Below are 144,179 nucleotides of genomic sequence, written 5' to 3' on the forward strand. Positions count from 1 at the left end.
AAATTCCAAACCACCAAACCATACCATCCAACTTTGATTGCAAAACCACTGTTAGTACCTTCATCACAAGCTTTTCTTGGTCCTTCCCAAAATCTATTACCACCTTTATTCCCCAACTCTTACAGCACAATACCCTCCCTTCCCCTAATTCAACCTTACCAGACAAAATTTTGTGGATCCCATCTCTAAATGGCAGGTTCTCCATTACTCAAACCCTCAAACATCTCTTAAGACACATCCCTTCTCTACCATGGACTAAACTTGTCTAGTCCAAACCAATTGGGCATAAACATGCATTTATTATATGGCTTGTGGTTCAACTAAGGCTGTCCACCAAGGATCGAGACTATACCTCATATCTAAACTCTCCTAACCTTTGCACTCTGTGTAATTCTATGCCTGAATCACATAACCATCTCCTTTTTCAGTGCCCGTACCATTCTCCCATTTGAACATTCATCCAAACACGTTGTGGCTTTTACATCCTTCCCTCTAGTTGGAATGAATTGGTTGCTTGGGCATCCCAGCACGGAAAAACAAACCATCCGACTGCAATGCTTTCATTTCTAGACTTGCATTTTCTGCACTTGTGTATAATACCTAGACTGAACGCGACCAGAGCGCATTTTCCAAAAGAAAAGAATCTCAGCAAACTCTCTTCTTACAAAATGCTTGACTCAATTAGACTAAAACTAATGGTTGATCCTCTTGAATATTCTCTAACCAATAGGCGTATTCTAAATGACTGGAACATCCCTTGGTCTATCTTACGACCTCCTTCATGTCCCCCCGATTAGGAACCGTCTATGGTGAAGCTTTCATATGTTACTAACCGCTATTTACCAGATTTGTGACCTGCACTTTTGGTCTTGTTTGTCTCTGTGTAGAGGATGGGTTTTATTTCTTCTATGGGCTGGGCCTGTCTATAAGCTAGGCATGTATTTTACTTATCCTTTAGCCTTGCTCGGGCTACTATATTATTACCTTATTCGATGGGAATTAACTTTTACTTTCCAAAAAAAAAAAAACTACATGAAAGTTGGTATGCTGCTAGCACAACACACCTACACGTATGGATACGTATATAAATGAATAGATTTAATTCTAAGGTTTCCTTTTAGAAGTTGTTTGATAATTATGCCAAATTAAAATATAATATTTACTAAGCTTCTAGAAGAAGCTTTTCCTTATAAGCAATCGGTGGGTTAATGTATAGCAGAGGAAAAAAAAACACACAAATTGAAGAAATATTATATAGCTTCATACGATTAGAGGAGAGAAAAGAAAGAGGATGAGGATATGAAGATTTTGGCAGGAGTTCTTGTAAACTAATAATAAAGGTAGGAAGTTTCCTATATATTTGAGAATTTGATTATTAAATTGTATGAATTAATACAATTGTATTCTCTTTAAATTGTTGGGTTAATATTTTATACAAATAATTGTAATTATAATTTTAGTTATAATTGTGTACTGGGAATTTATTTTAGAAGTGATTATTATTAATTATTACTCGTTAGAAATAAATATGACGTGTGTATAATAATGTTCAGGCATGGAAAAGGAAACGACTACATCTACGATACTGAATGACAAATAAATAATTTGAAAAGTAGTCAAGTTAAGTGTACTTACTAGAAGTTTTATACTTGAGTGTGTTAATTGAAGTATTGGATAGGTTGATATGAGATGAAGATGGTTATAAATCATGAATATATTATATAAGGTCCATACTTTGGCCTGGAAGGAGAGTATTATATCATATAAGGTCCATACTCTGGCCTAGAAGGAGAGTAATATATTTTAATGCCTGTAAAGTTGGAAGTTATATATAAATGAAGTTTAATTGAAGTTATCAGATAATATTTGTTTATATTATTCTGATGTAGTAGTGTTGCATTCACTGGGCTTAAAGTTCACTCCTTCCATATATATGTTTTTCTGGTACAAGATTGGGTCGCCACTGCCATATCTAGGATCTTGGGTATGAATAGGGGAAAGGAACAACAAAAAGTCTTTTGTATAAGATGTAATTATTGTGGTAGAATTTGGTAGTATAACTTGTAGTTAACGGTTTAGTTTTGTCGGAACTCACACAATGGGTGTATGATTTGTTTTTAACGGTAAACTGTTAAGTAGGTACTCTGATGTATGATGGCGTTATGTATGTATGAGGTTAATGTAGATGGTTAGATGCATTCCAATTGTTTAATTTATTAAATGGTGTAAATTGGGTTGGGGTGCGTCAATGCTGTTGCCGCAATAGTTAGTTTGGTAAGATGGGTTTGTTTGCTAGGCTTGCTTAGTTTTGTGTGTTGGGTCTTACTTATCCTTCTTTTGTTGTATTCTTTGTTGGTTTATATATTTGATTCATTTATCGAAAAAAAATTATAGAATCGGTTCGGTTCGGTTCTAGTTCCATGTTCCAACGGTTTCGGTTTTGGTTCTGGTCGGTTTCAATTTTTTGGGAACCATTAGGAATGGTTCCGGTTCCACCAGGAACCGTACTGAATTAGACTGTGTGCACTCTTACTACTGGGCACACGCTTATACATCCAATATGATGAATCAGAGGCCGATAACTTATTTTAATCTATCTATATGAAAAATTAGTAGTATGGTCCCCTTTATTGAGTCTAGATATATCTTGCACGGTGCAATAGATCCGGGGATGACAATACGAATTACGTATTACGTATGTTTAAGATTGGAAGTGGCTACCGATTAGGGGGTGGGAAAACACGATTATCTTTAGCCATAGAGGCCTGCCCGCGGACTTTGCCTTTTTGGGGGCCTTTCGGACCAATTTGTCAACGGTTTTCTTTAACTAAAGGTATATCACAACTGATAATTTTGTTTAAAAGTTGTGAAGTACTTTGACGTCGTCGTATAGATTCTATAATGTCACTCCACACCTAATTGTAGGGAGGCTATACACATAAGTGCTCAAAAAGACGTTTACATGACATGAGGAGAATAAGGTTCTAAAAGTCTTTCACATTTATGTAAAAAGTTGTGAAGAATTGTAGAGATTAAGATCAAAGAGATTGTAAATAATTGTAGAAAATTAAAGTAGATTCTAGACGAGTAAAACATTTTATACACTTGTAAATATTTAAATCATCTGAAAAATTGTATAGCAAGAAGGCATTTAAATAGGTGAGAAGTTTATTTGCAAGAAACAAGCTCTAGGGAGGGTGGGGAGCCATAATGAGACATTACCATACAAGTGGGGGATATAAGCTAGTGTGGGAGTTAGGCTGACTAGTTTTGAGAGAGACGATAGAAATATGACATTAAACTCTAATTAATAGGAATACATGTATAGATTGCTTAAACATTTCCACGACCTATACAGATTTCCACTACCTACACAATATCTTTTGGTTGCCTATGTGGATATCCTTCTATTAACCCTATATAAAGTAGTGAAAGTGATACCATAATATATAAAAATGAGAAAATTTACAAGTAAAATGAACAGTGATAAAAACTTGTATGAACAAAACATAAACAAGAAAGAATGATAAACAAGTTTTCACAAACACACCATTATATAACTATTTTAGTAACTTATACAAGGAGTAGATGTTAATTTTGTCCTTTAATAAGTAGCAAACATCTAAACCTTTTATAAGGGCCCGTTTGGCATGTCTTTTGTTTTAAACGTTTTGTTTTTAATTAAAACATAAACAGTGTTTTTGCTGTAGAATAAAAAAAATCGAAAGCACGTTTGGGAACGATATTTTAGACGTTTTGTTTTTTTGCCCATGTTGCGCTACTGTTATGGTTTTGGGCCATGAACCGTTGTCAAAATAAGAAAAAATAACTTTTTGGTGTTTTAGTTTTGGGCCACTGTTCGCGAAGTATTTTAGCACGGTATAAAATTAAACAAGGTCGCACCGAACATACTTTTGTTACCAAAATTGACACTGCAGCAGCTAAAAAACAAAAACAACAGAAATAAAATGCATGCCAAACAGAGCCTAAGTTGTTAATGAACTATAATCTAGTTTACTCTTTACTCGTTGAAGTTGATGGTACTTTGTTACTCCCATTTTATGGTCTTAGGTTCAATTTTCTCCCCCTAACTACTATTTTATTTTATTTTATTTATTTTTTTAACCCTCTAACCGTTACCAGAAATTTTTATTTTATTATATTTTTATCTCTGTTCAACAGAACCCTTAGATGGTAACAATCCTGCCTTGTTAAGACATCATCAAAAATTACTTTGATTGATACTTTTTTTCCTTTTTGGTAAGGAAATTTACTTTGTTAGGTAACTGTGCAAATTACAAATTGCATAATTTAAATTACAACCCTTATGATATTTATATATATATATATATATATATATATATATATGTATGTATGTATGTGTGTGTAGCGAAATGAGTTGGATTCCCAACACAAAGAAATAGAAGAATGGATGAAGTAAAATAAGTAGAAAATGGAAAATAGATGAGAAATTATGAAGACACAGATTGATAATTGGTTTCTCGATTTGCAATTCTCTGCCACCCCCAAACTTCATGCCCTCTCACCCTGTAATCCATATTCGAGAGAGTAGCGAATATTAATATTCCCGTCAATCAAAACACTGCGTTTCTTATTATCAAAGTGCATAGGATGTTCTGATTGGCTGCAGTATTTAATAACCACTACTCCGGTATAACGTATATTTCTACATGGAATACGAATTGCGCTTATACTAGCTGTTGAAGTGGGTGTATATAATTGATTGTATGCACTTCTAATAAACGTCTAAGAGCATCTCCAACCGACAAATCTTACGGGACACATGCAACAACTAGTTTTGACATAAAAAACTCCTCCAACCAACCGAAATCACAAATGCCTACCTAGCATTTGACATATGAAGCAATTTGTCAAATTTGACATATCCAAAAAGTTTATGCCAAATGAAAATTTTTCATTATTTTAAAATATATGGATCACACAAACTATTCAAATTTGGCATATTGAACATTTTCACCCGAAACTTTAAATATTACTACGCAATAAGTTAATAGATTTGACACATTAAATGGAGTATGCCAAAATACCATATGCCAATTTAACCGAAATTTGAAATTTTGGATGGAGATGCTCTAAGCTGGGTTTGTGTTTGCTGGTTTTGGGTTGTATTTGAGTTGGGTCCATGCTAGGGCTTATTTTGCGTCATAAATTTAGGCTGGTTGGGTTTCCTTGGTGGGCTTTTAGGCCTGTCTCCCACTCTCAATTGGGTTTGTTGTAACTATTCTCCTTCTTTTTCAGCCCACTATAATTATTTACCCGTCCAATATACTTTGCTTGATTACTATAATACATTTGGTTAAAAGGCATATTGTTGAAAGCCAACCAAATTAGAAATTAGAAATTAGAAATTAGAAATAAGTTGTTTTAATTTAGAAGGCAATTTTTTTTTTCATATTTACATTCATAAATAGTACTCGATTGCAACATGGAACAACTTCTTTCACATCTTGATAAGCCCACCACTCATCTTCCATGTTTTTTTTTTCTTCTTCTGGTAAGTAGACTCATCTTCCATGTTGGAAGTTAGGATTGAGCGAAATTTGATATGGACATTTGTGTTTTCTCATTTTCTGCGAAATTTGACTTTAACTTAGAAATTAGATTCCAATTGTCATGTTAGTTCCAGCTTTTATCATTTTTTTTCAAGCAACAACTATATATATTATATATATATATCTATATATAATAAGTCTCCTTAAATTGAGGCCTAATTTTTAGTATTTCTTAGTGCAATTTTTTTATTAAAATAATTGTATTCCTAAATAATTTAGATGCTTATAGGGAAAGATAAGTAAATTATACTAAATTCTTCCGAATTTTGGGCAAAATATATATGAATTAGATCATTGAATATTACATCTCTTTTGAGATTTGGGACGACACCTCTAACATGTCCTTTTTTTGAAGGAAAGTCAAAGAAATAAATGAATTGCCTATTGTTTGTGTAAATACGGATAAATAAATAATTAATTAATTAATGCAATTTACCCTACTGCTCTCTAATCTCTCTAATTAATGCAATTTTCTTCCTTCACATCTGACGGTCTGTACACTTCCACGTGGACGGAATCAGAGAGTCAAACACCAAATGAAAATTTGGATTTGCCGCGCCCACGTAAGTCCACTCAATCACACAATAGGTTCGAAATCTGTCATTTACTAGACCCGAGGCTCGGCAACTCCGAACCATACCCGAACACAAACATAAACCTCAGATCCGACCCTCCGACCTCCCTCTCTCTGTGTTCAGACACGTCCCTTCTATTCCAAAAAAACCCCAAATTGGCGCACGCCACTCCATTTCCAGCCGTCCGATGATCCGACCCAGATAGATCGCCGACGGTAAGTCATACGCCCTCCACGTGCGTTTCTCTTCGATCCATTGGTCAACTCAATAAAAGCTCCGATCTTGATCTCCGAATCATGATTATTATATATGAAGTTTTGTATAGTTGAAGTTGAATCTTTTAGTAGCTCCAATGATTTACAGAGTATGTGTTTTTTTTTTTGTTCTCTCTCTCTAAAACTATTGTTTTTGCTTGTTAAGAAACACACTTCATGTAAAATTCTTGTGTTATGGAGTAACAGACATGTGGCCCAGAAGCCTGTTGAATGTGAATACTCGTTTCTCTCTCTATGTTGAGGTTGAGATATGGTGTGTCTTATGTGCCAGAAAAAAAACAGAGTTTTTATTTTTTACTAGTAGAATTTTTTTTTTTCCTCTGGCGGACTTCGTATAATCTAAGCTAATTAGGTACAGAGCTTTACATCAAATCGGCTTATGTAAGTTTGAATTCAACGGTAAAAGGAAAAAGTTACTACCGTTTTCTTTAAATTTTCTTCATCTTTTTTCTCGGGAAATCATTATTGAGAAATAAATGCGTAACAACCGTTCTCACATGCAGATATGTGGATAGCCTTTTGAGTACAAGGACTCAGAACAACTTGTTCTAGGACTTGATACACTGTATCTACGCGGAATCAGATCGTCGGACTAAGATTGAAGCCGGAGTTACAGTGATCGGCGTTTAGGTTACTTTGATTAGCTGTGATGTCGAGTTCAGAGAGGCCGTCGTCGTCATCTTCAGCGAGAGAGATTGATCCGTTGTTGAAGGATCTGAGTGAGAAAAAACAAAGCTTTCGCCGGAACGTGGTGTCTTTGGCGGCGGAGCTCAAAGACGTTCGAGTTCGTCTCGCTAACCAGGAACAATCGGTTGCTCGTGAAACCCTAACAAGACAGGCATGTGTTTTGTTGTTTGCCCTTTTTTGAATTAATTTGTTTTCTTTCTGTATTTGTATGATTGATCTATGTATGTGTGTATATCTATATATAAACAAATACATATATAAAAAATTGTACTTGGGAAATGAAATCATTTCAACTTTTTGTTCTTCTCTATAAAGGTTCTGTTGTTTGTGGGACCATTTAACTTTGTGATTTGTTTCAATGTTTTTTAAATTTAATTTATTTTTGGGGGGTTTTCCACAGGAAGCAGAGACCAAGGCCAAGAGCATGGAAGAGGAGATCTGTAGACTGCAGAAGAGCTTGGAGGAGAGAAATGGGCAGCTTCAAGCATCGGCATCTACTGCTGAGAAGGTGCCACTCATATCTATCTATGAATGTGTGTCTGTGTTTGTTTATACATCTGTATATGGAACATGTACTGTATATATAGCATTTTGATTAGATCATTGAAAGTTAATACTGGATTACTAATTAGGATTTATGACTTATTAGCTATTGTAATGATTGAACTTGTTCTAATAAGGTGTTTCTCATATGTTGATGGCTTGAGGTTATTTTGGGGTTTTTCAAATCCCACTATCTATAGATTCCTGATTAGATCATTGAAAGTTAATACTGGATTACTAATTAGGATTTATGACTTATTAGCTATTGTAATGATTGAACCTGTTCTAATAAGGTGTTTCTCATATGTTGATGGCTTGAGGTTATTTTGGGGTTTTTCAAATCCCACTATCTATAGATTCCGTGCTCTCGTCTTCAACTTTTTCTGGCTTTCTTTTGGCTTTTCCTTCTTGTTTTTTGTTGGAGCACTTGGGCTGAAGGTATCCAAGTGTTTTGATATTATATTATTGTTTTACTCTTTGTCTTTTTGGTTTGAATGGTTCAAGATTTGTCTGTATGTATAAGTATGGCTTGGGCATATTAAACTATAGTTTGCTACATGAGATAGTGACGGTGGTGGTTGCAATTTTTCAATGCAAGGCATTTAGTCAAGATATTTGTTGTATTTTCATTCCTAGTTTCTGTTTTCCTTCCCCATTGGTCTTAATATTTTATGATGAAAATGATTTCGAGCAAGGAAATTGCTACAGATGGCACATGAACTGTGGTGGAAGGAATTCATTTCCATCGGATTACATGAGGAATTTTGAAACTTTTATTATATGGATACGCTTTGATGATAATTTAAGATGAAACAAGTTTCAGTCGCCAATCTAAGTGTAAATATGCTTGTTTGACAAGGTTCCCAATTAGAAGTTTCACTTATATAAATGATTTACCATTCTAGATAGATCGTTGTTCTTTTCCCTTTCGCTATGGTGAAAAATTGTCTGCCATTTATTCAATAATTTCCAAACCGACTACTTTTTAGGCCAGTATTTATGGGTGGCTTAGAAATTTTTTTAATCAAATTTTAAGCTGGGCATAACCAAGTTTTGGTAGCTGTTTTTATTGTTGACTGTTGAGTGAACACATCTGCAATTTAAATCAGTGAAAGATTCAATCTTCTATTGGGCAATACTTGAACTGCGTTTGTAATGAACCTGATTTGGAAAATTGATAGATGAAAAGTGACCTGGTGACTTTTCAGGCTTTCACTATCTAAGCAAATCACTTCTGTTGTAGTGTTAAGTTAAATGCTGAATCTCTCCGTATCATGATCTAATTTGGCAATTTGGTGCTGAAATGGGAATAATATGAGATGAAGTACATAAACCATCGGAGTTGCTCTGAATGCATTTATTTTGTATCTGATTATACTGGTTCGCTGTCTATATTCATATGTTGGTTTCTTAGTTAATATAAAAAATTTGACCTCCCAAACAATTGCATTATGCCAAGGACTAAGAGATGCATGTCGAGCGAGAAACATGGAATGATGAGATCATGAATCTATTTACTGAGCAATACATTTCTAGTCCTTGGCAATTTTCTCAATGCAAGGCATTTAGTCAAGACATTTGTTGTTTTAAGTTTTCATTCCTAGTTTTTGTTTTCCTTTTCCCTGGGTCTCAATATTTTATCATGAAAATGTTTTCGAGTAATGAAATTGCTACAGTTGGCACATGAACTGTGGTGGAAGGAATAATTATTCCATCGGATTACATGAGGAATTTTGAAACTTTTATTATATGGATACGCTTTGATGATAATTTAAGATGAAACAAGTTTAAGTCGCCAATCTAAGTGTAAATATGCTTGTTTGACAAGGTTGCCAGAAGTTGAGTTTCACTTATATAAATGATTTACCATTCTAGATAGATCTTTTTTGTTTTCCCTTTTGCTATGGCGAAAAATTATCTGCCATTTATTCAATAATTTCCTAACCAACTACTTTTTAGGCCAATATGTATGGGTGGCTTTGAAATATTTTGATCAAATTTTAAGTTGGGCGTAACCAAGTTTTGGTAGCTGTTTTTATTGTTGACTGTTGAGTGAACACATGCAATTTAAATCGGTGAAAGATTCAATCTTCCATTGGGCAATAAATTAACCGTGTTCGTAATGAACCTGATTCGGAAAATTGATAGATGAAAAGTGACATGATGTCTTTTCAAGCTTTCACTATCCAAGAAAATTACTTCTGTTGTAATGTCAAGTGAAATACTGAATCTCTACATATCATGATCTAATTTGGCAATTTGGTGCTGAAGTGGGAATAATATGAGGTGAAGTACGTAATATACCATATGAGTTACTTTGAATGCATTTATTTTGTATCTAACTATGCTGGTTCACTATCTATATTCATATGTTGGTTTCCTAGTTAATATAAAAAATTGACCTCCCAAACATTTGCATTATGCCAAGGTCTAAGAGATGCATGTTGAGCGAAAAACATGGAATGATGAGATCATGAATCTATTTATTGAGCAATACACATCAATTTACTCAGCAATACCGAATCTCATTTGCATTTGCATATGTCTATTGCAGTTGCATTTTCTTAGTCCTTGGCAATACCTTATTTAATAAATCCAAAGATTTGCATTTGCATATGTCCATTTTTCCTTTAGTTCTTTCATTGGCATGACTAGTAACATCTGCTCCTTGTTTGTTGTGTGGAGTTGCTTGAGGTATTGAAGTCCTTAGAGCTCTTAGATTTGTGTTCAACACTCAAAATCACTCAACAACTAAGTGGATGGACAATGAATGAAAACTAGAATGCACACAAGTTTCTTTTGCACTGCTCTTTGATGCTTAATGTACATATGCTTTTATATGTTTTGTGAAAACCTTGGTTCTTTATATAGAATTTTGAACCAAGGAAGGATTAGGGTTAAGAGAGCTCAGACCCTTCTTGCAGACATTAATTGATTGGGATCGAGTTAGTCTAGTGGGTCTACAGCAATCCTTCGATTGGTTGAACTCTCCTGTCCCAGTTTCTGTGGGATTTCTAAAATAGAAACAACAATTTTCATTTTAGAACTGATCTTTATGAGTCAAAACATGCAATTTGAAAACCTAACATTTACTAGGCTAAATTGGCGAGTGCACAATTCTAAGAGTTGAATTTTATTTTTTGGTTTAGGTGAAGCCTTTGAATTTATCAATTTGACCTTGGACAAAGGTAATTCAACTACCATAATTAACTAACGTTTAGAATCTAAATGAATTCCAAATTCAATATACACACTGTTTTGGATGAAATTTGCCAACCTAAATCCTATGGTCTCACACATTTTCTGTCTTTGTTATATTGTTTTGAAACTATAACTCATCTTTGTTCTTCATCTTGTTTAAGTCGTTGCAAGTTGTGCAGTTTCCCTTGAAATGAGTCAGCATTTATAATTCGGTTTGTACCTTTTTAATGCAATGCAGTATCTCAAGGAATTGGATGGTTTTAGATCACAGCTTTCGGCCACTCAAGCAACTGCAGATGCAAGTGCTGCATCAGCTGAATTGGCACAGCTTCAATGTTTAACACTTCTAAAGGAGTTAGATGAAAAAAGTAGTTCATTAAAACAGCATGAGGTTCGTGTAAATAGGCTAGGTGAGCAATTAGATCTTCTGCAGAAGGATCTCCAAGCAAGGGAATCTTCACAGAAGCAACTAAAAGATGAAGTTTTGAAAATTGAACATGATATTATGCAAGCAGTCGCCAGAGCTGGAGCAAGCAAAGACTGTGAGCTGAGGAAAATATTAGATGAAATTTCACCAAAGAATTTTGAAAGGATCAATAGGCTTTTGACTGTCAAGGATGAGGAAATCTCTAAACTGAGAGATGAAATCAGGATTATGTCTACTCACTGGAAGCTCAAAACTAAGGAATTGGAGTCGCAAGTATGTTGAAATTTTCAGTTTTTTTTTTTTTTTTTCAAATTACTCTTTGGTTCTTCTTTTCCACTCCAAAAGTTTAATTCAATTCTTCTTCAAGCAAATGGTTCAAATTTATTAATTAGCTTTGACCTGTTTGTTGAACAGCTAGAGAAACACCGGAGAACTGATCAGGAGTTAAAGAAGAGGGTTTTAAAGTTGGAATTCTGTCTCCAGGATGCTCGATCGCAGACGCGGAAGCTCCAAAGGGTATATACTGTATCTTTACCCTTGTGATAAAACTGGACACATTTTGTTTTCTCAAGCATTTGATATTTTTTATTTGCTTGCCACCGATCCGAATCCGATGTCCTAAATTTGCATAGTGAGCATGTACCATGGTAATTAACAAGTCTGAGAAAAAATCAGGTTTTCATCTTATAGATTGTCCAGACCCTTTATTGTGCGCAAGTAGTATTGTAGTGTTCTGCCATGCCACAAGACCCATAATTAGTGTTCTACCTGCGTAACTGCTACATTTAAGCCTTAGTCCCCTTTCTGCAAAAAGAAATTGTCCCCATAAATTCATATGGTCCGCAACCTTGTGGCATCTTAGTGACCAATAAATGTACCAAAGTTGATAGTGGTTATGTCCAGAAATTTTTTCGGTGCATGTGTGAATAAAAGGATTGCATGTACACGGTGGTGGATTCTGGGGCGTGCTTAGACGCCCAACACCACCCTTGTCCGAATATATATACTCAGTATCTATATATGCGAGGCTTGATAGTACCTTTCCCAAGAGAGATTTCCACATGTTTTTGCTCCTTTTTTTCTTCTTAATATTATTGCTGAATATCATAGCTATATTATCCATTAATCTAGCTTACTAAATGTTGGAATATCCATTGACAGATGGGAGAGCGAAGGGACAAAGCTTTGAAAGAACTCAGAGATCAGTTAGCAACAAAGCAACATGGTAGAGATGCGGGTGCCGAAAAACAGAATTTCTGGGAAAGCTCTGGTTTCAAGGTGGTAGCGTCCTTGTCAATGCTGATCTTGGTATTGTTTTCAAAGCGATAAAGTTTGTTTTGTTGTTTATATTACTATGTATAAAAAACAATGTAATTGAGGAGATTAATGAACATTGTAGATGCCGTTTTATTTGTAGAAGAAATGCGAGTCACTTTTTTAATTCTTATTATTATATATATATATATAACTGTATATGCGTCACTGCAGTTGTTGATGATTGGCGAGCTGTAACATGGGGAATATTTTTGTTACTAGGCAAAAAAACATAAAACTCCTCTCAAGTAAAAAAAAAAAAAATTTAACATTTTACACTGAATTACAAAATTGTAAAATACCATCAATACCCTCATGCTATATATGTAGTCTGTCCAAGGAAACTCCACCTCACTCTCCCTCCCTCTCTCTACAAATTACATTCTCTCTCTAAAACTCCTCTTTTTTTCTTTTTCTTTTCAAAATTCATATTCCTTAGTCCTTGTATTTCTTTTCGTTTTCTTGCAAATATTTTGGGAACCAAACGAAAATTTTTCTTTCCCTCCCTTTCTCTACAAATTACATTCTCTCTCTAAAACTCCTCTTTTTTTTTTTCTTTCTCAAGATTCATATTCCTTAGTCCTTGTATTTCTTTTCGTTTTCCTGCAAATTTTTCGGGAACCAAACGGAAAATTAGAATTTTTAATTTTATGTACAAAAGCTTTGGATTTTAAATCATAGAAGTTGGGGAATGAAAATTTTGGTAGCTGACAAACTTTGGACATAACTGGTAGATGACAAGCTTGGGATAATTTTTTTTTATTTTTTATGCCAAACTTAGGTTCCTGACCAATCATAGCGGACCACATCAACAAAAAACATACAGTCAGCGTTGATCAGAAGCACACGTCAATAATACCTTTTATCAAATACTGTATAAGTTCATCTCTCTTCGTTTTCTCTCTCCTCGCGACTTTGTTTCTGATGACGACCACCACCACCACCACCACTTGACGGCTACTTGGTGATATTCCAACCATAGCTAAAGTTACAGTGCTTTGGACGAGGTTTAGGGTTAGAGCACGGCACCGGAGATGGAGACGTGGCTGCCGACAAGTTCGCAGCGGTGGTGAAATTGAGAGAGAAGGCACATTGAGAGAGAAGGCGGATGCACTGGCGGCATCGCGCAGAGAGAGAGAAGGGGAAAACGAAAGTGGGTTAGGTTTTTTTTTTTTTTTTTGTTACACAATGTGCGTTTATATTTATATACATATATAGAAATAAGTAATACAGTAATAAATAAATAAAATAAGAAACATAAAATGAGATTGTGTATCTATATATTTATATATATGTGGGTTTATATATCTTGTTCATATAAGGGATATATAGATCTGTCTATTTATGGAGAGAGAGATAAAGGGTAGGTGATGGCAGGTGGAGAGAGAAGAGAAAGAATGAAAAAGGGGTACAATGGTCAAATGGATGGGCAAAGATAGAATTATAAAAAAAAACGTACTACTCACGGGTGCAACTGTTGGCCGGAAATGAGACGGAAAAGACTGTCAGGGGTCAAACTGCACATTTTTAATAGTAAAGATATTGACTTGCTCGATTTTATAGTTTAGAAAAGTAAAATGTTGGTTTTTAATATTTGAGGGATTTTATGCTTTTTTGCCTTATTACTATAATTCAAGTTCCCACATCGATTGTTTGCAAAAAAATTGCCCTCTTCTTAAATGGACATGTCCAATGCCAAAGTGAGCCGAGCTCAGTAACGCGAGCTTGTGACCCAAGTCGGGGTAGTAAGGCTAACGGAAGTGGCTGGGACATTGCACAGTGTACAATCCACCCACCGAGGTGGGCTTTGTCTCGCCCACCAGGGTGGATGCTGGCTTTAAGGAGAGCAGTCGTCATGATGCTGCCCCTCCTTGCGCCCCTTGCGATGGGTTTGTAGAGAGCCCCGCCTCGAACTTGGCCTTTTGCTGTATGGCCCTTTTATGCAACAGATTTTTATTTTCCGTAAATATTTGTGAGATGCGAGGACAATGTGTCAGAAATTGGGTGGCAATATTTAACAATACACCAGATAAGTAGGTTTAAATTTGGTTTATTGGTGTTTGTGTCAATCTGAATTGAGACAATAATTAAACGTATCGTTAAGGCTGACAATTCGTGTTCATGTGTCGTATGGATGTAAGGGTATTTTACTAAACAGGTAAATCTAAACTTAATCTATTAAATAATTGTGTCAAGAACCTTTAATACTAACCCGACCTGTTTAGGCTGTTTATCAAACGGCTTAACGATTATAACATGTTGAGTTAAACGGGTTGAACTCCTTAACCCTAACCCGACACGGTTAAGTAAATTGTGTCAACTATTTTATGACCCGAATCCGTATAAGGTTAACCCAAACTCACTTATATCGCGTTGTGTCATAATTTGCCATCCCTACGTATCGTGTTTGTGTTTGACCTGTCAACCCGATTAACCCAATTAACCCGTTTAACTAAACATGTCGTGTTGTGTTCGTATTAAAAATGATCCGTTTAGTAAAATATGGTGAATAAAAGTATCGTGTTCAGGTCAAAAATGATTTAAACGTGTCTTGTCTTGTTATTTCATGCCGTGTTAAGTCTTGAACTATTTATTAAACGGATTACGCGTGTCGTGTTACCCATATAATAATCGTGTTAGGATTTCTTGACACGAATAATAAACGTGTTATATTCGTGTCGACCCATTTAACAGAATACTCATACTCTAACATGACACGAACACGACTCGCCAATACGAATTATCACTTCTAATCTGAATTATAAACGTGGATATGCCTTATCTGAGAAAAAAATAATAATAAAAAAATAAAATAAAATAAAATAAAAAATTTCTTTCAAGAGGCTTAAAACCATCATTGTCGAATAAAAGTAAAAAAAAAAAAATGTTGTCGGGTTGACAGTAGCTTCCCCAAAAGAGATTTCCAACTTATTGTCATCTTTAATATATGCTGATGATCAAGGTCACTCCACATGAAGAGAAAAAATTTGGAATTTAAACGGGGAGAAGGTCACTCCACTTAATAAGTCATTCAATAGAGTTCCACTTGCAGTGAAGAGAAGGAATCTAAAATTTATACGGGACAAGACTACACCACTTAATAAACTTTTTGGGTTGGATACCCCAACCTAACTTAAATTCATAACCATTCTCCATTAAGCCAGCTTATTAAATGTTCATCTTGGTATAATTTAATTATGTTTTTTATTTTTTATTTGTTACTATAATGCATTCCCATGTTAGGTAATTTGACAATCAATCTAAATACTAGGCTACTGTTCCAGAGACTAAGCAGTAAACATTATTTTAATTAGACTTATTTATCCAATTTTGACTTCCATAACATATTCTTATTTTTCCTCCATACGTCACTGAATAAATTGCCATACTAATTCCCACAGTTACTTTTTTAACAATATTTTCCCTTCATTCTCAATATGAAATTTCAAAATGAAAATCAACATCACCTGCATATAGGGCTGGGCCAGTGGAGCTAGAAAAAGTAGAATATAAGACGGAATTAAATTTGTGAGAGGCAGTCCGGGGGGTGTTCGGAGGTGGAACACCCTGGTCCTACCCTAGCCACAGGGTTGTTGCTGGCTTGACAGAGCAGCTTCCAAAAAGGAAGCATCTTCATTATGTAAAAGAATGAATGATGCGTGGTCTGCCTTTCCTTGGCAAGGTTTGATAAGACGGAACCTTGTCCAGTGTTGGGCACTGCGGTGTCCACTGATCGGGCTCCCTCCCTAACCCAACGTCGACCTTTTATGTTTTAAAGTGCGGATTCAATGCTTCTAAACATTGTATTAAGTTTTGGGATATGAAAATATCTATGTTCTCAAGCCTCTTCAAGACATGAATCTGACAAAACTAGCCAAATTTGAAGCTAAATCAAGATTCTTATGACATACAAAAATAAAAAAATTCCATGTAATTGAAATCAAATTTACTATTACATCTTTCAAATATACAAATACAAAAATTCAATGAAATAAAACTAGCCTAATTGCCTTAACCTAGCTAGCTAGGCTTTTACAAACCCTAGTTGATTTTGGGTTCCCAAAACCGTGTATTACTTACTAGTTAAGATATAGATTTAGAAAGCGTGAATATTTAATTGTACAAGGACTAGGAAGTAGCTAGAGAGTGGACCTAAAGCCATAATGATTCTCATAATTAATTGCGGTGAAAATCTTAGAATTTTTTGGATTGACTGAATAAGGTCAAAATTTTAATTTTACATCATTTATAAAAGTTAAATTTGATAAAATAATTTTATTGAAGAAGGTTAAAATTTTAATTTTTAAAATAAATTCGATAAAATAATATTATTGAATGAGGTCAAAATTTTAATTATATATATAATGAAAACCAATTAAAGTTAAAGTATGGGCATGTTAGATAGGTTAGCACCCAATTCATATATACCCATTCGAATTCGATGTGGGACAAGTTTCACTTATAACATTTTCCTCCACCCGAACTTGCTTAAGCTGTTAGCCCTACCTTTATATATATATCCGAGACTTGAACCCTCTATTTAAAATAGGATATCATAATTAGGATTTTTTTTTTTTTTTTTTTTTTTTTTTTTTTTTTTTCCTTCGGTAAGTATAATTAGGGTTTTTTATTAGCTTATTTTTATTCTATGAGCTTTTTGGTTTTGGATTTTTTGGCTGTTGATTCAAAAGAAATGAATATAGTTTTATTATTGTTGGCACCATTGAGGTTTTTACTAGCAATTCATAATCTTTTCTTCAATCACTTTTTCGTAAATGAAATCATATCATGGTGTAATAATATAGATCGATAAGTTGCACATGCCCTCATTTGTTTCAAAAATAGATGACATACATATTATTATAGTTAAACTTTGGTCTATGTAACTTCTATTTCATATGTGGGAGGCGAAATCCCACCTATCTCAATGAAATCTATAATTGGTTGGAAGAGTATCTCTAAATTGAAGCGATTGCAGATGATATAAATAACTAGTAAATATGTTCTTTCCGTGTTAACATATTTTATTGTTTAGCAGAAATTACACTTGCTTGTTTTTTTAGTACAAGTAGCTATGAGTTTTGCTATGACTTTTTACTATATTTTGTAATGATATGCGTGCCTTTTATAAAAAATAATTCCAATGATTAATTAGGTTCATCACAATCTTTTCTTCAATCATTTTTGGACATAAATCAAGTTTGGTAACGACTTCTTAACTACACACAATTTTAGTGACAAAACAAGGGGTCTCCGATTTCAGACCATGTAGTTGTTGAATTATTCAACTAATTACACATGAGGGAGTTAAGTGTTCTACCAACTAGATCACTGTGAATACCTACTCATTGACTAATTATTGAAGAGATTATGTATATAGAATATGAGCCTAGGATAACCCTACTCATTAACACCAAGTGAAATGTTGGAGGGTGAGTTTCAAACTCACACTTAAACCAGGCTTTAATTTTGGTAGGCTACAAGGATGGACAAGCTTAAAATAAAAATAAAAATAATAAAAAAAGGATGATTAATGCTTTGAAAAAAATTGTTAGCTTCAAATTCTTAGTGGATGACTTTCAATGTAGTTAATAATTTTTAAAATTGGAAAAATCGTTGAACTTATCTTTCGTTGTAGAGTTTTTTTTTTCCTTCTAATTTATATCATATTCTTACCCAAAAAAACCATATTTATTTTTGTAGAAGTGTATGCCAAAATTTGGCTAGATTACTTTTTATGCATAATGGAATGTTTCTAGGATGATATACAGTGTTGTGTTAGATTTCTTCCCAATAAATTGTAAAACTTCTTCTACTAGCTCTTTTCCCCAATTATATTATTTGCTTGTCCTCTAAACTATAGCCATGAAAGACAAAAATATATCTAAATCAAGATTCATATGACATACTAAAATAAATAAATTTCATGTAATTGAATTAAATGTACTATTACTGTATTACATATTTTTAATATACCAATAAGAAATTCAATGAAATTAACTAACCCTAATTTCCTTAACCATCACAGTGGGGGGAAAGAAAAAACCCTAATTGCCTTAAAAAAGAAATATTTGTGTTGCACAATCTATGGTATCGAATATGTGGTCTCTCATCCATGAAAGCAAATCAACCACTTTGCTGGAATCCTCCCTATCTGAATCAATAGGACTAGTAGTGGTGGTGGTGGTGGTGTCGTCTTGAACGGTGTCGACGTCGAACTCAGGATCAAAGAAGTCCTCAACCCCATGCATGATCACACGCTCATCGCTGTAGATGTTCCAGTCCGTGATCTTGACTTCATTGATAGAAGCAGAAGCAGAACCGTCGCGGCCGGGACGCGTAGTGAGCACGAGGGAGTGGCCGCGAAGGAGAGTGTCGAGCTTGGATTTGAAAGGAAGTGATGATTCAAGAACCTCCCTGTCAAGCTTCGTTGGCACGACGTGATACTGAAGGAGGGACAATGGTGGCTGACCGTACTTGAGAGAGTCGAAAGCGTACTCCGGCGGGCAGAATACGGTGAATGTGGTGGTGTTGTCATGAACTTCGTGGAGCAAAGTTTGAAGAGTCATCTCTAAAGTCAATGCCATGGCTGTGTAGCCTTTGTTGGATAGAGCATCTGAGATCATGCCAATGTTTAACTCACCATGGCTTGTTTTTTGGGCAGCAGTGAATTGTGGCATGAGTGAAAGTGAAAAAAGGAGAATAAAAACGGTGAATGAGAACTTGGAATCCATGAAACACAAAGTGAAAGATGGAACAAGAGGCTATAGTTGATCTAAAGAATACCCTAAAAAGTATACATATATATAGAAAGCGTAAATATTTAATTGTACGAGGACTAGGAAGTGAACTTAAAAGATAATGATTCACACAATTATCTTATAATATTATGATTACTTCATCTTCCACTGACGATATATTTAATAGTGTGAATAATATTTTTTTATGAATATATATTAAAAATCAATAAAAGCTATAGGATTAGCCTATTAGATTTTCCAAATTCCAGTTCATTTGTGATTCTCAAAATTCCGTGAACGCGTTGATAATTAATCATTAGTAAATCCACAGTTGATCAGACAAATAATGCTCACAAGCCACTGGGGCTTGTGGACCCATTATGTTTGAATTGCCTAATGGGCTTTTGTTGTGGATCACTTTTATTGGGCTTACTTTTGTAAATTTCACAATGTGTCGTAGTCCAGGTTTGTACATTTTTATGTTTAATTTTTATAAAATTGTTTAAATATTCGACATTTGTTAGTATATCTTTTTCCTAATCCTAATTGCAACAAGGACTGTGCAACCTCTTCTTTCTTATTTGGTTAATGAGAAATTGCCATTTATTTTAAAACAACCCCATAATCACATTTATGCACCTTTCAACACCATCCCTCATGGTACGACTATCTACACTAAATGGATTAAAGTACTTCTATTATATAATTTCTTTATCAGATATTAGAAATTTAAAAAGTACGAATATTTTTCTGAGGGTGTCCTAGCATTGGATATTAGGACACTTCGCAGATACAGTTCGGACATGTGTCAAATGCAACTAATAAAAATAATTTTATTATACTATTTTTATATTTTTTATTTATCCAACTTGTTTTGAAATTTTTATATTGCCGTATCTATATTCTATCGTACTCTGTTGTGTATTTGTATCCATATTTCTTAATATATACAACCAAACATGTATAGATAAACATAATATTCAATTTTGATCCTTAATTTCGGAAGAATCTGCACCACTCTTGCCTTAAACATAGATGCAACCATACATATACAAATAAAATTTATATAATATACAAACGTATAGACACGTTTGATTCTACATACACAAAGAAAATTACCATGAAAAGGACCTATCATCTTGTTTCTTAGAAGTTTCCCTTTGCTGTATATATCTTGGACTTTATACTCTCTGTCAAATGATCACAACTAACCATTTTTATAACAAACTATAGATTAATAATGCAATGTAGTAGTATTAAAAATCAAATTAAATAATATTGTCGGCAAAGTGTATTTTTTAGGCCTATATATATATTCCAAATGAAGTTACAAGCTAACACACCATTCTATTAGTTTGAAATTAAGGGCCCATTTGAATGTTTACCCTATAGAAACAGTACACGTGTCGATAAATGTGATTGTATTCTCTTAATCATGTCATGATTAAGAGGTCCTAATTAATTAATTATCAATCAAACTCAAAACTTTCTGTTGCTTCAAGGTAGTGTGTCTTTGAAAATTCCAAATCACTTGGGTTGGTTTGGGTTGGTTTGTTAACAACCAGTTGACAACAAATGAATCTTTGATTAATGTTAAAGATTTCCTTGAAATCCTTTGAATAGTTGGTATAGAAAAGTAGCAATTTGGTCCATACTGTGAGGACATGCAATTAATATTTAGATCAAATATACAAAAATCTTTATATATATATATATATATATATATATATATATATATATTAAATTCCCTTATGCGTGACCTAAGTCACATAATCATCTCAATGGGTATCTCTCTCACGTTTCACATCCTTTCTTGTTCATTTTTTAAAAAACTTTTTGTAACTTAATTTTGTCGAATAAGCACTTACTCTCGTTCCCGTTGTCACTTTATGTGACACGTTTCACATCCTTTCTTGTTCATTTTTTAAAAAACTTTTTGTAACTTAATTTTGTCGAATAAGCACTTACTCTCGTTCCCGTTCTCACTTTATGTGACTTAGGCTTTGTTTGGTTAGGTGGAAATAGGTAGAAAAAAAAGGAAAGAAATTTTTTAAATTTTTTTTTAGAATTTGGATAGATAGGAAGAGAAAACTAATCAAAAAATTTGTTTCCATATTTGTTTATTTTCTCTCAAAACTTTTCATGCACAAAACACTGAAAAATAATCTTTTCGCGTGAAATGTTTGTCTTTTTATTTGACATTCCTATTTTATCTATTAAATTAATCGTGAAAAACCAATTTCTTTCTTTATTTTTGTACTGAATTTCTAAGAGGCAAGGCAAGTTCTCTGCAAAACAACTTTTTCTTTGTTTTGTTTTTTTTTGTTTTTTTTTTTTCACCTTTATTTATTTTTTCACAAGTTCATATATAATTGGCAACAACAAAATACAATCAAATCTCTCTAAAAAAAAATTAGTATTGCCATCAGTACATCTCAGTATTTTTTTTTTTAAGTTTCATTTCTTAGTGATTAATAATTATTTCTACTTCTGCCTCAAAAAATATTATCAAGTCTTATTTTAAATATAAATATAATATAAATAATTATATTATTAAATATAATAATCTATTCTTTTACTATTTCTTCGCTAAAAATAGACATCAACAAATACAAATTTATTTATTTATTAGTATTTAAAATTATAAGGGTAAATTTGGTATCTTTAATCAATTTCTTTTCACTTTCATACGATCCAAAATAATAAATTAATATTTTTTCCAAAATTTTAACCAAATGCATGCTGGAAAATAATTTTTTTTTCCATTCACTTCACTTCACTTTTCTTTTATTTTTTATTTCTTTTATTTTTTTACTTATTTCTATTTAACCAAACGGAGCCTTAGAGTATGACACTCTTTTCACCTAACACGCTTTTGTCATTGAACAATCATTTATTTTAAAATTTTAAGATATCAGAGAGAGTGTAACTTTAATATTTAATTTTTTAATAATAATATATAATATATGTATTTACATATTTTCAAAATGCTTTATAATTAATTTCTCTTCTCCCCCTTCTTTCTCCCTATTTTCTGTTCCGCTTAATTATTTTTTCTTTAACAAAGATTAAGGATTCCATATTTTATTTGACTTCGTTTTCTCTCATTTATATTATTATCATTATTTTCCCTTTTCTTCTAACATTAATTTTTTTCTTTAAAAAAAAAAAAATTACTCCCTTAATGAATCGGATTATCTAATTTGATATCTGATTAATAATAGATTGAATATAAATTAATTTATAAATTATTGATCGATTTTTTTTTCCTATTGAATTCGGATGGAATCAAGTCTCATCGGATTCGTTATGTCTTGCTGGAAAGTACATATTACAGTATAATTGTAATTGCATTAAATACAGAGTGTCACCATCTATAATACTATTCCATATACAGATGTGAGTTAAGTCTATGATGTTAGCATGACAGAACCTAGATGCCTAGGCCAACATGAAACAGGCTCTAATTAATTAATCTTTTTGTTGTTATAAAATAAAAATTTATTCTTCTTATATCAGAATATATATATATATATATATACTCCTGTAATATTAGTACAAATTGAGGGTCTGTTACAATCCGATTTTAAACATTTGCACATCTAATTTCTAATTTAATATTTTTGTCTTGAAAAATATACGTTTTTTTAAATATGACATTATAATTATCATTTATAATTATGTACAAATATATATTATTTATCTCTGATTTATATTTAAACATACCAAATACATGCACGTAATACATACCTTTAATAATATTTTATAATCAAGAGGCATTATAGCCTAATATTTATTCACCTCTTTTAAGACTTCTGAAATAAACAACTCATCCCATAATTGTCAGGAGCTTTATGCACATATTATATTGTCATGTAACCAAAATTAAAGAGATCTCATTATAAAAAATTCAACTCAAAAATATAATAAAAAATAAATTTATATAAGGCAGTAAAAAATGATACTAGTATAATTTTATTAAATGAAATTTAATACAAAATTTTAACAATATAATTGTCATATAATTCATTTCAAATATTTACACGAGCGACTTAATATTTGTATTTAATTACGAAAAAACATACAGAGTTGGTGGTTAAGTAATCCATATGATAACATTATAGACAAAAAGTCGAACGGTAAAAAATTAGTTCACTCTTGTTCATTAAAGTTACTGCTACTTATTTAATTAATTTTACCCAATCTTGAATCTCACTTAGCTCTTCACCGTCATAATCGTCAGTATCTTTTTTGTTTTGCACTTATGTTTGATGTCCAGGAAAAGACATTACAGAAATTAAAAAGCATTATAGATTAAACAACAAACAACCCAACAAAGCTACCATTTTAAAAACAATGTAGGACAATCTGATTGGTCTCAAAGGTACATTTCTGATAATCTGTCATCTTCACAAGAGTAACCCAACAAAATTTTTCCCAAGAGTACCTTATAATTTTCTATCTACTCTTTTCTTGTTTGTAAGCCATTTTCTCACCACCTACCACTGATAACTCCATCTTTCCTTCTTATCAAACACCCCCATTACATATCCGTACTTCCTTGTTTGCAAGCACAGTAAATTTGTTGCCATTTTTAGGTTAGGGTTTTTTAAAAAGGGCGCAGGGTGGTGTCAAGAAAGCACCATTCCAGCTTAGATTCAGGCTCACATTTACAAGACCCAGATGGGAAATCCAATCAAACTGGTCATATGAGTTGGTGTTTCTGAGAAATGGGTTGATTTTAGAAGACCCCAGACATGGTTTTTGTTGGGTTTGTTCAGTCAGAGATCTATGATTGGCATTTGGTTCTTTGTCTTGAGAAGATGAGATCTGGGTTCTGAAGTTTGCTCCTGGGAATCCTATCACAACAAGGCAAGTGAACAAAAAAACTTCCTAAAAATTGAAATATATATATATATATATATATATATATATATATATATATATATATATATATATATATATTCTGTTTTATGTTTTTATTAATCTTTTTCTAATTATGTCCATTGAAGACTTCTGTTTATGTTGGTACATGACATGAGAGAGAAAGTGATATTTTGTTGTTGATCTTATTTACATTGTGTTTATATCTCTGTCTGTTCATTTAGTGATTGAATCTGTATTTTTCTATTTTTGGATGTTGTTGCTTATTGCATTTCCTTTTACATGTATTTATTCTCTGTTTTATAAATGCTTTATTCTTTTATATTTATTGTTTTCGCTCTAGCAATTTATTTGGCTTTGAAAGGAATTGTGAACCATTTTATAACCTTATAAGTGGAATTAATGGAATTAAATCATGTGACAAGCTTATGGAAGATGCAAGACCAGGAATAGTGAAGGGGCTTGATTTTTCTATATTTTGCAGAAATAATGGTACATTGTCAGCATTAACATATGATACATACTCTGCATTATGAAGTTGCATTTTTCATGTCCCTTATATAAATCTTGTAGGTTGATTGACATCCCAAAAATGGCTAATGATCTGAACACGGAGTTATCCAAAAAAACTGCCATTTTTGATCTCAAGGTCTGGGAATTGATTGGGATCATAGTTGGGTTATTTATTATGGTAATCCTCTCTGCATTGACATTTTATCTATCTTCACTGAAGAAATCAAGAAGAACTAGAGATAGAATTCCCCTCAGCCAAATCCCAAATGTTTCAAAGGAAATTAAAGAAGTTCGGGTGGAGCAAATATCAACAAATGAATTTGTTCCACGTGATGGGATTCTTCTAACCATTCACGACAAATCGAGTGATAAAGAATCAGATAAGATTATGGTCCATTTGGGTATGGGGAAATTGAAGAATGGAGATAACAACAGTCAGTCGGATTCATTTCGTCTTATGGAGAAAGATGGTGTGGGTTCCCAATCAGGAGAAGAAGGGAGTTCCGGTTCATTCGCTGTGTATAAGCCCTCTTCTTCACATCCAGTAACCACTTCTTCTCCTCTATCTGGCCTGCCTGAAATTTCTCACTTGGGTTGGGGCCACTGGTTTACTTTAAGGGATCTTGAACTTGCAACGAACCGTTTTTCAAAGGAGAATGTCATTGGTGAGGGTGGTTATGGAGTTGTTTACAGGGGACATTTGATCAATGAGACTCCAGTGGCAGTTAAGAAGCTCCTCAATAATTTGTAAGTTAGAAAATGCCTTGTTTGTTCACAACTATATTATGATATTTTCCTTCATGTAGATGTAAGTTGATACTTACATTCTTTACTTTAGGGGTCAAGCTGAGAAGGAATTTGGAGTGGAAGTGGAAGCTATTGGCCACGTGCGTCATAAAAATTTGGTTCGACTTTTGGGGTACTGCATTGAAGGAACACAAAGGTATTATTCATATATAAAACTCTAACTTAAATAAAAAAAGTGATTTATTCTAGATGTCAACAACAAAATTTTTTGGAAGGAAAGAATCCTTTATGCCCTAAAATACTTAAGAGGTAGCACTATGATGATGTTCTGAAGATTTGGATTTCATTTTAGTAGGAAACGTATCTCATTACTGTTAAAATATCAGGATGTTAGTTTATGAGTATGTCAACAATGGCAATTTGGAACAATGGCTTCATGGACCTTTGCATGAGCAAGGATGTCTTACTTGGGAGGCCAGAATGAAGGTTCTCATTGGCACGGCTAAGGCGTAAGTTAACTCAACTGTGTTTTCTTCTTGACATTTTGGATCTAACTATATGGGATATACTTGTTGCAGTCTTGCCTATTTGCACGAGGCAATTGAGCCGAAAGTGGTGCATCGAGACATCAAGTCGAGCAATATATTGATTGATGATGACTTCAATGCCAAGGTTTCTGATTTTGGCCTGGCCAAGCTTCTTGGTGCAGGAAAAAGTCACATCACAACTCGGGTTATGGGAACTTTTGGGTTAGTATTATCTTAATATTTTTCTAGCTTATTTTAGTTTTTGTTTATACTTCAACTCTTGTTAGTCGTCCTTTCTTTTCTAGTTCTGAAACAGTAGGTGTTTTTTAAACGATTAACAAAAGTTAATGGACAACGATGATAGGCACACTCATATTTCGTATTTATTTTATGTTTCTTCCAAAATCATGCAGGTATGTTGCTCCTGAATATGCAAATACCGGCCTTTTGAATGAAAAGAGTGATGTTTATAGTTTTGGGGTTCTGATTTTGGAAGCAATTACCGGAAGAGATCCTGTGGACTATGGTCGTCCAGCACAAGAGGTATTCTATCACTATAACCTCATGCAAACATGTGTTATGGTGCTGGAATGATAGTTCCTAATTTACTACTGGGAAGATGTTTGTATATCCGCCGCAGGCAATCTCAATATAGTATTGTTGTTACTGGGCTATGAACAGATTCTGCATTTGGTAACTGGATTCAATGCCATTAAAATTTGTTGAGACTGGTGTATTTGTTGTGTGATTTCTCATTTCCAGCACCATTTTAATGATTTTGACACCAGTATAAATGAGTTAATTAAACTATGCTTACATTAATGTTATCTGTTTTCCAAGAAATGAGCTCAATCATCATATCATCATTATTATTATCTTTTGTAAGTCCCTAGTTCCTTTTCCTCTTTCTACTTGTTACCATGTTCTACTGAATGTATTTAAGCACTCGACCCATCTAAACCTTTAAAGCCAATAGTCCCAATACAGAATCATTTCATCTCCATGTGGGGTTTATATGCTCTCCATACTCTACAAGAACATCACTTCATCCTTGATCCGCTCGTCATGGATTTGCCTCCTAGTATCTTTTCTGATCATTTATGTGGTCCTACACAGGTGTTAACATATATACATACATTATTTTATGAAGCCCTTCTAGAAATTGTCGTTTATTATATACCAAGATGAAGCCTCCGAAACAATTCAAAATGACTTAGTGTCTTAGGCTGCATCATTTTTAAAATTCATTTTCCTGTAGCTCTTATTCGAGGATATAAATCTAATTTTTCTTGCAGGTAAATCTGGTTGATTGGCTGAAAATGATGGTTGGAAGTAGACGATCGGATGAGGTTTTGGACCCAAACATTGAGACAAGGCCATCAACAAGAGCCTTGAAACGGGGCCTTTTAACTGCTTTGAGGTGTGTTGATCCAGATTCCGACAAGAGACCCAAGATGAGCCAAGTTGTTCGCATGCTTGAATCGGAGGAATATCCCATACCAAGAGAGGTCAGTTATGATTTCATCATCCTTATACTGCATGACCAAATTTCTAATCATACGTAAAGAAAACAAAAGAATCTTTGTGTCATTTCTGAGATGTTTGGGTCTGTGCTCCTATACTGGTTTATGGCGTCTATATCTTAGTCCTTACTGGGGCTATCTTTTGTCTCTGTTGCATTTGACCAAACTTTCTTTGTTATGAAGATTGGCTAGTCTCATACCGATTTTACATAAGTTCGTTCAACAGTTCTATAATGGATGGGTATACATGCTACATCAATAATACCACTCTAATTTATGATTGACTCCTTCATAATACTTCCTTGTTATGGTTAATACTTTCCTTTACCCTGTGTTAATTATACAAAGATAATTAAATTGGTCATCTTTCAGCGACCAAGGTTAACTATTCTGGTGTATATTTCTTTCATTCTCAATTTTTTTTTTTAATTGTTTTGACCTTTGACTAAAATTAGCTACTAGCTTCCATAGTTTCATCCTATCTTTTGCGTATGATGCTAAACATCATTTAGGAATGGGCATGACTCCACGCAAAGATGAAAATAAAATAAAATAAAATAAAACTCTGAAAAAAATGAAAATAAAGACTTATAAATAAAAAAGGGAAGTAAGTTCATTGGAAGTGTCCACACAAGGATCATACAGAGTTTATATTTGTGATTGATACTCAACTTTATTGTTGGGGTGGCAGACTACAGAGCCACTTGCCCACCCACCCACCCACCCACACATTTATGCGGCCGTTCCTTGATCATTTTATTTGCCTGTCATTGTCTTAGTATCCATTTCAGGCATGAGACTACTATTTTTATCGATATATTCTACATATGTTTTATTGGTCATATTGAAATGGGTTCATTTAAAGAACCAAGTTTCGGTTTTATTAGCAGTTGTCTTCTAGTGTTTCACCCTATAGTCACATATGAGTAGGATCCAGAATGGCGTTCCTCTTGAAAATCCGTGGCAAATGGTTGGATATGGACCATATGGTGATGATGCAAGTTCTGGATTTTGATCTTTTGCTTCATTTCTTTGGGCTAGAGTTCAGGAATTGCCAACCTTTTGAGAGCTACAACCACCAATCACATTAATTTAGCTGGTGTTTTAGGATGCAACTGTCCTGTGCTAACATAGTAGTAGTGAATCTTGCATTACTTGTGCTTTGGATTGGTAAATTGTTAAATTATAGTATTTGTTTTAAACATATATTTCTAATGATTTATTTTGTAGGGGGTTTCTTTGAATGGATTTGTTTGTGCTATTGCAATGGTTAATCCATTTTCTAATGGTAGATTCAGTAGGAGTTTGTGAGTGAGATTCTTTAGTTTTCCAAACTTATGATCAAATTGAAGATTTTTTATTTTTATTTTTATTTTCGCACTTTTTATCAAGGAACATTTGAGATTTCCTTAATTCAACTATTGTTATTCATTGATTTCAAATCTCTACTCTGGTGACTATTTTCACTTGCACATTAGCTTTCCATTTCTCCATTTAATATTATTTTCATGAGTTCTTGCTGGACTTTGATGTTGAAAGATTTTCAGGAAAAATAATTTCTAATAAAAAGGATTTTAATGAGTTGTTAATTGTATTTAATCCTTAATATTCAGGATCGAAGACATCGAAGAACTCGAGATGGTAGCATGGATCTTGAAACCCAGAGGGAGAACTATGACACCGATAAGAGTGACAATCCAGATCCAAGGTCAGAGACCAGAAGGAACCACTAAACATAACCGAACATGTGCTTTGTTTAGGGGATATGGGTTGAGAATCTGCATGCTCATTCTTCTTCTTATTTTTTTTTAACCATCCCCGACCTTTGGTTTCGCTGTACCATCTGTGGTCTAAGAGAGCAAGAAGGACGGGGGCGGGGGAATAGAGTTAATGGAGTGGGAGAGTATTTTTTTTTATTTTCCGTTGGATTTTTGTTATATTCAAGTAGATGGAGATATATGATTGTTTTGTGTATGGAAGTGGTGACAGTGTGAAAAACCCAGAATATTGGAGGGGGTGTATGTACAGGGCTCTTATTCAATATTGTTTGATGAAAATGCTTTTCTTTCTGTTAAATAAAAAAAAAAAAAAGCTACCCATTTTTTTTTATGATTAGACGAAGAAAAATGTGGTGTCACCTGTTGAGCATGTCCAAACAGGGTTCCTCTTTCGGAGCTCGGTTGAAAAGTTGTGGAAGATGTTTTGGGGAACACAAAAGCAAATGTTGGCTTCAAGATAAAGTACCGATCATGCTTCAAAGATGGACAAGCCAAAAGTGTCTTTTGTGGAAGTGTTTTCACTTTCCAACTATACTGTAATCACTTCTGTTGGGCCCATGCTATACAATGACCTGGCCTGTGAAGGTATAACATTGGAGAAATTATTACAAGGTCGGGAAATGGTCTCGGTCAATCGCAACTTGACACTTGAGCAAATGTGTACAAAAGGGTTGTTAGCTTGTGCTAATTTGCTTGCTATAAGCACTTTACTTTCCATTAAAAGCATGACATTTTCTTTTGATTCCCCCTAAAATTTGTTTGTTCCGAATGCTAATAAAGTCGGCTAAACAGGAAATTAAAAACTTTGCCTGTTCCATTTGTGGTAAGAATTTATAGATTACATTGTGTGTTCGTGACAAGTATTAGAAGAGACTTGAAGTCCACAAAATTTGGCTTGTTATTTCAGAGAAAGGTCAAGATGGTAATCTAAACAAATGCAGAAAAACTGACCTTGTAAGAAATAGTTGAGTTGTTGACAGACAATTTAAGATGACAGAATGGTTTATGAGAAATGAATTGGAACCTATAAGCAAGCATTAAGAAAATTAACCAACAACTCCATTTAATAGATTTATCTTGGGATAATCACTTGGAAGTGAATTTACAGGCATTTATATCACTAGATTAAGGCATTAGGTTTAGAGAAGTGATATGGAAATTCAAAATCATGAAGTCATCAATAAAATAATAGCTTGGTGCATTCCATGAGTGTGGCAGTTGGTTCTGATATATATATATATATAACACTCATTGATGCTCTCTTTTTCCCTATGATGCATGAAAAATGCCTTGAATTTGTTTTCTGTCTCCATCAGTAGGCATTAAAGGCAAAATCATGCCTGTGGCCTGTGGGTCTTATTTTCAGTATGATTTTAAAATTAGTTCCTCTGTAGCATGCTGCTTAACATGTCTTTGGCCAGGAATGGTGTTCTGTTATTTCACCCACCAGGGAAGTGGTTTTTAATTAAGTTGAATATTCCAATGTCTATGGTAGTGCTAAGGTTTTAATTAATCTACATTTTCAAATTAAAATAGAGATTCGAGTGTGACTAACCAAAGGTTAAAATGTTTCAATTTAAGTACAGTTATTTTCACCAAAAAGTAATGTCAAAAGTCGGGTTTGTTCCGGTCTTCCTTTCCAAAATCTTGCATAAATGTCACATACAAATATTTTTTTTTCCAGGCAAATTAAGAGAGTTGAGATTCGAACATGGACACAACCGCTCAGGAAGTTAATCACTCTTTAACTGTGTCACGCCCTTGGTCAAAAATCCCCCTTGCTGATGTGACTTGTGAGTTGACAGCAAATTTTAAGCCATCATGAAAAAGAAAGATTTGAGGAACTTGGACCATGAAATACAGGCTCCATCATGCTGTTAAATATATCATTATAGTAATAATAATGGAAAAGGCTTGCTATAATTTTATTTGTCTTGCTATGCAAGTACAATTTTATAAGCATCACATTTAGTTTAGTGTAGAAGCTATGATCTACTTTTTTTACTATTTTTGATTTTTTTTTTTGGGTAACAAACTGTGGTCTACTCTTCTATATTACCTTGACAATTAATGTCCATAAGATCAATATCCTCTTTCCCTCCAATTTTTATTGGCAAATGTGGTGCACATGAAGTTGATTTGAATTTCATAAATCTTTCTGGCATACAATTATATGTTTTGGTTGCCCAATTGACCTCATCAGTAGATTAGATGGTTGCATCCATTTCATGTTGACTTTTGAGTTGATGAATAGCCTAAGATGGTAACTAATTTTACATTTTGTTACGATAGAATGAAGTTGATGAAAATAAGAAAAAAATAATGATAAGAAAATAACAAATAAACACACATTAAAAGTCCTTCTTTACGGAATATGATAAATAACATTTCATTATGAAAATAAAAAATAAAGAAATACTAATTAGAGTTGCTTACACCCAAAATTCAATTACGGTCAAGCTCTCACACAAAATTCATACTCCATTGCATGAAGATATAACCGGAGAACCATCAATTGAGGCGGCAATTTAGCTTCTTCTTCATGCATCACAAAGGAGGCATTTGAGGAGGTTAACCCAATTTTCTTCTCTTGTAAGAATAGTTGCATTAATGCTGCTATAATAATTTATATGAAGCTCCAAGTTCATAATATGGAGCAGCTTCAAGTTCCAAAGGTGGGCTGCTCAAAATTTGACATTTTGATTGATGGAGATGGATATGACTCATAAAATAAATGTGATGGGAAATTATAATAGTTCCATTATGACTCTGATAAGGATTACATGGTTCACATGAGGCCACATGAGTAAAAAAAAACTGACACAACCATATAAAAATATATCCTTCTGTTCTTGCCTTTTGGATTGTCGACTCACCCATATCTAAGGTTGTAAGGACAAAGACTATCATTGATCTTTGTCTCGCCTCTTATGCCTAAATGGTGGAAGTACACATATATATATATATATATATATATATATGTATATATATATATATATATATTTTTTTTAGATATATATATATATTTTTGGATTTTAAAGCTACTGAAAGTATATATATGCAGAAGGAATGGTGGGAGTAGTTGCTCCTCTATTCAGTAAAAAGTAAAATATTGTTTGCTGGGGTTTTATGTACCAAATAGAAGTATATACTGATTTTAGATATGATATGCAGGAATGTCTAAGAAAATCATGCAAGACCACATCCCTAAACATCTCGTCCCCTCGACACACAGAAAGGTCATTATTTATTATGTTATATTTTGCACAAAATGATTGTTGTAAAACTAAACCTTCAAGTCTAGTGTTATGGGTTGTTGTCTTACATCGAATTGATGTAGAGAGAATCCTTGCCCCTTACAAAACTTTTCTAATAATTTAAAATTTTGGATTGAATGGCAAATTTGGAACCCATTGCAACAAGCTATACTATTCTACCATCCAAGACAAACGCAATCAAGAAAGTAAGTGAGAGAATCAACAAATAAAAACAAGAGAGGACTAAAATAATATGGAATCACGGTCAAGCTAAATTACTAGATTATTAGTGACTAAAACATGGCAATACACCTTGAAGTTTGCAATTTTGTGTGCTAAACTATGAATGGTGGTAGATTAAACATTTTTTAACACAAGAAAGTCAACTACCTCTATATTAATTTGTAACTTAGAAGGCCAGAACCATGGGATTGACAGTCAACATTGATGCCACGGTTGCATAAATATATATACTCCTACATATATATATATATATATATCAAACTTCTTGTGATGTATATATTAGATTACGTTACTTCTCTTACTACATTTTCAAATTCATTGCATAAAGATATAAGAATGACGCAATGCCTTACGTAATCGAAGTGAAGATTGCATGACCATATATATATAAATCCCTCTGTTAGTTTATGTTTCCACCATTTCAGTTTGAAGCTAGCTCTCTCTAGCTTAATTATCCAATACCCAATTAACATGGCACAGTTGGTTGGTAGTGATGAGATAGAGTCACTGAGGTTTGAGCTAGCAGAGATAGGAAGGAGCCTTAGATCATCATTTCGGCGTCACACCTCGAGTTTTCGAATTAGTTCGAATTTGAATTCTGCAAGGGATGATGTTGATGCTGAATGTGCCTTACAATGGGCTGCAATTGATAGATTGCCCACTTTTGAACGGTTGAGATCATCTCTGTTTGATGATCATGAAGGCAGGGTTGATGGCAATGGGAAAAGGGTGGTTGATGTTACTAAGCTTGGTGCTCTTGAAAGGCATATGTTCATTGAGAAGCTCATCAAACACATTGAGAATGACAATCTTCGGTTGTTGCATAAGCTTAGAAAAAGAATAGACAAGTGAGCTCTTTCTTCCTCTTGACACCCATTTGCAAATACATTTGAGCAAGCATATATACATATACATATACATATACATATATATATATATATATCATCTTTGTATATATCATTTAGGAATCGAGATCCCTCTCGTGGAAGTCCTTTCACACTACTATATATCCTTCTGCTATACATTAAAAAAAAAAAAAAAAAATTTAAAATAATATTAGATATATATTACTTTTTTGTCCCAAAATAAGTGTTGTGTTTTGAAAATTATAATTTACAAAAAAATAACACCAATCACAATTTTTAAAACATGACACTTATTTTCAACACGAATAACTTAGGACATAAAAGATCTTAAGTTTATAATTGGGATATTGATGGTCCGCCACACCCACTTTTTAGTTTCCAATGGCTGTGTATGGCATATCCTTTCATCAATTGGAGTACTAAAAGATGTATTAAGAGGTTGTTTGGTTAAACTTTTTACTGATTATTGTAGGGTTGGTGTAAAATTGCCCACTGTGGAGGTGAGATATAACAATTTGCGTGTGGAAGCAGTGTGTGAGGTAGTTCATGGCAAGCCCCTTCCCACACTTTGGAATTCTCTCAAAAGCATGATTTCTGTAAGCACTGCATTTCTCAAAGTAACTTCGGAGCTTACCCGTTAGTTTTATGTATGTGTGTATTGGGGTGGTTTATTTCAAATCTCTCAGTATCAATTTTGTTAGGGTTTAAGGTTTTAATAGATACAAGTTGGTTCCTAATTTTTTTTTTACGGAGACTTAAATTCTCGACCTTCTATTTAATTTTTTTTATATGTTACTGTTTCTAAATAATTTTGCATTTCAATTGTGACTTCTATAGCAAAAGTGTCATATCACTTATTATGGATTTGCACCAAAACCCCTCCTAAGAGGGTCAAAATCCTCTCCAGTCACGTTTTTTTTTCCGTGGTTTCATCTAGTGGGTGGAATTCATCTGTGAATTCCGTTAATGTAATGGTGTGATATTCACTTGTTTGAATTTCATTACCATTTGCTTACAGGTGAATTTTAAAATGTTATAATCAAGGGCGAATCCAGGAATTGTTAATGGGGGGCTAATATTAAACAAGGGGGAATTAGGGATCGAAAGATTAAAGGGTTGGAAAATTTTAGAGGAAATAGGGTTAGACTTTAGAGGGAGGGAAGGAGTGAGCTCTCTGATTTGTGTAAGATTTGCTTTGACTTAGTAATTGTTTAGGGCTTGTTTGGGTGGACATATTTGGTTGGGCCTTTGTTTTAAAATTGTGATTTAGATATTGTGCTTGTTTGGATGGATTAAAATTGAGGGGCTAATACTATTATTAATTTTTTCTTTTAAAAATTTTTTTTTTGGGGGGGGGGGTCAAGCCCACCCAAGCCCCCCTTGGATCCGCCACCGGTCATAATATCGAAATTCACCACTGCTAGTGATGAACTTCATCCACCAAATGGAACTGCAGGAAAATGTGACCATTGAGGATTTTGATCCCTCCTAGGAGTACCTGTTAATAGACTTGACATGAAGTGCGAGTTTGTATGCATATTTGTATGTGTTTGCGCACAATAAGATCACCATTAAGTATGAAAGGAGCAAATTTTAACCAAATTTAGTGTGCATTCACACAGAAGAAAAATTGTTCCATCTTCTTATCTTTGTAGTTTATTTAAATTAAAAATGGTGAATTTTGTTTGACAGGACTTCTCAAAACTGCCTGGATTAAATTCACAGAAGGCAAAGATACGCATCATTCATGATGTCAGTGGTATCATTAAGCCAGGGAGGTAGGGAATATTAAGATTTTCTGGTAGAAAAGATTTTTTTCTATTGAAATTCTAAAAGCAAGGGAAAAAATAAATGTTCAAAATTCAAATACAATTAATAAAAGTTTTGCTTGGTAAAATTCAGGTACTGTAATAATTAACTCAATTGGGATTATCTTTGTTGCAGAATGACTCTACTGCTTGGTCCTCCAGGATGTGGGAAGACATCTTTGTTGAAAGCACTTTCAGGAAATCTAGACAAATCCCTCAAGGTTTCTCACTTTCTTCATGCTTTATCTGCTATTATAGAGCTGATTAACACAAATTGTTATCAGAAGTTCAAGCAAACGCATACCCAGCTGCAATATTGTCCCTATTAGGGTTTGAACTCTTAACTTCCCCTCTCAGGAGAAGAGATCATACCATCTGGGCTAATGCCCATTGATCGATTTGCACAATCAACAACGTCCAAATATAATAAAAATATTGGGCCACTTGTTTAGACCTTATCAACTCAAGTTTTTTGTGTTCTAATTGTTACTAATTTCTTCTTGTAAAGATTGTATTCAACTGTTCTTTATGCCTTTTATGTACTCCCTAGCACCCCAAGTTGCAAGTTCTACTGAAGTGACTTTGGACCTAAATGAGTATTAAAGTCTTGTAAAAGTTCTTCTGGTCCCTATGGCTAGTATATATTCCCAAACACCAAACCTATTTGTTGGTAACTTTTTCTAATCCAGTCTTGGTACTAAGCTGGGGTAGTTTTTTTAAATGTGAGATGATTTGTATGGGGCAGATTTTACAATGCACAGAAAGTGTAAGATGAATTGCATTGTAAAAAACTATAATAGTTGCAATAATAAGTGACCGTGGCTCGGTTATTTTGAGGGTCTTCACTTTGTGCAAACAATTTCAACCCAATACACCGCTTCCCATCACTCTAGATTAATGGGGACCAAGACTGAGTAATGGAAAGATATATATATATATATATATATATATATATATATATATATATATATATATATATTTTTTTTTTTTCATTTTACAGATTGATACCCACTAATTACTCTACTACTTTGTAAGAAAAATTTAAGGTTGAAGATATAACCACCCTCATAAATTTGAATTCTTTCTTCAATGCTTGCATTTTGAATAATAATGGTATCTTGAGCTTTGATTTGATTTGTTAGCGAGGGGACTGAGGACTACTGTAATATGTACAACTTTTTCAATTTGGTTTGTTGTCTGCCTATTTTCCAACAGGTTACAGGGGAAGTTTCTTACAATGGATACAAATTGGAAGAGTTTGTACCCCAGAAAACTTCCGCTTATATAAGCCAAGACGACCTACACATTCCTGAGATGACTGTGAGGGAAACACTTGATTTTTCTGCCCGTTGTCAGGGTGTTGGAAGCAGAGCAGGTATTTCTGTTTTGAGCACACAACAAAGATTGTTTTAGTTGTGAATACCCTTATCAATTTATGGTATTAAAGTAATTTGTTTTCCGTCTTCGAAGAGATTATGATTGATGTCAGCAGAAGGGAGAAACAGGCAGGAGTTGTTCCGGATCCAGAGATAGATACTTATATGAAGGTACGTTTGGCACATTTGAGCTACTACTGAAAAAACTAAGGGATATGAGCTACTACTGAAAAAACTAATCGATAAGAACTTGCAAACTGAATTCCATTCTAGAACCTTTTGCTGATACTGATTCTGTTGAAACAAACAGGACTTTGATAACAAATTTTTTGTTCTATATGTAATAGCTAGGAGTTCTATGTTAAAGATTGAATGGGAAAAAAAATAAAGATTGTGACAGTAATGTTTTTATAAAAACATGATATTTCTACCCTATACATACCTCATCAGTTCACATAAATTCAGTTTATGGTAACTTGTTCAAATCATGTGGGCCATAAATTTATGAAATGTATTAAATTGCAGTTCTAATATCTAATCAGGTGGTAGATTTCAACTTTGACAGTATTTTCTTTATAGATATACTACATATAGACATTTGAGACACCTGTTTCAGGTTCTTAGGGGTGTTTTACATGTGAACTTGTATAAAAAAAATTGTGTCTTAAGAGCTAATCCTAAACCGGATGATACAGGCAATACAGGTTCATATCAAGCTTGACTAACCAGTAATCTGCTGTCGATTGATATTAACTAGCTGACAGCCCTGTTTTGCCAATGCAGTAGCATATCCTATTTAGTTGACTGTCCTAAAGCACAATTTATTCCATTGGCAGTGCCGGTGCATCTAAATCTCTGACCATTTGATAAATGCCAGCATTATAGTGGGCTTAATTAAGATTATTGTTGGGAATCTAATTGGTCATGTAAATCCAATCACCATTACATATGCCCATTAAGGGCTTGGAGCATGTAAAAGCTACTTTACTTGAGAAAGAATGCATCAAGGAATGCAAGTCGTATGGTCATTTAAAAAGTTCTGATATTCTTCATAAAATTGGTTTACTTTATGTTTCAAGATTTATTGATATTGTCTGTGTTAACAGGCAATTTCTGTTGAAGGACAAAAGGAAACACTTCAGACAGACTACATTCTAAAAGTAACTCTCTTCTAAAAATGCTAATATTGAGATTCGTTTTTTTTTTGTAAGTCATAGTTAGACAAACGCTTTGCCTGTTGATGGTTTTCCCTTCTTTATCATGCTTTTTCCAGATTCTTGGACTTGATACTTGTGCTGACACACTGGTTGGAGACGCCATGAGAAGAGGAGTCTCCGGGGGTCAAAAGAAACGGTTGACTACAGGTAGTCTTGACCCACAGTTTAACAGCTGATTTAACAGATAATATATAACTCACCCACTACATAACATTTAGCACTTGTGAAGTGAGCAATTAATCCCCAATATCAGCTAAGCTATAAGCTTCGAGGACTTGAACTGAATATTATTACAGTGGTATATATGAAGAATCAATTTTATTGGTATGCAGGAGAGATGATTATAGGTCCCACAAAGGCTCTGTTTATGGATGAAATATCAAATGGGTTAGACAGTTCCACCACATATCAGATTGTTGCTTGTCTTCAACAGCTAGCTCATATCACAGATGCTACTATACTTGTGTCACTTCTTCAGCCAGCACCAGAGACCTTTGATCTCTTTGATGACATAATCTTGATGGCCGAAGGGAAGATTGTGTATCATGGTCCCTGTAGTCAATGTTTGGAATTTTTTGGTGATTGTGGATTTAGGTGTCCCGAGAGGAAAGGGGTAGCTGATTTCCTCCAGGAGGTGAGTCCACCATGATAAATACTAGTTTACTTCCTATCATCTTACTTCAATGCCAAATTACTTAACATGCTGTCTTCTTTGCAGGTTATCTCAAGAAAAGATCAAGCACAGTATTGGCACCGGAGCGGACAATCTCACAGTTATGTTTCTGTTGATGAGTTCTCTAGGAAATTCAAGGAATCTTCTTTTGGCAAGAAGCTAGATCAGGAGCTATCCAAGCCATTGATGAAGTCTCAGAGCCAAAATAGTGCTATTTCTTTTCATGTCTACTCTCTTTCTAAGTGGACACTCTTTAAAGCTTGCATGACAAGGGAATTTCTTCTCATGAAAAGGAATTCTTTTGTTTATGTATTCAAATCAATTCAGGTTATGATCAGAACCTTTTCATTCTATAATCATTATATTAGGACTTTCATTCTTTCATCATTACTTTTGTTTTTTTCTTTACATTTTTTAACCATTCATGCCTTCCTATCAATGTTAAATTGTCAACCTGCTGTGTCCAACACCCCGTGAAATATATATATACAAATGTCTTAGTTCTTCTTCTATGCAGGTTATTGTAATTGCATCTATTACGATGACTGTATTTTTGCGGACTCAGATGGGTGTTGATGTTGTTCATGCAAACTATTATATGGGTTCTATGTTCTATGCTCTCACCATTCTTCTAGTTGATGGATTTCCGGAATTGGCAATGACTGTTTCAAGACTTTCCATTTTCTACAAGCACAGAGATTTGTACTTCTACCCAGCTTGGGCCTATGCAATTCCAGCAACTATTCTCAAGGTTCCATTTTCATTGTTGGAATCTCTAGTTTGGACATCGCTTACTTACTATGTAATTGGATACAGTCCTGAGGCTGGCAGGTAAGTTTCACAGGAGAAAAGATTTAATTTTCATTATTCCTCATATAAATTATTTTATTTTTCTCCAATTATTTCAATAATTGGACCAATTTTATGCTTGGATCACTGGTTCACTGGTTTGTTCATTCTTTCATTGACTAGTCAACAAGCAACAGCAAACTTCAGTAAAGAAGTTGGGAAAGTTGAATTAACTTCTGACATTTGCTGCGTTTCTTAGGTTTTTCCGGCACTTCATTCTACTTTTTTCTGTGCACTTGACATCATTATCCATGTTCCGCTTCTTGGCATCAGTCTTCCAGACCATGAATGCTTCTACAGTAGCTGGTAGTATGTCGATATTACTAGTCTTATTATTTGGTGGCTTCATTATCCCAAACCGTAAGTTTTAAAGTAAATCTTTTCCAATTTGATTCTAGGATAATGGCCTAAGGAATGAACTTGAGCTGTTTTATTGATTGCAGCCTCCATGCCAATATGGTTGAAGTGGGGATTTTGGCTTTCCCCAGTATCATATGGTGAGATAGGACTTGCGGTAAATGAATTTCTTGCTCCACGATGGCAAAAGGTGAGTTCCTAACAACCTGAGTTGTTTGGTCCTCTAATTAAGGCTTTTCTAAAGCTAAGTTTTTTTTTTGGTTTTATTTAAATCACATTAGCATTATTAAGAGCTAAAACAACAAAATATGAGGCAACAAAATGTTTTAATGGACAGTCAACTGAACTCTTTTTCCTTGTTATGTTTACCAATCAAAAGCTACATGTCTTGTTACATTGCGTACCAAAATGCATGTTCTCATGAACTCTAGTCATGTCCTTTCCCATTTTATTTGATCCTATATATATCATGCCATGAACCTACATTTTGTCAACAACTCAATGGTCATCCATAACTTCTGAACTTGATCTATCTAGTCTGCATCTTTTTTTCTCTGGATGCTTACCATGCTTTCAGCTAGAATAATATCATTCAGTTCTCTACATATTGTTAATCATTATTACATATCTTCTTCGTATTATACATTCTTTCAAAGATGCAATATAGTTTAAATTTTACTTTTCAAGCGACAAGTTTTACTTCTTTCTTAAGTTGTAGAAGGGGATTTTCTTGCAAAGGCGAGAGTACAAACCTCCACCCTCTTCAATCTTTCCGGCATATTATATTCTATTATTTTTCTCTCTATTAAACATTTCTCTCTGTTCTTATCTCCTTACATTTAAATTCTTTCTCTAGTTTTACATGTAGTATTAAAAGAATTCATTCCACTTCCAAATGCACACTAAAATAGTGGTATACTGCTTGGTCATTCTGCTCTTTTATGCAGATGTTGCCTACGAATACAACAATAGGGACAGAAGCACTTAACGCCCGTGGATTGAACTTTGATGGATACCTTTTTTGGATATCACTTGGTGCCTTATTTGGGTTTACAGCAATTTTGAATGTCGGGTTTACCTTGGCCTTAACTTTCTTAAAGCGTAAGTTCATCTTTAAATATAGGAAATCAACTTGATAACGGCAGAATGATATATATATTTATTTATGTTTCAACTGCATCAGCTCCCGGTTCTCGTGCTATTATTTCAAATGAAAAGCTCTCCCAGTTACAAGGAAGTGAAGATTTCATCAAAGGCAACCATGTGGAAGAAAAGTCCAGCAATTCTCCTCCTAACACTATATCAGAAGCTCATAAAGGTCAGGTGCATTTCTCTTTTCTTCCTTTTCCGTATAAATCTTTAGACCATTTCTCTCCAAAGTTCTTTTTCTTCATATCACCTTTTTTTTAAATAGTAAATATTTTTTTCTTCTCCAGCAACTAATGAGGATGCTTTATCTCATTTTGCAGGCAAAATGGTCTTACCTTTTGAACCCCTAAATGTAGTGTTCCTGGATGTGCAATACTATGTTGACACCCCTTTGGTAATCATAGAAACCGGTGTCATATGTAACTTATAATAGGATATCGAGAGCCATTAGATCAAATTACATTGTGTTTTTCCATTACTTTCATTTGCTTTCAGGAAATGCAAGATTTAGGTATCTCTCAGAAAAAACTCCAACTTCTTTGTGATATTACGGGTGCATTCCGACCTGGTGTTCTTACAGCATTGATGGGTGTTAGTGGCGCTGGCAAAACAACTCTTATGGATGTTCTTGCGGGAAGAAAAACTAGTGGCACAATTGAAGGAGAAATTAAAATTGGAGGATATCCTAAGTTTCAAGAAACATTTGCTAGGATTTCGGGTTACTGTGAGCAAACTGACATACATTCTCCACAAATTACTGTGGAAGAATCAGTGATGTTCTCAGCTTGGATGCGTCTGCATCCTCAGATTGATTCAAAAACTAAAGCTGTAAGACCTATATCTGCAGAAATTAAATTTGCTTTTTGGTTTTACATTTATCACTGAATACTGATATATCGTCTTATTTAAATGGTTGTGGCTTGTCTTTACAGGAATTTGTGAAAGAAGTCCTTGAGACCATTGAGCTTGATGGAATTAAAGATGCCTTGGTTGGCATGCCAGGTGTTAATGGTTTATCAACTGAGCAACGTAAGCGGCTCACAATAGCTGTGGAGCTTGTTGCTAACCCTTCTATTATATTCATGGATGAACCTACATCTGGATTGGATGCAAGAGCGGCTGCAATCGTTATGCGGGCTGTGAAAAATGTGGTTGAAACAGGAAGAACAATTGTTTGCACCATCCACCAACCAAGTATTGACATATTCGAATCATTTGATGAGGTAAGAAAACCAAATTAAGTGAAACTTTAGAACATGTAAGATAATCTAGTTACTGAATATGTACTTATATTTGTGTGAACTGAAAAGCTGCTTGATTGTCACTGGTATCACTCCATCAACTCAATGGTGCATATTTAACTAAGGAGATTATTTTCCAATTGCCACTTACGAAGCGAATTTATGAAAAAATTAAGCAGCTAGATCCAATATGCCTCTTTTCAAGCCTTTGAAATGTTTAGTAGGTATGACTGTTAGCTCAAAAAGGGAAAATAAAGATGTTCAATCATAAGCTTGGTTGGCAGGCTGCAAGCAAGATTGTCAATTATCTTTCCGGCCCTACAACCGAAAAAAAAAGAAAAAGAATATAAGCAAGATTTATTTTATTTTTTACTTTTAATTTTTAATTTTTTTATTTTTAATATAAGATGCTTTTTGTGTGAGAATGTGCATTTTTGGAACTCATTTGAGTGTGTTGAAACTATTATCTTTCTATACATTATAAGTTTTTGTAAAAGTGCTATATATATGACTGTTCCAAGTATAGGAATCTAAACAAGTTTCTGCTGAACTAAGTGACAGGCTTCCTATTGTTTGCTGATGTTGGTTGTGACTTCCCAGCTGAATTTTAAGATCAATTTTCCATCTTTTATAAATACCAAGAGACTGTAAATGCATTCGTCTATTTACAATACAATAAAATATTGTCGCTTTTGAATACTGAAAGGTGTTGAACATTAGTATTTGGAGAACATTCTATGGTAGAATTTTTCCCGTGATCCAACTCCATATTGTGGTTTATATAGAAGCAGTTTTGGTTCAACACCGCCGTTCCATTTATTGCAGTTAATTCTGTTGAAAACTGGCGGACGTATGATCTACTCTGGACCATTGGGTCGGCATTCCAGTAGCATCATTGAATATTTTGAGGTCAGTTCTATAGAATTTTTTTGAGGTCATCATACACTTCTCATATGTTTTTTCTCTCGTATTAATACATAGATTATATGATGTGATTCTTGCATCCATAAAATAAACAAATTTGCTAATCATATTTTCATTTGACCACATCTGTGTATCAGGGTATCCAGGGGGTGCCAAAGATCAGAAATAATTCAAATCCAGCAACATGGATGTTAGATGTCACATCTACATCAGCAGAGGCTGAACTTGGTGTAGATTTTGCCCAGATTTATAAGGATTCTATTTTATTCAAGTGAGTTAACGACCAAGCACTTCTCTTGAGCGTGCTTCTCTCTGAAGTTAGACAAGTAATTACAAATGTGCTAGATGTGACTATTATACAAATGAAATTATCTTCTCAAATAAGTATGTATGAAGATGTGAACCATCTATGGGTACATATTTGATGCTATAAAATGTTAGTTCCAATGCCATAGACCATTCATATACTGAATAGGCTGCTTAAGTAAAGCATGGTCTAACTAGGACCACACTGCCTTTGCACTAGGAGTAAAGCATCGTCTTATTGCTTTCGGTTACTGAGTTGTGGACATACGAGAATTTATTGATTTCTCTGAGCAATTATATGACCATTCGTGCACTAATGATCATTTGAGTAAGGACTGGACTATGGTTAGCTGTAATATAAATCATTCAGGACTGGACTATGGTTAGAGTGATGTAGTGTCATTCCAAATAGGTTCTAGCTGGAGTCTTTGTAGACTAATCAGCTGTAGTCCAGCCACTAGATACATATGTCAACCAGGATTTGTTGCTGATGAACTACCTACTTGTAAGTCAAAATTTTAGGTGTAACCTTGCATCTGAAACGCAACCTGTTTAATCAGTAAGTCAATATTTAATAGTAAATGAAGTTCTGAATTAATTCGAGATTGACTAATAATGGTAATTTTCACTTCATGTATTATAAGATGGCTGCTGTAAGGCTTGCTTGTAGTTGATGTTAGGATTGAAGGTTACAATCTACCTAAAATCCTGTGACTGATGTGGACTATAACAACATGATGTAAAACATATTATTCTCCAATATGACAGGATGAAATTGTGGAAGCCAATTAAAATTATGGAATGAACATCTTAACATTTGGCTTGTTTGTGACTCCTTTTCATGTTGTTCTGAATGTAGGAACAATAAAGAACTTGTAAAGAAGTTGAGTGCTCCATCTCCTGGTTCAAAAGATCTGTATTTCCCAACCCGCTATGCACAAAATGGTTGGGGACAGTTCAAATCCTGCCTCTGGAAGCAGCATCTGTCTTATTGGAGAAATCCTTCATACAACGTGACGCGTTCCATGTATATGCTTATTGCATCTCTGCTTTTTGGGGTACTTTTTTGGGATCAGGGGAGGAAATTGTAAGTATAAGACACATAATCTTTCAATTTTCTGATACTATATAGTGTAAATGCATACAAAATATGTTGGAGTATTATGTTCAACTAAAGTTATAATATTTAATAAATTTATTGTAGCACAGCCAAATTAGCTTTTGGACATTGACTGACAATATCTGTTCGGCTAAATGAACCATCTATTACAGATCTTGTTCCTGATGTGAACCTGATATTTAACCATTTTAATAGAACAAATCTGGAAAAAGTGAATTGCTTTATTTTCTTTCTTGAAGTACCGCAATTGTGTATTTTGTGGATGATGACTCATCACCAAATGCAGTGTTTGGATTCTGTTCAATTTTATTGATTACATCTGTAGGATATGGGATCCTATTATTTTGTTATTCCAAAGACTTCTACAAATATCTGACACAGATATTCTTTTATGTGATAGAAACAACCAACAGAGCTTGTTCAATATACTTGGTTCAATGTATGCTGCTGTGATCTTCTTGGGCATAAATAATTGCTCATCCATTTTACCATATGTCACGACAGAGCGATCTGTTTTGTATCGAGAAAGATTTGCTGGGATGTATGCTTCATGGGCTTATGCATTTGCACAGGTATAAATTTCTTGGGATCTGGTTGAATTAGTAATATTCTTGATTTGAACAAAATCGGATCAATGTTCGTCCTTACAGTTGACTTGAAGCTGTATGAAGTTGAATTGAATTGTTCCGATCATCCCTATGGTTCATGGCATACCTTTTGAGAGTAAATAAAAGTAACCCTTTATGAAGTAGACAAGTCCGACCGGTCCTATCTTTTTTATATAACAGTTCAGATGTAATATGATTTTACAAACTCTCCAATATGGTGACCATCAAATTCTAGATGCCTACTATACTCAATCCTCTCTCTCTCTGCTCGTTAGTACAAGGATAGCAGTCCACCATGACAAAAAATTGAAACCTAGAGCTAATCAAATTCTCCCTACTTCAGTTACAAACAATTTTCTAAGGAGCTTTGTATTATTGGTATGTCCTACTGACTGAAATGTGTTTTAATTTTGTAGGTGGCAATTGAGATTCCTTATATATTTGCCCAAACACTTGCATTTGTGATCATCACATATCCGATGATTGGATTTTATTGGTCACCTTACAAGGTTTTCTGGTACTTCTACGCCATGTTATGTACATGTATGTACTTCACTTATCTTGGCATGCTGCTGATTGCATCGACGCCAAGCTTTCCAGTAGCTGCAATTCTACAGTCAACCTTCTATACAATGTTAAACCTGTTCTCTGGATTTCTGGTTCCTCAACCGGTAAGCTTCTAATCTCTACTTGGCAAGTACTGCCAAATTGTAGATTATTACTAGCAAATATGCTCTAATTCATGGTGATAATAGAACAAATCAAAATCCATTATGCAATGTTGTGCTAGTTCAATAAAATCTAGGGTTGTAGGAGTGGAATGTGTATGAATGGCTTAATTCGTACAAAGTCACCACTCTCCGACCTGCTCTACAACCCTATTTTTTAGCATTGCACTAAACAATGGCCTCTACAACATAACAATTATAAAACTGAAACTCAGGATTTAGGAAACTTTTGTTCTATAAGTTCGATATTCCTTTCTTTTTTATTTCCCATTATGTGCAATTTATATGTTAAAACTCTCCACTCACATCCAAATTTCTTTGTAATATTAACCCCAAAATGAAGATTTTTTTTTTTTTTTTTGTGAGTTAGTTCTGGCCCTTCTGTGCAGTTAGCATTGTTGTACATGTATTCGTAAACCTTGATCTTCCTAGAATTTGAATAGTGCCAAAAATATCTAGCATTATTTGATGACTAAACTTCAGATAAATGCAAATCCAGGGAGAACTTCATAGGCTTTTCTTACTGATCACTAAATGGAATGATGCTTCTATCTCATGAGACTGATGAGAGAGTACAAGATAATTCATGCCCATGTGCCTCTAGTCTAGGGATTATTTTTTTAATACCCCGGGGTTACCTACAATGTAGTATCCCCGAGCAATTTATCATTGTCCGGGAGTACCATATTCAAGGTCCAAAGTAACATGTATTATACTGCAAAATGTTGGTCCAAAAACTTACTGTATAGAGATACTAACCCAAACTATATTGTTTTTGCTTGTTGCAGCAAATGCCCAAGTGGTGGCTGTGGTTGTATTACCTATGTCCTACATCTTGGACACTAAATGGTATGCTTACTTCACAGTATGGAGACATAAACAAGGAGATTATGGTGTTTGGAGAAACCAAAACTGTAGCAGCATTCTTGAGAGATTACTTTGGGTATCATCACGATCGCTTACCGGTGGTGGCTGTTCTTCTCATTGTATACCCCATTGTTTTTGCTTCTCTGTTTGCATTTTGTATAGAGAAGTTAAACTTCCAGAGGAGATGAGTATTGTAAACTGTAAAGCCATCTATTTATATCTCAATGACTTTGATCTTGATTTTCATGGTACTTGGTTCATAATTTTTTTTATGTTAGAACACCAATTGTTGCAAAAATCTTACTTTCTGGAGCTAAGTGACTACATTTTTGGACTAACTTTAACAAATTCAATAATGATGTATTTCTTCAAAAAAAATATTTTTTATTAATGTATTGTTTAAAAAGTGAAAATAGGAGATATTGGATTCAGAGAAAGCTTGTGGTATATAAACTTAATTATTGAAACACACATTCTAGAGGTAAGAAAAAGGAAGAAGAAGAAGTCAATTCAACGAACCAAACATTCCCATTTTGAGCAGAACACCTTTACTAATTCTTTGATTTCAGTTACTAAGATGATATGAAAAATTTACCTTAAAAACTTTTAAAATGTTATCTAGAGCAATTGCAGTAACCGTTTTCATTGATATTCTTGCTATAATAGATTCCATTACGTATGCAATCATAATCAATTCAATGAAATTGTTTGATCTTAAAGGGAATATTGCATAATTTCACATTTTGAAGGGTTATTTCTTGATTTCGCACGGTACAAAAATGTGTTATTTGAAACTGTCCAATTGTCGTTATTTATCAACGGGCATTTAGTTCAATGGTATAACTCCTCAATTTTCAAAGAGAAGGAGAGGGATTCAAGTTCACGTGTAAGCAAAAAGTATGTATGAGTAAATTTCTTGTCAAGATAAAATAAAAATAAAAATAACAATAAAAAATTCTGTTATTTCATTTCATTGTCTTAGCCAAATCTTTCTTAAGCATAGCCATAGCTTAGTCTTAGTCATAGTTCTACCCGAGCCTTAATTAGTCTAGTTAGCCATAACTTTACTCATCAAATCTTGTATCCAAATTTCATTTTCTTGTACGAATTGCTCAATTATATAATGAATGTGTTCTATGAATGAAACTAATTCTGTTTTGAGCTCCTTTTGGTCTATTTGTTACTAATTTCATACTTGTTTTTGAGCTCATTATAAAAGGAAAATGAAAAATGAACTGGGTACAAACGTATTATTAAAATTAAAAACAACATTTAATTAAATTTTCAATGTCCTGCCTTTGAAAATTATAAGGAAAGTGGACCTAATACAAAGTAACCTTTAAGTGCATAAGGTAAATTACATTCAAATTTTTTTTTTTTTTTTTTAATTCAGAATTACATGCAAAATCGAAATGGAATTCACTGTATCTTCTCATTAACGCATCTCCCTATCTCTCTAAGGTATACCATATCCTATTTAAACTCAACAAGGGTTAGACATTCGCATTTAGCGTGCAAGATTACCTATCCACTTTTGGTGTCCAACGTAACTATTCACTTTTTTTCCCACTATTTATTTTATATTTTATTATTTAATTTCAGAGAGAGAGAGATTCAAATGCAACAGCTTTTAGTACTCTCTACTTCATTAGTTGTATACACATATCATGATAGAGAATGACATGTGAAGCCGCTAATTTTGCCCTAACAATAACAAACCAAAATCTTTGTTACTGCAGTGATAAAAAAAGTGAGGGCAAATAAATATTCATGGGAAGAGTGAATCTTTCATTGTGCTTTCTCAGTTTCATGCTATTCCTGGTGGTCTGTTCTGGCTCTCAAGGCTTGTTGCATGCAGTTTCAGTAAGTGTTTCACTCACTTTTAGTTCAATGCAACTTCTTATCATACATTTCAAACCATAGTTTTTGTTTCGACTTGACAATGAATTTTGATTTCAATGATACCATATACATGTGTGTAGCTGTGGTCCGAATTTTGTTTATTTTTTATTAGATTAAAAAAAAAAAAAAAAAATTGACCCTTTTTTTTTTTTTTTTTCCTTGAGGGTCCTAGATATGAAATCTAGTCTCTATTGTAACCGGTGTACAAGAGTACGTACGAGGCACGGACCCATGAAAAAAATATATATTTACAAAATTACTTATAAATTTTGTAAAAATCTTAAAAATGTTCCTATTTTTTTAATAAAAATTTTAAATATGCCTCACTCAATTTCTAATGATACCCCATAATATATTATTGTTGTTCAAAATCGCCCCTCATACAATTCTTAAATGCCATTCACTGTATGTAGTGAACGGAACTAAGAAAGTGAGAGAGATAAAGAGTTGGGGACTTGATAGCTTGTAATGTTGTTCTTTCCACGGTAAAATCTCTTCAAGGACATGGATAGAGCCGGTTGAGGCTTAGGGGGGCATGTGCCCCTCAACTTTTTAAAAATTGTATTTTTATAATAATTTTTAAAATTTTAAAATTTGCCCCCCAACTTTAAAAAATTTCATTTTTGCATGTACATTTCCGCCACCCCTCAACTTTACAAATTTTAATTTTTGTATGTATATTTTTTAAAAATTTTAATTTCTGCCCCCTTAACTTTACAAAATTTCATTTTTGTATGTATAATTCTATAAAATTTTAAAATTTCCCTGCCTCAAAATTTTTTATTGCATTGTGCCTCCTGAACTTAATTTCAGGCTCCGTCTCTGTTTATGGATCTTCGTCGCGGACATGTAGACTAAAAACTTAATAACGTAAATATTTGTACTTTGTGTGGCGCATGATTTTATGTTCTCTGTTAATTCGTTATTGTATTATTGGTTGTATTATTGGTTTTGCGTAATTTACCATAACTTGTTTGTGCATATATGCAGAACAAGGCCTGGTGTATCGCACAAGTGAGAGCACCAGTTGCTAAGATGCAGGATGCTAAACGAATTTACTGCGCAAAAGTGGACTGTAGAGCTATAATGCCCGGGGGCTCATGTTATACCCCCAACACTTTGTATAATCATGCATCGTATGCCCTTGATGCCCACTATAGGGTTTCTAATGATTGCCCTTTTGATGTTGTCACACCAGCCTTCAACGACCCTTGTAAGTTTCTCTCATTCTCTCTCTTCCACGCCTCTCTCTCTCTCTCTCTCTATATATATATATATGTATATTTGTGTATATCTCATTTGTATGTGCTTGTTTGGATGCAGCTTTTGGTAAGTGCCATTACCCATGAGAAGTGGGTGACCAGTACTGACCAATGAGGCAAGGACAGTTTAGTTCCAACAATAAACAAAATGTATGAAATGGAATTCTTGTTCTTTATGAACTTGTACTAGAAAATGTGTCTTGTATGCAATATATATGGAATGAGATATATTGAAAAGTACTATTGGATACAAATTTTTGTTCTTTCCTTGTGATTTTATAAAATTTCCTATGAATGAATACAAAAGGGCCATGCCTATATAATCTTTTACATCTGTTATATGAATGTGGTTCTCAAACATGAAACATTGCATAACTTACTGAAAAACAAACAAACAAACATGAAACATTGCATAGGATGAAGAACACAAATGAGGAAAAAGAACAATGTTCAATAAAGAACAAAAAGTTCTGTGTTAAATCCAAAAAGTAAAAGGGTAAATTTCATTTACATAGATCCCTCTATGTTTCATAAATTCACAAACCTCCTTATTGTTAGTCACCTCACGGGAACAAATAGAATCTACTGGTGTTAGCAACAAAAAATATATAAAAGGTCAATTTTGTCCTTCTATTGCCTGAAATTACAGCAAACATTTCATGAGCAAAATGGTAAAATAATACACTACATTTACCGAGTTGGACTGCCATCACTGGCAGGAGAGGTGAGTGGAATTATGAATGTGAAATATTGACAAACCTAGGGGTAGGTAAGTAAAATTTACCCAAATAAAAATAAAAAGCTAAAATGAACTACAAATTTAAATCCAAATTTCAGTAAATGAAAGCAAATGTTAAGAATGGAAAAACTGGATTCACTCCATTGCATTTCCAAAATAATCTTCGGACAAGATGAAAAAAAATTCACACTAGCTTGTGTAAGATTATAGAGTTTAACAATTGAATAGTAAAAAATATCCAAAAACACTTCAGTAGGACAGCTCAAGTGATCTAGTTCACAACTCTACAATTCTTCCTGATCTCCCCCAAGCTGCCTGTGAGAACATCAATGGAACCCATTCGTATCATTGCAGCCGCGAACTCATCAGCCCAAGCTGCACCATGTTTCGCATGGTGCCTCACAATCCTTGCTGTCGAAGGGCTTGTCAAAAGTGTTTGATCCGATGTCAACACTCCATGGTTGTTCTTCAAATCTCTGTAGTAGTTCTTATCCAAACTATTTGGTGTGATAACATCCAATGGCACAGTTGGATCGATTCCATCTCCTGCGTTGGACGGTGGACGACACTTCCTTTTCAATCCGCGAGCAAAATTGGAGTCCATTGAAGGATCTTGCGAGTGAGTGGCGTTGAAGGAGTAAAGCCGGTCTGAGAAAGACGAACAATGTGAGACTCCAATGGAATGTGCCCCCGAGAGGGTGACCATTTCGTCTAGAGTGAGACCTTTGCGCGCGAAATTCTCCTCAAGTTGTTTGGCATTGAAGAAAGGAGGGGGGAGGTGTTGGAAAGGCTCGTCCCTGATTGACACTCTCCCGTCGCGACGCCCTGATGGCACATCATAGAATATTCCCCCAGCTTCGAATGCGCTGTCTCGTGCTGCAAAAGTGAGGATGTCAGCGCATGACACTGTTTCTGGACATAGAGCTTCAAGCTCGGCCTTGGCCTCGTCGATCACTTCAAAACCTCGCAAGCTTGGATTGTTGACTGGATTTTCTTTCTCTGATGGATTGCCAGGGGTTGAATCAAGGAGGATAGAAGCATCACAACCCTGAAACAAAGAAAATACATCACATGATGATTAGTTCAACCACCTTTATACTTTTGAAGCAAGTTAGATATATATAACTATTAAAATTAAAATAAATAAATAAACACTTCGATATTGACTTCTGATGTATATAGTTTTTTTTTTTTTTTGGAAAGGTCTTCAGTGGAGTTAATTACTCCCACAAACATGTAGGGCAGGTAGAAGTTTAGCATTAGCGCAGATGGTATATATATGATCTATCTCTCTTCTCCTAAAAAGAAGTTGAGTATTCCTGTTAGAGGAAATATTGTGGGTGACAAAAAAAAAAAAAAAAAACATACCCTGACAAAACAGTCATGGAAATGCATTCGAATGAGGCCTGCAGCTATGCCAGGATTGAATAACACAGCTCTAGTCACAGCTATTGTCACAATTGCCTCTGCAAGTGGGCAACTTGATTGGTAGAAGCCCACTTCGAGTGATGCCGATGAGACAGAGCTCGTTGTAGAAATGGTGAGAAAGAAAATCAAGCATGAGAGTAGATTTGACATTTTCAGTACTCCACCACACATCATTGTGTGAGGAACAAAAAAGATCAAATGACCATGGATATTGTTTAGGACAATGGATCGAAGATACTGTGTGCCTGTGTGTGTATAGAGAGAGAAGTGGATGTGGGGATGGAGAGGAGTGATGCTTATGAGAGTATATATAGATGGAGAGAATGCGATCGAAGATGGTGCTTGGTTGGTTTTACTTTGTAATCCAAAACCGTGTATAGCTAGCTGCAAATACAAAACAGAACAGATCGAAGGTATTCAAGTTTGAACTGTTCAATATATATATATATATTTTCTTCCATGATTGTCAATTTTACCTACTCTTCCATTTGTTGTAGTTTCAGTGAGCTTCAGTTACAATTTTCCTTGAGTTTCAAATTTGTCCAACTGTCGTTTAGGAGGACAATGGTTAAAATCCCAAAACAACCCACATAATAATATGTGTCAAAAAGTTCAAAATAGGTTTATATTAAGGGTCAAATTGACTTTTCATTGGTGACACCCCATAATATGTATATATTTTATTGCAGGCTACTCAAAGTCTCAAACAGTTCTTTTATCTGTATTTTTAACTTGTCGGTTGTCTTAGATAATCCTGAGAATGGTAGACGCGGTTTAATGTGACTGAATTAATCAATAAAAGAAGCAATCATATATATATATATATATATACACACACGCACAGAGTAGTTGGAAAACAACAAGAAAGTACACTGGAGAGCTAGGGGTGGGCCACGAGGGGACCATGGCTCTCCAAATGTTTTCAATTTCTTCTTATGCCACTACAAAAATATTATCTTATATAAATATCCCTCCTTGTGGCTTCCAAAATTCTTAAAAAAAAAAAATTTAATTGGCTCACTAAAAATTAAACAATACTTAAGTTTCGCTAGTGAGAATTTGCATCATACTTACCGCTGATGTGGATGCAGACTAATAACAAATGGACATGTGATCTTTAATTACTAAAAATCAAATATGGTGAGGGAAATATTCATTTACCAAATCAGAGATAATGATTTGATTATCATTTATGATTTAATAATTAAAATAAGACTCGTATTCGTTTATTATTAATCCATATCAACGGTGAATATATTGTAGACATTCTCACCAGTGAAGACCTAAATATTGTCCTTAAATAAATAACTGCACAGAATGTGTAAATTCTTCTTTCGTGTTAATATATATATATATATTTAAAATTAAGCAAATAAGGATATTTTGTCAATATGAATATTAGAATACCTAAAACGCTTTTAAGACAAAATAAAAATAAAATACCAAGTATTAAGAGTATTTGAGAGTTTTAACTAAAAAAAAATAAATAAATAAATAAATTGATTGTCAAGGATAATTTGTAATATTTTGAAATATTAAGAATTTATATACATATTACATGTCGTTTTTGTACAATTTTTTATAGAGTAGGAATTTTTTTTTTTTTTATTTGCAGTTCACCCGAAACAAATATAAGTGACTTTACTATTTGAAAGATTAATATATCTTACCGAGACAAGAGAACCACATCTCGAATTGAGTGTGCCCATTATATGCATTATAGTGAAAGTGGCCCATTAGATGCATTATAATCGGTATAATGCAGCTAATTATCATTACTGGTTTGACGAGTGAATCACATCCCAAATTGAGTGTTCCCATTATATGCATTATAATCACTCTAATGCCGCTAATGATCATTACCAAATCGGACGGTTATTCGGCTCACTGTTTCGATGAGCCAATCTTTATTTCCTGTCGAATTTTGGTGACTCTATTATTATTCTTAAAAATTAACGAATAAATAAATAAAAATAAATAAAAAAAACTTGGTAACCATTAATCTTTTTGGAATTTTATTGTCACTATAAACTAATTTCAAAAAAACTTGGTAACTATTAATCTTTTTGGAAATTTATGGTCCGTTTAGGTTTATTATTATTATTATTATTATTAATTTTTTTTTGAGTAAAATAAGTTTAATTATAACAAAATGCCATAGCTTTTTTTATTTCCTAAGAATTTTCCTTAAGAACCCTAGCTTTTTTTTTTTCTTTTTTTTTTTGGTAAAGTACAATTACATTCCCTAAGGTTTGACATATGACAGTTATATATTACAAGTTAGTTATTTTTTGAATAATAACACCCTGATGTTTGACATATGACAGTCATATACAAATTAGTTATGTTTTGGACAATGACACCTCTGAAGTTTGAAAAAGTTGACAAAGACATTTCTGTAGCAACCTGCCACATATGACACATCAAGAATGGACCAACTTGCCATTTGATTGTTTAATATACCTTTTTAACTTTACAATTTAATGAATTGGACTAATCTACCCTTCATTAAAATTTGATGCAAAGAAGTTGAAACGTTAAGTTAGAGAAAATTTTCGCACAGCAGTAAATAAAAAATTTATGAAAATTCGTTTGAAACATAAATGGAGTAAACAAATATGTTTTGGAAAGCAAACCATGGGAGTATAAAATTGAAAATTTTGGTGTTGATCCGATATCTAGAAGGCTATCAAATAAATAAATTAAAAATATGATTTCAGTTAGACACCTTTTTTTTTTTTTTTTGACACACATTAGTCTTCCCCCTCATCAACTGTCAAAACTGGTTAGAGACATTTTTTGTTGAACCTGGCGAAAAATTTCCAAGTGAGCAGCTATAAATAGATGTATAATGAGGTCGAATTCTCCACCAAAAAAGAATATTAGGATTTTTATAAATAGATGAATAATAAAAAAAGTTATATGTATTTTTTTTTTTTTTTTTTCCAATAAGGGTATTTCTTGCACATTTTTTATATAACAGAGTATTTTTTGCACTTAACCCTTAACAAAAATACAATAATTTACTAGACAAAGTTGAAAACGAGCCTGAATCTATTTTGAACATAAGTTCAATTTATTTATTTTTTTAATTTTGTTTTACCAATTCAACTAAATATGTTATTTAAGCTCATATAGACATTAAATAATAACAACTAAAAAACTAAATAAAACCAAATTAAATTCAGAATCTTACACTAATATCCAATAGCTCTTTATTTTTTTTTGATAAAATAAAAACAATAGAGGAAATATAGTACTAAAATGCATTCAATTTTGGGCCCGGCCGTGTAAAAAACCAATTGATTAGCATCCTGCATGTGTCTACAATGTCCAGAGGAAATTATAAATCTCTTCATATATGCGAGTTTGATCAAATTTCATTGTGATTGGTAGGAAAGACTAACTCAAACTTTTGTTTGCTAAATAATAATAAATAAATAAAACACAAAAATTAGCAAAAAATGAAGCACGTTAGGTGGAAGAGTGCTTGGTTCAAATATGAATGGCCCGAATGGGCAAGTACAGGAAGAACTAGAACTTTAGATAAAAAGAATAAAACTGAAATTTTTTAGTGAAAAAATAATAATAACATAATATATTAGTAAAAAAATTAAAAATTCAGAGGGACAATTGCCCACCTCACTTGCTAAAAGGTCCGTGACGTCTGTACTGGGCAAGTAGTTTTTGGGTGATTTATTTTTTATTTTATAAGAAAATTAATAATGGGGATTTAAAGGTATATATTTGTATTTATTTAATTATTTTATTAATAACATAAAATATATTAAATAACGATACGAATTCCAAAAATTTCAATCCAAACGTAAGAGCAATTTCGACTCAAAAACCTTTGGATGGTAATATATATGCAATTTCTAAAAAAAAAATTAAAAGAAAAAATATATATTTGGAAAGATAGAAGAAAGTGAAAGGGAAAGGAAGTGAATAGAAGAAGAAAATAAATTTTTTAACATTCATTCAGTTGGCATGATAAGGTTTTTATTTATTTTTATTTATTTAGAGATATTCTCCGAAGATCTATTACATTTTTCTAGAATTTTGGATAATAGTTAAACAAAATCTGTATGATCTAGAATATTAGGATTTTTTCTTTGAACTAGTAAAAATCTAAGATACATTTTTCTAGAATTTTGGATAATGGTTACACAAAATCTGTATGATCTAGAATATTAGGTTTTTTATAATTGGCCAAAATTTTCAGTGGCTATAAATTGGATTCCTTTACTTGCTTTGATTGAATGTGGGATCTTGGTTTCAAAACATCAATCTTCGAATCATCTCCCTCCATCTTCCCGTCTGTAGAAGGTATATCGGAGACCCCGACGATGGCAACGTCGGCGAGGTTCGACAGGCCATGACCATTAACATTCTTCTGACATACAACCAATTAACATTCTTCTGACATACAACCAATTAGGGTTAGGTTTAGTGGTTGGGTTAAATTACTAAAAATTAAAATTACCTCTACTGCAGTGAAATCCACTTTAGCATCTTTCTCAGGATGAGCACCGGAGATATCGTCGGCGCCGTTCTTTCTTCCCTTTTTCATCTTCTCAATTTTAGGTTATTATTTTCTTAACTAAGTTTATAACTGATACGATAAACTATTAAATAAGTGGTGCAATATTTTGCAATGCTATCTTTAAAATGTTTTTGAAATTAAATTTAAACTGGAAAAAAAAATATAGGCCTACCAATGGTTGTTGTAAAAGTAAAATAAAATAAACTTGTCAAATACATATTAAGCGCGCCCAAAATTTTGAAACTCCTATTTAATAGGTGCAGAATATCAATTTGAAATCTTTTTAAGTGTTATTTTTAAAAATCCAAATTTATATATATATAAAAGTAAAGATACCCATATTTGTATGAAAGACCTATTTTTCTGCTGATATATCCGGCGTATTACTAGTAGTTTTTATTCTTTGATATTTTGATGATCCCATATCTTCTCCTTATTTTATTATTTTTGAACTTTAAATTTTTTCTCACGTATATATAAATATATATTGACACTATGGTATTGGAGTGGATAGATAAAGAGATAGGGGCCTAACTCATTAAAAAAAAAAAAGGGTTGACCCGACAGCCCAACCAACTCAAAAATATTTGATTTGGACTTCATGGGTTGAAACCCGAATTCGAGTTACCTCATGCCAGTCCAATCCCACCCAATCCAAAATTAGGTTGAGATTGGACTCAGATTGGATTTGGTTGGGCCAGCCCGAGTTACACCATCTCCTAAGATGCAGGATGCTAATTATACGTATTTACTGCACAAATGTGGATTGTAGAGCGATAAACCCCGGGGGCTCATGTTATACCCCCAACACTTTGTATAATCATGCATCTTATGCCCTTGAGCCCACTATAGGGCCACTAATGATTGCCCTTCTGATGTTGGCACACCAGCCTTCAACGACCCTTGAGAGTCTCTCTCTCTCTCTATATATTGGGAAAATTATAAAAAAGTGGATATATATATATATATATATATTGATAAAATTATAAAAAAAAAGGGGGCTTTTGGAGATTTTATTATCTAGAGATAGAATAAAAACTACCATTAATATTTTCGGGTATTACTTACTTGATTTGCACAAAAAGGATACATTTGTGTATAAAAGTGATACATCTCTGTACAAAAATAGAACTTATACAAACACTAGTACCCAAAAAATATTAAGAATTGTTTGGGCAAATAAACATTAATTTTCCATATCCACATCAAATTTTGGTCAAAGTGTATGAATTTTAAATATTTTGACTTTGACTCTATAATAAAATCTCCCAAAGTACAATTTTATATACTATAATTTTCCTATATATTTTATATGTATATGTATATTATGTGTTTATCTCATTTTTATGTGTTTGTTTGGATACAGCTTTTGGTGCGTGCCATTACCCATGAGAGATGAGTGACCAACGAGGCAAGGACAGTTTAGTTCCAACATTAAATAAAATGTGTCTTGTTCTTTTAACTATGAAGATGCACCATAAAAGGTGTCTTGTATGCGAAATCTATGAAATGAGAATTGAAAAGTTCTATTGGATACAATTTTATTTTTTATTTTATTTTTAAATTTCCTCATGAATGAATGCAAAAAGGCCATTGCCTATATATTCATTTACATCCAGTGACGACCCAGAAACTCAAGAGAGAGGAATAATACTGAACTTTTAAAATAATTTTAAGAGAGAAAGGGTAAATCCGTCCCTGTTTACATCTGCTATATGGATGTGGTTCTCAAACATGAAACATTGCATAGCATGAAGAGCACACATCACAAAAAAGAACAATGTTCAATACAGAACAAAAATAAATAAATAAACAACAACGGTAAATTTCTCTTACTTTTTTTTGAGGTTTGTCAGTATTTCACATACATCTTTATATGTTTCATAATTCCACCTACCTTCACGTTGTTAGGCACCTAACAAAGATACAAAAAATGGATAGAAGGTCAATCTTGTCCTAATGCCTTAAATGACAGTATACATTTCATGGGCGAAATGGTAAAATCACACACAACCGTAATCAAGTTGGATGATCGTCGTTTACAGGGGAGGTAAGCGAAATTATGAAAAAATTATAAGAAGAGTAGACTTTGTGAGATTTTATTATCTAGAGATAGATGTAGCAAAACTACCCTTAATATTTTCGGGTACTACTTTTATATATATAAATACTACTTAAGTACTACTTTTGTGCATAGGAGTATTACTTTTGTGATAACATATATTACTTTTGTAGTTAGAGGTACCACTTTTGTGTAGGTAAGTGCTACTTTTGTACAGATGTATCATGTTTTGTGTATGCATGTACCACTTTTGTGCACAAAGATATCACTTTTTGTGGGACAAAGATCCTCTGTGCACAAAGATATCACTTTTTGTGGGACAAAGATCCTCTGTACCACTTTTGTGCACAAAGATATCACTTTTTGTGGGACAAGGATCCTCTCCGGTGCAAGAGAAGTCCAGCACAGAATCCAGTGATTGAGATTGCATTGATAAATGGAGCCCGGCCACTAATGATGATATAATCTCAACTACTGGATTCTGTGATGAACCTTTCTTGCGGTAGAGAGGATCCTTGTCCCTTTTTGTGCAAAACATTTTGATTATTTGATTTGTACAAAAATGGTACATCTGTGTACAAAAGTGGTACCTCTGGGCACAAAAGTAGTACTTACACACAAAAGTAATGCCAAAAAATATTAAAGATAGTTTGAGCAAATGAAGAGCATTTTTTTATTTCCATGTCAGATTTCGGTCAAAGTCTATGAACTTTAAATATGTTGACTTTGACTCTACCTTAGGGGAAATAAAATCTCCCAAAGCTCTTTTATATAATTTTCCTATATATTTATATGTATATGCTTATCATGTGTTTATCTCATTTTTATGTGTTTGTTTGGATGCAGCTTTTGGTGCGTGCCATTACCCATGAGAGGTGAGTGACCAACGAGGCAAGGATGGTTTAGTTCCAACATTAAATAAAATGTTGTTCTTTTAACTATGAAGATGCACTAGAAAAGATGTCTTGTATGCAAAATCTATGAAATGAGAATTGAAAAGTTCTATTGGATACAATTTTTATTTTATTTTTATTTTTTGTGATTTTATAAAATTTCCTCATACAAAAAGGCCATTGCCTATATATTCATTCAGTGACAGACCCAGAAACGAGAGAGAGAGAGAGAGAGAGAGAGAGAGAGAGAGAGAGAGAGAGAGAGAGAGAGAGAGAGAGAGAGAGAATACTGAATTTTTAAAATAATTTTAGGAGAGAAAAGGTAAATCCGTCACTGTTTACATGCGATATGGAAGTGGTGCTCAAACATGAAACATTGCTTTATTGCATAGCATGAAGAGCACACATCACAAAAAGAACAATGTTCAATACAGAACAAAAAAATTAACGACGGTAAATTTTTCTTACTTTGATCTATATACGTTTCATAATTTCACTTACCTCCGCATTGTTAAACACCTAACAAAGATACAAAAAATGGATAGAAAGTCAATTTTGTCCTAATGCCTTAAATGACTGTATACGGCGAAACAATAAAATCACACACTACGACCGTTTATAGGGAAAGTAAGCGGAATTATGAAATGCGTCTGTGAAATATTGATAAACATCGAGATAGATAAGTAAAATTTACCCAAATAAAAATAAAAAGCTAATATGAACTACAAATTTAAATCCAAATTTCAGTAAATGAATGCAAATGCTAAGAATGGAAAAAATGGATTCAATCCATTGCATTTCCAAAATAATCTTCGGACAAGATGATAAAATTTTCACACTAGCTTGTGCAAGAATAGTTTTACAGTTGAATAGTAAAAAATATCCAAAAACACTTCAATAAAACAGCTCAATTAAGTGATCGATCTAGTTCACAACTCTACAGTTCTTCCTGATCTCCCCCAAGCTGCCTGTGAGATCATCAGTGGAACCCATACGTATCATTGCAGACGCGAACTCATCAGCCCAAGCTGCACCATGTTTCGCGTGGCGCCTCACAATCCTTGCTGTCGAAGGGCTTGTCAAAAGTGTTTGATCCGATGTCAACACTCCACGGTTGTTCTTCAAATCATTGTAGTACTTCTTATCCAATGTGTTTGGTGTGATAACATCCAATGGCACCGTACGTTGGATCAATTTCAGCTCCAGCATTGGACGGTGGAGGACACTTCCTTTTCAATCCGCGAGCAAAATTAGAGTCCATGGAAGGATCTTGCGAGTGAGTGGCGTTGAAGGAGTAAAGCCAGTCTGAGAAAGACGAACAATGTGACACTCCAATGGAATGTGCCCCCGAGAGGGTCACCATTTCGTCTAGAGTGAGACCTTTGCGCTCGAAATTTTTTTCGAGTTGTTTGGCATTGAAGAAAGGAGGGGGGAGGTGTTGGAAAGGCTCGTCCCTGATTGACACTCTCCCGTGGCGACGCCCTGATGGCACATCATAGCTTATTCCCCCAGCTTCGAATGCGCTGTCTCGTGCTGCAAAAGTAAGGATGTCAGAGCATGACACTGTTTCTGGACATAGAGCTTCAAGCTCGGCCTTGGCCTCGTCGATCACTTCAAAACCTCGCAAGCTTGGATTGTTGACTGGATTTTCTTTCTCTGATGGATTGTCAGGAGTTGAATCAAGGAGGATAGAAGCATCACAACCCTGAAACAATGAAAATACATCACATGATGATAAGTTCAACCACCTGAAATATGTAATACGAAGTATTAAAAAATAAACAAACACTTTGATATTGACTTCTGATGTATATAGTTTTTTTTTTTTTCTCTGAAAGGTGTTCTGTGGAGTTACTCCCACAAACATGTAGGGCAGGTAGAAGTTTAGCATTAGCGCAGATGGTATACATATGATCTCTCTTCTCTTAGAAAGAAGTTGAGTGTTCGAGTTCTGTTAGAGGAAATATTGTGGGTGTGAGTACGTTTACTTGAACTTTTCAAGGAAAAAAAAAACCACCTGACAAAACAGTCATGGAAATGCATTCTAATGAGGCCTGCAGCTATGCGAGGATTCAATGACACAGCTCTATTCACAGCTATGCTCACAATTGCCTCTGCAAGTGGGCAACTTGATTGGTAGAAGCCCACTTCGAGTGATGCCGATGAGACGGAGCTCGTTGTAGATATAGTGAGAGAGAAAATCAAGCATGATGAGGGTAGATTTGACATTTTCAGTACTCCACCACTCATTACTGTGTAAGGAACAAAAAAGATCAAATGACTATGGATATTGTTTAGGACAATGAATCGAAGATACTGTGTGTCTGTGTGTGTATAGAGAGAGATAGAAGTGGATGTGGGGATGGGGATGGAGAGGAGTGATGCTTATAAGAGTATATATAGATGGAGAGATGTGATCGAAGATGGTATTTGGTTGGTTTTACTTTGTAATCCAAAACCGTGAATAGCTAGCTGAAAATACAAAACAGAACAGATTGAAGGTGTTCAAGTTTGAATTGTTCAATTTTTTTATTTTTTTATTCCATGATTATTGTCAATTTTACCTACTTTTCCATTTGTTGTAGTTTCAGTGAGGTTACATTTTTCCTTGACTGTCAAATTTGTCCAACTGTCGTTTAGGAGGACAATGGTTAAAATCCCAAAACAACCCACATAATAATATGTGTCAAAAAGTTCAAAATAGGTCTATATTAAGGGTCCAATTGACTTTTCATTGGTGACACCCGCCATAATATGTATATATTTTATTGCAGGCGACTCAAAGTCTCAAACTGTTCTTTTATTGTATTTTTAACTCGTGGGTTGTCTTAGATAATCCTGAGAATGGTATACGCGGTTTAATGTGACTGAATTAATCAATATAAGAAGCAATTATATATATATATATATATACATATACAACCAGGAAACTACAGGGCGGAGCTAGGGGTGAGCCACTGGCCAAAGGAAGGCATGGCTCTCCGAATGTTTTCAAATTTCTTTTTATACCCTCACAAAATTATTATCTTATATAAATACCCCTCCTTGTGGCTTCCAAAATTCCTTAAAAAAAAAAAATTAATTGGCCCACTAAAAATTAAATAAATAGCTAAAATCCCATTATATGCACAGAATGTGCAAATTCTCCCCTCGTGTTTAATATATGTATATATATATTCAAATTAAGCAAAAATAAGGGCATTTTGTCAATATGAATATTGGAATACCTAAAACACTTTTAAGACAAATTAAAAATAAAATACCGATTATTAAGGGTATTTGAGAGTTTTAATTAAAAAAAAAAAAGTTTGATCAAAATTGATGGTCAATGATAATTTGTAAATATTTTGAAATATTAAGAATTTATATACACATATTACATGTCCAGGAGTTTTTGTACAATTTTTTATAGAGTAGGAATTTTATTTTGCAGTTCACCCAAAACAAATATCACAGTTGGCTTTACTATTTGAAAGATTAATATCTCTTACCGAATTTCACAAGCGAATCACATCTCGAATTGAGTGTGCCCATTATATGCATTATAGTGAAGTGGTCCGGCTAATTATCATTACTGGTTTGACAAGTGAATCACTTCCCAAATTGAGTGTGCCCATTATGTATAATGCAGCTAATGACCATTACTCAATCGGACAGTAATTCGGCTCACTGTTTCGATGAGCTTATCTTTTTTCTGGTTAAATTTCGGTGATCACTACTCTTAATAATTAGCGAAGGAAAAAATAAAAAAAAAAAAAAAAAAAAGGTAACCCCCTTTCCCAGTGAAAAACTCAATTATTTGTTTTTATAAAAGAATCCAAAAGTATTCACTAATGAGTAATTACTATATAAACTTGATAATTAGGTGTGGCAATATTATTCGAGTGGTAAATGGTCAGGCCTTTGGTACCCCATATTATTGATCCAAAGTCTGAAAAAAAAAGAGCTTGGTAACTATTAATCTTTTTGGAATTTTATGGTCACTATAAACTAATTTCGTCTAGGTTTTATTTTATTATTATTATATTTTTCCTGGTAAAATGCAATGAGTAAAATAAGTTTAATTATAATAAAATGTCAAAGCTTTTTTTAAATAATTAAGGAGATCCTCTTTCGCCGTATCTTTTCATCCTTTGTGTTGTGGCTTTGTCTTTGGCTCTTCAGTAGGCTTCGTAAAGTATGTGATGTATTGTTGACAAGAGTGAAAATTTGTCAGGGTATTTCTCATATGTTCTTTGCAGATGATTATATTCTTTTTTGTCAAGCTTCGGAACATGAAGTGCGGTATTTGAAGCAAATTCCCCGTCTTTATGAGCTTGATTCAGGCCAAGAGATAAATTTTTCTACATCCTCCATTTTATCTTCAAAAATGCATCACATACTTTACAAAGGGCTTTAAGCGACCTGCTTGGTCATTCAAAGGAAGGGTTACAAGCAAAATATTTAGGTGTACCGGCTATAATTGTGCGATCAAAGTATGACGTTTTTTTATTTTGTCCTCCACGAATGCAGGAAAGATCGGCTTCATGGAAGAAAAATACACTCTCAAATGAAGGGAATGAAGTTTTGCAATTTTAAATCCTCTTTCGACATATGTTATGCCGTCCTTCAAATTACCTTGAAATTTATGTCTGGAGTTTATGCAACAATGCAAGCCTTCTGGTGGAATAAAAAAGTTTGGCATAGGTCCATTCATTGGACTCGATGGGATCTCTTATGTTTTCTTAAGAAGCAAGGTGGATTGGGTTCCAAGACCTTGAAGCTTTTAATTTTGCGTTGTTATCAAAGCATGCTTGGAATTTTCAGCTAACTAAAAAGGGTTTGGCATATAAGTTGCTTAAGGCAAAATACTTTACATCCTGCTCGTTTTTAGAGGCATAGTTGGGATCAAACCCATCATGGGGTGGCGAAGTATTTGGTCTTACCACGATATTTTGCGGCATATATGGATTGAGATATGATGCTTTTGCATGCCCTATCATTACAAAACTTATGAAATGTAATTGACATTTGTTGCACTTTATATTATCCATATTTTATTTTAAACGTGTTAGTGTGTATATATATATAATTGATGAATTCAATGTATTGGTCGGTTCGGAATTTGACTTGAGGTTGTTACTTGATAACGTATGTGATTTATATTTACACGAATAGGTTCATATATAAAATTTATAAATCACTGCAAATGCGCCATCATAAATGATTTATTATCGGTGATAAATGGTGAACTTTTTATCAATAAAAAAATGAATTGAATCAAGGATAAGTCGAGTAGCTAGGTTGTGAGATCCATCGTAACAATTGCTCCTTATCATCATCATAGTGAATGACTCTCAAGTATGAGAGAGGTATAAACTCTTGTATTAATTAATAATTACTTTTATTTATTCGATGGGCCCTAGGGTCATCCGGTACTTTGGGCAATTATTGATTAATAGCTTGAGAATATACTCAGTAGTTTCATCTGTGCTATTATATATATATTGACTTGATTAGTTTGATCACAGGAAAATTTGGAGTCCTCCATGTGTTTTTGATCAAATTTTTTTTTTTATATATTTATTTATTAAATATATAATTTTATCAGATTAATTGATCATGTGATCAAATGGAAAATAATTAAGAAGTCAAAAAAAGTGAATTAATTAAGCAATTAAATTGATGACGTTTATTTATTTGATAGCTAATTAAGTATAAAGAGGTCTTTACGTAAATTGACTTAGCGGTTAATCATTTTTTAATTGGAGTTGAACTATTCTTATTTATTGAAACTAAGAATAGTTATGGGCTAATTGAATTGAGTCAATGGAAATTGACCAGGTCAATTAGTTGCCCATTGGAACCATGAAGGAATGGGCCCAACGGATCCTCATTCCTAGCCCAAAGTGATTATTTGGCTGGAGATCGGATTAGTAGGTTTTGGTTAGAGAATGCGTGGCACGTTCTTTTCTCTATCCATTCTTTTGATTTTTATTTGAATCTTTAAAATTCAAAAGGATGGGCAGGGTGAGCATATCTATAAACAGTATCAGATTTGTAGGCTTCATATAACATTGACGTATATGAAAACTCAGGCTCTACCTACTAAGCCTAAAATCTCATCATTCCCACAAACAAAGCCAAAACAATTTTCACATAGGGATATAGGATTGATTCTCATAGCGAACGCTTCCATTCATGGTGATCAAAACAAGTGCGCATCTTGGGGAGTAATCTTGTGCCACTCAATTAGCCTTGCTTGTGAGTGCTCGCACTCCCACTTTCATTGACATCCTCTAATGCTTTAGGTTTTTATTAATCTAGCTGGGTGTTGGTCTTGTATTTGAAGGCTAATGTTTTTGGCGTTGCTGTGGATGATGTGTTTAGCAGTTGTAGGTGCAAAATTTCGCTCAACCAATAATGACTGAGAAAAATAAAACAACTCACTCAAAAACAATAAAAATAAATAAGAACAATGTATAGAGAAGTGTGGAATTGCTTGATCCTTTATTGGAGGTCTTAGCCTCTATTTTATATACAAAAGATTGCAAAATTATGGTAGGACTCCCGTTGCTTGCCCTCCAATTCTTTCTATATAACCATTCTTTTCTAATAGAGTTCTTTCCATTGTTGAATTTTCCATACATAGAACTTGCCTTGTACAGAACTTCCTATCCGAATTTTCCTTCTACAGTAAATTCTTCAAATGGTAGGATTTGTGCATTCTTGGGCTGAATATATTTTGATCCGGCTGGGCTTGGGTAACAGGCCGGATGTTAAATACTCATATCTGGGCTGACGACAAGCTGGGCTGATGGCTTCTTGATTCGGCCTTGATGGAATGGTCTTGGGCTGTAAACACCCTCAACTTGGGCTTGAGCATGATGGGCCTTATATGTCCTTGGCCTGTAGATATGGGTAGTGGTGACGTGTGCGCTTTTTATTGGAGGAAGTTTTTTTCCCTCCACACTTTGCCCCAAATTCCATTTTTAATTGAGTGATGGCTCCTATTAAAGAGGGAATTGAAACCGGTTTTTACTTTGCTTCAGAAACGGTTCGTGGCCTTTCGTTATTACTCCATCACACAAGATTTTGCAAGAGTTACATTTGCCCTTGCTGCACTTCTGCGTTCTTCATTTCATCGCTTCCTTCGCTTTGTCAGGTTAGTCTCGCATCTTTCTCTTCAATCTTTCATTATGAGTACTTCATCTACTCCCGAACGTGTAGACTTTGGGGATTCTGAGTCCACACCTTCATCTTCCCCCATTCGCATTAGGGCTCCGCCTCCTAGGGTTTCTACAGATCGCCCTTCGTTGAATCCATCAGGTACTTCCCCTCTTCCAACCAAAACATCCACCTTAGGCTCTGATTACGTTCTTACCCATGAAGAGAAGAAAGCAATCATCTCTATTCGCCGCATCAAATTCTCTATTGCTTCGGTAATTGAAGAATTTGATGTTCCTGAAGGAGTAGACATTGCAGAATATCCCGAGGGTGCCGATTTCACCTCCGGCGAGGGAATTGAGGAGGATGAGTTGCTTCTTTCGGTAGGGCACCTTAACGCCCTCCGATTCCCTCTTCATCCCTTCTATCATTTAGTCTTCAATAAGCTAGGTCTTGCCCCCCTTCAAGTAAATCCCAATTTCTTTCGCATCCTTTCGGCGTTGTTGGTGCGCCGGAAATTAGAGGCTCTGGATTTGACCCTTGCCGACCTTCTGCTTACTTACAATATATCTAAGCATGGGACCGAGCCTGGTCACTTCTTTTTTACCTCTCCCTTTCATCAAAGGATATGCACGAACCTTCCTTCATCCGAAAAGAAATGGAAAGAAAGGATGGTTGTAGTTAAAGGAAAATGGTTCGTGTCCCAATCAATTGCGCTTCCCATTCCGCGCAAATTCGGGAAATTAGGTATAGAATATTTAACCTCCCTTCATACCAAGTGTTCTGGCTGTTTTCCTTGCCAAGTCTTAATATTTCGCCGTATTTATGAATTTCTTGGTGTTTTTCAGCTACATTCCCAGCCTCCGCAGCAAGGAACAGACTTTCTTTTCTTGAGGAACGAGTCTGGAGTGACCCCTCGCCTATCGAGGACCTGCTAACTTCCTCCAACCTCAAGGACATTGCTTCCAGTGCCGTTGCGGCAGACCTCATGGATCTGGCTTTACCATCCTTTGACAGTTTCCCTATGACCGAGGAGGAGATACGGCGGGCTGAGGCTTTAAAAAAGAAAGCCGGAGATGCCCAACCCTTGGTCGTCATTGGATCAATTGAGGATGAGGTGGAGGTTGAGGAACCACCATTGAAGAAATCTCGCCTCAACCCCTCTTCCTCTGGTAAGGGCAAAGTCCCCTCTAAAAGCAGAGGGAAAAAAACTGGAGAGGCCGAACCTGAAGATGAAGTCATGGCCTTTGTTCTTGCTGAGACTGGGGCTCCTTGGACTCCTTCCTTCACCAGGGCTGACAGGTCAGTCCTACACTCAGGGGATTCTGTGGTTACAGACCCTTCAGCTGCACTGGCGGTGGCTCGAGGAATGTGGCTCCCAAAGGACGAGGAAGCCATCAGCCAAATGGGGTTGGAGTAACTACTCCCCTCTGCCCCAGTCCGGGCCATAGAGGTTCGCATTGCACCTTCAGAGTTATGTTACTCTTGCTTGCTTGTGTTTCTATTTATGCTTATATTTGCTTCCCTGTTAAACAGAGTCTATACCACACCATGGCCCTCTGCGCCACTGCTGAAGCTCAATCCCTCTCCATCAAGAAGTTGGAAAAGGATCTTGACAATGCAGAGAAGAGAGCCACTACTGCCTCTACCAATCTGAAGATAGCTTCTGAAGCCAAGGATGCGTATAAGAGGCAGTTGTCAGCCTCTGAGGCTAAGGTGGATTCTCTTCAGGCCGAGGTTCAACGCCTGACCGAGGCTCTTACTACTTGCTTCAAGGCGGGGAAGCAAATGCAGGGGCGCTACTCCTGTCTGGCGCACCTGGCTAGTGCTAAGGCGTTCCGGTCTGGCTATAATCAGGGCTCAGGCCCTAAGATGATGGATCCGGACGCCTTTGACAAGCAGGTGGGGGTGCACTTCCCATACGATGAAGGGTCAGAGGCTTTGGAAGCTGAAATTCGCTTTGCCGAGATGGTGAAGGCACACCTGAAGGGTACTCCTAGCTCCCCTGCTCCTACGGCTACCTCAAGTCCTAATGTAGTGGATGCTTTTGAATCTACTCCCTTCGATCCGAAGAGGAAGTAGAACTATGTATTTTGTTTTTATGAACAGCCTGTTTTGGGATAATGAATATAACTTTTCATTTTAGGCTTGCCTGACTTGTTTTTGCTGTATGTTCTTGATATATTTCTCTGACTGGTAATGTGTTTAAACACTAAACATTGTCTTTATACTTCGGATTTATGCTATCCGTGAAAATGCAAGGATTGTGGGAAGAAGGAGATCCTTTTAACAGTTTAATTGATATCGCAGGATGAGTCGTATGGACAATGATTTAACTGTTAAATGAACCCTCCTCGCCTTCTACTTGCCTTCAGTAGACGGATACATACTATTTCCTTCTCATGTGTCCCTGATGTGGGGTGGAATATGATGAACTTATAAATATCCGCATACACAAGGTATTAAACACTTGGAGTCCGGAGGAAAGAGTTCTGATCTGAGTATCAGAGGTCTAAAGCGAATTACTCCTGGGCACTGAGTGTGGAGAAATATTGCTGAATAGGACACTTAGGGTCCGAAGCTGTCTCGGATACTCAGGATCCGAGGCGAATTATTCCTCGGCACTGAGTGTGGAGGACTAGTGCTGAATAGGACACTTAGGGTCCGAAGCTGTCTCGGATACTTAGGATCCGAGGCGAGGAGTATTGCTGAATAGGACACTTAGGGTCCGAAGCTGCCTCGGATACTCAGGATCCGAGGCGAATTATACATTCCCTGGCGTGGAGCCGGAGGGGGGGTTTTGCCGAGCCGAACACTTAGGGTCCGAGGCGAATGACTTACTCTCCGGCGCTGAGCCAGAGGGGAGGTTTTGCCGAGCCGGACACTTAGGGTCCGAGGCGAGATTTTCGCCGAGCCGAACACTTAGGGTCCGAGGCGAATGACTTACTCTCCGGCGCTGAGCCTGAGGGGAGGTTTAAATGAATTACTCCCCGGCGCTGAGCCAGAGGGGAGGTTTTGCCGAGCCGGACACTTAGGGGCCGAGGCGAGAGAACTACTCCCCGGCGCTGAGCCTGAGGGGAGGTTGTGCCGAACCAGACACTTAAGGTCCGAGGCGAATGAATTACTCCCCGGCATTGAGCCTGAGGGGAGGTTTATCTCATATTTTTCCGCAAATCACTTATTATGAGGCCGAAGACTCAAAAATGATGGGAGGCCAAGAAAGCGAATAACAGTGGCTGTGAAGTTCTCCATTTGTTGACTTTAGAGACCTGTCTCCACTGATACTCCCTTCTTGGCAGCCAAATGTTGTGGACCACGCATATATGAACCGCATTTCTTTTCTATTTCTATCCGATGTAGGACATAGACTAAATGTTGTCAAAAAAGTCGGTGTAAGGAATGCCTCTGGTATTGAGCCTGACAGCCTTAAATACCAGTGGGCCCTCCTTACACTGTAATTAACTATTTGAATATTCCCATATATAACAAAATGTGGCACATACTGTTTTGTCGATGTGGGATATAAAGATTTAAGCATAGGCCATAACTCATGTTTTGTTGCTTTGTGTTTGTTTTGTTTTTGGTCAAAAAATCAGACGAATTTTTGTTTTGTGTCAAAAAATCAGATGAATTTTTGTTTTGTGTCAAAAAATCAAACGAATGCCATGCATAGTATGGCCCCCCATTTTTATAAAAAGAAACAAAAATAGAGGAAAGTGATACTGAATATAGAAGCAAAATAAAGAAAAGCTTGGCTGACTGTGGACATATTCAGCCTTATTTGTGAAGAACTTGTAGCAAAATTGACAAACTTAACTAATGAAAATACCTTTTCAGGTGTATTGCGTTCCAAGGACGCGCAATGGGATGTCCGCCAGCTTCGGCCAAACGATATGCTCCTTTCCCCACTACTTCGGTAACTCTATAGGGTCCGGTCCAATTAGGTTCCAATTTCTTTACATGAGCTGTCTCCTGCTTCAAAACCCAATCGCCTACCACAAAACTCTTGAACCTGACGCGTTTGTTATAACTGTTACACACCTGTTGTTGGTATGCCGCGAGTCGAATTGCTGCTGCATCTCTCCTTTCGTCTACCAAATCAAGGCTATGTTCGAGTTGTTGCTCATTGTTCCCCTCCAGTACCAAGGATGTCTGAAGGGTTGGGATTATGGACTCAGTGGGAATGACAGCTTCGGATCCATATGCCATAGCAAATGGGCTTTCTCCCGTGGGTCGTCTTGGAGTGGTTCGATAGGCCCAAAGCACTTGAGGGAGATTCTCGTACCACTTTGTCTTCAATTTCTCCAATTTTTTCTTTAAGCACCCGAATATCGTGCGATTAGTTATTTCAGCTTGCCCATTGCCTTGTGGATGACTAACTGCAGCCACCTTTTGCAAGATTCCATATTCGCTAAAGAATTTCCTTGTACTTCTGTTATCGAGGTTCTTACCATTGTCCATTACGATGACTTTTGGTACCCCAAACCGGCAAATAATGTTGCTCCAAATGAAATGCTTTACTTCTTCGTGGGTGATGCTAGAGAAGGCTTCAGCTTCCACCCACTTGGTGAAGTAATCCGTAGCCAGAAGCACATGCTCCTTTTTTTTCCATGGTTTTGGGTAATGGTCCTACTATATCAATCCCCCATTGGGCGAACGGCCATGGATTAGCCATGGCGTGCAAACTTTCGGCAGGTTGGTGCTTTATTGGACCATGGCGCTGACACTTATCACATCGTCTTGTGTATTCCTCGGCATTCCGAGCCAAGTATGGCCAGAAATAACCTTGGGTTAGAATTTTGTGTGCAAGGGATCTTCCTCCGGAGTGGTTTCCACAATCTCCTTCATGAACTTGTTTTAGAATTGTGAGAGCCTCAGTAGGAGTTAAACACTTGAGATAGGGACCGGAGAATGACCTTCGGTACAACTGGTTATTGATGATTGCGTACTTAGCCGCGATAAGCCTAAGCTTCCTTGCCTCAGCTTTCTGATTCGGGAGAACCCCTTCTTTGAGGTAGGCCTCGATTGGATCAATCCAGCAGGGCTCGCGTGGTACTTCCGGGATCACCATCACTTCTTGCCGGGGATTAATGCTGGGTTCTTCGAGAACATCGATTGGAACAAGCCGAATCAACTCTTCATCTGAAGATGATGCGGCTGCGGCCAATCGATCCGTTTCGGCATTTTCATCTCGTGGTACCTGATGGAACTCGATTTGATCGAACTCCTGGATAGCACTCTCTACAGCATTTTTGTACGACTTCATACGTTCCTCCTTGGGAGAATATTGCCCTGTCACTTGATTGATCACAAGCTGTGAGTCACTAAAAACTTTTAAATATCGTACCTGCAGCTGTTTAGCTAGCCGAAGTCCGGCAAGCATCGCCTCGTACTCGGCCTCGTTATTGGTAGATGGGAAATCTAGCAAAATTGACTGCTGCAGCTTGGTACCCTCGAGTGTTGTGATTTCAATACCGGCCCCTGCTTTTTTCCGGTTGGAAGAACCATCAACTCGTAACTCCCAGTATGGCTCTTGAAGTGTCGGTTCCTCAGGTTGATCTTCGTACTATAGTAGGAAATTCGCTACTGACTGCCCCTTGTGAGATACCTTCGGTGCATAGGTGATGTCAAAAGAGCTAAGTTCAATAGCCCATTTTGTAATTCGACCAGACAGGTCTGGTTTAGCTAGGATAGCCCGTATAGGGTGATTTGTAAGTACCACTATGCTGTGAGACTCGAAGTAATGTCGAAGTTTCCTCTTGGCATAAATTAACGCCAGGATTACCTTTTCTGTCTCGTTGTACCGTGTCTCGGCATCCGTCATCGTTTTGCTTGTGTAAAAGATTGGGTGCTGAACCTTGTCTTCTTCTTTGATCAACACTGCACTTGTTGCTACAGCCGATACTGCCAGGTACAGGATGAGAGTGTCTCCCTTCCTTTGCCTTATGGTAAAAAGGCTGGCTATACTTTTCTTCTGCTTCTTATTTCCGCAATACTGGGCTAAGAACATAGTGCACAAGGTCTCATAGTCAGGGATAGACTTGTGTGGCCTATTCCTGAACCATTCTAACGCTGCTCCGGTTAAACTGGTAGGAAAAACCTTACACATCCACGGATCGTTATGATCGTCCAATGCCATCTTTTGCGCATAATGATCAAGATGCCGAGAAGGGTCGTCTGCCCCATCGAATTGGGTGAAGGATGGCATAGTGAACTTCTTCGGCCTCTCCACAAGGTACACCTCGTCAGTAAAGGGGGTCTTGACCAAGGAGTTCTTGTGCTCTCTAGCCATCTCGGCTGGTGTCTGGACTCTCAAGAGCTTTTTTTCATCGAATGCATCTTGTACACGTGCGCCATCTGGAACGCCATTGGACTATACCGTAAGCCTATGGCTGGACTCGGCCTGTTCGTCCTGTGTGCGATGCAGGAGATTATCCGAAGCAACCGCCTCGGACCTCGTCCCTTGCTTTTGTTGCGCTTCACTAGGTCGAGCCCCGTTGGGTGGTGTCTCGTTGGCTGGAGGCTCGTGAACCAGAGGTAAATTCCGGGTGGGAGGTGGTGCCGCAGCATCGCCTGGTGGTGGTTGTGGCGTTAGCCTGGCCATGGCCGTGTGCAGCGTATGAGTCTACTGCTGAAGCGCAGCTATCTGGGCGACACTCGTATCGTTTGCTTGCCGGAGTGTCTCAAATTGGTGCAAGAACTCCTCTCGCATCTTTTGCATCAGTTCTATCTGTTGATTCATTGCTGAATCTCCGTTTGACATTCCAGACACGACTAAAGGATTTAATTTGAAGAACAAGTGGGAGTATATTTGTATACGTTTCCCACAGACGGCGCCAAAGTGTAGGTGCAAAATTTCGCTCAACCAATAATGACTGAGAAAAATAAAACAACTCACTCAAAAACAATAAAAATAAATAAGAACAATGTATAGAGAAGTGTGGAATTGCTTGATCCTTTATTGGAGGTCTTAGCCTCTATTTATATACAAAAGATTGCAAAATTATGGTAGGACTCCCGTTGCTTGCCCTCCAATTCTTTCTATATAACCATTCTTTTCTAATAGAGTTCTTTCCATTGTTGAATTTTCCATACATAGAACTTGCCTTGTACAGAACTTCCTATCCGAATTTTCCTTCTACAGTAAATTCTTCAAATGGTAGGATTTGTGCATTCTTGGGCTGAATATATTTTGATCCGGCTGGGCTTGGGTAACAGGCCGGATGTTAAATACTCATATATGGGCTGACGACAAGCTGGGCTGATGGCTTCTTGATTCGGCCTTGATGGAATGGTCTTGGGCTGTAAACACCCTCAACTTGGGCTTGAGCATGATGGGCCTTATATGTCCTTGGCCTGTAGATATGGGTAGTGGTGACGTGTGCGCTTTTTATTGGAGGGAGTTTTTTTCCCTCCACAGCAGTGTATTGTTGTTCTTGTCTTTGTAGATGTCGTATGGCGGGTTTGTTTGTCAGGTTAAAAATATATATATATATATATATATATATATATATATAATTAATTAATTCCAGAAGGCAAAAAAGCATATAGAAAATCAACAAGGAGAAGAAGGGTTTGGGGTTCAGGGCTCTACGTCTCCATTATTAAAGACCAGTGTTATTGAGATTTTATCAAATCTTAGAGGTATGTGGTTCTAGAAACCTTGCACATTTATTAAATATCATTCAGATAAATAGGATATTGTCTCTACACGCAAACACGCGTCTCTGGATATTTCACGCTTCCTTAAAAAAAAAAAAATTTAAATCTGGTTTCCCAAGGAATGAAAAGTCAATTAATATTTGGAATGACTATTGGGTTGCTGGGCTGCCAACCAAGTTAATACCTAAGCCTGGGGTTAATTCTTTCAATTATGTTGCGGATTTGATTGATGTTGTCCATCAAGGATGGATGGAGCTCGTTCTTCAACAGTTGTTCGCCCTTCATGAAGCTAAAGTTATCTCTCAAATTGCATTTAGTAACTTGGATAGTAACCTGGATCGTGATGATATTCAAGTGTGCGCTAATAAGGCGGATCCAGGATTTCTAGGTGGGGTGGACTAACATTAAACGTGAATACTAAAGAATTGGTTTGGATCTTTACTTTAGTATGGTGGCTGAATTTATTTGGGCTTTATTGTGTTTTTGGAGTAGGCTAATACTATTAATTTTTTTTTTAATTTTCTGGGTTGGACTAATATATTAGTAAAGTAAAAAAAATAATTTATTTTTTGGGGTGGGCTACAGCCCACCTTTGCCTACCCCTGTGACTACTGGGCTTTCGAACCCTTGGGTAGATTTACAGTGAAGTCTGCTTACTATTTGGCCTCTTCTTTCCCTCGTATATTGAGGAGGACTCCAGCGGTGAAAATTTTATTAGTGCGTGTTGGAGGTCGGTGTGGCGGTGTAAAATTCTTTCCAAAGTGCAACATTTTCTTTGGCGATGTTGTCAGGGACTACTCTTGCTCGTAAGGGAGTTTTGAGAAATCCTATTTGTTGTCGATGTGGTATGGAGGAGGAGGGCAACATTCATCTTATTTTCCGCTATCCTCACTCTATGCAGGTTTGGAAGCTGTCCCCCCTCCGGTTAGATTTCTCAAATTTTCAGTTTTCCTCTTTTTTCGGGTGGTGGTCTAATTTTAATTCTGAAAAAACTAATATTATGGGTTCGCCTCATTCTGTATTTGGATCCTATGGAATGCTCGTGATAAGAAAGTGTTTTGAGGATGGAGTTTGGAGTGTATGGGATGTAGTAAATTTGGCAGTTGATCGATTTTGGGAGTTTATGTTTTGTTCTTTGGGTTGTGTTAGTGACCATAAACTATTATTGATGAAATGATCAAATCAATGTTAATTATAATGAGTACCAAAGGGTACTACAAAAACACTTAATCCCTTGTTTCTTTTTGTTTGAAGACATAATTTAACACTAAGTGAAGTTCTTAGTCACAGACATCATTACAATTTCTGCTTCAATAATTATAGTACCATCCACTAAGAAACCCTTTGATTTGTCATGGAGTTCCCTTAGAGACGTGAAGGCCTGGAATCCCCAGCTCCATATCGTGGGACCGAACCACCCACTACCTGCAAAATGAATTTTGAAGGAAAATTAACAAAAAAAAAAAAAAGAAAAAAAAAAAAAGAAAAAAAAAAAAGAAAAAGATATTCAATCCCCCTACAAAAGAAAAAGCTCCCGCAGTAAGCAAGTTCATCAAAAGCAGCTGAGTGTACCTCCAGATTCGTGGTGTTTACCATTACTTGGTCCCTTATCCTCAACTTAAATCTTGCATACAGTTTGTGTTTAGGAAACAGAGATACTTCAAGAAACAGAGATATGTATTCATGTTTGACCTTTCTACTATCTCCTTTGGGATAGAGAACAAGATTCCTGAAATTCATTATAAAAGGACATAAACAATAGCTTACCTAAGGAATCAAACAAGCCAGTTTCGAATTACGAACAACCAGAATTAAAGGAAGACATGAAAATGTTGATCATACCAATTCCGGCCACCAATGTTAAACTCCTCAGAGTACAGAAATTCTTCACTTAATGATGAAAATTTCTCAACCTTCCAAGTGTGAACTTTGTTACTTAGTAGCTTTGTCATGCATAGACACTCACCTTTGCCTGCATATTTCATAACAAATACCTCTGCTCCAAATACACAGGTGTCATCTATGAGGTACCCGTTTGAAGGATCTTGGAACTCTTCGAGAGAGAAATTTCTCAAAACCCCATTCTGTCTTCATAGCATGGAAGCGCCTTACTGGTTCAACATCTACATTATATATAGATTATAAAATATATAAATATTATGTTGCCATAGCAGATTTCAGGAAATATAATGTGTAGTAGAGAAACTACCTTCGATAGTTAAGTACTTGCCACGTATATGATCAAAGACGAATAATTTCAAGTTCACATTGACCTCCCAACCGCGAGTAAGAGTTTCTGTATCGGATATTACCAAATATAGTGAAATATAATCTTTTCCATTTCTTTTCTTATTCCCAGTTGGGTAGAAAGACAATTTCCTGAAAATCCAAAAATACATAGATATGATCAATTGAGTTTTGACGTGCAGAACATGGATAAACTAAAGAGTATGAAAGAAAACATAAATAGACAACGCACCATGTATAGCCTCCGACTTCAAAAACATCTGATTGATAATTTTCAGTTTTTGTTTCCAGAAGCACAGAGAAAGACTCTATCTTGAAGATGTAATGTGACGGTTGGACATCACGCAATGTCTTTCTAATTTCTGCAACAGAATGAATACAGACAATGGCTTAGGTGGTGAAAAATCAAAGGACTCCCATGTTTATTATATATGCATGCATATCAATATGGATGATTAACTAATAACTTTGGAATAGTAAAAAATCATTTGGCATGCTAAAAGCCACCTTGTAAAATCGAAGTACTCTCGCAACAAATTCATTTACTTATTTTCTTTTGTTGAAGTTCTCTACCAAAACCCCTTTTTAAATTCAATTTGTAGCTTTAAACTTTAGGGATTGGGACACTCACTGCTTTGGATTTTGGGAGCTCACTAGGTTGATTTGCACTAAAGTGCATCAAATGGTTATCTGGTCACATGGTATGGAAATAGATACAGCTATGCTAAAAGAATTTTAGTAAAATGCATGATGACTGTCAGAAAAAGATGGTAACTTGCTGTATCGATCCCGTAAGCAAGGAATGAAATGTAAATGGAAATTAAAGAGAACATGGTGAGAATCTGTAACACAAAATATATAGACTTTATAGATCCAAGGTTCAGATAATTGCTCTGTTTCCTTCCGCTACAAAGAAACACTCCTCTCGTTGAGAAGAAAATATCACAAATAAAAGAACTGTTAAATCAGTGTCGAAAATGTGTTAACAGGAATCATAAATACTCAATTGTAATTCACAATGTCAAGAAATTAAGGATGTTTTTACTTCAGAATACATTAGATTAACCAACTCAGATCAAACTTATAACTTCAACAACGAGATATTCCTTTTCCTAATTTAAACTTCAAGTCAAAACCAAACAAGAACAAGTACTCTCACCATCTTGGTTATAATGGTTTATATAACTAGGGAGAATTTCATACTTCCATATAGCTTAGATCCTATTTACAAGGTGAAGAGAGTTCTATGAAGACAGATTATATCAATGCTAAAAAGAATAGCATCTTTATTTACTTTCATAAAGGCAGAGGAGCACAATTGAATCTGATTACCCAAGAATAATGCGTAAAGAGATGGAATGACATAGTGGATGTTCACGAATGAACAATGAACAACTTCAATTTTACGAAGTTTAGTTACTCATATGTTGGATTATTATATTTGTAAGCAAAATAGTAGTTTATTATGTCTGGAAAACTGGATAATGGACTCCAAACCTTTTACGCAGACGATTTCAGTTCACTCTTTACATGTGACTATTCAACCTCTCTTATATGCATATATAAACATTGATAAACTACTATTTTGCTTACAATAATTTCATAGGATTGTGCTACCTCTAGCATTACTATTTCTACAATGTTAATATGACATAGAATATATATAAATAATTTTTAAATCATGTAAAGTAAAGGTATAAGAAAAGAAGATAATTTCGCAGCTGTGGAAAGCTTACCGTTCGCAGCAACAATCTTAGACATCTCTATTCCAGGTTGAGTTAGCAAAGCACATACGTACAGGCTTCCTGTTTATACAAAGAATATTGATCAATTTTGATAGAATAAAAAACACATGTTCAATATTCTTGAAAGAAGCCTTTGATAGAAAATCTGATATATTCAGAAAAAAAAAAAAAAAAAAAAAAAAATCCCTCAATAATTTAAGATCATTAATCAAAATTACCCCAATTTATAACATGTACTCCATAAACAATTACACATTCATTAATCTCTTACCTTGCAATACCGGCGGAGTTACTTTGGAAAGCTCCAATCCTTGACGAACGAACAATAAATCAACTTTCAATCGACAATATATAAGCCAATCAACTTTGTGCGTATTTATAATAAAAAAAAATTAACCAACCTAATTACACATAACCTAATAGTATAAGTAATAGCCCAATGAAACCTAAGAAACAAGGAAAGGTTATTTTCTACCAATTAGTTTGAAAAAAATTGGAGGTACGGTTGCTGCTGGAATTATATATATATATAATAAGTATTTTTGACAATTAAATTATTTTTTACTATATTTGATATTAGCAACTTTATTAAGGAAATGGTGTAATTGTTTTTATAAAAAATTACAAGGTCAAAATTATCTAATGAAAAAAAAAATTACCTAAAATATTCAATTCCTACTTAGAATGCCTTAGAAATGCAGTTTTAAAAACTTCAAATTCTAACTTAATTTAAACGTTCTACTTAATTAAATTTGATAATCATTAAAAGCACTTATAATAGTTACCAAACAAACGCAATTTTTCAAACTAAAAGTACTTTTAAGCAATAGAGAAGCAATTTCAAATGTGCTCTAAATCAGCTACTTTTTTTACTTGATCACTAGTAATTAATTTTTAAAATATTAAATTATTTTTCTCACAACTTTAACAATTTTTCTAGGTTAAAAATAAAAACTTTATCTCTTAATAATTAATTTATGTAGATTTTGCATTGTGATTTGGTTTTATTACACGTTCTTTTGCTTTAAGTGGTGGATTATGCTCTATTTTTTTTTCTCTCTTTCTTTTGCACTCTCTGTTTTTTTTTCCTCTTGCTTATGCCCATAAAAAATATATATATATATTAAAACATTATTTCGGGGTAGGACTCATCTCTAACGGGCAGGTTCGTGTCATACCAGTTTCATTGTCATCTCTAATTTTTCATTTTTATTTGGTATTATAAATTATCAAAATAATTGAACATAGGTCGTTCAGACTAATAACTACAACTGTTTTGTTTTGAGTAGGTTAGTCGTAGTAGGGTCGTTAAAATATACCCAAACCCTATTACCCATTCAATAATTAAAGATTACTGAGCAAGTAGTTTAGTTAAGCGGGAGTCAAAAAAAAAAAAAAAAATTTAAGCGAGATCAATCACTAATGGATAATGAATTTAATGAGTTAAATGAGTTAAGAGTGAACATACACTCCCAACCTACCAGACACGTCCCTTTGTTATTTGGTCACGTAATTTTCAAGTTAATCCCCACACTAATATTTCTCTCTCTCTGACTATTTCTCTCTTTAAAACTTTTGTTCTGTATAACAGACCCAAATTAATAAAACCCTTACTGGAGCGATGCTAAGGACAGTCAATTTAAAACCCTTCCTGGACCGATGCTAAGGACAGTCCTTGCTGGAGCGTATGCACAACAAACGGAAGGGAGACACGCCTAAAAGCCTAGCAGACACAAAATAACCACGAAGCCCAAGCATGAACCCAACCCAACTATGACAGTGAAGCAACTTTTTTTATATGCATTATAATCAGTATAATGCAGCTAATTACCATTACTGGTTTGACAAAGTGAATCACATCCCAAATTGAGTGTGCCCATTATATGCATTATAATCACTATAATGCCGCTAATGATCATTACTCAATCGGACAGTTATTCGGCTCACTGTTTCGATGAGCCTATCCTTATTTCCTGTCAAATTTCGGTGATCCTATCATTACACTTAATAATTAATAAAATAAATAAATAAACAACAACACGAAAAGAAGGAAAAGGATAAAGTAACCCATTTTCCCAGTGAAAAACTCAATTATTTGTTTCTATGAAAGAATTCAAAAATATTCACTAATAAGTAATTATTATGTAAACTTGATAATTAGGTGTGGCGATAATATTCAAGTGGTAAATGGTTATGCCTTTAGTATCCATCTTATTGATCTAAAGTTTGAAAAAAAAAAATGCTTGGTAACTACTAATCTTTTTTGGAATTTTATTTTATTTTCTTTTTATTATTATTATTATTATTTTGGTGAAGTACAATGAGTAAAATAAGTTTAATCATAATAAAATGCCACAGCTTGTTTTATTTCCTAAGAATTTTCCTTTAGAACACTACCTAAGAATTTTCCTTTAGAACACTACCCTTTTTCTTTTTTTCTTTGGTAAAGACAATGTGTAACAGGTGGGCGCTTGCCCATTTACCCAAAAGCTCGAACTGTTGGGTCGTGCTGCATACCCACCCATTTATACCCATGTCACTTCCCATCCAGATCCAATGTGGGACAAATTTTCCCTTGTAACATTCTCCCCCACCCGAACTCGCAATGCCCTCGTTGCGGTCGGGCCACCCTGCCTACCCGGGGTGGTACACCCGGACGTCTTTCGGGCCGGGCGCTTGGCGTGACACCGGATCAAGGACTGAGTCTGGCTCTGATACCAACTGTAACGGGTGGGCGCTTGCCCATTTACCCAAAAACTCGAACTGTTGGGTAGTGCTGCATACCCACCCATTTATACCCATGTCACTTCCCATCCGGATCCGATGTGGGACAAGTTTTCCCTTGTAACACAATGACACCCCATAACAGTCATATACAAGTTAACTATTTTTTTACAATGACATCTCTTGAAGGTTGACAAGCTGACAAAAACATCCCTGTAGCCACCTACCACATATGACACATCGGGAATGGACCAACTTGCCATTTGATTGTTTAATGTACCATTTTAACTTTACAACTTAATGAATTGGACTAATCTACCTTTCATTAACATTGATGCAAAAGAGTTGAAATGCTAAGTTAGAGGAAATTTTTGCACAGCAGTGAATAAAAAATTCATAGAAAATTCATTTGAAATCGAAATGGAATAAACAAAAATGTTTTGGAAAGTAGACTCGTGGAAGTAAAAAACTGAAAATTTTGGTTTTGATCTGATATCTAGAAGGCTATCAAATAAATAAATTAAAAATATGATTTCAAAAGTAAAAAATTTAATAAAATTGATAAAATTTAATGCCCAAATTTCTCTTCAACGGTTATGTTTGGCTATAGACTATATACCAGTTTTACATTTTATCAATTTCCCCCCCTCATTACCCCCAATAGTCATGTATGGCTACAGAATATAGATATAAATTAAGTTTTATCAATTTGCCCCCTCGTTAACTCCACCTGTCATGTATGACACTTTGGCTTTTGTGATACCTCAAATTTCGGAACACGGGTTTATCAAGTCCGCGCACAAAATAAGGGGATATCAAAACAATTAAAGTATTTAAACAAGCACAGATTACAAAATCAAATAAATAATAAATAATACGCTGAAGAAAACTAATAAATAATAAATCCACTAATAATTTTTCAATGATTACAACTCGAGAATCCCGTAACTTAAGGGCCCCTTAACCAAAAGTCACTATTCAGAATTTCAGAAATAAATACTAATGTCAAATAAAGAAATAATATCCTACTTTGAAATAAACTGCAAGAATACATAAGTCTTCCAACTGCGGATCCTCGACCTTGAGACTTAAACCTCTAGTAACCTAAAAGATAAAAATAAAGTGGGTCAAACCCACGAGCAAGTTCTCTCTACTAAGCCTTTGAAAACCAATAAATAAATCATCTATACCAAAACCAACACTCATAAAGTTTTAACTTTAATGTACGATGATACACATATATAAATATATATAAATACTTATATATAATTCAACAATCCTATCCATTAATAGGTTCATTAAATTATAAAAACCATTAACCAATGATTAATTAATAATCATTACTAAACCAATCCACTAATATATATTTCTTTTAAAAAGAAACTCATCTATCCTTAATTCCATTCTGGACAGTAATTTAATCATTTAAGCAATAAATTACAATTAAAGAAATAATGCATTAAATCCAAAACCTAATAATGATTTTTAGTTATTTAAATCACATGGACAATATCTAGGTCTTGACAAATCATCCATGTCTCTACTAATATTATTTTATTAATATATATAAAATATTACACTAACATGTAAGTACTAGATTATTATAATCCTAATCCAACCCATACATGCAATAACAAAATTGTAATCATCTAACACATAACAATTTAACTATGAAATGACAATTCAACTATGCCATTATAAATATATTTATTTATATATTAACAATTCAACCATGCTTCCTTAAGTATATTTATTTATACTTTTAATTAGCAATTCATCCATGTTTCCCATATATGAAATTTATTCATAAATAATAAAGCCATATATTTAAGCCTTTGTTAACTCATCCATACCATCAATTCAACCATGTACCAAACCTTAAAACTAATTTAACCATAAACCAAATTATACATAGGCATTCATGCATATTATAAACATACCCCTTAATTTAACAACCAGTCTATTAAGATATACCAAATATAAGAATAATAATTAATCATCTTAAATAATATATACATATACACATATATTATTTTATATATATATATATATAACACCTTCCATAATAATCCTTGATTATCAATTAAAATTATATATATATATATATATATATATATATATATACATACATCCTTCCATACTAATCATATATTAATTAATTCATATATAAAATATATATATATGTACACACACATTTCCTTCCATCCCCAATTATTAATTAAATATATATACGCACATTAAATACCTTAGTGATACTCCATGCCTTTCAAAACATCACGAACACATCCTCTAATGGTTGCTTTCAACCTTAACAACTTAAAAATGAATTATGGGAATTCACTGGACCTCACAGGAAATTTCAGGGACCTCAAACACCTTCGCACGCGCCCCCACGCGTCACCACACGCGCTTAGACCCATTGCACGCGCCTCCATAAGAAGCCACGAGTCTTCACGCGCTCTCACGCACTACCCACACGCCTGATTACTCCTCAAGCTGACGTGGCGTCTTCTGGTTGGCTAGTTCTTCTTGTTCTGGTGAGCCACGTCTCACTGGATTCCATCTTTATTGACTTGACTTGGTTAACGGTCCAGATCTATTGCGCACTTATTCTCCATGGACATCCACCACACCAGATTCATCCACTTAGATTAAATCAATCCAATGACCTAGATCAGCGTGTGCACCTTCTACCTATGCACATGCCCACACTAAAATATCTGAATATCATCAGGACCATTCTAAGGTCCTGATTTGAGGCACACAGAAGTGTTGCGCTCCACGACTCACTAAATTACAGCCTCCTATTTGTTGTGCCGATATGTAACCGTGGCATATATTTAATTTTAAAAAATTATAAAAATAATTCCAATTACATTCCAGAATATTCCTAAAAATACAACACAAATTCTAAAAATAATCTGACAAATCCAGAAAAATCCCAAAAGCTTAATTTATTATTTTTGGGCATATATGAAAATGTAATTATATTAAGATCTATTTAATTTAATTAATCATGCTATACAAAGTTAAAGTAAACTATAAAAATTTCAGAAATTAAAGTTTAATTAACCTAACCTCACGTACAAGATTTAAATTATCAAAACAATACATACATATATTCACATGTTTAAATCTATAATTTTGTAAAGAATAATCATTTTCATATAATCTAATTAATAAATTAATTTAATAAATAAAATAAAACTATGATTTTGATAATCATGGTGATAAGGTTATGAGTTCTAAAAGAAGAAGTAGAGAAGAACTCGTCTGTCTCTTTCAAATCCGACGTCCTATTTCTCTGATCCGGTCTCCTCTTTGTCAGTCATTCTTCTTCTTTTCTCTCGGTCTCTCTTATTTTTCTAACGTGGAAACCTTTAAATCCTAAAGTCTTATGCGTATATTTATGCACATTAAAAATTCAAATCATTTTCCAATTATGACTACCAAATAAAACAATAAATATACACACACACACACACACACACACACACACACATATATATATATATATATATATATATATATATATATATATATATATATATTCCTTCCATAAATAATCATTAGTTAAATAAATCACCTATACCTATATATATATATCAATAAATATATATATATATATCCTTCCATAATGATTATTAATTAATTATATATATATATATATATATATATATATATAATTATGCAAAAATAATTATTTAAATATCTTCATAACCATGGGTCTTTATTAATTAACCCAACAAGGCTTCATTCAAGCCTAAGACTACATCTATTGATCCCACTTCTCTTAAGCCCAAACCATTTAACTTAAATAAATAAAATAATTAAATTAAATCAAACCTATTAAAGATAAATAATTCACAATAAAATCACACAAGCTTAAATACACACAAATCAAATAAACAATTAATGCATAGCATTCCACAAATCAAACACCATATCAATTTAACAAATATAATTACGAAATATAATTTAACTAAAACAAGACAATTACTCTACGCACTTAATTTAAATAAAATAAATCATTTAAAAATAAAATAAAAGCAAGTAATCACAATTAAATCAAACAAATCATTTAAAAACAAAATAAAAGTAATTAATCCCAATTAATAAATCCTTTAAAATATCAGGGTATTACATTCTTCCTCCCTAACAAAAGAAATTTCATCCTCGGAATTCACGAATCCATGAAATGAAACTCTGGTTATTTATCCCAAATTTTCATTTTCCCTTATCAAAACATTTACTATGTTAGATATCCAATATGTAAATATCTATAGTAATATGCCCACAATTCACGTGTAAATTGCTAACACCTAGTAGTGTAATATACTAACAATCAATGGCTTATATATATATATATATATATATATATATATATATATATATATATATATATATCACTATCATAAGTCAAAACAATCTAGATACTAATGAACATAATACACTTGTATCTAATAAGTTATGTCTAAGTTTACCTCGAATAGAAAACATACCCTTAATTCTTCTAAGGTGCCCATGCATTACAAGGTGTGGCATCGTACACCCTGTCTAAATGCAACTGTTGTATAGGCTGCCCTTGTGGTGGCGGTGGTACTGGTAAGGCTGGAAATGTCTAAGCATGCACATGTGGAATCTATGGAGTAGGTAATGGTTGCCACTGTCCCTATTGCCCATGTTGTTTCTGAGCCAACCTAGGACATCGTTTGGCTAAATACCCATAATCTCCACACTTATAGCAATAACCCCTAAATATATATGACTGCCCCTCCTGGTGATTACCCTGTAGTTGTCCCTATCCAGTCTGAGGTGTTCCCTTCTGCTGAATGGGAACTCCCTCTCTCTGAACTTCTGAATTACCCTTGTTCTTCTTCCAAGGTTGTTGTCCTTGGAATCTACCCTTGTCATTCTATCGGTTCCCATTATCATTCACTTTCTCAGCTGGCTGATTAGTATAGTCTTTGCCATCCCGCTTCTCACCCCTAATCTGTCTGAAATCCACATTCAGCTGATAAAGCTGTAAAGCTGCGTCCACCACTTGAGCATAAGTAGTGTAGGCTGGACTACCTATAATAGATCGCTTAATAGACCACATCAATCCATTAACAAAACTAGAACGTTTCTTCTCTTCTATTGTAAGGTTCCTGAATTTTGTCATTTTTCAATTTCTGGAATTTTTTAATTTTCGGGGGTATTTTTGTCTTTTTCTCGTTTTGCGTGCCAAACATCGTGGGGTGTGTTGGCCGTGTTCGAGAGTTGGGTGGGACATTTCCTTGAGTTCAGGACTCTTGGAAATGCACCGGTTGTTATTTCGACTTTTCTCCATTTTTCAGGTTGGACAGTCTCGGGTGGGACCCGCTACCGGAATCGTTATGTACGGGAATTTTATTTTAGGTTCATTGCATACCATATGTAATTATTTTGTGCATATTTAATGTGGTTGTATGCCATTTTGTATAGTTATATGCACATATGTGTGTGTAGTGGGAAAAAAAAATTTGTAGTGGGACCCACCATTAAAGGTTTTATGACCAAGAGACCAACATTGGTCTCATTCTCTTTCTCTCACCCAGTACTAGCTCTCTCTCCCTCTTTCCTCTTCATTTTTCTTTTCTTTTTGGCTTCAAGCTTCAATCTTCAATTAGTTTTTCATCTTTTGGAAATTTTGGTTGCCGTTTGCGGCAAATCGAAGAGCTCGGCGAGATCTTTAAGTTGATGTAAGTAATTGCAACTTTGGTGCATCCTAGGAATTTTGAAAATTAGGGCTTTGATTTGGAGTTTTGGGGGTTTTCATCCATTGAGGTAAGGGTGTTCTAATGCATGATTTCTTTTAGTTTTGTGAATTTTATAACTTGAATTGATGTCTAGCATGTTCAATTAGTATAAATTCTTGTAAAATTTGCTTAAATGATAGGTATGGACTATATGTGACTAATTGTTAGTTGTTTTATAGTATTGAAACATGCTTACATGAAGTTAAATCCATGTCTTATATGCTTGTTATGCAAAATTGATGTTAAATGAGAATTTTAGTTATGTAGTTTAGAAATTTGCTTTACATAGCATGTGTGAGAATTTTATGGTTAAATTGATGAATTTAAGTATGAAACATTCCATGCATTCATTGGGATAGAAAAAAAGGGAAAATGTCTTTAAAACAAGTGAAAATTGTTTTGGGAAAGGTTTTCTAAAAGTGTTTGCAAAAACCCTAACGCCTAGGAGGCGCCTAGTGGTCTGTGGTGTTAGTGTAATCTATAGGGGAGTTTAGTTGAGCTAACCAGGCCAGATGCGACGCCTTGGAGGTGCCTTGTGGTCGTGGATGGTTAGTCAATCCTCCTTTCGTGACGCCTTAGAGGTGCCTTGGGTCGGATTATACTAAAGGTTTGAACGTTGAAACGGAAATGTTTCGGATATAGGGAGTGACATTGCATGACATTGCACTTCATTAGAATATATGGTGTGTATGTGTTTGGGTGACAATTGTTATTTACTTGTCGCTGTAGTTATTGCCATGTACCCCTATGCAATGATCCCATTTTCTTACGTGGATTCACGGGGTCACAAGAAGTGTATCTTAGACATTTCCTACTGAGCGTTTAGCTCACCCCATATTTTTTTTAACATTTTCAGGTTTGGGAAAAGAAATGGCGGGCGACAATCCACCACAGTCTTAGTTTGTATTAGAAGAATGTATCTTTTGCTACCTTTTGTATTAGGCCCCATTTTGTAAAGTGTTGACCCAAAGTGTATCATTTTGCAACTTGTGAAGTATTTAGTTTCATTTTGTATATGGCCATTGGGGAATTGTAATTATACTTATTTACACTAAATCTTTTAGTGTATTTCGTGTAACGTGTTGTAAATTATGTTAATATTGTTGTTGTTAATGTATTAGATGTTAAAATGTATTCAAATATGTACGTGGGTATGGTGTGTAGGGTGATTGGTTATCAATGTTGATGTATCTCGGACAGTGAAGAATTTCGAGTTTGGATAACCAAGAACCGATCGACGTAAAGTTCCCACACGTCGACCGGATAACCTGAACCAGTCGACGTGTAGCCTCCCACACGTCCACCGGTATCTTGGCATTAGCCATTTCACTGTGCATGACCTGAACCAGTAGACGTGTAGCCTCCCACACGTTGACCGGTATCTGGCAGTGGGCAATGTCACTGTGCGTGACCCAAACCAGTTGACGTGTAATGCATACACGTCGACTGGTTCCTGTTCCATACATTTTTTGTTTAATTTCCCTAATTATCCTTTTATTAAAAGTTACGGTATTTATATTAGGACCCAATAAAATTCAATAATTATTTTTTAATCACAGAAAAGACTATATTGCCCCGAACTCTATCATATTTATTAAGTGACATAAATAAGTGACCATTATGCCCTTTGAATCTCATACTATTAGACTTATAGCAATGACCATTTTGTCCTTGTTGGGTTTTAATATATAAATTTAACGTGAAAGGACCATATTGCCCTTGGATGATTTTGGGTCGGATAAAGATCCGTTTAACGATCCGGACCCAGTGGATTTGGGTCGTTACATCTGTATCCACCTCCTCTAGAGCAAAAAGTGATAAACTTGTAAATTGCTGCTCATACTCTACTATAGACATGTTCCTGTGCCCTAAGTTAAAAAACTTCATCTTCATAGCTGCCCTGATCGCATATGGAAAGCACTTCTCATCGAAACGAGCACTGAACTGATCATAGGTTAATAAAGTCCTCTCTTTGCAGAAGTAACTGACTCCCACCACTGGAGTGCATCCCTGACAAGCTTGAAGTTAGCAAATATCTGTTTTTGAACCTTCGTGCACTAAACCATGCAAAGATGTTACTCGATGCCCTTCTTCCACTGGTGAGCTACTTTTGCATCGGTGGAGCCTGAGAATTTAGGTGGGCTCCCCTTTGTGAAAGAACTCATAGCTTTCTCCCAAGGATTTGTCTGAACCGCAAGTGATAGTATAGGTGCCTGCTAAACCTGTGGTTGATTCCGAACTGCAGCTGTTACACTTGTTTCTATAGCCCGAGCAATGAGGTCATTTATATGAGGAGAATACTCTGGATCCTTGCCCTGATTGTAGCCCAGATCCTAAGACTCCTGAATATGCTGTACTTCCTCCTGCTCGATGTGCAACTGATCATTATCCTCCTGAAACCTAGGCAGTTGTTGCTTTTCCGCAACTCGCTAACGTTGTAGGAGATATCGTTGCTTACATGCCGTTTTCCTTTGCTGCCTGTTTCCTTGCATGTCTCATCCTCTTCTAGCGTTACCCATTCTGTTAACACAGAAAGATAGACATTAGAATGATTATAACGGACAGTAAAGGAATATAATGAATCTTAAACTTAAACTCTAAATAAAAGAGTACACAACGCGGAATTCACATAACGAAAGACACCCTAAGGACACTTGAACCTAAAGTACTCTGATACCAACTGTGATACCCCCAAATTTCAGAATACGGGTTGATCAAGTCCGCGCACAAAATAAGGGGATATCAAAACAATTAAAGTATTTAAACAAATACAGATTACAAAATGAAATAAATAATAAATAATATGCTGAAGATAACTAATAAATAATAAATCCACTAATAACTTTCCAATGGTTATAACTCAAGAATCTCGTAACTTAAGAACTCCTAAACCAAAAGTCACTATTCGGAATTTCAGAAATAATTAATAATGTCAAATAAAGAAATAATATCCTAATTTAAAATAAACCGAAAGAATAGATAAGTCTTCCAGTGTGGATCCTTAACCTTGAGACTTGGACCTCTACTAACCTGAAAGATAAAAATAAAGTGGGTCAAACTCACGAGCAAATTCTCTCTACCAAGTCTTTGAAAACCAATAAACAAATCAGTTATACCAAAACCAACCCTCATAAAGTTTTAACTTTAATGTACGATGATACACATATATAAATACTTATATATAATTCAATAATCTTATCCATTAATAGGTTCATTAAATTATTAAAACCATTAACCAATGATTAATTAATAATCATTACTAAACCAATCCACCAATATATATTTCTTTTAAAAAGAAACTCACCTATTTTTAATTCCATCCTAAACAGTAATTTAATCATTTAAGTAATAAATTACAATTAAAGGATTAATGCATTGAATCCAAAAGCCAATAATGATTTTTAGTTATTTAAATTGCACGGCCAATATCTAGGCCTTAACAAATCATCCATGTCTCCACTAATATTATTTTATTAATATATAAAAAAAATAATACACTAACCTGTAAGTATTAGATTATTCTAATCATAATCCAACCTATACATGTAATAACAAAATTGTAATCATCTAACACATAACAATTTAACTATGAAATGGCAATTCAGCGATGCCATTATAAATATATTTATTTATATTTTTAATTAGCAATTCATCCATGCTTCCTATATTGATAATTTATTCAAAAATAATAAAGCCATATATTTAAGCCTTTGGCAACTCATCCATGCCTTCAATTCAACCATGTACCAAATCTTAAAACTAATTTAACCATAAACCAAATGATACATAGGCATTCCATGCATATTATAAACATACCACTTAATTTAACAACCAGCCTATTAAGATATACCAAATATAAGAATAATAATTAATCATCTTAAATAATATATACATATACACATATATTATTTTTTATATATATATATATATATATATATATATATATATATATAATTTTAATTAATAATCAAGAATTATTATGGAAGGTGCTTTATATATATATATATGTATATATATATATATATATATATATATATATATACACACACACACACACACACACACTTCTTTCCATCCCTAATTATTAATTATATATATATATATATACGCACATTAAATACCCTAGTGATACTCTATGCCTCTCAAAACACCACGAACACATCCTCTAATGGTTGTTTTCAACCTTAACTTAAAAATTAATTCTGAGAACTTCCAAGGACCTCAAACACCCTCGCACGTGCCCCCACGCACCGCCACACGTGCCTAGACCCATTACACGCTCCTCCACGAGTTTCCGTAAGAAGCCACGAGTCTTCACCCGCCCACACGCGCATTCACGCACTGCCCACACGCCTGATTACTCATCTGGCTGACGTAGCATCTTCTGGTTGGCTAGTTCTTCTTGTTCTAGTGAGCTGCATCTCACTGGATTACTTCTTCATTGACTTGACCTGGTGAACGATCCAGATCTATTGCGCACTGACATCCACCACACCAGATTCTTCCATTTAGATTAAATCAATCCAATGGCCTAGATCAGTGTGTCCACCTTCTACCCATACACACGCCCACACTGGAATATCCGAATATCATTAGGACCATCCTAAGGTCCTGATTTGAGGCGCACTGAAGTGCTGCGCTCCGCGACTCACTAAATTACAGCTTCCTATTTGTTACGTCGATATGTAACAGTGGCATATATTTAATTTAAAAAAATTATAAAAATAATTTCAAATACATTCCAGAATATTCCTAAAAATATAAAACAAATTCTAAAAATAATCTGAAAAATCCAGAAAAATCCCAAAAGCTTAATTTATTATTTTTGGACATATATGAACATGTAATTATATTAAGATCTATTTAATTTAATTAATCATGCTACACAAAGTTAAAGTAAACTATAAAAATTTCAGAAATTAAAATTTAATTAACCTAACCTCACGTACAAGATTTAAATTATCAAAACAATACATACATATATTCACATGTTTAAATCCATAATTTTGTAAAGAATAAACATGTTCATATAATCTGATTAATAAATTAATTTAATAAATAAAATAAAAATATAATTTCAATAATCATGATGATAAGGTTATGAGTTCTAAGAGGAGAAGTAGAGAAGAACTTGCCTGTTTCATCCAAATCCGACGTCCTATTTCTCTGATCAGGTCTCCTCTTTGTTAGCCCTTCTTCTTTTTCTCTCTATGTCTCTCTTATTTTTCTAACGTGAAAACCTTTAAACCCTAAAGTCTTATATGCATATATTCATGCACATTAAAAATCCAAATCTTTTTTCAATTATGACTACCAAATAAAATAATAAAAATAATAAATATATATACACATATTATATATATATATATATATATATATATATATATATAAAAATCAAAAATCCAAATATACATATATATATCATTAGTTAAATAAATCAATAAATATATATATTAAAAATCCAAATCCTTTTTCAATTATGATTACAAAATAAAATAATAAAAATAATAAATATATATACACATATATTATATAATATATATATAAATATATATATATATTCTTTCCATAAATAATCATTAGTTAAATAAATCAATAAATATATATATACAAATATATATATATCCTTCCATAATGATTATTAATTATATATATATAATCATTATGGAAGGATATATACATATTTATATATATATGTAATTATGCAAAGATAATTATTTAAATATCTTCATAATCATGGGTCTTTATTAATTAACCCAATAAGGCTTCATTCAGGCCCAAGACTACATCCATTGATCCCACTCTTCTTAAGCCTAAACCATTTAACTGAAATAAATAAAATAATTAAATTAAATTAAACCTATTAAATACAAATAATTCACAATAAAATCACACAAACTTAAATACACACAAATCAAATAAACAATTCACTCATAGCATTCTACAAATTAAACACCATATCAATTCAATAAATATAATTACGAAATATAATTTAATTAAAACAAGACAATTAATCTACACAATTAATTTAAATAAAACAAATCATTTAAAAATAAAATAAAAGCAAGTAGTCACAATTAAATCAAACAAATCATTTAAAAATAAAATAAAAGTAATTAATCCCAATTAATAAATCCTTTAAAATATTGGGGTATTACAGCTTTATAAATAGCAAACTATAATTTTTATTTTGTGATACACAAATCTCTCTATTCTCCACTTATATTTTCCTATTTAATATATATTGATACAACCCGAGCGTGTGCACAAAATAATGCACAACACTTTAGGTTTAGAATTAATGTCAAGTGGGTATTATATTTTATAATTTATAAACCACTAGACACTTATACTATGTAGTATGAAATGAGAAGGGATCGAACCCAAGAGACCTTTGGCTTGGATTTAAATAAGGCAATTGGTTTTAACAAGTGATTACCATAAGAGAGAGAAAATAAAGAGATGGTTGGTTGATTAAGCTAGTGAACAACTAAATTAAAATGCAATGAAAATAAACTAAACTAGAGATAAGGGTTTAAGAGATAGAAGAAAATTCTCAGGGTTTATTGGCATCACCACTGAACTCATGCAATTAACCACTTGTTTTTCATTAATGGGGAGAACATTATTGCAACTTAAATATAGTTTCAATCACTAAAATAACTTGCAATCAAGTATGCATGAATTATCAAATGTAAGTATGAATTGTCTACTTAATGACATGTAAACTAGGGAATAGAACAACCCATCAAGCCTAAGCATACTCCATCAAACTAACCACAATTGCATCTAATGAGAACATACATTAATCAAGAGGATAATGAAATTTGCATATAATAAGTGTGGATTATCAATTCAAGCAATGCATTCTCTACCTAATGACAAGTAAACTAATTTGTAGCATAACCCATTAAGATAAAGTATAACCCATCAAATTAATCAGCAATCCCATCCAATAAAATCTATGCCATGGCCATCACTAAACCCAAATAACAATGGAATCTAGTGTTGAGTATAATTCTCTAATCACACATAGACATGCAATTACATAGAGAATTAATGAAAGAATTAATCTTTAACATCTAATCAAGAGCATAACACTAAATTAATTATACATAGACATATAATCAACATATAGAGTTAATGAAAGAATTAAACCAACACGTGCCATGATTTGTCAAATCAAGCCTGTAAATAGGAATCACAAGGCCATAACATCAACTACAACAATATATTAATCTCCCCAAAAAAATAGAAATCCAAGGGTTTAAAAATACATAAACTTAGAGTTTAACCAAGCCCTAAGTGGAGATCTAGCCCATCATGGTTGTGGTGGGTCAAGGTGTCAACAAGATCCTCCTCCATGCTTTGCTCCATCTTTTTCTTCCTTGAAGCTCTAGAGAGATGAGTGTGTAGATGTTCTTCCCAAAACTTGTGCCTCCACTCTTCCCTCTCTTCTAACCTTCGCCTCGTTCTCAAAGAGAACGTGATCTTTTCTCCCATAAAATAAAACTAAAACTTAAAAATCTAATAAATTAAAAACTCCTTTAAATAAAATAATACTAACCCTAAACTAATGGCTCACTGGACCTTAAGTAACAAACCCTATTAAAGCCCATAAATTACAAAAATAAGCCAAAAATAAGAAAATCCTATAATGTTGTCAAGTCCTGGGGGATCAATCCCCAATCATGGGGATCGATCCCCCAAGAGTTAAAAATTTTCTTTAAGCCTTATTTAGCTCCATTTTGGCCCTAGGCTCGTTGGTTTGCTTCTTCATCTTTGAGAACATCATTAAAGGCCCGAGACTGACCGCTTTTGAAGAATAAACACACTATAAGAGCAATGGGTTGCGACCTCTTTTTGCCATTTTTTTTAACTTGTTCTGAATGTCTTTGCTTGACTCCAAAGAGGCTTTAATGGACCATTCTTAGCTCATTTTAACTTTATTGCCCTGAAATACACATAAACATAAATTAGGACTAAAGCATGAAATTAAGATAGATGCAAAGACTGAAATACCCTAGCTTAAGTGCTGAAAATAGACCACTATAATTTTTATTTTGTGATACACAAATCTCTTTATTCTCCACTTATATTTTCCTATGTAATATATATATATATATAAACATATATATAAACGAATGTCTCAATTAAGCGTAAATACAACTCGCGAAGGTAGGAGCAAATGTTATATACAGTATATGACAAGATTTGTTGTTGTCGTAATTTTGTTATAGTGAAGGTTACAGATAATGACAAAAATCAGAACAAAAGAAAGTTGTACTACACTTCTCAAACATGTAGTTTGTAGGAATGGTGTAACACTATCGATGGTGTTGTTGCTGTTAAGCAGTCACCTGTATATCAAATTTTGATTGAGGTTGGTGTTGAACTGAGGTTGTAGAGAGACAAGCTAAAGGTTCAAGGTTACAAGTTGTTGAAACAACTAATTTGTATTTGAAGATAGTTGTATTTGCATGCTTCTTGTTATCTATTTTTACTATTTTTTTTAAATAAAATGATGCAAGGAATATTGACCTATATTGAATACATTTACCATATAAAAACATTATATATTATCACTGCACATGCATATACCACCACAAAACAAGCATTATCTATTACTGAGAAAGCACAAAAAAATAACCAGTTTCATACTGTCAGTTACATCATCAACAACAACTTAAAAGTTTTAAGTTTCAAACAAGCATAAGTCAATATTTAATACAATCCTCGCAACATTGGAATCAAAAGCAACACCGCAACATTGGAATCAACCATTTTTTATACAATCCAAGCAACATTGGAATCAAAAGTGACAAACCCTAAAGCCAGCTCACTATTGTATTGTGAATAAGACCCAAAAGACACCCCAATATAAGAATTGTGTGATTCTTTCCTTCTACTGCTTTTGCTACCCTTTCTGTAATTGCATGTCAAGAATTAGAATACTACTTGCAAGAATAAAGTCGTATACATAAGGATCAAATATTAGTAATTTATTGCTTACCCATTGTGGAGAAGTAATTGTAATGACCTAAATTCGGGGATTCCAGATTGTTAATTGCGTCCTAACCTGACCCGAGGTCATACAAGGGTAAAATGGTCATTTTACATCAAAGAGGAAATAATTTGACAAGTAAGTCAAATAAGGTTTAACAATCCACTTAAGTCATTTCATGACATTCTAAGAAGTTCTAGGGGACCTATCCATAGTTTCCCCACGAATACTCCTTCTCGGTTTGAAGTATTCTTCGATACCTCTTCACTAAGTTAGCTATGACTCTCAGTGTGATTATAATTTGAGGATGATGTTAACATAATTGAAAATCTGACTTCGAGCCGGTTAGTTTATACTCAAGAACAACCCTGTAATGACTTAACCTGGAGGTTCGAAATCGCTATGCGGGTCCCTACCCGGACTCGAAGGCACACAAGGGTAAAATGGTCATTGCAATGTAAAATATGGGGAAGGGTTGACTATAAGTAGTAAATGGGGCTTTCTAACATCACATTAACCAATTCAGTCCCTTTCATAAGTTTCTAATGGCCATAGGTATAATCTCCCACACTTACCCACTCTCAGTTTGAAGGATTCTTCGACACCTCTTCACTAAAATAGCTATAACTCTCAATGTGATTGGAATTTGAAGATGATATTGATATCATTGGAAAGTTGACTTCAAGACGGTTAGTTTAGACCAAAGAACGACCCAATTTGGACTTGAAACAAATGAGTTATGGCCATTCGAAGTATGAGTTGACAACTAGTGGACAATCGAGTGCTCGATCGATCAAGCCCAACTCGACCGATCGAGTCCAAGCTCGAACGGTGGGGCCGAGAGCATGAAATTTGAGGTTTTTTTCAATTTTTTCTAAGTATGAAAGGTATCAATCGATCGCCCAGAAAATAGTCAATTTGGCTTCTTAGGAAGCTTTGGTTAGTTCCTACATTAAAATTTAAGATAAATGACAATTCCATACACTTAAAACCTGTCCCAAAGCAATCATGAAAATATAGATACACTCCCAAAACATTATCCATACATTATAATGTCTCAAAATACATCATTAAATTGCATATTATCCCAAAACTTCAAGGTGAAAACGTTGTTGTCATTCTTATCACTTACATGCCCAAATTATACAAATAACATCCCAAAAGAATAAGTTTACAAGTTAGAGACCCTTAAGGTCTTAATTATAATACTTTATAAAATTAGACGGATAACGTCATCTTTACAAAAAATAATCGTCATAGTTACGCATTGTTTACAAAAATTACAAAAGATGGTTCATCACCCTCTACTATACTTCTGGAGGAATGTCATCAACCACTTCCTTACCGAGACCTGAAAAATTTTAAAGGAAGGGGTGAGCACAGGGGCTCAGTAGAAGTTGCCTAAGGTGTCAACTTTGGACTCCCTTGAGCCACAAAACACATAACGGGAATAAAAATGAACAGGGGTCATGCATAGAGGTTTTTATAGCATTTAACTCATATAATCATTCTCATCACGACAAATATACAACTTATCACAAGTATGCATAAAAATACAATGCAATGCACCATGTCCCCAACTTGGTCTCTACCGACCTTGACTCACACCGAAAACCGCTAACTGACTTTACCAATGCGAGATTGATTAGCTATCCTTGTCCTCTAAACCGACGACCATTTAGGCCTAGTAATCAACTTTACGTGTCATAAACCGGCACGTGTTCCCGTCAAAGTTGGTACCGGACTCGCGAAATCTGGTTACTTTTATAAAAATTTCATTTCATATCCCTTTCTCCTTTTCCTTTCCCTATCATGCCATGCATATGCACCAATGTTCTAAATTAGACAATTCTACTAAAACAACCATAACCACAAGAATATGTCATCCTTTAGCAATTTGTCTCAACATGGCATTTTATGAAACTTAAACGTCACCATAGCATGTTTCCCAATGTAATCGTAAATAAGGCAATTTCTATATTTTAAACACAACATGCTCATCATGAAATTAACTCTTTCTTTACTAAGTTAGCACTTAACACATAGCATGGAAAAGAATTATACTTGTCACATTTAAACATACTTAGTTCATATCACTACATCATCATCATTTTCATAACCTTGCATTAGAGGATGAAAATTAGAGAATTCAAGATATCATGCTCCATAAAAGACAAAGTACATGGTCTTAGAAAAACCCTACCTCAATTGCTTCTAGCCAAACAAGCCCTTAGCCAAGCCTTAATCTCGAAATCCACCAAGCCCTAGCATCAATTGTGTCAAATGGAAGCTCTCAATGTGTATTCTAACTTCTTCTCCTTATTCTCCTCTCAAATCTCACCTTAAGGCCCTCAAAAATGGCTTTAAAGCATGTAGATACATATATGTATATAGATATATAGAAAGAGAAGAGGACTAGAGAGAGAAAGGGAATTCCGAAAATGAAGAAGACTTATGGGTTTTAGGCTTGTCTTCCTTTCATTCCACAGGCCTAATGGTGCCAAGTGTCACTCATCCATGGATTACTAACTTATGCTCAAGTTACCTTATTGCCTTCACTCATCCCTTGCAATGCCTTATATGTCCCATAAAATATCTTCCAACATATATAGATACACATATATGTATATGTATATGAAATGTCTATAATGCCCTTTATTGAAAACGGCAAAACTGGGAGAAATTCCTGAACTTGGAAATTATCCCGACTTTTTAAAAAAATCTAAAAATGATCCTGTCAACTCTGATTGTCGTAAAATAATTAAAAAAATTACATTTCTAGAGATTTAAATTATTTTTGGGTACATTTCCCGCAACAGTTTTTAGTTACAATAGAAAACATTAAGAAATACTAATTTAATATTTTGTATTTGAGCCTCTTTTTTACAATAAACACAATACTATTCAAGTTATAACAAGAAAATATCAAACAAATATAATACTTTGTTTCATTACAATTAGACTTGTCAATGGAGCGGATCTTGATCCAAATCCGATTCGATTAGTCAGATATGAATTGAACAAAAAAATCCGATAACCCGATTACAATCCGAATCCGAAAATCCATTAGCTTAACAAATCGGATATGAATTATGTTGATCCGATCCGATAAAAATCCGATCCGATTAAAATTTTAAATATATATATATATATATATATATATATATATATATATAATTATTTATCAATAATTTAACATATTTATATCAATGGTCCTATTAGAATTGTATTAGAGATAACCCAAAAATCCAATAAAAAATAAAAAAAATCATTGATAATGTTATATATACAATAGTGCGGTGTTCTCATCCACATTCTAGTAAATCTCATAATATACATACTAATAGTGTGGTGTTCTCATCAATGTTATATATATTAGTTATATATTACTAAATTTATATATATTAATTATTGATCATTATATTCATTTGGTCGCATAGTTATATTATGTAGTATTCTGTATATTAGCAATTCTCTAATTCATCTAACTTTATAATTATATATGTTAGTAAATATGATTTCAATCCGAATTCGAATTCAAATCCAATTCGATCCGAGTCCGAGCTAAATAGGATATGGATTGGGACATTTAGTCCGAGAACCCGTTAGTAATCCGAATCTGATAATCTGTTTGCTTAATAAATCAGATATAGATTTGATCGATCCGAATCCGATCCATTGATGGCCTAGTTACAATACGCCATACCAACACAAAACACAAAGCAAATTTTCAAACCAATCCTAAATCCATGGTGGGTCTTACATTAATCCTTATTCCTTACATAAGACATTAAGACCCACTAAGCTATACATGTACAGATGTCTTTCGTGCTTTCATGTACATAGCTGGTTTTAAAATTAAACTTACTTAACAAAACATGAAAAATATAAATTCAATTTAGGTTGCTAGCTCTGTGATTTTGGGCCTAATCTCCTACCGAGCCTATGAATATTGTACACTCTTTTATCTTCAATAAATAAATAAAAAAGGATAAAGTACAATGACACCTCTTGAAGTTTGTCATAAGAACACCGAGATACAAGTTAGTCTTTTTTTAGACAATGACACCCCCTATCAAAAATTCCAGCCAAACAACCCCTAAAAAATTGGTAAAAGGCGAAATTGCCCTTCAACATTTAATTGATAAAAAATCTGAAGACTTAAATGACATAATTTTCCTTGATGCATTACTAAGCAATACCTCCCTCTCTCAGCTCTCATCTCACCACCTACATCTGTGCCATCGGCGCCAACATCACCATAACCGGTGACAACCACCGCCATACTCATACCACAATCAGTGACAGCCACCGCCACCACCATACTCATCCCATAACAACCAACACACCCTTGCCATCACAACCACAGCAGGAAGCAAGAAACACCACCGCTGACCCCCAAATCGAAACCCCACATCGGTGTATTAAACCCAACACACATACGCACACTTACAGATTCCTAATCGATCCCTACCACCAACATATTAAATAAGGGGTTGCGTCGCCTAAGAAAATAATTTTTTTAACATTCATTCGATTAGCATTTTATGTTTTTTTTTAATTTTTAATTTTTTTATTTAAAAAAAAAAATTATAATTTGAATAAAATAAAACTTACAATAAAAGAAAAACATTATTGTATATTTGAGAAAATTTTCTTGAGAATTCAAAACTTTCTTCTATTTTTTTGTTTGGAAAATTTTATAAAAAGTTAAATAATTATGAAAAGAAAATTTTCCTACTAACCTGTGTTTAAAAAATTTTCGTTTCATTTCTTTTCTTGCAATTTTCATTTAGAGATATTCTCATAGAACTGTAAAAAATCTAACATACATTTTTCTAGAATTTTGGATAATAGTTAAACAAAATTTGTATGATCTAGAATATTAAGATTTTTATAAATGGCCAAAAATTTTCAGGTGAGTGACTATAAATAGATGTATAATGAGGTTGAAGTCTCCACCAAAAAAACCCCAGTATAAGTAGTAAATGCAATAGCCACATAAGCATCCAAAAAAGACTTTGAGGGAAATCTCCGCCTCTATCGCGTAAATGCCACTGTTGATGGCGAAACCTCCTTTTCCTCCGGCGAAGCCTACTCTTCCTCCGGTACGGACTCCTCTTCTTCCTCAGTCGCTATGGCAATTACGGCGACGGTGAGGGATGGGGCCACTTGGATTGTATCGATTAAGAGGATAGACATTAGTTTCTGGGAGAGTAAGATCTGCAAGCTATACAAAGTTTACATTAACAAAACGTTGAACTAACCAAATGATCATCTACAATTAATCAACATTAACAAAGATCATATAAAATGTCTAATGTTGAGCGAGTGCGTGGCCCTTTTGAACCGCCAACGGCACCGAAAAACGATGTTTTGGCTTTTTTGAGGTGAAATACCCTCTCATCCTCAGTTCGCTTCAACTTCAGATCCAAATTCTTGCTCTGATGTACCAGAGAATTGAGGTTCGAGCAAGGGCAGATCCAAGATTTCTCATTGGGGTGGGCTAAATCAAAATATATCTAAGTGTAAAGTTAACCCTATCGTTGGTTCACAATTGTCGTACACTTTTGTGCTCCCAACTATATATCTTTCTCTCTACAAGTCCATATCTATAGAAATCTCCCATGCCAATATTAGCCAAGACACTCAGAAAGCTTATTTTATCCTAAGTAGGGTAATTCTTATTGGTGGACTCTCTCTTCTTTATTGTTTCAGATTCAACATTTCAGAAGCTCTGTCAATGCTCAAACTAATCCACAGATAAAATTAGGGTTTAGAGAGATGAAAAAGAAGAGAGCTCTAGTAGATGAATCATATTACACACCATTGTTTGAAAAATCATGTGTGAACTGTGAAGTGACCAAAGATTTGTGTAACTAAAAGAATTAGACACTATGCTCAATAGTATGTCTTCAACTCTAAATTTCCTTCAATTCTAAGTGCTTTGACTTAATTTGAGTGCATCAACATATTATCAATATCATCAGTCGTCATCGCTAGAGTCAACGTTAACATCAACATCCTCATAACGTTGACATTAACATCCTCATCAAGAATCATCATCTAGAATCACGAAATCCTCTTGTATAGATATATATTTGATTAAGATAAACTGAAAAGAGACTTCCTATCATAATTGGTCATTTTAAAACCAACATCACTACTACAATGGTAAGGGGATTTATATATTTCAATTAGCTAGGCAAAAAAAACATACCTATTTTCTTTGTACCTACTCCACCCATTCCCATCAACTCTCTTTTTCCATAAAAGAGACCTATATCATTAGGACAAAAGGGGGAAAATTTTAAAAGCATTAATAAACTTGTAAAACATATATTCTGAAATTGAAAACTAAACTTCCAAGTCTTTAATTCCCATTAATAAATTGTTCGAACATCACATCATAACAATATTATATATATGTATGTAGAAACAAAAACAAAAAATCAGTATGTAAAACATGAATAAATAAACGTAACCAATAGCTAAAAATGCCAATTAAAATTTTAGAAAAAGTAAGAGTTTGTTACCAGATGATTGAGAAGGCATGTTTCTTGAACCTTGTTCTTGCTAAATGTTATAACCCGATGCTAACTCTAAAAATAAGAAAACACTCAAGTTGTGAGGAAGAGGTTTCACACTAACAATTAAAACACCACCATCTAAGTACTATCTGTATCATGTATTAACCCAACCCAACTATATTTTCAGTCAAAATGTTGGACACCTATCCATAAAAAGAGGTGTGATTAGCAGATATTATACTCAGCTCTTATGTTAAATTAATCCGAACACAAAGTACAATGCATCAGTTTAGGAATAATCTTCAAAATTAACAAATCAATATCCTGATATTCTGCATTCTAATAACAAAAGAAAATCAAAAACCAAAATTTGAAAATAAAAATATGGCAGAAAGATTGAATATATCCTTCGTGCATTACACACATTGTAATTCTATGTGAAACAAAACATCTTTCTCAATGGGGTGAGCTAAATAAAAATATATCAACCAAAATGTTAACTAACAATGTTTCTTTAGACAATTGACTGATTAAGGCAAAGAAAATCCAATTTGGGTAATTAATTAAAAAAAATTACCAATTTATTTCTAAAAAATTCAGCACACAGTACCCTATCTCTTCTTTTGACCAATTTACTAATCCTATTTGAGAATCTACTAGTGGAAGTAGAGTGTGAGGTAATTCATGGCAAGCCCCTTCCAACACTATGGAATTCACTCAAAAGCATGCTTTTTGTAAGTATTTTAATTTTCAAGAAGTAACTTTAGAGCTTTACCCTATATTAAGTACTTTTGCTTGTCAAAGTTCTTGTTATGAGATTTTTTTTTTTTTTAGTTCTAAAAAGATTTCCATCTTCAAAAAACTTGGCATGTTGATAAAAATTGTTTCAGATTCAATCTCTGCAAATTTCTAATCCAATTCAGATTCTTTTTTTTTTTTTTTTTTTTTCTTTTTTCATGCCCAGATTCAAATTTTCTTGTAGACATAATTGACAAAAAAAAAAAAAAAAAAAAAAAAAGAAAAAAAAAAAGAAGAAGTTATAGAAATAGAAAAAAATATATTTGTTTTGTTGAAATAAAATGTAGATTATGGTGATTACCTCAAAATGCAATGCAAATTTTGTTACTTTATATTGTAAAAAAAAAAAATTATATAAAAGAGACCATCAAAATTTTCACCAAATAGGATTTAGTTTGCAAAACAACAATTACAGACTTTGATTAGTTGATTTAGAAAGAAAAAAAAATTAAAACAAAACCCATACATACAAGTTAGGAGTTGCAAAAAGAGAGGGGGGAAAGCTTGAGAGTTGAGTTTCAGCGGGCCAGCGGCTGAAGCTTGCAAACGGCGAACCCGAACTGGAACTGCGGGCGATGGAAACTGAAAGATATGGGTTTTGATTTTTTGAACAATCTGAAATGATATGCCGATATGGGTTTTGATATAGGTAATAGGTCTTGAACTTTTGATTCTTGGAGACAGATAGATAAACTGAAATATATGGGTTTTGAACTTCTAATTCTTATAGATTTTGTAGTTTGCAATTGCACACACAGGGAAAGGGGGGGGGGGGGGGAGCCTAAAATGATTTGCCCTAAAAATATTTGTTTTTCCGTGACCCATCATCATCCATGGGCCTATAAATTTTGAGGCCCTAGGTGTCTGGCTTTGTCGTCTTGGGTCAGGACCGACCCTGATCTTATTTGATTTGGGTCTTTATTTTAGTATGATAGCAAAGTTAACTTGGACTTAATTGGGTGGGCTAATTCTATTATTATTATTATTTTTTTTATTTTTTTTTTTTGAGTGAGTTCAAGCCCACCAGAACCCTCCCCTACATCCCCTGAGTTCGAGTCACCGACACGGATAGTATGAGATAAGTGGAGAAAAGGGAAGAAGTTTCTCAATCCTTCCACTTTATTTTCCCTTGTTTTCTTAAAATAATAGAAGAGAAAATGACAAATTTACAAAACCACTTTATTTTATATTTTTACCCAATAATACATACTATAAATATAAAATAAAGTCAGTCAAAGCTTTTAATCTTTCTCTTTCCCCCGTTTTTATACTCCATAGTATGTATTATTGGGTAAAAATAGAAAAATTTAAGAAAAAGGAAAAATACAAGAAAAAAATGTGTAAAAGTATTTTTCTTAAATTCTACAATTTCCTTCATTTTTAGTGTAAAACTATTCCACCCACCACCAGTTATGCTGGCCACAATTACATTACTACAGCAGTCCGCATTAAGGGTCTTTTTGACAATCGTTTTCGTGTATATATATTCATCTAAAATAAAAATAACTGTGTTCAATAGTGGAAGATAGTAAAATTTGTAGCAAGTATTTTTTGAAGCAGAAACATTAAAATATGTTTAATAAATAAATAAATAAATGTTGTAAAATTAAAAAACAAAATGATTAGTTTAAAAAGGCCATTAGAGATTTAACTTATTTTTGGATAAATTTCACCGCAATAGTTTTTAGTTACAATAGAAAACATTAAGAAATACTAATTAAATATTTTGTATTTGAGCCTCTTTCTTACAATAAACACAATACTATTCAAGTTATAACAAAAAAATATCAAACAAATATAATATTTTATTTGGTTATAATTAGACCTGCCAATGGAGCGGATCTTGATCCGATTAGTCTGATATGGATTGAACAAAAAATCCGATAACCCGATTACGATCCGAATCCGATAACTTAATAAATCGGATATGAATTATGCTGATCCAATCCGATAAAAATCCTGATCCGATTAAAATTATATATATAAATAATTAATATAATTATTTATCAATAATTTTACATATTTATATCAATACTCCTATTAGAATTGTATAAGAGGTAACCCAAAAATTCAAAAAATAAGAATAAAAAATCATTCATAATCAATATACAATAGTGTGGTGTTCTCATCCACATACTAATAAATCTCATAATATACATACCAATAATAGTGTAGTGTTCTCATCAATGTTATATATATTAGTTATATATTACAAAATTTATATATATTAATTATTTATCATCATATGCATTTGGTTGCATAGTTATATTATGTAACATTCTGTATATTACCAATTCTCCACTTCATCAAACTTTATAATTATATATGTTAGTAAATATGATTTTAATCCGAATTTGAATCCGATTCGATCCGAGTCCGAGCTATATAGAATATGAATTGGAACATTCAATCCGAAAACCCGTTAGTAAGCCAAATTCAATAATCCATTTACTTAACAAATCGAATATAAATTTGATCGATCAATCCGACCCACTGACAGGCCTAATTACAATACATCGTACCAACACAAAACACAAAGCAAATTTTCAAACCAATCCTAAATTGACGTGGGTCTTACATTAATTCTTATTCCTTACATAAGACCCATTAAGCTGTCCATGTACAAATGTCTTTTGTGCTTTCATGTACGCTGGTTTTGTAATTATACTTACTTAACAAAACATAAAAAATATAATTTGAATTTGGGTTGCTAGCTCTATGATTTTGGGCCTTAATCTCCTACCGGGCCAATGAATATTGTACATTCTTCTGTCATCAATAAATAAATAAAAAATGATAAAGTACAATGATTGACACTCTCTAGGTTTGCTATAAGATCACCCAGATACAAGTTAGTCTTTTTTTTTAAGACAATGACACACTCTATCAAAAATTCCAGCCAAACAGCCCCTAATGGTAATAGGCAAAATTGTTCTTCAACATTTAATTGATAAAAAATCTGAAGACTTAAATGACATAATTTTCCTTGATGCATTACTAAGCAATGCCTCCCTCTCTCAGCTCTCATCTCACCACCTACATTTGCGCCACCGGCGCCACCATCACCATAACCGGTGACAACCACCTACATCTGCGCCACCGACACCACCATCACCACAACCGGTGACAACCACTGCCTTACTCATACCACAATCGGTGACAGCCACCGCCATCACCATTCTCATCCCATAACCAGTGACAGCCACCGCCACCACCATACTCAATCCCACAACAACTAACACACACTTGCCATCACAACCACAGCAAGAAGCAAGAAACACCACCGCTGACCCCAAATCGAAACCCCCCATCGGCATATTAAACCCAACACACATACGCACACTTGCAGATTCCTAATCGATCCCCACCACCATCATCATATTAAATAAGGGGCTGCTTCGCCTAAGAAAATAAATTATTTAACATTCATTCAGTTGGCATGATATGTTGTTTTTTATGTTCTTTAATTTCAAAAAAAAAATTTATAATGTGAATAAAAAAAAAAGCTGACAATAAAAGAAAAACATTATTGTATATTTGAGAAAATTTTCTCAAGAATTCATAACTTTCTTCTATTTTTTTGTTGGAAAATTTTATAAAAAGTTAAATAACTGTGAAAAGAAAATTCTCCTACTAACCTACGTTTAAAAAAATTTCATTTCATTTATTTTCTTGCAATTTTCATTTAGAGATATTCTCAAAGAACAGTGAAAATCTAACATACATTCTTATTCTTCTAGAATTTTTAGTTAAACAAAATCTAAATGATCTAGAATATTAAGATTTTTATAAATGGCCAAAAATTTTCGAGTGACTATAAATAGATGTATAATGAGGTTGAAGTCTCCACCAAAAATACCCCGTATAAGTAGTAAATGGGATAGACTTATGGGGAATCTTCGCCTCCATCACGCGAATGCCGCCGCCGGCGGCCAAACCTCCTCTTCCTCCGGCGAAGCCTACTCTTCCTCCAATGCCGACTCCACTTCCACCATGGCAAGTGCCGACTCCTCTTCTTCCTCCACCGCTACGGCGATTACAGCGGCAGTGAGGTATGGGGCCACTGGATCGTATCAATCAGGAGGACGGACATTACGCCGGGACGTGAGCTACCGGGAGAGTAATATCTACAAGCTATGAAAATTTTACATTAATCAAAACGTTGAACAAACCAAATGATCATCTACAATTAATCAAGATTAACAAATAATCAACATTAACAAAGATCATATACAATGTCTAGTGCTGAGTGAGTTCGTGGCCCTTTCGAACCGCCGACGGCACCGAAGAACGATGTTCTGGCTTTTTTGGAGTGAAATACCCTGTCGTCCTCAGTTCGCTTCAATTTATATATGTAAGTTACAAACATATATATATATATATATATATATATATATATATATATATGTCTATATGTATATGTTAGATCAGTAAGGTATGTTATAAATATATAATATTAATTATTCTCTGTAACTTTGAGTGCATCAGTACTTTCCATTTCACTGTTGTACATTTCCTAGATTCAATGCATGAAACAAGCCAAAAGCTCACAACCATATCGTTGGTTCACAATTGTTGTACATTTTTATGCCCCCAACCATATATCTTTCTCTCTACAAGTCCATATATATATAAATCTCCCATGCCAATATTAGTCAAGACGCTCAGAGAGCTTATTTTGTCCTAAGTTGGGTAATTCTTATTGATGGACTCTCTCTTCTTTGTTGTTTCAGTTTCAACATTTCAGAAGCTCTGTCAATGCTCAAACTGATAAAGTTAAATTAAAATTGTATAATGTCTTCTTTTTCTTTTTCACAGATAAAATTAGGGTTTAGAGAGATGAAAAAGAGGAGAGCTCATGTAGATGAATCATATTACACACCATTGTTTCAGAATTTCAGGAACTGAAAAATCGTGTGTGAAGTGACCAAAGATTCTTGTAACTAAAAGAATTAGACACTATGCTCAATAGTATGTCTTCAACTCTAAATTTCCTTCAATTCTAAGTGTTTTGACTTAATTTGAGTGCATCAATGTATTATCAACATCATCGGTCGTCATCGCTAGAGTCAACGTTGACATCAACATCCTCATAACGTTGACATTAATATCGTCATCTAGAATCACGTAATCTTCTTGCATAGATATACATTTGATTAAGATAAACTGAAAAGAGACTTCCTATCATAATTGGTCATTTTAAAACCAACATCACTGCACCAATGGTAAGGGGATTTATATAATTCCATTAGCTAAGCAAAAAAAACAAACCTATTTTCTTTTTGCCAACTCCACCCATTCCCATCAACTTTCTTCTTCCAGAAAAGAGACCTATATTATTAGGACAAAAGAGGAAAAGTTTTAAAAGCGTTAATAGGTTTGTAAAACATATATTCTGAAATTGAAAACTAAACTTCCAAGTCTTTAATTCCCTTTAATAAATTGTTCGAGCATCACATCATAACAATATTATATATATGCATGTAGAAAAACAAAAACAAAAAATCAGTATGTAAAACATGAATAAATAAATGTAACCAATAGCTAAAAATGCCAATTAAAATTTTAGAAAAAGTAAAAGTTTGTTACCTGATTACTGAGAATGCATGTTTCTTGAACCTTGTTCTTGCAAAATGTTAAGGCCCGATGCTGAACCTAAAAATAAGAAAACACTCAAGTTGTGAGGAAGAGGTTTCACACTCATAACAATTAAAACACCACCATCTAAGTACTATCTGTATCACGTATCAACCTAACCCAACCCAACTATGCTTTCAGTCAAAATATTGGACACATATCCGTAGAAAGAGGTGTGATTACGGATAGGTATGATTAGCACATATTATACTCAACTCTCATGTTAAATTAATCCAATAACAAAGTACAATACATCAGTTTAGGAATAATCTTCAAGATTAACAAATCAATATCCTAATATTCTACATTCGAATAACAAAAGAAAATCAAAAACCAAAATTTGAAAATAAAAATATGGCAGAAAGATTGAATATATCCTTCGTGCATTACACACATTGTAATTCTATGTGAAACAAAACATCCATGATTTCTCAATAGGGTAAGCTAAATCAATATATATCAACCAAAATGTTAACTAACAATGTTTCTTTAGACAATTGACTGATTAAGGCATAGAAAATCCAATTTGGGTAATTAATTAAAAAAAATTACCAATTTATTTCTTAACAATTCAGCACAGTACCCTATCTCTTCTTTTGACCACTTTACTAATCCTATTTGAGAATCTACTAGTGGTAGTAGAGTGCGAGGTAATTCATGGCAAGCCCCTTCCAACACTATGGAATTCACTCAAAAGCATGCTTTTTGTAAGTATTTTAATTTTCAAGAAGTAACTTTAGAGCTTTACCCTATATTAAGTACTTTTGCTTGTCAAAGTTCTTGTTATGATTTTTTTTTTTTTTTTTTTTTAGTTCTGAAAAGATTTCCATTTTCAAAAAGCTTGGCACGTTGATAAAAATTGTTTCAGATTCAATCTCTACAAATTTCTAATCCAATTCAGATTCTTTTTTTTTTCTTTTTTCATGCCCAGATTCAAATTTTCTTGTAAACATAATTGACAACAACAAAAAAAAAACACAACAAAAAAACAGAAATAGAAGTTATAGAAATAGAAAAATATATATTTGCTTTGCTGAAATAAAATGTAGATTACGGTGATTACCTCAAAATGCAATGCAAATTTTGTTACTTTATATTGTAAAAAAAAATATATATATATATATATATTATATAAAAGACCATAAAAAATTTCACCAAATAGTATTTAGTTTGCAAAACAAGTTACAGACCTTGACTAAGAAAAAAAAATTAAAACAAAACCAATACATACAAGTTAGCAGTTGGAGAGAGAGAGAGGGGGGGGGGCAAGCTTGATCGTTGAGAGACGGGCTGAAGCTTGCGGGCGATGGAAACTGAAAGATATGGATTTTTATTTTTTGAACAATCTGAAATGATATGCCGATATGGGTTTTGATATAGGTAATAGGTTTTGAACTTTTGATTCTTGGAGACATCTAGATAAACGGAAATATATGGGTTTTGAACTTCTGATTCTTGTAGATTTTGTAGTTTGAAGTTGCTGAGAGAGAGAGGGAGGGCAAGTTCAGAGTCGAGAACGAGAAAAGAGATGGAGGCGATTGGGGAGGCTAAAATGATTTGCCCTAAAAATATTTTGTTTTTCCGTGACCCCTCATCCACAGGCCTATAAATTTTGAGGCCCTAGGTGACCGCCTTTGTCGCCTTGGGTCAGGACCGGCCCTGGGCTTATTTGATTTGGTCCTTTATTTTAGTATGGTGGTTGAGTTGACTTGGGCTTGATTGGATAGATTAATTCTATTAATAAATTTTTTATTTTGTTGTGGCCTCAAGCCTACACGAAAGTTAAATCATTTTTTAAAAATAAACAAAACTACTGGAATCTCTTTTCTCATTCTATTCTATATACTCTTAATTATTTATTTATTTTTTTTGGGCTACAATTCTATATACAAGAGAGCTAGTATTTGTAGTAAAGTTGATTTTCTAATTTATTAATATCGGTTGAAAAAAAATTATTAATATCAGCTAGAAGTTAAATTTAGTTATTTATCAATTGAAGTGCACTAAAGCAAGCCAATTTTGTTTTTCTCAGATAATTATAAAAAAAAAATTATATAAAATAAAATATTATAAGGACGAACTAAAAAAACAATGAATCGGAGAACTGTCTAGTTAATTCTTCAGTTCAGTTCTATCCGTCCAAGCAAACAACCACCTGAGGGTTATAAAATTTTCAGGATTGAACTCATATATGAAAATAGAAGATCAAATAGGCAGCTTTAGGTACAAGATTCGCTGGTCTAAATCAGAACAAAGGTATCAGTTGATAAAATGATGGTCTATTTTAATGAATGAGATGGTGAAAACAAAACACTTTCTTTTCTTTCTTTTTTCCAAATTCTTCAATTAGGAATGAAACATCAATCAATTATCGGACCCAAAGAAACACACAGACACACAATCAACAGAACAAAATAAAACAGAAGAGGCATACAAACCAGTGAACACCCCCAAATTAGAAAGGACAGAAGCACCACGATACATATATACATCAAACTTTCTAAAAAACAACAATAATAATGGAAAAAAAAAATTAGATAAAACTTGTTTAAAAGTAGATCTGAAAGAAAAAAATTAAAGAAACCTTGTTTCCAAGTAGATCTGAAAGAGGAAAGACAAAAAAAAAAAAAAATGAACTCTTGTTGTTTCAAAGTAGATCTGAAAGAGAAAAGACAAAAAAAAAATTAGAGAAAAGTAGAAAACTAACTTCGATTGTTCTAGGTTTGTGTTCTTCGCTGGTCGCTTGAAGTGTAGACTGTAGTGATCTTGGTCGCTCGAGGTGTGGTGTGGATTTGAGAGGGAGAGAGAGAGTTGTCTGGTATTGTTGATTCACCGATTCAGACAGAGAGGGGGGGAAAAGAGGAGAGACCGAGAGACAGACTGAAGAGCAGGCGCTGCTGTTATATATTTGTATAATAGGGTTTATTATGTAACTATGAAATGACCAAAATACCCCCTACTAATCTGATCAAAACAGGCAACTGGTTAGACGGGGGTTTCACGGGTGACATATTTAATTTAAACGAATATAAATGAATTAGAGTTAAGCTACAAAATTCAAATACGAGGCGTTCAACTAAACGAGTTATTTGTATCAACTCATTTATGGTAAATTTATTATTTATTTAACTCGTATCGTGTACGTGTCATGTTGGCAGATCGGTAATATGTGATAAGTGGAGAAATTGGATGAAGTTTCTCAATCCTTCCACTTTATTTTCCCTTGTTTTCTAAAATAATAGAAAAGAAAATGACAAATTTACAAAATCACTTTATTTTATATTTTTACCCAATAATACATACTATAAAGTAAAGCCAGTTAAAGCTTTTAATCTTTCTCTTTCCCCCGTTTTTTGTATTCCGTAGCATGTATTATTGGGTAAAAATAGAAAAATTTAAGAAGAAGGAAAAATACAAGAAAAAAAATGTGTAAAACTTTTTAGTGTAAAACTATTCCACCCACCACCATGCTGGCCACAGTTACATTACTACAGCAATCCGCATTAGGGGTCTGTTTGACAATAGTTTTCGTGTTTATATATTCATCTAAAATATAAATAACTGTGTTAAATAGTGAAAGCATATATATAAGAATATGTTTAATAAATAAATAAAAATGTTGTAAAATTAAAAAACAAAATGATTAGTTAAAAAATGCCATTAGAGGTTTAAATTATTTTTGGGTACATTTCACCACAACAGTTTTTAGTTGCAATAGAAAACATTAAGAAATACTAATTTAATATCTTGTACTTGAGCCTCTTTTTTACTACAATAAACATAATACTATTCAAGTTGTAACAAGAAAATATCAGACAAATATAATATTTTGTTTGGTTACAATTAGACCTGTCAAATGGAGTGGATCTTGATCCGAATCCGATCCGATTAGTCGGATATGAATTGAACAAAAAATCCGATAACCTGATTACGATCCGAATCCGATAATCCATTAGCTTAACAAATCAGATATGAATTATACTGATCCAATTCGATAAAAATCCGATCCAATCCAATTAAAATTATATATATATATATAATTATTTATCAATAATTTTACATATTTATATCAATACTCTTATTAGAATTGTATCAGCTTTTAAACCAAAAATCCAAAAAAAAAGAAAAGAAATCATAATGTTATATATACAAAAGTGTGGTGTTCTCATCCACATGCTAATAAATCTCATAATATACATATTAATAGTGTGGTGTTCTTATCAATGTTATATATATTAGTTATATATTACAAAATTTATATATTTATATATATATATATATATATATATATATATATATATATTAATTATTTATCATTATATTCATTTGGTTGCATAGTTATATTATGTAGCATTCTAAATATTAGCAATTCTCCATTTCATCTAACTTTATAATCATATATGTCAGTAAATATGATTTTAATCCGAATTCGAATCCGATTTGATTCGAGTCCGATCTAAATAGGATATGAATTGGGATATTCAGTCCGAGAACCCATTAATAATCTGAATCCGATAATCCGTTTGCTTAAAAAATTATATACAGATTTGATCGATCCGAATTCGATCCATTGACAGACCTAGCTATAATACACCATACCAACACAAAACACAAAGCAAATTTTCAAACCGATCCTAAATCCACGGTGGGTCTTACATTAATCCTTATTCTTTACATAACACCCACTAAGCTGTCCATGGACAAATGTTTTATGCTTTCATGTACATAGCTGGTTTTAAAATTAAACTTACTTAACAAAGCATGAAAAATATAATTTCAATTTGGGTTGCTAGCTCTGTGATTTTGGGCCTAATCTTCTTCGGGGCCAACGAATATTGTACATTCTTCTATCTTCAATAAATAAATAAAAAGGATAAAGTTTAAAGACATCTCTTGAGATTTGTCATAAGAACACTCAGATACAAATTAGCCTTTTTTTAAATGATGACACCCCCTATCAAAAATTCTAGCCAAACAGCCCCTAAAAAGTTGGTAAAAGGCGAAATTGCCTTTCAACATTTAATTGATAAAAAATTTGAAGATTTAAATGACATAATTGTCCTTGATGCATTACTAAGTAATACTTCCCTCTCTTAGCTCTTACCTCCCTCTCTCAGCTCTCATCTCACTACCTACATCTGCACCATCGGTGCCACCATCACCATAACTGGTGACAACCACCGCTATACTCATACCACAATCGGTGACAACCATTGCCATCACCATTTTCATCCCACAACCGATGACAACCACAGCCACCACCATACTCATCCCACAACAACCAACACACCCTTGCCATCACAACCACAGCAAGAAGCAGGAAATACCACCGCTGACCCCCAAATCGAAACCGCACATCGGCTTATTAAACCCAACACACATATGCACGCTTGTAAATTCCTAATCGATCCACACCACCATCATATTAAAATAAGGGGCTGCTTCGCCTAAGAAAATAAATTTTGTGACATTCATTCAGTTAGCATTATATGGTTTTTTATTTAATTTTTTTATTTCAAAAAAAAAATTATAATTTGAATAAAATAAAACTTACAATAAAAGAAAAACAATATTGTATATTTGAGAAAATTTTCTCTAGAATTCAAAACTTTCTTCTATTTTTTTGTTGGAAAATTTTATAAAAAGTTAAATAATTATGAAAAGAAAATTTTCCTACTAACCTGTGTTTAAAAAAATTTCATTTCTTTTCTTGCAATTTTCATTTAAGGTTCATTTAGTTAGCGTGAAATAGGTAGAAAGGAAAAGAAACGGAAAAGAAAATTAATTTTTGAGAGTTTGGTTACCTGGAAAGGGAAATTTTTTGGGATAGTGGGATTCCCGCATCGATAAATTTTTCCAAAATATTTCCCCACATAAAACACAAGAAAGTTTACTTTCTCGCTCAAAACTATCACTTTATTTCCAAATTTCCTATTATGCCCAGTTGTTTCTCCATTTTTTTTTTCACATAACAAATATAGCATGTTATTAAATTTAGACTCAGAAAATATTCCAACAACTATTATATATTGGGACACATAATTTGATTATATCCAATAGGTCGTTACCTAAAATTTTTCGAGATAAATTAAGAGTTGAAGAGTAGAATATTAAAAAATGTAACTTTTAATTTTTATCAATATCTCAATAGAAATATGAGAAAAAATTAATTTGAGTAATCATATTATTTATATGACATAACAATTTCACATGGATGGAAATCAATATAATATTAATTTTTTACTATCTATACAACTTTGAACTGAATAGAGTTTTATACTATGTGATTTTTGTAAAGAAAAATTTTCATAGAAGTGGTTCATATTCATAAAAAAATATGAAAGGGGACTGATAAATTATGCATAAACCATAAAATTATTATGCATGAATTATAAAATATGTTACTTTTACATGACAATTTTTATCCTAGAGTTGCCATTTAATGTTTCTTCGAGGGGGCTTAAAAAAAGATATATTTAATAATTCCATAAAATATGAGTATGTTATCATAAATGAACTATATTCTACATATAAATATAAATAATTATTATTGAAAACACAAAATAAAAAAATCTGACAACTAAAATGCACTCCTCCTTAGTTTTTCTAATTTAAATATGAATACAAATAATAATAATAATAATAATAATAATAATTAATAATCCATTATTTTATGATAAAACATGAGTATGTTATGATAAATGAATTATATTCTACATATAAATATAAATAATTATTATTGAAAACAGAAAATAAAAAGAAACTGACAACTAAAATGCAGTCTTCCTTAGTTTGTCTAATTTAAATATGAATATAAATAATAATAATAATTATTATTAATCCATTATTTTACTATTTAATTGCTAAAAATTAATATAAATAATTAGGTATAAAGATGATTCATCCAACACAAAATTAATTTATTTTTTAATATTTGAAATCATGAGAGTAGTTTTGGTAAGTAAATCATTTTATTATCCCTTTCATGCTATCCAAACTAATAAAATAATATTTTCCCACAACTTTCTTGAAAAATTTTCTTACTAACCAAATGCATGCAGGAAACTTGATTTTCCTTTTTTTCACTTTCACTTTCCAATCATAAATTTCCATCTAACCAAACGGACCCTTAAAGATATTCTCATAGAACTCTAAAAATCTAACATACATTTTTCTAGAATCTTGGATAATAGTTAAACAAAATGATCTATATAAATGGCCAAAAATTTTCAAGTGAGTAACTATAAATAGATGTATAATGAGGTTGAAGTCTCCACCAAAAACACCCCAACTAAACCGATTATTAATAGTAAATGGGATAGCCATATAAGCATCCAAAATAGACTTTGAGGGAAATCTCCACCTCCATCACGTGAAAGCCACCGTCAACGGCGAAACCTCCTCTTCTTCCGGCGAAGCCTACTCTTCCTTCGGTGCCGACTCCTCTTCCACCTTGGCCGGCACCGACTCCTCTTCTTCCTTCGCCGCTACGGCGATTACGGCGGCGATAAGGGATGGGGCCACTGGGATCGTATCAATCACGAGGATGGACGTGAGTTTCCGGGAGAGTAAAATCTGTAAACTATACAAATTTTACATTAATCAAAACGTTGAACTAACCAAATGATCATTTATAATTAATCAACATTAACAAAGATCATATACAATGTCTAGTGTTGAGTGAGTGCGTGGCCCTTTCGAATAGCCAACGGCACCGAGGAATGATGTTCTGGGTTTTTTGGGTGAAATACCCTCTCGTCCTCGGTTCGCTTCAACTCTGATCCAAATTCTTGCTCTTATGTATATACCAGAGAATTGAGGTTCGAGCAAGGGCGGATCCAGGATTTCTTAATGGGGTGGGCTAAATCAAAATATATGTAAGTATAAAGTTACAAACATATATATATATATATATGTATATATGTATGATATATGTAGTATCATATTAGACTAGTAAAGTATGTTATAAATATATAATATTAATTATTGTCTCTGTCTGTAACTTTGAGTGCATCAGAGCTTTCCATTTCACTATTGTACATTTCCTAGATCCGATGCATGAAACAAGCCAAAAGCTCACAACCCTATCGTTGGTTCACAATTGTCGTACACTTTTGTGCCCTCAACCATATATCTTTCTCTCTGCAAGTCCATATCTATAGAAATCTCCCATGCCAATATTAGTCAAGATTGTCCTAAGTTGGGTAATTCTTATTGGTGGACTCTCTCTTCTTTGTTGTTTCAGTTTCAATATTTCAGAAGCTCTGTCAATGCTCAACCTAATAAAGTTAAATTAAAATTGCATAGAGTCTTCTTATTCTTTTTCACAGATAAAATTAGGGATTAGAGAGATGAAAAAGAAGAGCTCAAGTAGATGAATCATATTACACACCATTGTTTCAGAATTTCAAGAACTGAAAAATCGTGTGTGAAGTGACCAAAGATTCTTGTAATTAAAAGAATTAGACATTATGCTCAATAGTATGTCTTCAACTCTAAATTTCCTTCAATTCTAAGTGCTTTGACTTAATTTGAGTGCACCAACATATTATCAACATCATCGGTCGTCATCGCTAGAGTCAACGTTGACATCAACATCCTTATAACGTTGACATTAAGATCTTCATCTAGAATCGTCATCTAGAATCACGTAATCCTCTTGTATAGATATATATTTAATTAAGATAAACTGAAAAGAGACTTCCTATCATAATTGGTCATTTTAAAACTAACATCACTGCCACAACGGTAAGGGAATTTATATAATTCAATTAATTGGGCAAAAAAAACATTCCTATTTTCTTTTTCCCTACTCCACCCATTCCCATCAACTCTATTCTTCCATAAAAGAGACCTATATTATTAGAACAAAAGAGGAAAAGTTTTGAAAGTGTTAATAAACTTGTAAAACAAATATTCTGAAATTGAATACTAAACTTCTAAGTCTTTAATTCCCATTAATAAATTATTTGAGCATCACATCATAATAATATTATATATATGCATGTAGAAACAAAAACAAAAATTCGGTATGTATAACATGAATAAATAAACGTAACCAATAACTAAAAATGCCAACTAAAATTTTAGAAAAAGTAAAAGTTTGTTACCTGATAACTGAGGAGGCATATTTCTTGAACCTTGTTCTTGTTAAATGATAATGCCCAATGTTAACCCTAAAAATAAGAAAACACTCAATTTATGAGAAAGAGGTATGATTACGGATAGGTGTGATTAGCACATACTATACTTAGCTCTTATGTTAAATTAATCCAATAACAAAGTACAATGCATCAGTTTAGGAATAATCTTCAAAATTAACGAATCAATATCCTGATATTCTGCATTCTAACAACAAAAGAAAATCAAAAATCAAAATTTGAAAATAAAAATATGGCAGAAAGATTGAATATATCCTTTGTGCATTACACAGATTGCATTTCTATGTGAAATAAAACATTCAGGATTTCTCAATGGTGTGAGCTAAATCAAAATATATCAACCAAAATGTTAACTAACAATGTTTCTTTGGACAATTGACTGATTAAGGCATAGAAAATCCTATTTGGGTAATTAATAAAAAAATTACCAATTTATTTCTGAGCAATTCACCACTCAGTACCCTATCTCTTCTTTTGTCCAATTTACTAATCCTATTTGAGAATCTACTAGTGGAAGCAGAGTGTGAGGTAGTTCATGCCAAGCCCCTTCCAACACTATGGAATTCACTCAAAAGCATGCTTTTGGTAAGTACTTTAATTTTCAAGAAGTAACATTAGAGCTTTACCCTATATTAAGTACTTTTGCTTGTCAAAGTTCTTGATTTGTTTTGTAGTTCTAAAAAGATTTCCATCTTCAAAAAGGTTGGCATATTGATAAAAATTGTTTCAGATTCAATCTCTGCAGATTTCTAATCCAATTCAGATTCTTCTTTTTTCTTTTTTCATGCCCAGATTCAAATTTTCTTGTAGACATAATTGACAACAACAAAAAAATAGAAATATAGGTTATAGAAATAGAAAAATATATATTTGTTTTGCTGAAATAAAATGTAGATTACGTGATTACCTTAAAATGCAATGCAAATTTTGTTACTTTATATTGTAAGAAAAAATAATTATATAAAAAAGACCATAAAAAATTTCACCAAATAGGATTTAATTTGCAAAACAAGAATTACAGACCTTGATTAGTTGATTTAGAAAAAAAATTAAAACAAAACCCATACATACAAATTAGCAATTGCAGAGAGAGAGGGGGGAAAGATTGATAGTTGAGAGACAGCGGGCCAGTGACTGAAGCTTGCGAACGGCGAACCCAAACTGGAATAGTGGGCGATAAAAACTAAAAGATATGGGTTTTGATTTTTTGAACAATCTGAAATGATATGCCGATATGGGTTTTGATATAGGTAATAGGTTTTGAACTTTTGTTTCTTGGAGATAGATAGATAAACTAAAATATATGGGTTTTGAACTTCTGATTCTTGTAGATTTTGTAGTTTACAGTTGCAGAGAAAGAGAGAGAGGGCAAGTTCATTGTCGAGAACGAGAAAGGAGATAGAGGCAATTGGGGAGGCTGAAATGATTTGCCCTAAAACTATTTTATTTTTCCGTGACCCCCATGGGCATGTTTTGTTTTATCTTTCTCTTTCCCCCGTTTTTTATACTCCATAGTATGTATTATTGGGTAAAAATAGAAAAATTTAATAAAAAGGAAAAATACAAGAAAAAAATTTGTAAACGTATTTTTCTTAAATTCTACAATTTCCTTCATTTTTGGTGTAAAACTATTCCACCCACCACTAGTTATGCTGGCCGCAATTATATTACTACAAAAGTCCGCATTAAGGGCTTGTTTGACAATCGTTTTTGTGTTTATATGTTCATCTAATATATAAATAACTTTGTTAAATAGTGGAAGCGTATATGCATATTTGGGTGATAGTAAAATTTGTAGCAAGTATTTTTGGAAGCAGGAATTTTAAAATATGTTTAATAAATAAATAAAATGTTGTAAAATTAAAAAACAAAGTGATTAGTTAAAAAAGGCCATTAGAGATTTAAATTATTTTTGGGTACATTTCACCACAGCAGTTTTTAGTTGCAGTAGAAAACATTAAGAAGTACTAATTTAATATTTTGTATTTGAGCCTTTTTTTACAATAAACACAATACTATTCAAGTTATAACAAGAAAATATCAAACAAATATAATATTTTGTTTAGTTACAATACACCATACCAACACAAAACACAGCAAATTTTCAAACTGATATTCTTATTCCTTACATTAGACCCACTAAGCTGTCCACGTACAAATGTCTTTTGTGCTTTCATGTACATAGCTGGTTTTAAAATTAAACTTAATTAACAAAACATGAAAAATATAATTTCAATTTGGGTTGCTAGCTCTGTGATTTTAGGCCTTATCTCGTATCGGGCCAATGATACATTCTTCTGTCTTCAATAAATAAATAAATAAGGTAAAGTACAACGACCCCTCTTGAGATTTGTCATAAGAACATTCAGATACAAGTTAGTCTTTTTTTAGACAATGACACCCCCTATAAAAAATTCCAGCCAAATAGCCCGTCAAAAGTTGGTAGAAGACCAAATTGTCCTTCAACATTTAATTGATAAAAGGGTAAAGTATAGAGACACCCCCTGAGGTTTGGAGAAAGGCCATGCAGAGAAAAGTTCGTCTATTTTTAGACAATGACACCCTTTTAAGTTGAAAAATGGACAAAAGACCCTAAAGATAGTGAATTGACCTTAGATATAAAATTAACATTTTAATTGACTTAAATGCCCTTTGATTAAACCCTAACCCAAACCCATCTCAAACCCTACCCTGAACCCATCTGTGTAAAACCCTCTCCCCTCAGCCACACACTTCATCTTCATCACCCTTCAGCCGCTGCCGTCGCTGCCTTATCATCATTCTCATGTGGTGGTGCTTGAACCCATCGTCATGGTGGTGGCAGCGGTGGGGCAGACACCCCATCATGGTGACGAGATCTCGGCCGACTACCACAAATTCCCCGTCACTGCTGCTGATGACTTCTTCATCATTGAACACACCTTATTCCCCTCGTATATATTTTTACTATATATTATTTTAAAGTGTGATACCCCTCGATTCTAGAGTCACAGGTGATCAAGTCCGAGCACAAAAATATGAGGGATATCAAATAATTAATATTTAAACAAACATTTGAATACAAAAAGAATAATAAATAAATAATAAGCTGAAGGGAACTAAATAATAAATCCTTATATAAAAATCCTTAAACAAATAATAATTAAAAATCCCATAATAAAATCCTCCAATCTTCTGATACCAGTAATTATTTAAACTACAACTCATAAATTCATACTGTGGACCCCTAATAATATCCTAACTGAAAAAAAACTGAACTGAAATAAAACTAATAACTAAAACATAAAGAAGAATCCTATGTAGAGTCGGAAGAGTGAATGCCTGTCTTTGCTTGGCACGAACAATCTCTAAGACCGGAACTAACGAACACCTGAAAAAATAATAGTAGGTCAGGCCCACAAACAAGTTATAATCTACTACATCCCAAACAGAAACCCGAAACACGTATACATCCTAATTAATTCAACAATAACTAAATAGTATATATAGATATATACACACTAAAGGAACCTCACTAGACTATAGAGTTATCTCAACTTGAATAGTAGGCAATATGCAAAACACACATGTAGTGGGCATGAGTAGCTAGACCTACCAGGGTACACAATTACACTATATCTAGCTACACATCCCTGGCAATATACGCACCCTAACCACTGATCCTAAGACTCAAACTCATATCATAACATAATTATATATATATATAATCCATCCTATCCAAGCATTAAAATAAACCATCCAAATTTATTTTAATAATATGTCATCCAACTGTTCCGTTGACCTGATAGGAAAATAAGTAGGATTTAACTTTATTAGTTAATCCATCCCCTTATATGCCCCCATCCCATAATGGTGTATTAATGCATAATATAACCACATAAAAGTTTCTATATCCATATAAAGATGCAAACAACATTTACATCTAATAATTCACACAAACATGATATAAATCATATATACATCATTTACATTTAATTGAACAAAAATAACAATTCTAAGTATCATGCAATTAATTCACCTCAACATGCGTTTCAATTAATTACATTCCTCCACAATCTGATTAAATTCATTTAAATCCAAATAATCGATTTAAATAATTTAACCCAACCCTATTTAATTAATTTAACCTTTTAAATTAAATTTCATACTTAGCATGAGTACTTTAAATCATACAACTCAATTCTTAATGAATCTATTTAAATTAAATAAATATTTAATACAGATCCATCGATCAAAAATAATAAATATTAATTTAATATTCTAGCATTAAATAGATTAATATTAAAAATATTTAATGTATAACCATTTTTTTTTTTTTTAATACCAGATTCATTCCTAACCACCTAACCATATCAGTTTGTTATATGTTATTTTTCCCTCCTCGTGTGGCGTGTATGTCTTAAGACGAAGAAGAATAAAAAACAAAATGAAATGAAATTAAAATCAATAAACTAATGTAGCGTTTGACTTTATTTTTCCCTCCTCGTTCAGTGTGTATATGATATGAAGCAACCAAAATTCTTATTCCAACAATACATGCAACAAACAGACTCTTTCTTGGAGCTTTTCTCGTTCGGCGTGTATTATGAAGCAAATAATTTATGTCTCTAACTTCATATAACAACAAACTGAACCATATCATGCTTAAAATCAGGCTTTAAAAAAAAAAAAAAAAAAACCAAAAACAATAAAGAATCTAGTTCGACAGAAGGAAAAAAAATTAAAATCCATTATTAACACACATAATATATTAACACATGAAAATTTAATTTATCAAGATCTAAAAAAAAAATTCATCACAAACTCATTATTAAAACACATGAACTGTAATTTCCAAGTTAGTCCATATAATTAGATTCAATTAATTTATTTAAAGAACTTAGAATTAATCCAGCATGCATAGGGTATGAATCAAAGAAGAAGAGAATAATTAAAACTTACCTTTATGGATTTGATAAAAAACTCTAGTCTCGTTCTTCCTCTTTCTCTTCCTTCTTTCTCTCTTTAAAATATATTACGTGATTTATTTTCTAACTCCTTTTACAACCCTATAGTTATATATTTATAAGCAAATAAACTAACCATAATCGTTTTCCCAATCCAATTATAATTAAAAGAAAAAGAAAAAGAAAAATATAAAAGTTAATCTAAATAAAATATAAAAAGGTAACTAATTATATATATATATATATATATATATATATATATATATATATATATATAATCTATCTATATCCTCTATTATATAAAAATATATATACACACATCAGATTATTTAATGTTATAAATAATATTAATTGATAAATTTCATTCCTTATATATATATATACATACACACACATATATACAACTATCCACGTGTAACTATCCGTACCCATTTAACATCCTATCCAAGTAGTCCATGGGACCCAATTGGTTGGTCCACTACTACTATCCAATCTAATTCCTTTAAGAATGAAAAATAAAAATATATAAAAATAAAAAATAAAACAATTAAATTCCTAAACAAATACACATCATCACACACAATTTAATTTAAACAAATAAATCGAATACACAAATTTTAGCACACAATTTAATTTAAACAAATAATTCAATTAACACATAAACAATTAAATTAATTAAACAAGTAAACAATTAACCAAGAAATCAAATAACCAATTGAAATGCAATTAAAACAATTAAAATAATACCGAGACTATCATTTTGAAATTAAGGGTATTACATTCTTTCCCCCCTGACAAAAGAAATTCTGTTATCAGAATTCGCCCTTACATTTTTCCATTATTTTTAGAAATTGTGAGCGAATGACATCATCTCGTTCCCAAATAGACTCAGCCTCATTATGGTGACTCTATTGGACACGTACTAATGATATGACCGTATTACGAAGAACATGATCCCTATGGTCTATAATGCGACACGGTGGCTCCACATATATTGCATTCGGTTGCAACTTAATTTCACCCACATTTATATGCTGATAACGATCCTCATCTCGCAAAAATTTCGCAACATGGAAATATGAAAAACATTGTGGACTTGATGTAAGTGGTCCGGAAGTGCTACCCGATAAGTTACAGCTCCAATCCGATCCGTAATCATGAAAGGACAAACAAAACGCGGGGACAATTTCCCTTTCTTCCCTAAATGCATTACTCCATTCATAGGAGACACTTTAAGTAAAACCTGATCTCCAACTTGAAACTCCAATGCACGAGTACGATGATCTACATAACTCTTATGCCTACTCTGGGTAGTGCGCATTCGATCCCTAATAAGAACGATCTTTTCAGAGGTGTCCTTAATGAACTCAGGACCCAAAAATTTGTTATCGCCAACCTTCATCTAACAAACAAGAGATCTACATGGTCAGCCATATAATGCCTCAAACGATGCCATACCAATAGCCTTCTGAAAGCTATTGTTATATACCAACTCCACAAATGGCAAATACTCTTCCAAGTGGCCCTTAAAGTCAAGGACACAAGAACGAAGCAAATCCTCCATTATCTGATTAACCCTATTGGTTTATCTATCAGTTTAAGGATGATAAGCAGTGCCAAGATGTAACTTTATACCCAAAACCTGTTGAAAACTCTTCCAAAACCCTGATACAAAGCTCGAATCCCTATCCGATATAATAAATAACAGAATGCCATGCAACTTCACAATCTCTATAATGTAAAGTCTCGCCAACTGTTCCGAAGTGTAATCAGTGCGAATAGGCAAGAAATGAGCTGATTTGGTCAACCTATTATCGATGACCCAAATAGAATTGTGATTCTTAAACGAATTAGGCAATCCTTCCACAAAATCCATAGAAATACTTTCCCACATCCACTCCGGTATAGGTAGTGGCTGTAGTGCACCTGGCGGTCTTTGGCGATCGATCTTGACTATCTGGCAAGTACTACACTTAGAGACAAAGATAGCAATGCCTTTCTTCATACCTGCCCACCAAAACTGCTATTTCATATCCTGATACATCTTGTCTCCTCCTGGATGAATGAAAAATTCAGAAAGACGAGTCTTAGTCATCACATCCTTCCTCAAATCATCAGCAGAAAGTACTACTAAATGCCCTTTTATACCTTATAATACCCCTAATTTCAAAAAGACAGTCCTGGTATTTTAATTTATTATTTTTATTGTTTAAATTGCATTTTTAATTGTTGAAGTGTATATGTGTTAATTTTTTTGCTTTAATTTTGGTTAATTATTTAATTGTTTTCTTTTTTTTGTGATTTAATTGCATTTACTTATTTAGTGGTAACTGTTTAATTTAATTGTTTTACATTTTTGATTTGGTTGTATTAATTACTTTATTGTTGTTTACTTGTGTTTGTTTTAACTAGTTGTTTTAATTATTGATTAAATGGTATGAATTTATTTAATTAAATTTAATAGGTTTTAACATGACTATAGGATTGGTAGCATATTTTAGGTTTACAGTTTACATAGGTAGTCGACATAGTTTAACCTAGATTGTGCTTTGGGCCGAGTAATTCGTTTAGGGTTTAACTGAGCCTAGGGCTAGCGTGTCCTGTAAATACTCGTCTAAGATGTCTGCCTAGGGTTTTAGGTTTGGCAGGATATGACAGGAGGTTCATCCAGGGATTCTCTAAGATAGCAAGACCACTTACTCATCTGACTAAGAAGGGTGTCTGGTTCATATGGGATGAACATTTTTAGAAAGCTTTTGATGAGCTGAAGAATAAGTTAACATCTGCACCGGTTTTGTCTACCCCACAGAGTGGGATAGAGTATCTGGTTTAAACAAATGCTTCGTTACAGGGTCTTGGATGTGTTTTGATGCAGGAGGAACGACCGATTTCCTATGGATCTCGGAAGCTTAAGCCTCATGAGCTTAATTATCCAACACATGATCTGGAGTTGGCAGCTGTGGTCTTTGCCTTACGTATTTGGAGGCATTATCTATTAGGTGAATCCTTCAGATTATTTAGCGATCACAAGAATCTGCAGTATTTGTTCACTCAGCAGGAGCTGAATATGAGATAGCGCAGATGGTTGGAGTTTGTAAAAGACTATCACTTTTCTATACAGTATCATCCAGGGAAAACGAATGTGGTGGCAGATGCACTCAGTCGCCGACCTGTTGGTAGTCTTTCTGCTTTATTCACCACTAAGTGGAATGCTTTGAGGAATGTCGATGAGTTATCAGATGCTTTTATGGCTTGCATGGTGGTTACACCTTCCATCATTCGCAAGGTTTTAAAAGCTCAACTCACGGATCAGCAGTGCATGGACAAGGTTGCAGAGATAGCTTCTGGGGAAGTTCCATTTTACTATGTTGGGACTGACGGAGGCTTGAGGTATAAGGGGCGCTTAGTAGTACCTCCTGCTGATGATTTGAGGAAGGATGTGATGACTGAGACTCACCACTCTGAGTTCTCTGTTCATCCAGGAGGCGATAAGATGTATCAGGATATGAAGCGGCAGTTTTGGTGGGCAGGTATGAAGAGGGACATTGCTCTTTTTGTCTCACAATGTAGTACTTGTCAAATAGTCAAGATTGATAATCAGAGGCTGCCAGGAGCTTTACAGCCACTACCAATACCGGAGTGGAAACGGGAGAGCATTTCTATGGATTTTGTGGAGGGATTGCCAAACTCTTTCAAGGATCACAACTCTATTTGGGTTATCGTGGACAGAATGACGAAATCAACTCACTTTTTGCCTATTCGTACTGACTACACTTCGGAGCAGTTGGCAAGACTTTATATTGCCGAGATTGTGAAGTTGCACGACATTCCATTGTCTATTATATCGGACAAGGATTCGAGCTTTGTGTCAGGATTCTGGAAGAGTTTTCAGCAAGCTTTGGGTACAGAGTTGCATCTTAGCACTGCTTATCATCCTCAGACTGATAGATAATTTGAGCGGGTGAATCAGATCATGGAGGATATGCTTCGGTCGTGTGTTCTTGATTTCAAGGGCCACTGGGAGGATTACTTACCGCTTGTGGAGTTTGCTTATAACAATAGTTTCCAGAAGACTATTAGGATGGCACCATGTGAGGCGTTATACGGCCGACCGTGTCGATCGCCTGTTTGTTGGACGGAGGTTGGTGAGAGCAGATTCTTGGGTCTTGAGTTCATCAATGATACTTCGGAGAAAATTGCTCTTATTTGAGATCGCATGCGTACTGCTTAAAGTAGGCAGAAGAGCTATACTGATTATCGGACTCGTGCTTTGGAGTTTCAGGTTAGGGATCAGGTTCTACTCAAAGTGTCACCTATGAAGGGTGTAATGCACTTTAGGAAGAAAGGGAAGTTGTCACCACGGTTTGTCGGTTCATTCATGATTACGGATCGAGTTGGAGCTGTTGCTTATCTGTTGGCACTTTCGGATAATTTGGAACGCGTACACGACATATTCCATGTTTCCATGTTGCGGAAATTTCTGCAAGATGAGGATCGGTATCCGCATATCGATGTTGAGGAGATTGAGTTGCAGCTAGATGTAACTTATCTGGAGCCACCGTGTCGTATTGTCGACCGTCGGGATCAAATCCTTCGTAATAAGGTTATCCCTTTGGTTCGTGTTCAGTGGAGTCAACACAATGAGGCTGAGTCTACTTAAGAACGGGAGGATGTCATTCGCTCGCAGTTTCCTAAAATTTTCGAAAAGAGCGAATTCCGAGAACGGAATTCCTTTTGTTAGGGGGGAAGAATGTAATACCCCTAATTTCAAAAGGATAGTCCTGGTATTTTAATTTATTATTTTTATTGTTATAATTGCATTTTTAATTGTTGAAGTATATATGTGTTAATTTTATTGTTTTAATTGTGGTTAATTATTTCATTGTTTTCTTTTTTTTTTTGTGATTTAATTGCATTTACTTATTTAGTGGTAACTGTTTAATTTAATTGTTTTACATTTTTGATTTGGTTGTATTAATTACTTTATTGTTGTTTACTTGTGTTTGTTTTCATTAGTTGTTTTAATTATTGATTAAATGGTATGAATTTATTTAATTAAATTTAATAGGTTTTAACGTGACTATAGGATTGGTAGCATATTTTAGGTTTACAGTTTACATAGGTAGCCGACATAGTTTAACCTAGATTGTGCTATGGGCCGAGTAATTCGTTCAGGGTTTAACTGAGCCTAGGGCTAGTGTGTCCTATAAATACTCTTCTAAGATGTCTGCCTAGGGTTTTAGAACAATATTACGCCATAGTAAGACACAGAAAGTTTTGGAGACGGCTGGAAAGGAAAACTAAGAATTAATAAAGGATTAGCCGAAAAATATAGACGAACGTCGGTGTAAGGCAAGTTCTATCCTTACTCTCTCCCTTAGGCTTCGTGTTCTTTGCATTCCTAAATAATTCTAGGGTTGATTGAATTACTAAAACGTTATCTATTTATGCTAGAACTTGAATTAAAACAGTATGGTTGCATGCTTGCTTAAACTGTTAACACGTGATTTTTGCTTGCTTATTTCTCTGTTTAAACCTATGTATAGAATGTATTAAAGACTTAATCATGGACTGGGGAACCTACTGGAATTGAGTTACAACTTCTGGAAACCATAGCATAAGGTAGGGGAGTTGCAGAAGGGTTCTGAAGAAGAGGGAGTCGGAGAATACCAGGCAGAGAGGGAGAAAGCCAGCTCTCCCTAAGAGGAAGCCGGCTCCTTTTAACTTGGAGGCGGCTCCTTTTGGTTTGGAGCTGGCTCCAATGCTAAAGGAAGCGGCTCTAAACTTTAGGGAGCCGGCTCCTTTATGCAATTTTCATTTTTTTTTTCCCGTTTTCAGTCAGATTTGGTTACAGCGGTTGGTTTTCTGTGGTTTCAATTGGGTTTTGTGATGTATGTGGGATGTATGGATGATGCTTAGAGATAGTTAATAAGGTCCCAAGAGGTGTTAATAAACTAATTACTTGGGTAGCTCAGACAGTAGATGGTTTAAATCAATTAATACACTGTTTAGAGTTTAAAGATTCTGTTAGCAATTTTCTGAGACGGATAATATAATTAAAACATGTTTCACTTCATATCATGATCATGTACTTGACTTATATTTGTTTTGGATGAGTTGATATCGTGTGATTTAGGTTTTAAACAAACTTAGCACTACTGGATTCTGGGAATACAATAGGTTAAACATGTCTATATACCTATTGTAATTCTGTTTTTTGATGTTTTCATAACTACAGTTAATACCAATTGTTAGATTTATGAACTTAGTTGATATTTACTTTAATATCTGTACTATCAACTGCTGGCTGTTGAAAACTATTAAGATTTACACGTAATAGTATACCGGATTTTATGGAACTGTAGGTACTGAGCATGTTTATGTGTATACTTTTACTCTACTTATTGATGCTCACATCACTACTGTTGTTATCAATTATTTGATGTATGGAGTTAGTTGATATTCACCTCAGTTGTCGATATTATCAACTGCTGGATGGTTGAATAGTATACACCAGTATGGGACGGTGGTCTACTAGGGACAGTTTGGTTTCAAAATACCAAAACCTACCTACTCTAGATTAATGAATGGATTAACTAAAAGTTAAATCTTATGAATTGTAGTGTCATGGCAACAACTAGTTGAGCGGCACCACTATGGATCTTGGATAGATTTTAAATATATTATTATTATGGTACCTCGATATGAGCTTGAGTCTCAGGATCGATGGTTAGGGAGCGTATATGCGTTGGGATGCATAACTGGATACGATGGTTGGAGGTGTACCCTGTTTAGGCCTAGGTACACATGCCCACTTTGTGTACGTTTTAGCATGTTATCTTTATTCAGGTTGAGACCAGCCTGTAGTCCAGAGAGAGTCCTTTAGTGTGACTATATATATACATTTACGGACTATTAACTATTGTTGAATTGTTTAGGGTGTATATGCGTATCGAGCCTCTATTTGGATTGTAGTAGTATAAAACTTGCGCGTGGGCCTGACCCACTTCTATTTTTCAGGTACACGATAGTTCCAGACCTAAACGTGTTTGTGCTGAGCAGAGGTTTCTATTCAATCTTCCGACGATGTAGGATTATCTCCGTAGTTTATTTCTGGATGTTTATTTCAGTTGTTTTATTTCAGTTTGGATGTTTATTAGGGGTCCACTAGAGATGGATTCCCGAGTTGTAAACGTTGGACGTTTTGGAGGATTGAATTATAATTATTTATCTGGAGGATTTTATATTTATTTTGTTTCCTTATTTAAATTCTTAAGTTTTATTCTGTGTTCGATTTAAAATACTTTAGTTGTATGATATTCCCTCGGGTTTGGGCCTGGGCCTGATCAACCCGTGTCTCGGATCCGAGGGGTATCACATACCTCAACCCTCCATCAATCCCCACATGATAAAATGAAACCTCCCCAGAAGCTATCTCTGCAACCTTATCAATGCACTGTTGATCTGTGAGTTGTGCCTTCAGTATCTTGTGAATGATCGAAGATGTAACTACCATATAAGCCATCAAAGCATTGGACAACTCATCAACTGTCTTCAAAGCATCCCACGTGTGGTGAATAATGCAAAAAGGCTATCTTAGGGTCAGCCACTGAGCGCATCTGCCACCACATTCGCTTTCCCTGGATGGTACTGTATAGAGAAATGATAGTATTTCACAAACTCTAACCATCGGTGCTGTCTCATATTCAGCTCCCGTTGAGTGAACAAATATTACATACTCTGAGGTTTACTATATAATCTGAAAGACTCTCCCAAGAGATAATGCCTCGAAATACGTAAGGCAAAGACCACAGCTACTGTAATACCCCTCGGATCTGAGACACGGGTTGATCAGGCCCAGGCCCAAACCCGAGGGATGTCAAACAATTAATATGTAACCGAACACAGAATACAAAATTGAATTTAAGAAATAAAGTTTAATAGCTGACGGAAACTAAATTAAATCCTTTAACAATAAATATTTAAATTCGGTAATCCAAAACCTCCATAAGTTTACAACTCGGGAATCCATCTCTAGTGGACCCCTAGTAAAAATCCCAAACTGAACGAAAATAAATAACTGAAGACGAAATCCAAATCCAATATCTGGAAAGAAGTCCTACGTTGTCGGTAGAATAGAAGATCGTCTCTGCTCAGCTCGAACAAGCCCTAAGACCTCAAACGTCTAGTACCTGAAAAATGATAAATGGGTCAGGCCCACTAGCAAATTCTATACTACTACTACCCAAGCAGAGACCCGATATGCATGTACATCCTAACCAATCCAACAATAACTAAATAGTCCGTAGATACATATATATATAATCACACTACAAGACTCTCACTGGACTATAGGCCCGTCTCAACCTGACTAGTAGGCACCATGCAAAACGCACCTGAGGTGGGCATGACTACCTAGACCTAGCAGGGTACACATCCAACCATCATAGCCAGCTATGCATCTCAATGCATATACGCTCCCTAGCCAACGACTCTGAGACTCAAGCTCATATCGTGGCACCATAAAAATATATTTAAATTCCGTTCCAGACCAAAGTGTCACTCAACTATTTAGTGATCTGACACAAAATACAGGTAGGACTTAACTTTTGTAGTTAATCCATCCCTTAATCCAGAGTAGGTAGGACTTAGCGTTCTTTTTGAGCCAATCCCCCTAGTATGTCACCGTCCTATACCGGTGCATACAAACCATCCATCCAGTATTGAAAATATAAATGACAGTATACATTTCAATATCAATATCTCCGATATAGGCATAACAACATCCATCTAATTGTTGATAATACATATATGACAGTATAACATATCAATATTAACATGTCCCATCATAAGCATAACAAGAATGTTTAACTAGTATGCCTGTACAGTACATCTAGTACTCGATTCTCTAACAAATTTAAAATGCAGAGAATAAATATAACCATCATGTACTTCACAATAAGCATAATAATAATATTAACAGTAATTACATGCTTACTTGTACTTCCTCCCCAACATCCCACAAGTTGACATAAACAGTTCTTGGTAAATATCAACCAGTTTCTTATTAAGCATTAACTGGATCTATATTAGTTATCTAGCCGAATATCATACCACTGTTATATGATTTACATATCAAACTCCTAATTCAATGGCTAATTTGAAATTACCAACTTGAATCATTTGCAACATTGCAACCATATAAACTTCCTTAAAAGTTTCTTACTGTCACTTACAAACATGTAATCATTCTGAAATCTAATATACTTCATTTGAATTACATAAACATGTTTAAACAATATATATCCATTCCCAGATAAATAGCAACTCATAAGGTTATGCACTTTAAATCCTCTACCTCCAAAAACAGTCCACAAGTTTACTTAAAACTGTAATGGGTTAATCTACCGATTTCTTTGTAATTTACTATGTAGTATCACACCCTCAGAAGTTTTAATAAAACTTAGATGCTACTAAAAACATCCCTGTATAGCTCCTAACTGTATCTGGAAACACCCAATTCTGAAACCCGTAGCCAAAACCATCCCCGAAAAAAGCAAAAAACTGAAAACTGTTGAAGGAGCCAGCTCCCTAAACATTGGAGCCGCCTCCAATTGTGGTGGAGCCGCCTTCACTGGTCCTAGAGCCGGCTCCACACATGGTGGAGCCACCTCCACCATTTTGTGGAGCTTGCTCTACTCAACTAGAGCCGGCTCCTCCCCTGTTGCGTGATCTTCTCCTACTCCGGCGATGTCCGGCAGCTTTGTTCCTCCAAACCAAGTTTATTAATGATTAAAACTAGATCCTAAGGTGTTCCAAAGTTAATTAACTTCATTACTTATTAGCCAAATTCAATTGGAACAATAATTTAGCAAAAACAATTTCCGTACCCCAAAACCAAAACCATAAATTTATACTGTATAGAATTTGTTTAATCCTTCAAACCAACTTTCTTTCCAGTTTAAAACTAAATCCTGAGGTGCTCCAGAGTAATTTAAATTCATTATTCATTAATCAAAACTAATTAGAACAAGAATTATGCAAAAATCGTTTAAAAACGAACAAGTTACAGATACAGAAAACACATACTGTTTTAAAAACTAAACAACTGTGCAAACCAAGTTAAAACAAATTCAATTAAATTTATTTCATCCTGGAATTCAATTAGGGATGCAAAGAACACAAGCCAAAGAGATAGAGTTAGTATTAGAACTTGCCTGCGAGATTTTGAATTAAAATCTCTGCGTCTTTCTCCTAAGCTTTCCCGATGATCCTTCAGTTTTGTCCCAGACCTCTCTATACGTTTCTTGTTTTCAGTATACTGTGAATAGGGTTTTTGATCTCTAAACCCTAAGTAGTCGTCTAATGCTATATTTATAGGCTTAAGTAAAACCTAAACCCTAATACTAATTGAAACCAAAATTATACAACCGACAATATAATTAATCCTATACTAAGTCGGCTATAACGTGAAAGAAAATTAAAACCAAACCCTAAATTCCAATTACCCATTCACCTTATCCACACAATTATACCCAAGAAAGAAAATACATCCAATTAACGTAATGACAGAAAATAAAATACAATTTAATAATTAAGTAATTAAAAATAAAAACAAATCAAATAACAATTAACTAAAATAATTAACCAATTAAATAAGTCAATAAACAAGTCATAAATAATTCACAACAATTCACAATTAAACAACAAATTCACAATTAAATAAATTAAAATGCAATTAAACAATTAACTAAATACCCGAACCATCCTTTTAAAATTAGGGGTATTACAGCTGCCAACTCCAAATCGTATGTTAGATAATTAAGTTCATGAGGCTTAAGCTTACGAGATCCATACGAAATTGGTCGTTCTTCCTACATCAAAGCACATCTAAGACCTTACAAAGAAGTATCTGTGTAGACGAAATACACATTCCCGCTCTGTGGTATAGACAGAACCGGTGCAGAAGTCAATTTGCTCTTTAGTTCATCAAAAGTTTTCTGATAGTGTTCATCCCATATGAACCGTACACCTTTCTTAGTCAAATGAGTGAGTGGTTCTGCTATCTTCGAGAACCCGTGAACAAACCTACGATAGTATCCTGCCAATCCGAGGAAACTCCGAATCTCCGTAGGTGAGGTAAGCTACCCCACTCCACCACTGCTGAGACCTTGGCTAGATCTACCGCTATCCCCTTCTCTGACACTACATGACCTAGAAACTTCACTTCTCGCTGCCAAAATTCACACCACTTGAATTTAGCATATAACTGGTGTTCACGAAGCGTTTGCAACACTGTGCGATAAAGTCTAACATGATCGTCTTCTGTCTTAGAATAAATAAAAATGTCATCAATAAATACGATGACAAACTAATCTAAGTAAGCCCTGAAAACTCTGTTCATTAAATCCATGAATACTGCTGGTGCGTTAGTTAATCCAAAAGGTATGACACGAAACTCATAAGAACCATATCTAGTGAGAAACGCTGTCCTAGGAACATCTTGCTCCCTAACCCGAAGTTGATGATATCCAGAACGTAAATCAATTTTAGAGAAGTATGCAGCTCTTGTCAATTGATCAAAAAGATCATCGATCCTGGGCAAAGGGTACTTGTTATGAATAGTAACCTTGTTCAACTCCCTGTAATCTATACATAGGCAAAGTGAACCATCATTCTTCTTCATAAACAAAATTGGTGCTCCACAAGGTAAAGTACTCCTACGAATAAAACCCTAACTGAGCAATTGCTAAATCTGATCCCTCAGTTCTCGCATCTCCACTGGTGCCATTCTGTATGGTGCCCTAGCAATAAGCGCAGTGCTTGGAGCTAAGTTAATCACAAAGTCTATCTCTCGACTAAGTGGCAACCCTGGAATCTCTTGAAAGACATTTGGAAATTCCTGTACAATTGGTATGATATCTAGTGATACAGTAATCTCCTATTCGGTCGTCTCTTCTATATAGAACAAATAAGTGCTAGAAGCCATGTTAGAACATGGCATAGCGACGACGTACATGTCTTGACTAAGTATGTCGAATATTACAGACCTATCATAACAGTTAACTTGGGCATGGTAGTGAGCTAACCAATCCATCCCGAGTATCACGTCATAAGTGTGCATGTCCAGAACCAATAGATTGGCTATAAATCTAAGTCGACCAATATCTAGTGTCATAGGCCTATCACTCTTATGTAAAATAGCAGTATCGCATATAGGTGTAGAAATACCATGAGGTCTATCATATACTCAAGTTGTCATCCCAGATAATGCAACAAAAGAATTAGACACGAATGAATGCGTAGCACCCGTATTAAATAAAACATGAGCATGTGTACCATGAATAGGAAACATATCCTCAACAGCCTGAGGTGCCTGAACATCCTATGGCCTAGGGTTATACACCCTGCCATAATGCAACTGTTTCAGTGCCTGTCCCTGTGGTTACGACAGTGCTGGTAAAGACGGGAAGGTCTATCCCTGAATGCGCTAAATCTGTGGAGCGGGTAAAGGTAATAGTGCCCTCTGTAATACCCCTAAAACTTAAAAAGGATATAATCCGAACTTTATTATTTATTTTATTGTTTTCAGTATTTATTTTAATTATGTTTGAGGTGCTTACGTGGCTAGGTGTTGATGGGTTTAATTACAATAATTGATTATTGATTTGCATTTATTATTTGTGATTTGAATTAAATGGATTTAATTGTTTTATGTGAATTATTTGAATTAATTAAATTGTGAATTTGTATTTGTTCTATTTAATTTCCACTATGGTAGGATTAGGTTAGGGTTTTAGTGTTATTATCACCTTCAATTATGCAGCTGACGTTGCTATAATATAGGTTGGTCTATGGGCCAGATAAATCATTTAGGGTTTAATGGAACCTAGAATTGGTGGTCTATAAATATACCAGTGATGTTCTGCCTAGGGTTGAGGGTTGTATTCACGATATAGAAAAGGCAGAAGTAAGTTGGGAGAAGTCTGGGAAGCAAAGAGAGGGAAGAAATAGAGGGTTGGCCGGAGACTTTAGGACGACGTCGGTGTAAGGCAAGTTCTAATCCTAACTCTATCCCGTTGATTCGTGTTCTTTGCATGTCTAACACAACTCCAGGGAACTGTTAAGGATTAAAATTAAACTGGATTTATTGTACCTCTATTGTTTTAAAACTGATTATAGTTGTTTTAAAACTGATTTATTGTACCTCTATTGTGTAACTTCTGTTTAATTCGAGTAATCTGATGAGTAATGATTCTAATTAGTTCTATAACATGTTGGGTTGGGAAGCACTAGAATTAATTTAGGTTGCAGGTTTGATTTGCTACAACAGTCGATGCTCAAGAATGCTTAAACTGCTCGTATTAAATTCTTTTTACAAAATCCATGTATTAAATTGAGTTTGGTAATTGAACAGAGAATTCAATAGATTCTGGAACATGTGGAAACTTAGTTTAAACATCTAAGAACCTTAGGATTGGAAGACAGTTCCTCAGAAATTCACCGGACGTGGAGACGATGAACACACAGAAAGAGAGACGGCTCAAAGTTTAAAGAACAGGCTCTTTGGAAACAAAGAGCAGGCTCTTAAAATCAAAGAGCCGGCTCTTAGGGGACTTTGAGCCAGCTCCAAGACTAGGAGAGCCGGCTCCTAGCAAAGAAGAGCAGGCTCCTTCAAGGTTTTTCCAGTTTTTGATGTTTCGGCGACCGTTTAGGCTACGAGGGTTGGATTTTGGAAATTTCAGATCCTGTTAGAAGGTATAATTGGGGTTTTCAGTATGTTCTAAGGCCATATTAAAGTTTCTAAGGGTTGGTTAACTGGATTAAAACACTGGTGTTTATATTAAAACAAAGCATAAATTGTTAGAGGCAAATCTGGTTACCGTTTTTGGAGATGTAGAGGTTTAATTGCCTTTAATCTAATCTAGCAGATTACTAAGGATGGTTACACCATGTTAAACATGGAACTGTGGTAGGTACAAGTATGCCTAAGCTTTAATTACTGCTAGCTATGGATTAACTGTTATATAGAACTTAACTCGTTTCAGTTTTGAGCATAAAGACATGTTAAGTCGATTGTTGTTTTGATGTCGTATTAAATTCCTACTGTTATAACAATCTGATGGGATGCTATTGGGTGTAAATTAGACTCCTATGATTAGTTTTAAAAACCAATAGAGTGATAGGAATGATCCAGTGAAGGAGCTGAGAAGCTGAAACAGAGCAGAACGGAGAGAAAGCTCATAGGGGGAAGGAGAGCCAGCTCTATAATGCCAAGAGTCGGCTCCCACCTGATTAGAGCTGGCTCCAAGGTTGTATGGAGCCGGCTCTAGGCTGTTTTGGAGCCTGCTCTACTTTGCCAAGAGCAGGCTCTTTCCAATTTGAGGAATTTGACGCATACTGTAATGTTTTTAGCTACTGTTTTGGCACTTGGGGTTCTTGAACAGTTTTAGAATTTTAATGGGGTTTTCATTAATTAGTTTAACCTGTAATCAAGGTCTTTAATTGCATAAAATACCCCTTTTGTGTTAATGGAATTAATAGTGCGCTATTTAACAATTATGCGTACGGTTAACGACTGGAAGGCAATTAATTGTCTAGTTAAATTTGACAATTTAAGATGCTATAACATGATTCTAAATTAGGTTTTAGATGCACGGTGGAGTCTTTTAATTAACAAATTGGACTTAGGGCTTAGGGTATGGCTCCGTGTTAAAGGATAAAATAGAATACGAGTATAACACTTAGTACGTTGTTACCGGATGGAAAGAACTAAATTGCTTAAATTAATTTAGCAATTGTTTGGATTATAACATGATTATAAAACTGGTTTAAATGCATGATAGAGTTGTTGATTTAGTAAAACTGATCTATGCATGCTCTGGATGCTGGTTGTTGAACTATTAAACCGTTTCTTGCAAATACATGGTTTAGATCTTGGATTTAAATTGCTGAAATTTGAATTATTTTTCTGCAGTGGTATGAATATTTGGTTTAGGACTGTAAATTACTTGCTTTTAATTTATATGTTGTAATTTACACGGATATGGAGAATTGTATGCACCGGTATAGGACGGTGACATACTATGTATGGTTTAGCTCAAAACGCTAATTCCTACCTTATGGATTTTAATTGGTGAATAGTTTTACCTGTTCTATCAATTATATGGATTTTGTGGATTGTATGCACCGGTATGGGACGGTGGCATACTAGGGACCGACTAATTCAAAATACTCAGTCCTACCTATTTTGGAATAAGGGTGCGAATTATAAAAACATAATTCTCCTTATATTTAAGTCTGTGCGGTTGAATAAACTGAACGACTTATGGGATCTCTTGTATAAGTCTGTGCACCTGAATAAGTTGAATGATTTATTGGGTTTCCTGTTGATGGATATGTATGGATTTTAAATATATTTTTATGGTACCACGAGATGAGCTTGAGTCTCAGACTCCGCGGTTAGGGTGCGTATATGCAGTAGGATGTGTAGCTGGATATGAGAGGTTGAGGTGTACCCTGTTAGGTCTAGGTACTCATGCCCACCTATGGGTGCGTTTTCGCATGTTGCCTTCTATTCAGGTTGAGACCCTCTCTATAGTCCAGTGAGAGTCTTGTAGTGTGAATATACATATCTACGGACTATTTAGTTATTGTTGAGTTGGTTAGAATGTATATGCGTATCGAGTCTCTGCTTGGATTGTAGTAGATTAGAACTTGTTCGTAGGCCTGACCCACCTCTATTTTTCAAGTACTTGTCAGTTCCAGACTTAGACTTGATCGTGCCGAGCGGAGACTACTACTCACTCTTCCGACGACGTAGGACTTTCCTCCATAGTTTACTCTGGATGTTCTTTAAGTAGCTTCCATTTCAGTTTGGATTATTATTAGGGGTCTATTAGAGATGGATTCCCGAGTTGTATTAGAATTGGAGAAGTTGGGTGTATCAGACTAATCATTTATTTATAAAATTTTATTCTGAGGTTTCCAGTTTTGGTTTATCATTCTAGTTTCTCTTCAGCAATTTATTTATTCCTATTTTTTTTCTTAATTATATTCTGTGTTCGTTTATTGCTAATTGGTTTGATATCCTCGGGTAATCGGGCGTGGGCCTGGCCAACCCGCATCTGGAAATCCGGGGGTATCACACCCTCTGTCCCTGTTACACATGCTAATCTGCTCTAGGTCACTGCCTGGAAGTGTGTCCAAGCTCCCCATAAGTATAGCAAGTACCCCTGAAAGTACCAAACGGCCTCATCTACTGGTTAGCCTGTAGCTAATCCCGTCCTGCCTATGGACCCCCATTCTGCTGCCTCTGAATAGGTGCCCTATCTCTGTGAGCATCTAAACCACCCTCGTGCTTCTTCCAAAATTGTTGTCCCTGAGATCTGCCCTTATCATTAAGTCGGTGTCCATTGACATTCCGTTTCTTAGCTGACTGATTAGCAGAGTCTCTATCACCCCGCTTTTCACCCCTAGCCTGTCTGAAGTCTACGGTCAACTGATACTGCTGTAGAGCGGTGTCTACCACCTGAGCATAAGTAGTGTAGGCTAGACTACCTGTAATAGATTGTTTAATAGACCACATAAGCTCCTTAACGAAGCTAGTATGTTTCTTCTCCTCAGTATCCACGTCCTCTGGAGCAAAAAAAAATAAGCGCGTGAACTGCTTCTCATACTATGCCACTGTCATGTTCCCCTACTCTATATTAAGGAACTCTTTCTTCATAGCTATCCTGACTACATATGGAAAGTACTTCTCATCGAAATGATCACTGAACTGATCAAAAGTCAATAAAGTCTTCTTCTCCACGGTGGTAACTGATTCCCTACACTGGAGTGCATCTCCGACAAGCTTGAAGGTAGCAAGTATTTGCTTTTGAACCTCTATGAACTTAACCATGCGAAGATGTCGCTTGATGTACTTCTTCCACTGGTGAGCTACTTTTGCATCGGTGGAGCCTGGGAATTTAGGTGGGCTCCCCTTTATAAAAGAACTCCTAGCTTTCTCCCAAGGATCTGTCTAAACCACTAGTGCTAGTATAGGTGCCTGTTAGATCTGTGGCTGATTTTGAAGTGCAGCTGCTACACTTGCTTCTATAGCTCGAGCAATGAGGTCGTTTATATGAGAAGGATACTCTAGATCCATGCCCTGATTGTAGCCCCGATCCTGAGACTCCTGAGTCTATTGTACTTCCTCCCACTCAATGTGGAACTGACCATCTTCCTCCTCCTAAAACCTAGGCAGTTTTTGCTCTTCCTTTATTTGTTGACACTGTAGGAAATCCTGCTGCCTACGTGCCGTTCCCATTTGCTGCCTATTTCTCTGATTGTCCCGTTCTTTTTCTAGCGTTAACTATTCTGTTAACATAGAAAGATAGACATCAGTACGATTTAAGCGAACTGTAAAAAATACAACGAATCCTAAACTTAGGCTTTAAATAAAAGAATACGTTATGCGGAAGTCTTAAAACGATAGATTCCTAGAAACACTTAAACCTGGGGTGCTCTGATACCAACTATGATACCCCTCGATTCTAGAGCCACGGGTGATCAAATCCGAGCACAGAATACAAGGGATATCAAACCATTAATATTTAAACAATCATTTGAATACAAAAATAATAATAATAAATAAATAAGCTGAAGGGAACCAAATAACAAATCCTTATTTAAAAATCCTCAAACAAATAATAATTAAAAATCCCATAATAAAATCCTCCAATCCTTTGATACCAGTAATTAGTTAAACTACAACTCGAGAATCCATACTGTGGATCCCTAATAATATCCTAACTGGAAAAAAATGGAACTGAAATAAAACTAATAACTAAAACATGAAGAAGAGTCCTACGTAAAGTCGGAAGAGTGAATGACTGTCTCTACTCGGCACGAACAATCTCTCAGACCGGAATTAACGAATATTTGAAAAAATAACGATGGGTCAGTGTAATACCCCTTGATTCTAGAGCCACGGGTGATCAAGTCCGAGCAAAGATCCGAGAGATACCAAACAATCAATATGTAAAAAAGCAAGAATACAAAAGAATTAAAAGATAAAATAACAAGCTGAAAAGAATTCTAATATGAAAAATCCTCAAACGAATAAACATTAATATAACTTAATCTTTCCAATCCGTACAACTCGGGAATCCATCAAGTGGACCCCTAATAATCCCCAAATGTAAATAAAATACAAAACCAAAATCCAAAACTAAAATAAGAACGAAAATCCTATGTAGTCGGAAGAGTGAGTGTCTGTATCTGCTTCATCATGATCAAGCTCTAAGCCTGATACTGACGAATACCTGAAAAATAAGAGTGGATCAGGCCCACATGCAAGTTCCATCCTACTACAATTCATACATAAACCCGATACACAGATACATCCTAGATAGCTCGGCAATAACTAAATAGTCCGTAAATATAAATATAAATATATCCACACTACAGGATTCTCACAGGACTACAGGCCCGTCTCAACCAGACTAGTAGGCATCATGCAAAACACACCTGAGTGGGCACGAGTACCTAGACCTAACAGGGTACACATCAAACCATCATAGCTAGTTATGCATTCCAATGCATATACGCTCCCTAACCATCGATCCTGAGACTCAAGCTCATATCGTGGTAACATAAATATATATAAAAATTCCATCCAAAACCAATGAAGTGCCGCTCAACTGTTTGTTGCCAAGACACGACAATTACTTAAGATTTAAATTTTTTAATTAAATCCCTATCCTTCATAATGCAGAAAAATAAAGCAAACATCCGATATATCGTTTAACTGTTTTAGTTGACAAGACATGCATCTATGTAGGATTTAACTGTTTTAGTTAATCCATTCCGTATGTACGAATAGGTAGGACTTAAAGGTTTTTTTATCTAATCCATCCCTAATATGCCACCGTCCCATACCGGTGCATATAATACAAATGATTCATAAATGATGCACATTTAATTGAACATCAAATACATCGAGAGACAAACATAGTAGAAGCCAGATATACGCAAGGTTCTATTATGCATCCAGTATATGATTCTAATCATATATTCTCCATTTAAATTGCTAAAATACAATAAACAATTTAAATCATCCATATCCATATAATTGACAGAAAAGAAATTTTAGCAGTTCATCAATTAACATCCATAGCATGATATTATGATTATCAGATTTATAAACTGAGCCCATTATACTAGAATTTCCAACCAATACTTCCATATTAGTTCATTTAAATTATTAGAACAAAAACTAGTAATAAGATCCTCCTCAATCATTGACGGCATGCAAATTAATATTTAAATCTCATGACGTCCATTTAATCCTCAATCATAATTCTTACACCTGATATAATGGCACTCAGAAGTCTAGACAGAGTACATTATATAAAGTCCTAATAGTATTTTAATACTAGTTTGTTTAATTTGCTAGAACAACCACTAGTAATCAAACTTTCGTATTTCGTGACAACATGTAAATTATTGTTTAATTTCATGGAGTCCATTAACACAGTATAAACCAACATTCCTGACCTTTATTAAATTATATATAAATATCATTTATATAAAATCTAAAGCATAACTCTTATACCAGTCCATTTAGTTTGCTTAACAAACTAGAAACTAAGTCTTCCTCCTTACTTGGTAGCATGCATAGTTTTCTTTAAAAATTCATAATACCCCTTTCCAGATCATAAACCAATATTCCTAGGTCTTTAAATATTTGATATATATTCTTTTAAAACCCCCCAATTAAACTTTAGTATTGCATTTTAGCCCTTGCAGTCCGAAAAACCACCAAAACCACTTGCTGGGCATTTACAAAAGGTAGAGCTGACTCCAATTTAAGGTAGAGCCGGCTCCACCCCCTTTGGAGCCGCCTCTACTTCATGTGGAGTAGGCTTCACTTCAATGGAGCCACCTTGTGATACCCCTGGATTTCTGGATGCGGGTTGGCCAGGCCCACGACCGATTACCCGAGGATATCAAACCAATTAGCAATAAACGAACATAGAATACAATTAAGGAAACAGGAATAAATAAAAATTTGCGGAAAAGAAACTAGAATAATAATCCAAATACTGAAACCTCATAATAAAATAAAATTAATAAAGAATTATTCAGATATATCAAAATTCTCCATTTCTAATACAACTCGGGAATCCATCTGGTGGACCCCTAAAAACTCCAACACTGAAATCATCAACTGAAGAACTCCACTACTAAATCATGAAGAAGCTCCTACGTCGTCGGAAGAATGAGAAGCCGTCTCTGCTCAGCACGAAAAAGATCTAAGACCTGGAACCGTCCGTTACCTGAAAAAAAATAGTGGGTCAGGTCCACGAACAAGTTTTATCCTAACTACAATCCAAACAGAGACCCGATACGCAGATACATCCTAGATGTCTCAACCATATCTATATAGTCCGAAATAGATAAATATATATCCACACTACAGGACTCTCACTAAACTATGCTAAGGGTCTCAACCTGAATAGAAGGCAACATGTAATACGCATTTGAGTGGGCATGACTACCTAAGCTTAACAGGGTATATCTCAACCAATATAGCTAGCTACGCATCCTACTGCATATACGCACCCTAACCGTCGATTATGAGACTCAAGCTCAGATCGCGGTACCATAATTTATATATATAAATTCCCATCCAAACCAATATAGTGCCGTTCAACTGTCGTTGCCATGACACGACATAAAATTAGGATTTAAATGTTTTAATTAAATTCCTATCCCATTTCTATATATGAGTTCCCACCAAATACAATGTTGTGCCGGTCAACAGTTCATTGCTCAAGACACAACATGAAATCAGGATTTAAACGTTTTAGTTAAAACCCTATCCTTCGTAATACAGAAATATAAACAACCATCAAGTATATTGTTCAACTGTTTTAGTTGACCGGACATGAAACCATGTAGGATTTAACTGTTTTAGTTAATCTATTCCGTATGTATGAATGGGTAGGGATTAGCGTTATGACCTAATCCATCCCTCCGTATGACACTGTCCCATACCGGTG

General features: G+C 34.2%; 5 protein-coding genes, 2 long non-coding RNA genes and 1 pseudogene across 9 annotated transcripts; 3 read left to right on the forward strand and 5 right to left on the reverse strand.

The window, feature by feature from the left end:
• Window positions 1-6,235: 6,235 nt before the first annotated feature.
• On the forward strand, window positions 6,236-12,743 carry LOC132294507 (nuclear envelope-associated protein 2-like). 3 transcript variants are annotated; one of them, XM_059792392.1, is made up of 6 exons: window positions 6,236-6,384; window positions 6,948-7,286; window positions 7,536-7,639; window positions 11,114-11,575; window positions 11,717-11,818; window positions 12,464-12,743. In XM_059792392.1, the coding sequence occupies exons 2-6, from the start codon at window positions 7,094-7,096 to the stop codon at window positions 12,629-12,631; spliced, it is 1,029 nt and encodes a 342-aa protein (XP_059648375.1). In that variant the 5' UTR covers window positions 6,236-6,384; window positions 6,948-7,093; the 3' UTR covers window positions 12,632-12,743. The 3 variants fall into 3 exon arrangements, with proteins under 3 accessions (XP_059648375.1, XP_059648376.1, XP_059648377.1); XM_059792393.1 differs by lacking the exon at window positions 6,236-6,384 and adding an exon at window positions 6,403-6,533; XM_059792394.1 differs by lacking the exon at window positions 6,236-6,384 and adding an exon at window positions 6,570-6,825.
• Window positions 12,744-23,711: 10,968 nt separating this feature from the next.
• Window positions 23,712-29,607, forward strand: LOC132294508 (probable receptor-like protein kinase At5g18500). The gene is made up of 8 exons (XM_059792395.1): window positions 23,712-24,228; window positions 24,814-25,500; window positions 25,592-25,696; window positions 25,887-26,009; window positions 26,079-26,249; window positions 26,441-26,570; window positions 27,323-27,535; window positions 29,164-29,607. Exons 2-8 carry the CDS (start codon window positions 24,833-24,835, stop codon window positions 29,281-29,283), a joined length of 1,530 nt encoding a protein of 509 aa, XP_059648378.1. The 5' UTR covers window positions 23,712-24,228; window positions 24,814-24,832; the 3' UTR covers window positions 29,284-29,607.
• A 3,692-nt stretch (window positions 29,608-33,299) lies between these two features.
• Window positions 33,300-47,142, forward strand: LOC132294509 (pleiotropic drug resistance protein 3-like). The gene is made up of 24 exons (XM_059792396.1): window positions 33,300-33,676; window positions 34,167-34,290; window positions 35,387-35,472; window positions 35,639-35,723; window positions 36,718-36,877; window positions 36,973-37,049; window positions 37,985-38,038; window positions 38,152-38,242; window positions 38,428-38,729; window positions 38,814-39,095; window positions 39,286-39,599; window positions 39,817-39,977; window positions 40,061-40,164; window positions 40,922-41,075; window positions 41,158-41,292; window positions 41,444-41,517; window positions 41,619-41,951; window positions 42,056-42,346; window positions 43,190-43,273; window positions 43,426-43,559; window positions 44,454-44,681; window positions 45,115-45,286; window positions 45,739-45,993; window positions 46,839-47,142. The coding sequence occupies exons 1-24, from the start codon at window positions 33,300-33,302 to the stop codon at window positions 47,103-47,105; spliced, it is 4,344 nt and encodes a 1,447-aa protein (XP_059648379.1). The 3' UTR covers window positions 47,106-47,142.
• A 3,949-nt stretch (window positions 47,143-51,091) lies between these two features.
• LOC132295935 (peroxidase 5-like) lies at window positions 51,092-52,419 on the reverse strand. The gene is made up of 2 exons (XM_059794196.1): window positions 52,189-52,419; window positions 51,092-51,868 (listed from the first exon to the last, which is right to left on the reverse strand). The coding sequence occupies exons 1-2, from the start codon at window positions 52,417-52,419 to the stop codon at window positions 51,092-51,094; spliced, it is 1,008 nt and encodes a 335-aa protein (XP_059650179.1).
• An 8,254-nt stretch (window positions 52,420-60,673) lies between these two features.
• LOC132295936 (peroxidase 5-like) lies at window positions 60,674-61,999 on the reverse strand (annotated as a pseudogene).
• A 13,811-nt stretch (window positions 62,000-75,810) lies between these two features.
• Window positions 75,811-86,187, reverse strand: LOC132295937 (uncharacterized). Its single transcript, XM_059794198.1, has 7 exons — window positions 85,998-86,187; window positions 78,541-78,609; window positions 77,037-77,166; window positions 76,767-76,936; window positions 76,400-76,529; window positions 76,130-76,286; window positions 75,811-75,995 (listed from the first exon to the last, which is right to left on the reverse strand). The coding sequence occupies exons 1-7, from the start codon at window positions 86,185-86,187 to the stop codon at window positions 75,825-75,827; spliced, it is 1,017 nt and encodes a 338-aa protein (XP_059650181.1). The 3' UTR covers window positions 75,811-75,824.
• A 15,626-nt stretch (window positions 86,188-101,813) lies between these two features.
• LOC132294512 (uncharacterized) lies at window positions 101,814-102,653 on the reverse strand. The gene is made up of 2 exons (XR_009478103.1): window positions 102,594-102,653; window positions 101,814-102,337 (listed from the first exon to the last, which is right to left on the reverse strand). It is a non-coding gene; the product is annotated as an uncharacterized LOC132294512 (long non-coding RNA).
• A 4,440-nt stretch (window positions 102,654-107,093) lies between these two features.
• LOC132294510 (uncharacterized) lies at window positions 107,094-111,897 on the reverse strand. Its single transcript, XR_009478102.1, has 4 exons — window positions 111,730-111,897; window positions 108,975-109,040; window positions 108,657-108,716; window positions 107,094-107,519 (listed from the first exon to the last, which is right to left on the reverse strand). It is a non-coding gene; the product is annotated as an uncharacterized LOC132294510 (long non-coding RNA).
• Window positions 111,898-144,179: the final 32,282 nt, after the last annotated feature.

Source organism: Cornus florida, unplaced genomic scaffold (genome assembly GCF_030987335.1).
Source record: "Cornus florida cultivar Cherokee Brave unplaced genomic scaffold, ASM3098733v1 CherokeeBrave_3.0.0_Hap2_Chr02, whole genome shotgun sequence".
In the NCBI taxonomy this organism is placed as follows: Eukaryota; Viridiplantae; Streptophyta; class Magnoliopsida; order Cornales; family Cornaceae; genus Cornus; species Cornus florida.

What these genes read in the sequence shown, in the direction of transcription:
- LOC132294507 (XM_059792392.1), top strand. Translation starts at nt 7,094, where the DNA reads ATGTCGAGTTCAGAGAGGCCGTCGTCGTCATCTTCAGCGAGAGAGATT. An exon ending in AACCCTAACAAGACAGGCAT is followed by an intron (nt 7,287 to 7,535) that starts GTGTTTTGTTGT and finishes TTCCACAGGAAG; the next exon opens with CAGAGACCAAGGCCAAGAGC. An exon ending in CGGCATCTACTGCTGAGAAG is followed by an intron (nt 7,640 to 11,113) that starts GTGCCACTCATA and finishes AATGCAATGCAG; the next exon opens with TATCTCAAGGAATTGGATGG.
- LOC132294508 (XM_059792395.1), top strand. Translation starts at nt 24,833, where the DNA reads ATGGCTAATGATCTGAACACGGAGTTATCCAAAAAAACTGCCATTTTT. An exon ending in CTCATTGGCACGGCTAAGGC is followed by an intron (nt 26,010 to 26,078) that starts GTAAGTTAACTC and finishes TACTTGTTGCAG; the next exon opens with TCTTGCCTATTTGCACGAGG. An exon ending in AATATCCCATACCAAGAGAG is followed by an intron (nt 27,536 to 29,163) that starts GTCAGTTATGAT and finishes CTTAATATTCAG; the next exon opens with GATCGAAGACATCGAAGAAC.
- LOC132294509 (XM_059792396.1), top strand. Translation starts at nt 33,300, where the DNA reads ATGGCACAGTTGGTTGGTAGTGATGAGATAGAGTCACTGAGGTTTGAG. An exon ending in ATGTATTCAAATCAATTCAG is followed by an intron (nt 39,096 to 39,285) that starts GTTATGATCAGA and finishes TCTTCTATGCAG; the next exon opens with GTTATTGTAATTGCATCTAT. An exon ending in GCATCATTGAATATTTTGAG is followed by an intron (nt 43,274 to 43,425) that starts GTCAGTTCTATA and finishes TCTGTGTATCAG; the next exon opens with GGTATCCAGGGGGTGCCAAA.
- LOC132295935 (XM_059794196.1), bottom strand. Translation starts at nt 52,419, where the DNA reads ATGTGTGGTGGAGTACTGAAAATGTCAAATCTACTCTCATGCTTGATT. An exon ending in TCCATGACTGTTTTGTCAGG is followed by an intron (nt 51,869 to 52,188) that starts GTATGTTTTTTT and finishes TCTTTGTTTCAG; the next exon opens with GGTTGTGATGCTTCTATCCT.
- LOC132295937 (XM_059794198.1), bottom strand. Translation starts at nt 86,187, where the DNA reads ATGACAAGGGTAGATTCCAAGGACAACAACCTTGGAAGAAGAACAAGG. An exon ending in CAAGTACTTAACTATCGAAG is followed by an intron (nt 76,530 to 76,766) that starts GTAGTTTCTCTA and finishes TGAAATATGCAG; the next exon opens with GCAAAGGTGAGTGTCTATGC. An exon ending in TAAACACCACGAATCTGGAG is followed by an intron (nt 75,996 to 76,129) that starts GTACACTCAGCT and finishes TTTTCCTTCAAA; the next exon opens with ATTCATTTTGCAGGTAGTGG.